Source organism: Mauremys reevesii, linkage group 14, assembly GCF_016161935.1.
Source record: "Mauremys reevesii isolate NIE-2019 linkage group 14, ASM1616193v1, whole genome shotgun sequence".
Classification (NCBI taxonomy): Eukaryota; Metazoa; Chordata; order Testudines; family Geoemydidae; genus Mauremys; species Mauremys reevesii.
Window position 1 is genome coordinate 11517230 of NC_052636.1, and position 141552 is coordinate 11658781.

A 141552-nucleotide genomic window follows, 5' to 3' on the forward strand; every position below is an offset into this window, starting at 1 on the left:
GCCATAGCCTGAGTGTGGGAAACACTTCATTGATAGTTCAACCCTCATCTCACATCAGCGAATTCACACAGGAGAGAGACCCTATACGTGCTCTGAGTGTGGGAAAAGCTTTAGTCGGCGCTCACACCTTATCACACATCTTAGAATCCACACAGGAGAGACGCCCTACACGTGCTTTGAGTGCGGGAAACGCTTCACTGATAGTTCAGCCCTCATATCACATCAGAGAATCCACACAGGGGAGATGCCCTATACATGCTCCGAGTGCGGGAAACGCTTCAATTGGAGCTCACACCTTATCAGGCATCAGAAAATCCACGTAAGAGAGAACTGTAATAAATGCCTTGACTAGGGCTGAGCAAAGATTTTTTTTTTTAAATCACATTTGCTAATTCCCACATAGTGATCTTTGCACCACCTTCACCGTAGTAGCTCAGCTCCCCCAGATGAGTTGCCTGCTTCTGCCTTTTCCAGCTCACCCTTCTTTGGGGTCAGTCCTATGATTTTTTCTATTGAGTCGTAGGAGTGTATGTCATAGAACCATAGAATATCAGGGTTGGAAGGGACCTCAGGAGGTATCTAGTCCATTCTCCTGCTGAAATCAGGACCAACCCCAACTAAATCAACCCAGCCAGGCTTTGTCAAGCCAGGCCTTAAAAATCTCTCAGGATGGAGATTCCACCACGTCCCTAGGTAACCCATTCCAGTGCTTCACCACCACCTTAGCAAAATTAGTTTCCTAATATCCAACCTAGATGGCTATTATTTGGGAAATACAATCTCTATCTAGGTAGAGATGGGAAACATGGAAGTGACATTTCTCTTCAGCTCACCCCTGGGAGATGCTGCAAATGTGTAGAAAATGAAATCCGTGTTGAATGTGATATAGCTGCAGAAAGATACCTATTTTTAATAGAGACCTGACATTTGTTGTCTTACAGGGATTCTAAGTTGCACCTGAATTTAGTCCCTATTTTAAATCTGTGCCACCAGATTAAAGAAATAAAAGGGCACAGTTGGGGGAGTTGTACCTCACTGTCGCTACTGATCTGTTGTGAGGTTAGTGAAGAATTCTACGCCAGAGAAGTGTAAAATTACTCCAAGTAAGGTCAAAGAGTTGACAAGAACTCAGGTAGAAATTGCAGGTACTAGTGGTTGATTTTCACCCCAGAGATGGAAGCTGTGGTGTTTTTAGAATCCTGCTCCCTAGTTAAGTGGCATTGATCACATTCCTAAAGGACGCCATGATTAAACTGGGCACAACTGTCTTTTACCATCTGGCTCCAAAGTTAGACGAAGCACAGAGAGAAACAGCTGATTACTTCAGAGCCATTCCATGCCTACGGGTCCCAATCTGGCTGCCTTGTTGACAAGAAGCACTTCCTTGCTAGCCAAACAATGGTAGCCAATGAGGGAATGTATCAGATGTGAAGTTCAGACTGCAGGATACTTGAATGCTGAGTCCAGAGTCTGTGAAAATAGAGCACAGGTGGTTGTAATTCCTCAGCATCTTCCTGCTGGGGTTTCTCCTCATTCTCACTCATGGTCCCATCACCCGATGGGAGACAGAGAGAATGAGACATAGGTCACGCCCTGCACCTGAGAGAAAGGAAATCTATGCCAGTACCTGGTTCCTAAACTGCAGCTACAGTTCCTACTCCGGGCGAATCCAAAGCCCGAGAGGTGCAGAGATCCAACCCCTTATTATCTTAGAAACGGTTTGTTCCCTTTTCTATTTTTGTCTGTTTCTTTTTATGAAGTTGGAGAACTCCCAGTCTTTCTATTTCATTGGGGTGTAACAGTGCGGCTCGGTGAGGGTGTGAACACCTCTGAAATCTACAACGGGAAGATGCTAGGAAGAATAGTTCCCCAAATCTTAATAGCCTTAAAACCCTGCCCTATGAAATGACAGAATGCATGCGCCTCACCCGTGCAAGCATTGCAAGGAATTGAGTGGTCAGATACGTACTGTTCAGCGAGAGCTGTTTGAATTCTTTTACTAATGTGTCTCTCTTAAGGTCTGTATGTATTTTGGGGCGAGAGGACGAGGAGAAGTATTAGCTACATAATAGTGAAATCTAAGGAGAAAACTAATTAGCTTTGAGGTTGTGAGCTAAATGTCAGCAATGATTTTGTTTCGGTATTGAAATATTCAGCTGGGTAAATCTGGGTTGCACTCCCTGGGTGGAAAATCTCTGACTGGGGTTTCGGCATCACTAAATGTGCACCTGCCTTCTTGGGTTGCTCTTTCAGGATTTATAGGGGTTGGTTTTTCTGCTGTATTAATCTGATGGTTGGACTAAATTGATGACTTGATTCCAGCGCAATATCCTTGTTAACTCATTGATTTCCTGATTTGACCTGAACTTTATCACTGTGTTGTTTAACCCTTAGCTGAGTGGTGTCTATAGTCATTTAGCCTTAGTGACGTGCGCTCTTGGCTTTATTTGTTCATGTTAATAAAACCTGTAACTGGGAAATTGAGTCATTTCTTTCAATAAGCAACGGGGGATGGAACTTTTATTTGTGTATTTCCCTTTAATTCAATCTCCATTTTCTTCATTTCACACTGTTCTAAGTTAAGGAACGTGGAACAACAAAAACTGACACACACCTGTTACTGCCCCATTCGGTGCCCATCCAGCAGGAGCAGAGAACAAACCCCTCCTGGAGCCGGGATTGTCACACTGGACTGGAAATACAGACGCGTGTTCCCAAGCTTTGCTGTCTTTCTCCAATCATGGCATAAGGGTGACACCTACACCTGCTTGTAATCACTCCTGGCAGGAAGGAGACCCCTATGTGCATTGCCTTGGGAGCAGGGGGATCTGGGAGACACTGGGGGCTATTTACCCAGAGCTCAGGAGCAATCTGCTCAGGGGTGATGCAGCAGAAAAGAGCTGGGTGCTGCTTTCCCCACTTATTTCTCCTTATTCCCTTTCAGTCTCTCCTCTTTCCCTTTCTTCCCCCTCCCCCACCCTCTGGCAGGGAGACTTGGTCACTTCCCTGCTCCCAGGGGCGCTCACTCTCCCGTAGCTGGATTGGCCCCTGTGAGCGCTAATAGGAGCGAGAGCCTGGGTGCGGGTCAGTCCCTGCAGCGGCTCTGGGACACACAGGGGCAGGAGGAGGAGCAGAGATGGGGCTAGTTCCCACCTCAGACAGTCCCTGGCCCGGTGAGTGCGGCAGCTGCAGCCTGGGTTGGGCTTGAAGGAGCCAGAAAGGGGCTGGAGCAGTGGGGGGCTGGTAGGAAGGAAGCAGGAAAAACAAGATAAAGAGCCGTGGGGCAGCTCCTGGTGGCCGGGCTTTGGAAGGTACCAGACGCTGCTGCTGCTGCCTCCAGTGTGCGCTGGGAGCCGGGGCTGAGCTCCGGGCTGCTGCGGCGCCAGAGGGGCTGGGCCAGGGACAGACTTTCACTGAAGCACTTTCTGTGCCCATCCGAGGTGGGGCAGCCCTGGGTGGGCAGAAGAGAGACTCCACACACAGGTCCCAGAAGCTGAGGGTCTTGCAGCCCCTGGGGATCTGCTCTTGGGTGGGGTCTGGACAGCGATGGAGCCCCTGCCTCATGCTGCCTCAGGTGCAGTGTGAGAAACTGCTGTGTGTAGGAATTTGCTACTTATGGTGCACTGAGCATGCTCACATGAACTGAGCATGCTCAGTAAATCTGCTGAAGCCACTTCCCTTCACCCTGCCCTTTCTCAGAATCAGATTCTGCAGATTGCTATTTACAGGGTGTCATAAACGTATAGCTACAGGTAGCATAAAATACCCTGTAAAGGGTTAAAAAGCTCAGATAACCTGGTTGGCCCAGGACCCAAAGGACCAATAAGGGAAGAAAATACTTTCAAATCTGTGGGGGAAGGTTTTTGTTCTCGTGTTCCTTTGTTCTCTCTGGGTCAGCGAGGAACCAGGGCATGGAAAATACATCTCCTAAGCACATGGCATAGAAAAACCTTAGAGTTCTGTCCATAGGCAGGTCCTTGCATAGCTTGCTGAGTCACAAGGTGTATCTGCCTTTTCTCAGTGGGTCGATTGTAGAGCTGATGGTCCGTAATGGGCCATCAAGCAGGCTAGGCAGAACTGACACCAACTTGTCTGGGATGTTCCCCGGAAGCAGAGCACAAGTTTGAAATACGGACAGCAGAGAGCCAATATAACGTCAACTACAAAAATGATACACACCTAGAGAGGGCATAATTATAATCAGCCAATCAAAACCTCTCCATAGACCCCTTACATGACAACCTTTCTACAATATTGGCTGCAAATATAGAACAGCGGTCGCAATGGTGATCTATACAGTTCAGATTATGTCAGTAACGTCACAGGAGGTGACATGGCATCAGTGAGACTGATACTGGAAAAGCCTCCAGTTTTGGTGTCCTCATTTGAAAATGATGTTGTGAAACTGGAGCTGGGGCAGCAAAGAGCCAACAAGTGTTCTGAGGCTATGGCTACACTTGCACTTCAAAGCGCTGCCGCGGCAGCACTTTGAAGCGCTAAGTGTAGTCAAAGCGCCAGCGCTGGGAGAGAGCTCTCCCAGCGGTGTCCGTACTCCACCTCCCTGTGGGGAATAACGTACAGCGCTGGGAGCCGCGCTCCCAGTGCTGGGGCTTTGACCACACTGGCGCTTTGCAGCGCCGCAATTTGCAGTGCTGGAGAGGGTGTTTTTTCACACCCTGCTGCAGCGCTGCAAATTTGCAAGTGTAGCCATGCCCTGAGAGCTGGAGAAAAATGCCTTCTAGTGAGCTATTGAAAGAGCTCAACCTGTCCAGCTTCTCAAAAGAAGATTGAAAGGTGACTTCACTGAAGTGTTGAAGTGCATTAATGGAGATTCGGTATTAAAGGGCTCTTGAATCTAGCAGAGAAAGGCCTAACAAGACCCAATGGCTGGAAGGTGAAAAGAGACAAATTCATATGACAACAAAGGCACAAAGATTCAACAGCGAGGATGATTGACCACAGGAACAAGTTACCAAGGAAAGTGTTGGATTCACCATCTCCTGATGTCATTTCATGAAGACTAGATGCCTTTCTGGAATGTGTTTGCACCCAAAGTAGCTCTTGTGTCATACAGGAGGCCTGTGATATGCAGGGGGTCAGATTAGATGCTCTAATGGTCTCTTCTGGCCATAAAGTCGACTAATTTCTGACAAACTGAGTGTAGCATTGGGAGCAGCATCTGCTGTTTCCCTGTCTAGCCGGCTTGCTGCCTAGAACGAACGCTCCTTGAGTGGGGTGATCCACAGGGAGTAGCTCAAACCTGCAAAGTGCCTGGCCAGGGGCAGGACATTGGCACAGCAAGGGAGGGGTGTGGCAGTGACATCACAAAGACCTTTTGCAGGACCTCAGACTATTGGTCCAAGGTGGTGGGGAGGTGGTGACCTCACAGAGAGATGCTGACATCAGCCAGGCAGGACAGGGGCGAGGGGCCAGGGAAACCTCAGAGACCCCTGTGGCTTTGCTTCAGCAAGTCTCCTTCTCCAGGTCTCTCTCTGAGGACTGAGGGAGTATTCGGGATCACAGATGTGAGCGCCAGGAGGAACCTCTTTCGAGTTTTCTCCTTCCCTTTCAGTGATTTTACTAGAAAACAGCCATCCCTGTTTAGAAGGTAAGAGCCTCCTGGAGGTTTGAAACCTGTTCAGTCTGATCCATCTGCTGACAGTTGAATTCTAGGCATGGAAAACACGAGCTTAAGGGGGCAGAATTTTATTGCACACCTGGGATTTTGTCCCTTAGAATCACCGGGGACATTGGGGTTTGTCCTTTTTGTTTCACCTTTTCCTCCATCCCTCCCTTTCTCTTCCTCTCTTGCTTCTTTTGTCCTTTCTCCTGTTCCCCTCCCAACACCAGGGGGTGGATGGGTGGGTGGGTGGGTGTGGCGGGGGGAGTGCTCTGCAGCTCCCACTGTGGGAGCTCCACCCAAAAATGTGGGGCTGAAATAGTGCTCAGGCAGTCAGGGCCGGATTAACCTTTTGTGGGTCCTGGTACCAAACATATTTGTGGGCCCCTATGTAGTCACTGTGGGCTCTGAGTGTGGGCCTGGTGGGGCAGTGCCATTGGTGCCATAGTATACCCGCTACTGAACCTCAGAGACATTTTTCATTTTGATCACACACCCCTACATGACTATATGCATTGCCTTACACATCTCCCTCAGCCCCCGGGTTTTCTCATTGAGCTGTACACCCATGTGGGTTTACCAGTGTCCACAGTGAGCAGAACTTTCATAGTGATCAAGGAAACTCCCCACAGATTTATCTCCTTCCTCATTCAGAGCTTCTCTAGCCATGTCTCCAGTACCCCCCATGTCACCAGTCACGGCATGTGGTCCTAGTCTCAGCTCAGAGTTCTAAAGCCAGCAGACACCTGATCAGTTCTGACAGATCCCCCCCTCAGCCCCCATCCTGCCATGTGAGCCAGCCACCTGCAAACACCATCTCCCCAAAGTCAGGACTTAGCCCTTGGGAATCTGAAGCCACCAGCCTCTCTCCCTCTGCTCCCATCTACATGCTAGTCTGCTACCTGGTCACCACCACCTCTCCCCATGCTTGTTTCCTTTCTACTTTGGAAATGCTCCCACCCAACTGGAAGCTTCCTCTGCCAGCCTGACCTGCTCCCTCTTTCCCTGCTCCCCCTGACATTCCTGTCCTACTGGTGACCTCTGTTCCTTGACGTGAACTCCAGTGTCTTTAGCTGCTCTAGCTTAATGGCCCCAGTAGTCACAGAGCCACCTGCAGCTTCTCTGGCTACAGCCATGGGGCCAGTTCCCAGAGGCCAGCCTTAGCCAGCTGCAGCTACTAGTCGCAGGAGGGGCGGCAATGCCAGGGCTGAGCATGCTTGAACCTTGCAACGGCTGCACTAGGGACTCTAAATCCTCAGCCCTGGCCCTAGGCAGCTGCAGACTCTGGAGTTAGGCACTTCCCTCCTCTAGGCCATGGCTTTAAATACCTGCGATTCCCATCACCTGCAGCAGAGGCCGCCAATTCCCACGCCCCCCTCAGCCAGCACCTAGTCATGCAGAAAGTGCAGCCTGAGTGATTTTGGAGGCTGGGGTGCCAGGAGGTTCCCGTCCCTGAGCAGCAGCTCTGCAACAAGCTCACGTGCTTCCCAGCTGGGACATTAGCCGTTACTGACAAGGCTTGTCTGTGCTCTTTTTTTTATCGCTTTGTTAGGTGTGAGAAGTATGAACTGTCCAATAGGTTCCATTAGTTGGTTAATAAGATGTTTATGAAGTAAATCACTGGCTTTAAAATAAGATCCAATCTGGAGCATATGAACTATTGACCCCTGGACTCCATCTCTGAGAGGGGACTTGTTTACCATCAGGGGACAGGCTCAAACCAGTCCAAACCGGTTTTTCCTGCCAAAACCAGCCCTCAGCGTTCCATCTCCTCAGCACTTTTCCCGCCACAGAAGTGATATAAGGACGTGCTCAGCGCCTGCGTGGGGCCGCCCCCCCCCAGCGACGGCCCTCCACGGTCGGGTCTTCCCAGCGCTCCCGAGCCGGGAGAGCGACGAGCCCCTGGGTCCCGCCCGTGAGACTGAGGAACAGGAGGCCTGTCACCCCATTCCTGCCATCCTGCATCCCTGGTGTCCAGCCTCCCACGGAGCCCCCGGGAGTGAGAGACCCCGGGGGCACTGGGGCTGGGCAGGAAAGTGACTCTGCCCCGGGAACCTGGGAGAAGCCTCAGAGCTGCCTCAGCCCCAGTGGGATTTGGGGGCAGAGACTGGGGCCTAGCGGGGATCCCCTGTGGTGGGGAGATGGGGGTGTCAGGCAGGGAGGAGAAGCTGGAGTTGTAGGGAGGGGAAGGTCAGTGGGACGCGGTGGGGGTTGAACTGTCTCTGTGCAGCCAGGAATTCCCGGGGCGGAGTGGCGGGCGGGCGAAGGGGAGGGGGTTAATTGATCCTGTCCCTGTTTGTGCCACTTGCCTCTCGCCCCGATACAAATTCTCTCCAGTTCTGCCCCTTTCTATCTAAGTATCTCACACAGAGCTATAAAATCTGGGGCGATTCCCCATCCTCCAATGATCAGCTCTCCCATCCCCCCTGATTTCCCCCGTTCTCCCCATGAGTCTCAAACGTCAGTTTAAAATCTTCTCTAGTGAGGGGCATTTTCCCACCCATTTTATCTGCAGCGATTTGTCCTTGTTTAGGTGGGAAATTGTTGCCCTGAGTCATTCCCCAGCACATGGCTGCCCCTGGAGTGGGGATGGGATGGCTCAGTGGTTGGAGCACTGGCCTGCTAAACCCAGGGCTGGGAGCTGACTCCTTGCGGGGGCCATTTGGGGATTTAGTGGGGGATTGGCCCTGCTTTGAGCAGGGGGTTGGACTAGACACCTCCTGAGGTCTCTTCCAGCCCTGATCTTCTAGGAGATGCCGGTTCTCTGCCAGGGCAGGAAGGGAGGCGCACGTGTCCCCCGTGGGGACTGCCCAGACCCCCGTGTCCCAATCCCAGTTGCTGCCCCCTAACTACCAACACAGTTACCCCCAACCATCAGTTGCCAGTCACCCGCCCGTCCCCCACTGCTGCCCCCTTCCTTTATCCAGGGACCTTCCAGCTCCCCCTCCCTTGCCCTTTTAATCAGCTCCTCAAAGGGCTCCCTGCTGCCCATGGCAATGGTGGGGGTGGGGGAACCATCACTTTGTGTTTATGTATTGGACAGTCGTATAAAATCCAGTCCAACAGTCCCCGTTTTCATAAAATCATAGAATCATAGAATCTCAGGGTTGGAAGGGACCTCAGGATGTCATCTAGTCCAACCCCCTGCTCAAAGCAGGACCAAACCCAACTAAATCATCCCAGCCAGGGCTTTGTCAAGCCTGACCTTAAAAATCTCTAAGGAAGGAGATTCCACCACCTCCCTAGGTAACCCATTCCAGTGCTTCACCACCCTACTAGTGAAAAAGGTTTTCCTAATGTCCAACCTAAACCTCCCTCTCTGCAACTTGAGACCATTACTCCTTGTTCTGTCATCTTCTACCACTAGTTCGTTAACAGCAATATAAAATCCCCTCAGATCTTGGTGTTTTTCTCTCATGTTATCAAATACGCAGTTTGTGACACATTTTCTGTGCAAATCTCAAAGGTTCATATAAAATACCCTAAACATTTGCCCCACTGCTCTCTAGTTGTCTATTTCTAATTGAATATGCCCTGAGATTTCCCCTGTCTCTCTAATTATAAAATACCAAGAAAATCTCAGGTTTACACCTTTGCTCAGATTCTTGAACATGGATATAAAATGTTTGCAAATGTTGCCCATTTCCTCTTTATTCATTTATCAGATATTCATGTGAAACACTCAGATTTTACCTCCTATCAACAACTGATATAAAATCCCTCTGATTTTCCACTTTCCTCTCTATAATTTGCAAAGTGGATCCAAAATGTCTCAGATTGGGAACTCTTTCATTTCTGAACATTGCTCTCAAAGCTCAGGTTTTGCCTCTTTCTATGTCATTATCAAATGTCAGTTAAAAATCCTCTGGGGTTTGGGGCTGTTCCCCGTGTTTCTAAATCCCAGCAACTTCTTCCTTCGAGGGAACCTGTTGCCCTGAGTTCTTCTCCATCCTGGAGGTCTCAGGGGGTTAAATTGCCCAGAGATCATCTTTCCCGTCTCCTTTGTGAATCATTTGTTCCCTCCTTTATCTCTGTTAAAATCTTTGCCGATGAAAGAGACCAGCCAGATATTTAATACCCATCAAAGTCAGAGGCCTCCCCATGTTTGAGGGATCAGTGCTTCCCAGCTATTAATGGGAGAGTTGGCTGGACTCTTTTCTTTTCTTCAGCTGGCACGGGATGAGGAGGTCACTCTGAGTGCAGTGTGGGTCCAGAAGTATCCCAAGCCCCATGGCAAATGGCCTTGGTGAGGGGTTGCTTCCCCCCAGTGCTAAGATGCAGCCACCTCTGGGGTGGATCCATGGTGGCCATTATTTGCTAGTGACAGGCCATGGACATTTCTTATCTATTTTGTCCCTCCAGGCCTTCCATACTCCTGTTCCAGAGACATCCCCTAGGGCTCCCTCTGCCTGTGTGACTGGCCAGCAGGGGGCGGTGGTCACTTTCTATCCACTTCTCAGGCACTGTGAGGTAACAGTGTTGCTGGGTGGGGTGGGGCTGTGGGGAGGTAGCAGCTGAAGGGGATGGTGGTGGCGGGAGGCCTCTGGGTGGCTGGGCAGCGGGTACCCTAGTGAGGTTGGTGGGTTCTGGAGATTTGGGGTTTCAGGGGGTGGGTGTGATGTGCCCAGCCCTGAGGCTGTGGGTCCTGGAGGTGGGTATCGCTGGGGGCCTGGTGGCTGCAGAACAGCCGGGGTGGGCGTCTCTTGGGGAGGCGGGACAGGGGGTTAGAGGGAGCCTGGTGCTGTGCCAGGGGCTCTGTCTGGGCTTCCCCCGCAGACTCCTGGGATCGCTGCCCTGCCCAATGCACAGAGTGTGTGGGGGGGAGAATCCCCGGTGCTAGGCCAGCGGGTGCCCCTGTAAAGCATCAGGGGATCCCGCAGGGGGGAGGAGCGGGTGCCAGGCAAAGGGCAGGGCAGATCCTGCTGGAGGGCGGGGGGGGGATCCTAGGCAGGCAATGAGGGACTGAGTTCCCAGTGTGTGGGGGGGTCCCTTTTGGGGGGTCTCTGGCTGTTGGGGTCTTTTGGTGGGGGGAACCCTTTGGGATTCCCAACCTGGCAGTGATGGTCTGGTGGGGGTTCTCTGGCTGGTGGGGCTCTGAGGGGTATCTGAGGTCCCTGGCCAGGGACTCTGGGGGCTGGGTCCCAGGGAATATCTGGGGGGGGGGTTGGCTGGGGCTCTGGGGGCTGCTCCTGACCCATCTTCTTCTCCGTGATTAGCTTATGCCAGAATCCTGGCTCCAAGCACTGCCCGACATTCCCCGGCCAGGTCCAGTCACTGTGATAACTTTCTAGCTACTTATCAAACACTCATCAGAGGGGTAGCCGTGTTAGTCTGGTTCTGTAAAAGCAGCAATGAATCCTGTGGCACCTTATAGACTAACAGACGTTTTGTAGCATGAGCTTTCGTGGGTGAATACCCACTTCGTCGGATGCAAGAGGTGGGAGTTCCAGTTCCATTCTCCTAGATTGTCCAGTCCTTGTCCTGGATCTGGGGGTGAGGGAGGTGGGAAGGGGGTCAGCACTGCCGCACAATGGTCTCTTCCACAGCGTTCTGGACTCATTCTTTCTGAACTCTGGTTTCATTGAGACCATTGTTAATCCAGAGTCACTGTATGGAAAGACAAGGAGTGACTCCGGATCGACAGTGGGGCAAATGAGATCAGCAATTCTCCCTGTGAGGAGGGGTTCTCATTAGCTGCTCTCCCCAGAGAGCTAAAGGAGGGAAGCTGCTCAAACACTCTGTCCCTCTCTGCTCAGGATACTGGGGTTCAGCTTCCTGGGTCAGACGCTGCAGCCTCCATTGTGATCTGGGAGACCAGGCTTAGCAGCTGCTGCTCCACCAGCGGGGTTCTGTGCTGGGAAGTGACCTGAATTAAAGCTGCTTCTCTGCCTGGCCCAGGGGATGACTTTCTCCAGCTGGTCCTAGCCCCCTAGGGCAGCCCTGGGCCCTGTTAATACTAAATTCTGAGCCAGAGTCTCCAGGTAACTGATAGACCTCAGGGAAAGTGCTGGGGTCTGGCAGGAAAGTGACTCTGCACAAACAGCCCCTCCTCATTTCTCCTCCCAGTAGCAATTGCCAGGAGAAAATCCAGCCATAGGAGAGCAAAGCCCCCAGGAATGGGACTGTCCCAGCCAGAGGGGCAGGGAGAGAGGACGGGGAAGGAGAGACTGAAAGGGGCAGTGGGATAAATGAGGGGGGAGAGATTTCCAGCTCTCTAGTCCACCCAGACACATGTATTGCTGCATCCCTGGGCAGAACCACTTTCCAGTGAACAAAACAAGGATCAGACAGAGGAAAAGCCAGTTCCTGACTCCATATTCCCCCTGCCGGGGTGTGGCTGCCGTGGGGTCAGTGTCCAAGGGATCCCCCACAGTGACTCCTTTGGTTCTGCTCTTTTCTAGCCTTCTGTTCAGAGACTTTGTTACGGGGTGAGGGGAGGAGAAGGGAGGTTAAAAATGTGTCTGGGCTTAGCCTGGCAGGAGGGCCGGGTCTACATTGTAATAAACAGACTGAGCATTTCCCAGCATGGCAGGATCTAGGTGTCTGTGTGCAGGGAAAGGGCCAGGGGGAATTCTGATGTGAAATTAACTAAAACTGGTTCTGAAACGCCCACAACTGCCCTTCTCCCCCAGACAGGCTGCAGAATGACGTCCATGTTTTGCTCCAGCTCATCCCAGCCTGGCGTGGGACAGGGAAGAGAAATGGCTTCAGTGGAGCCAACTCAGGTAGAGATTATTGGGGGGTTGCTGGTGAGTTCCTGCTGGAGGAGAGGGACAGCAAATACACCGGAGATGGGAAGGTTTGCACAGTCTGGTTTGGAGGTTGGAGCGGGGCAGGAAATGCACAGGGTGGGGAAAGCAGGAGGCCAGGGTGTGGCAAACCCGCTGGGAGTTATTTAATAAGTGGCCTAGATTCTAGGAACAGACCCAGGAGGTTGGGAGGTGGAAATGCCCTAATTTGTGAAGAAAGAAAATAGCCCACCTACATGGAGCTGGTAAAACTCACCAGACTCATAGTGCTGGAGCCTGACCTCACTAACCAGCGGCTGCTGTGAGATATGAAGGGGGCACCCATGAGTCAGGCTTATTGGAGCTGCCTCTCCCTTCATATCCCGCTCCTCACAATGAGGAGGTTAGTGGGCTTCCTACCAGGAGCTCTCCTGGACCCTACGAGGGGCTCCAACTCCTGAATCAGTCGGTGGCCAGTAGGGGTGTGATGGATCTGCTGGGAGAGACAAGGGGCTCTCTCTTCGTCCCCTCACCCTGGTATTTGCTGGATACGCTGAGCGGGGTCAGGATGGGACTCTGTTGAGTGGGATCCACCCAGAGCTTCCATTTGATTGGCTCCTCTCTGCCACAAATAGTGGGGCTGTGAGTGGGGAAAGAGGTCCTGAGTGTTGGACTCTTGCTCTTTCAGGGGCCGGTGACCTTCGAGGAGGTGGCTGTGCATTTCACCAGGGAAGAGGGGGCTCTGCTGGACCCCGCACAGAGAGCCCTCTACAGGGATGTCATACAGCAGAACTATGAGACTGTGACCTCGCTGGGTAAGGGTTCCTGTCCCCTCGGTTCTTGGAAGGGGAAATGAAGAGTTAAGGTTCACGCCAGCCCCACAATGCCACCTCTACTCTGTCCTGTTTCTGCATCACCCCAATATGCCAGTGACACACACACACTGCCACAGACCCTCCCCTGCTGCAGAACACTTCGGGAACACAGCAGAGGAGCAGTATCACATAGTGTCAAATAGCTCCTCTTTACTCAAGTAAAACTGGGGGTTAGGTCCAGCATAACGAACAGAAGCTTCCTACCCCCTGCCTTCTCTCAAACCCTGAGCCTTCTCTACCCAAACCTGAATGTGCTTGGGGTGTAACAAGCAGGCAGCTGGAGTCAGAGCTGCTGGTCCAGGGTTACTTATCACACAAACACTCTGTGCGTCCTTGAATGCTGGCTGGGAGTATCCATACAGGGGATCTCCAGCAGCAGAACACTGAATCTCACCCAGGATTACAGATGACACAACTCCTCACTGCTCTGGATTGCACCCCAGCATGTGAAAATGGCCTAGGTTGGTAGTGACATTTCTTGAGACATGCAGAGTCTTGCTCCCATATCACCAGGTGTAATAACAATAACAGGAAAGGCTGAATATGGAAAACTGATTGTTCAGCTTGCTTTTGACCTGCATCATATTTTGCAATATATTCCAAATAAGGAAATGAACGTGCAACATATGTGTCATTGTTTGGGGTTTTAAGCTTTAAAAGGCTTGTGTGATTTTTAGCTCAGGGGGACAGTATTCCAATAGCTGTCGCCCCCTGAGCACTTTTAACCAAGAAAAGAACCTAAGGCTGAGCTGATTCAAAATCAGTCGTGTGGTTGTTTTCCACAACAGCTTCAAGAGGTCCCTGTGATGGAATGTAAATGTCTTCTTCACACCTTCCCCCTGCAGGAGAATGGCTGTTTGACCAGCTGTTTGCCTTGCTGTCTCTGAGGAACTGCTCTGTGAGTGTTCCCCAGAATTGTAACTTTTTCAGTAATATCATATAGTAAAATCTCATAACTTTACATACAGTTTTCAGAGTAGCAGCCGTGTTAGTCTGTATCCGCAAAAAAAAAAAAACAGGAGTACTTGTGGCACCTTAAAGACTAACAAATTTATTGTAGCATGAGCTTTCGTGAGCTAAAGCTCACTTCTTCGGATGCATCACGAAAGCTCATGCTACAATAAATTTGTTAGTCTTTAAGGTGCCACAAGTACTCCTGTTTTTTTTTTTTACATACAGTGTTACTACACATTTTAACAGGAGGATAATATTCAGTAGATTATGCTGAATGATTTCAAATGATACCTCACAAGCCATACTGCGTACAAAATTGATCATAATTTTCTAGAAGAGTGAACACAGGGGTATAGACAGACACAGTGTCTGTGTGTGTGTGTTCCTATATGTGGGTATTTCAATCCCTCATAAGCACAGTTTTCGGCATCTTCAAGGACCTGGGGAACTGGTCCTGGGAATTCACTGGTTTACCAAGTGTGACACTGTATGGAATTGTGAGACACTTTGGTATTAATAATAAAATAATAATATAATCTGATAAAATTGCAATGAATTGTGCTAGATATGCCATGTAAGGTGTCAGTGAAAATGTTATGATTTGCCAAGTATGATAATTTTGTTTCTACGTTTGTATCACCTTTGTATTGTTTGTTATAGATATGCAGGGTATATTTGTACTTCCAGACTTGTGCAGTGTTTCTGGGTGACACCCCCAGACATATTGAAATCAACACTGCCTAGCCTGTTTGATGGCCCAGTGAGGGTCATCATCTGTACAATGAGCCCATGGAAAGGACCAAGGATACACCTATTGAGTCAGCAAGACATGCCGGGTATGCCTTTCTACTGAGAACTTCAAAGCTTTTCCATGCCATTTGCTGTGAATCTTGTGTTTGGGACACAGGAAGTACAGGCCACATGGCAAAAGGAATGTAAAGGGCAGCTGCATCATCTCCATTTTGTCTTCAATCCCCCTTCCTACCTCTGGAGCAACTTCTCTACAAACTGAACCCTGGAACAAAGGAGTGAATGACCCATCCAATCTGTGGATGTGTTCCAGACGGACTTTCAACTCACCAATACTGCTAAGAACCTGATATATCCATTTTGGAATGTATCTGACTGCTTTCCCATTTAACTTCTTTCTGTCTTTCTTTCGTTTAAACCTTTAGTTTAGATGCTAAAGGATTGTCTGGAAGGATGGAATTTTGGGTAATATCCAAACCTATACTGACCTGGTGATGTGGCTGTGACCCTTTGGGGTCAGAGGAACACTTTGTTTATGTGAGCAGAGTTTTTAAATAACCTCTCACTGTACTGGACCTCGCTGCTGATTAGGAACCAGAGACCTGGGATGGAATAAAAGGGGCCGTGTGATTTCTTTTTTCAGCTTCTCAACAACCCGTGTGGGGGATCAGAAGCACAGTGTGTGACTGGTCAGTGAGTTTAACTTCAGTGTTAACCACCAGATTTGGGAGCATCTACTCTCCCTTTTTCAGCCTGCCCTAACTTTGGCATTTTCAGTGAGAACTGCACCAGGTCACACTAAGCACTGAAGTTAAATTAATAGAATGTTTTTTTATGACCAAGTCTTATGAAATCAACTGAACTCCTTTGTTTTCTTTCATCTGAGCAGGGTTTCTAGTTTTCCAACGTGATGTGATCTCTCAGCTGGAACAAGGGGAACAGCCATGGGTCCCAGACCTCCAGGGTTCAGAGGAAAGAGAGATCCCTGCACAGGTGAGGAAACATTAAACCACCTCAGAATCTGTAAGTGCCTGAAGGAAACATCTGGGATGCCCTACAAAGCTCTTGGGGAGGTCTCTCAGTTCATTATTGTCCCTTGCAGGGGTCATATCCTCAGGGAAAAATATAGTTCATGGCTTCCTATAGATCCTAACAGACACCAGGCAGTAGCTTCCTCCCTTCCCCCTGCATATTTGGATGGGATGTGAAGGCTGAATTCATCCCACTCCTCTCTCCTATTTGGGGGAAGAGTTTGGGGGAGTCAAACTCCCCTCAGTTCCTGATTTTTATTTGACCTGTCTTCAGCACTTGTTTTTGTTTGGTCTTCCCCTTTCCATTCCTGTCTGAGGTTTCTGTCTCTATCACAGCAGGTGATGCAATGGCATGTGAGAAAGAGGAGCAGAATTCTCAGCCTGAAAATGTTGAGCCAGTGGGTAAAAACAGAGCATTATCGCAAAGATCGAAAAGGAATGTGTCCAGGAGTCCTGAGCAGGGAAAATCCTGGGAGATTCAGCACAGACCAAAAACAGATCAAGGAAACCAGCCAGGGAAGAAAGTGAATAAATTTATTTCCTGTTGGGGAACTCAGAAGGTCCTCATGGAAACCACAACACAGCAGGATATCCTCAGGCGAAAGAGAAAAATTAGATGCAGTGAGTGTGGAAAAACCTTCTCTTGCAGCTCAGCCCTTTCTGAACATCAGAGAATCCACACAGGGGACAGGCCCTATGAATGCACTGAGTGCGGGAAAACCTTTAATCACAGTTCGCACCTTATTAGGCATCAAACAATCCACAGAGGAGAGAGGCCCTATGATTGTCGTGAGTGTGGGAAATGCTTCACTAGCAGCTCAGGCCTTTCTAAACATCAGAGAATCCACACAGGGGAGAGGCCCTTTGAATGCCGTGAGTGTGGGAAAACCTTCACTAGCAGCTCAGACCTTTCTAAACATCAGAGAATCCACACAGGGGAGAGGCCCTTTGAATGCTGTGAGTGTGGGAAAAGCTTCACTCAAAGATCAGCCCTTTCTCAACATCAGAGAATCCACACAGGGGACAGGCCCTATGAATGCACTGAGTGTGGGAAAACCTTCAATCGCAGTTCGCACCTTATTAGGCATCAAACAATCCAGGGAGGAGAGAGGCCCTATGAATTCCCTGAGTGTGGGAAATGCTTCACTAGCAGCTGAAACCTTAGATTTAATTTACCCTGGTTCCTCAACTGTTGCTACAGCTCTAGTACCCATCAATCCAAAGACTGAGAGAAATGGAGAGTTCCAACCATTGTCCTTTTAGTATCTTATTGTTCCTCTCTCTGTTTTTTTGTGCTGGCCTTTCTATTCTATCATTTTCTGCCTTTGTTTAGTTGGTAACAGTTGGTTTCCATCACTCACGTTTGTGTGTTTAAATCTCTATCCATTGTTAAATAAATTTTTTGCTTGTTTGATAACTGTACTCAGGTGCTGTGTGAGATACAGTAGCAATGGTCCACAGTAAAACTAGTAACCTGGGATACTTGGGGAAGAGAGGATCTGGGATTTCACCGAGTATATGGTGATCTGGGCTGGACCCCAGAGGGGGACACATTGAAGGAACTCAAGGGTTAAGGTGGCTGCTGTAACTCAGAGGAGGGTCCTTGAGTTCCAGCAGGCTGGTGAGTTTGGTCACTAACATCCAGCTGCCAAATGCAAAACTCCTCTTCCTTGTGGCAGGTGGCAACAAGGAGACTCACAGTCCTCAGCACCCTGAGAAGGGTCAGTCTGTCTCTATGTTGATCCACCTGTCATATTCACACAGGGAAAGCTCCCGATAGCACAAAACTCTGCCCTATGAAATCATGGAACATGTGCTCTTTGCTCTGTGAAAGCATGTAAAGAATCCAAGCACTGGAGGACAGGTTTTGGGTCCAGAGTGCCCTAGACAAATTGGAGGATTGGGCCAAAAGAAATCTGAGGAGGTTCAACAAGGAGAAGTGCAGAGTCCTGCACATAGGACGGAAGAATCCCAGGCACTGCCACAGACTGGGGACTGACTGAGTGAGGGGGGTTTGATAGCAGCCGTCAACTACCTGAAAGAGCAGCAGTGTGGGCTTTCTCCTGGCCACTTTACTGGGCTGGGCAGACATCCTGGAGGCCTTTCTAGAAGAGCATTGGGAACTGAGTTAGAAAATCCAATGTGAAAACCAGAACCTCAGGTTTAGACTCATTCATTTATAATATTAAATCTTCAATTCTAGTGTCATAGTCAATACAATTGCTTCAGCCTGATAGTTGCCCAAAGGGAAACTTAACGTCTCTCAAGGGAGTGGAGAGAAAAACTTTCAGAGTCCAAGAGAGACAAGGCGGGTGAGGGTAAGAGCTTGCAGAGGACCAACCTCTGTTGGTGAAAGAGACAAGCTGTGGAGCTAACCCAGCACCCTTCTTCAGTTCTGTGTAGCCTGGAAGTTCGTCTCTTCCATAACCAGCAGTTAGAACATAAGAACAGCCACACTGAGTCAGACCAGTTCATCTAGCCCACTCTCCCGAACGTGGCCAATGCCCGGCGCCCCAGAGGACCCCTGGGACCAACATGGATACAACACCACCACAAACAAGGTTAAAAGTCAATGCACATGGGAGAAGCATCTTGTGTTTCATTCCTTATGTCCTAGTCCCATCATGTGGCCATTTCCTTTTCTTCCTTTCTGTTAAAAGCTTTGGTGTTTTGCACAGAAACATTATTTCCCCAGGAGAGACCCAGGAGTGGGGGCTGCATTCCTGTACCAAACAGTCACTGGAAGGGGGTAGACAAAGGCCTTTAGGACGAGGCGTCCGTCACTGCCAAAAGATCATCTCCCTCCTGCAGGTCACTGGCAGCCTGAATTTGTTCCTTATCCTCCCAGAGTCTGGGGGCTGGAATCAGCACTACCCAGCCCCTCCGTATGTAGCAGGAACAAACACAAACCTGGTCTTTAAAACAAGCTGTCCCCTTCCATCTCAGGGAAGAGTTTTCTGTGATTGAAGTTGAGCTTCAGTTCCCCTCTCCTAGGGGCGGGGCAGGTGTGGGGCCAGCTCCCAATGAGCTCTGCTTTCACCATTGCCCCCTTTCAGTCACTATGGGATCCTAACTCTGCTCCCAGCTGTCAGGCAGCTTCCAGTCCATCCACCCTACTCACTAACTCTGTGGTCATGTGTCACTCCCTCTGCCACCACTCACAGCTTGCAGAAAAGCTACTTCTGCCAGCTGCATTGGTGGTATAGTGGTGTGCATGGGTGCTTTCTAAGCAATTCATCTGGGTTTGATTCCCAGTCAATGCAATAATGGCTTTTCTCTTCTGTTGTTTCCTCATCTGGAACAATTTCCAGTCACATTGTGTTACAATCACATTATCTATAGAATGAAATAATAAATGTGTCAAAGTCCAGCAGGTCATACAGGATGGAGGCACACAAGGGACTGGAATGTGTCATCTGAGAAAGACAGAACCCTTGGAAACCTGCATCTCCCATCCCCTGGCCTTGCGTGTTATGGTTCCAGCTGCGTGAGCTGTTTGTAGGATGTTCCGGCATGATGGGGAAATGAAGTTTTGAGTCAGTTTTTGCTTCTGCAGATTCCTTTGCTGTTACAATTATAATGACATGAACAAAAGGGAGGCAAAATAAACATTAAACCCCAAATTGCAATACAGGTGGGGAAAGAGACGATCACGGTTAAGCCAAACACGTCAAAATAAAAATTAATACAAAAAAGGGGAGGGGGGGAAGAGATCAGGTATGTGGAGATCCCCTTGATATTTCAACACACATTGTTAGAATCAAAGTTCAGACTTGACACTGGAAAACCTGCAGCTACCCAGCTCTGTGAACACCGGTGATGAGCAAGATGGAGTTGGGACACCTGTTCTGCTTCGATCATTTATTTTCTCTCTTTCTTCTCCCCCCAATTCCTCGTCTCCAATGTCTCTGCCTTTCTCCTCTTGCTCCCTCTCCCCTGCCCTTTCCCAGGAACTCACACTCTACAGCATTTAGGAAAAGCCAGAGCTCCCATGTTCTGCACATGAGCCTGTGTCAGAGGACGTGTGACCCAGGTCCGAACCAGTCACCAGAACAATATGACCCTTTATGGGCGACTTCTCTGCCTGCTCTGCAATTTACACACACCCCCACTGAAGGGGGTGGGGGTACAGCTCTGACTGAGAGGCCTAACAGGAGAAATTTCAGCCCAAAGACAAATTTGTGTGAAATGCTGAGAAGTGAAGAGCCCCCTTCCCCTCCCCCCAAAGCCCCAGAACTCTAGTGTCACCCCCATGGCACCAGCACAGGGAACCCAGTGAGATGGGGTTACAGAATACAAGGGGGAGGGAGCAGGGGAGAGAGGTGACAGGGACTCTCTCTCTTTCCTTCTCTCTTCACTTTCTGTTCTTCTCTTTCCTTCCAGGAACTGCAGTCACAGCAGGGAGGGGTTTGTCTCTTTATTAGGGATCCCTCTGTGTCACAGAGGCTGCAAATGTCATAGATTCTGTGACTTCTGCAGTGGCCACTGCGGCTGACTCCGTGGCTGCCCCAGCAGCTGGCCTGGGGGAAGCCTGAGCAGTGGTTCCAAGGGTGGCAGCAGCAGCCACAGCTCAGTGGCTCCTGGCACCTGTCCTGAGGTGGCCGGAGCAGGGCTGGCCCTGGGGCTCCCCTCACCTGGCAGCATCTGGAGTGGCAGTGGGTCCCCGGGGCTTCTCCCCCAATACATGGTGCCACGGGCCCCCTGGACTCCCTGCGCCCACAGCTGGTGCCACGGACCCCCTGGGCCTCCCTCCCCAAGATTCAATGAGGGGTATTTATGGTATAAGTCATGGCCGTGTCATGGGCAATGAGCTTTTGGTTTTTGCCTGTGATCTGTCCATGACATTTATTAAAAAAACCTGGGATTAAATCTTCGCCTTCCTCATTATCGATCAAATAAATCGAAATGCCTCCACCTGCAAATGGATTTAGCCCAGGACCCTGAGGCCTGGTCTACACTAGGGGCGGGGGGGCTCGATCTAAGGTACGCAACTTCAGCTACGTGAATAGCGTAGCTGAAGTCGAAGTACCTTCGCTCGAATTACTTACCCGACCTCACGGTGCGGGATCGACATCCACGGCTCCCCCGTCGACTCCGCTACTGCCACTCGCGCCGATGGAGTTCCAGAGTCGACGGGAGCACATTCGGGGTTCGATATTTCACGTCTAGATGAGATGCGATATATCGAACTCCGGGAAGTCGATTGCTACCCGCCGATCCGGCTGGTAGTCTGGACGTACCATCAGAGTCAGCAGCTGTTATGCCCCCACTGAGCTCTCTGGTCAGGTGTCCTAGCGCTGGAAGCCTCCTGTTTAGATCCTAAAATAGTGTTTTTGCACTGGGGGGAGGGGGGCTGAAATTTTGGACCAGACATTGTAGCTCCACCATTATTTTATTGAATTGCTTCAAAACACAAGTCAGGAAAGTCTCCTAAGTGCCAGGCTCTCTGCCATGGAAACAGCTGCCCCTGCTCTGCAGGAGTCTGTGCGTTCCACACAGCAACGCACACACCTGCTCCGCACTGAAGGGGGGGTCAGACAGCGACAGGGTTGGTAACACAAATACTTCAGACTATTAACTCCAGGTCCCTTCCTTTCTTTAACCCAGGATGTGCCAGTCACCTGGTAACCATGGTGTTATCTTCACCTTAAAATACCTCTCAGGACATTTTCTGCGTGACCTCCACCCCCTGCCCTCCCTGCAGCCAGCCCCTGTCTCCAGCCAGCCCTGCACCCTATGCCCTGCCCGCACCCCTGCCCTGCCGCAGCCAGCCCCTGTCTGCAGCCAGCCCTGCACCCCCTGCCCTGCCCGCAGCCAGCCCGTCTGCAGCCACCCCCCCACCCCTGCCCTGCCGCAGCCAGCCCCTGTCTGCAGCCAGCCCCGCACCCCCTGCCCTGCCCTGCCCGCAGCCCGCCCCAGTCTGCAGCCAGCCCCGCACCCCCAGCCCAGCCAGCAGCCAGCCCCGGTAGCCCGCCAGCCCCCCAGGCCCTGGCGCCAGCCAACCCCTGCTGCACCCCGCTGCGCTGCCTCCAGCCAGCCCCGCACCCCCTGCCCTGCCTGCAGCCAGCCCCTGTCTCCAGCCAGCCCCGCATGCCCTGGCTCCAGCCAACCCCTACTGCACCCCCCTGCGCTGCCTCCAGCCAGCCCCACGCCCCCTGCCCTGCTCACAGCCAGCTCCTGCCACACACCCTGCCCTGTCTCCAGCTAGCTCCTGCCGCACCCCTGTGGCCCCACCCAAAGCCAGCCAGCCCCACACACCCCCAGCCGTGCACACCTGCCCTGTCTCCAGCCAACTCCTGCCGCACCCCCCTGCCTGAAGCCAGCCAGTCTGCCCCACACACCCCTGTCTCCAGCCAGCCCCACACCCCATGCCCTGCCTGCAGTCAGCCAGCCCCCCACACCCCTGTCTCCAGCCAGCCCCGCACCCCTTGCCCTGCCTGCAGCCAGACCCTACCTCCAGTCAGCCCCTGCCCTGCCTCCAGCCAGCCCCATGGCCACTGGTGCCCTGCAGTTCCCAGGGCAGTAACCCTGCACACCTGCTTCAATGAGGGGGGCAGGGAGCAGCTAGGACCCCACATGTGCACACCCTAGGGTGACCAGACAGCAAGTGTGAAAAATCGGGACAGGGTAATAGGATCCTAGATAAGAAAAAGACCACAGGGGTCTCTGAGGTTTCCCTGGCCCCTCGCCCCTGTCCTGCCTGGCTGATGTCAGCATCTCTCTGTGAGGTCACCACCTCCCCACCACCTCGGATCAATAGTCTGAGGTCCTGCAAAAGGTCTTTGTGATGTCACTGCCACACCCCTCCGTTGCTGCGCCAATGTCCTGCCCCTGGCCAGGCACTTTGGAGGTTTGAGCTACTCCCTGGGGATCACCCCACTCAAGGAGCGTTCGTTCTAGGCAGCAAGCCGGCTAGACAGGGAAACATCAGATGCTGCTCCCAATGCTACACTCAGTTTTTCAGAAATGAGTCGACTTTATGACCAGAAGAGACCATTTGAGCATCTAATCTGACCCCCTGCATATCACAGGCCTCCTGTATGACACAAGAGCTACTTTTGGGGCAAACACATTCCAGAAAGGCATCTAGTCTTCATTAAATGACTTCAGGAGATGGAGAATCCACCACTTTCCTTTGTAGCTTGTTCCTGTGGTGAATCATCCTCGCTGTTGAATATTTGTGCCTTATTTGTAATATGAATTTGTCTCTTTTCACCTTCCAGCCATTGGGTCTTGTTATGCCTTTCTCTGCTCGATTCAAGAGCCCTTTAATACCCAATCCTTTCTCTCCATTAAGGCACTTCAACACTTAAATGAAGTCACCTTTCAATCTTCTTTTGATCAGCTAAACAGGTTGAGCTTGTTCAATAGCTCACTAGAAGGCATTTTTCTCCAGCCCTCAGAACATTTGGTGGCTCTTTGCTGCCCCACCTCCAATTTCACAACATCTTTTTCAAATGAGGACACCAAAACTTGAGGCAGTATTCCAGTATCAGTCTCACTGATGCCGTGTCGTCTCCTGTGATGTTATTGACATAATCTGTAACTGTATAGATCACCATTGCGACCACTGTTCTATATTTGCAGCCAGTATTGCAGAAAGGTTGTCGTGTAAGGGGTCTATGGAGAGGTTCTGATTGGCTGATTATAATTATGCTATTTCTAGATGTGTATCATTTTTATAGTTGACGTTATGAATTCCTGCCCATTTCCCCACTGGCTGGAGCATGGCTAGAGTGTGTCTGTGGTTAATGATGTTGCTGTAGATTGTTCGTTTCCTGCCTTGGCAATTCAGACAGTCCCTTTTCCCAACATATCTCCAGCACATCATTAGTTCTAATAACAGGGGCAGCTTTTCTCTGGGGCACTGAGATTTTCTGGGGAGTTGGTGGCTCCTTTCTTTCCTCCCCTGGAGTAAACTCACCTTTTTATTCCATGGTTCATGCTTTATAGAATAACAACATAAGCATGAAGAAAGAGGAAAGTGAATATCTCACTGCCAGGGCTGAAGGTGGCCACGTCCCCTCTGTTTGACCGTTGCCATTGCAGGAGAGACGGTGTCAATACAATCGAATGCCCTGGCTCAGACTAGTGACACAGGGAGGTTTTGCTGTTCATGGATCCATGCAAAGGAAATTGTGTCTCTGTGTGAAACTGAGGAGGGACATGAAACGCCCACAGGGTGGCGAAATGCCCTAAGCTAAGGCAGGAGGGGGAAGGAATGGGGCTGAGGAATGACTGACGTGGACTCACCTGGGATTGAAATGACATTTGTTTGTGTCGGGAGTGAGAAATTACACATTAATTCAGATGCAGGGTTGAGGCTTCTTTAGCTGCTTGTCGAACTTTAACTTGATTTCCCAGAAGGGAGAAAGGGAAAGTCTGGGGAAGCCTTGAGTCCCTGGCTGGGTCTCCTGGGCAGTGGAAAACATCCCTTGTTTGGCCCTGCCAAGGGGATCGCGGAGGCTCAGACGTCCCTCGGCTTGGATCAAAGGGGGAGTTGGATGGAATTTATCACCCAACCCTCCCTGCTCCCCAGAGCCCCACGGGGAGAAGCTAGAGAAGGGGGGAGTCATTCCTTCCCTGCGCTCCCAGAAGAGCTGCTAGCAGGGCCGCCCAGAGGCGGGGGCAAGTGGGGCAATTTGCCCCAGGCCCTGGGTCTTGCAGGGGCCCCCACAAGCAGGAGCGTAGCTGGGGGGAGCAGGGGGGGCTGCCGCTCCCCCACTGAGCACATTCCCCCAAAGTGGCGCCTTAGGAGGAATTTGGAAGAAGGTGGAAAGATCTGGAATTTCCCTCCCCCCACACCTCCTGAGGTGGCAGGGGGTGCAGGTGGAGGGGGCAGAGCCCAGGTCTGGGGTGGCAGGGAGGTGCAGTGGGGAGCCCAGGGATGGGGTGGGGGCAGCCAAAATTTTTTTTGCTTGGGACGGCAAAAAACCTAGAGCCGGCCCTGCCTCCATCCACCGTGAGGTAGGTAGGAGCAGATCATTATTATACCTACTTGAAAGGGAGAAGCTAAGGCTGAGAAAGGAGAATTGACTTGTCTGAGGTCACACAACCAGTCAGTGGCAGAGTTAGGAATAGGACCCAAGAGCCCTGATTTTCAAACTAACCATCGGATCTTGAATTTCAGACACTGAATGACCTGAATAAAATGCTCTCAGATGAGCTCCAGACCAACAACAGTGACAGTAATTATTCAGCAAGAATTTGAGGAGAATCATGTTAGAGAGAATTATAAACTGCTCAGAGACCATTAATGCAGAGAAGCAGCAAAATTCATCAAACATAGAACTGGTTCTGACTTATTTCCTTGGTCTTGAAAGAGAACAGGGACCTGAGTCTCCTCCCTGTCAATAACCCCCTGCTCAGCCAATCAGGGGTAGAGACTGAGGACGGGAGGCTGAGGGTTCTCACCAGAGAGCCCAAAGGATGGCCCAGGTCACTGGTGGGGATCAAATAAAATTCTGCCTCCTTAAGCTCGTGTTTTCCATGCCTAGAATTCAACTGTCACCAGATGGATCAGACTGAACAGGTTTCAAACCTCATGGAGACTCTTACCTTCTAAACAGGGACTGCTGTTTTCTAGTAAAATCACTAAAAGAGAAAGAGAAAACTCAAAAGAGGTTCCTCCTGGCTTTCACGTCCGTGAACCCGAATACTCTCTCAGTCCTCAAAGAGAGACCTGGAGAAGGAGACTTGCTGAAGCAAAGCCACAGGGGTCTCTGAGGTTTCCCTGGCCCCTCGCCCCTGTCCTGCCTGGCTGATGTCAGCATCTCTCTGTGAGGTCACCACCTCCCCACCAATAGTTTGTGGTCCTGCAAAAAACCTTTGTGATGTGACTGCCACACCCCTCCCTTGCTGGCCTAATGTCCTGCCCCTGGCCAGGCACTTTGGAGGTTTGAGCTACTCCCTGTGGATCACCCCACTCAAGGAGCGTTTGTTCTAGGCAGCAAGCCGGCTAGACAGGGAAACAGCAGACGCTGCTCCCAATGCTACACTCAGTTTTTCAGAAATTAGTCGACTTTACGGCCAGAAGAAACCATTAGAGCATCTAATCTGACCCCCTGCACAGGCCTCCTGTATGACACAATAGCAGGTGAGGGAGGGGGGCTGAGGAGGCGAGTGGGTGGGCAGTGGCGAGGGGGCGGGTGAGCCGGCAGAAAGCCAATATTCATAACTTCAACTACAAAATGAAACACATCTAGAGATGGCATCATTATAATCAGCCAATCAGAACCTCTCCATAGACCCCTTACACGACAACCTTTCTACAATACTGGCTACAAATACAGAACAGTTGTCACAACGGTGATCTATACAGATACAGATTATGTCAATAACGTCACAGGAGGTGACACGGCATCAGTGAGACTGATACTGGAATACTGCCTCCAGGTTTGGTGTCCTCGTTTGAAAAAGATGTTGTGAAATTGGAGCTGGGGCAGCAAAGAGCCACCAAAGGTTCTGAGGGCGGGAGAAAACTGCCTTCTAGTGAGCTATTGAAAGAGCTCAACCTGATTAGCTGATCAAAAGAAGATTGAAAGGTGACTTCATTGAAGTGTTGAAGTGCTTCAGGGAGAGAAAAGATTTGGGAATTAAAGGGCTCTTGAATCAAGCAGAGAAAGGTATAACAAGACCCAATGGCTGGAAGGTGAAAAGAGACAAATTCATATTACAACAAAGGCACAAATATTCAACAGCAAGGATGATTCACCACAGGAACAAGCTACCAAGGAAAATGGTGGATTCTCCATCTCTTGATGACATTTCATCTAGACTAAATGCCTTTCTGGAATGTATTTGCCCCCAAAGTAGCTATTGTGCCATACAGGAGGCCTGTGATATGCAGGGGGTCAGATTAGATGCTCTAATGGTCTCTTCTGGCCATAAAGTCGACTAATTTCTGGCAAACTGAGTGTAGCATTGGGAGCAGCATCTGATGTTTCCCTATCTAGCCGGCTTGGTGCCTAGAACGAACGCTCCTTGAGTGGGGTGATCCACAGGGAGTAGCTCAAACCTGCAAAGTGCCTGGCCAGGGGCAGGACATTAGCCCAGCAAGGGAGGGGTGTGGCAGTGACATCACAAAGGCCTTTTGCAGGACCTCAGACTATTGGTCCAAGGTGGTGGGGAGGTGGTGACCTCACAGAGAGATGCTGACATCAGCCAGGCAGGACAGGAGCGAGGGGCCAGGGAAACCTCAGAGACCCCTGTGGCTTTGCTCCAGCAAGTCTCCTTCTCCAGGTCTCTCTTTGAGGACTGAGAGAGTATTCGGGTTCACGGATGTGAGCGCCAGGAAGAACCTCTTTCGAGTTTTCTCCTTCCCTTTTAGTGATTTTACTAGAAAACAGCCATCCCTGTTTAGAAGGTAAGAGCCTCCTGGAGGTTTGAAACCTGTTCAGTCTGATCCATCTGGTGACAGTTGAATTCTAGGCATGGAAAACACGAGCTTAAGGAGGCAGAATTTTATTCTGCACCTGTGATTTTGTCTCTTAGAATCACTGGGGACATTAGGGTTTGTCCTTTTTGTTTCACCTCTTGCTCCATCCACTGTCTGATCCCTCTTTTCTCTTCGTCTCTTCCTTCCTTTGTCCTTTCTCCTGTTCCCCTCCCTAAATCAGGTTTTTTTCTCCTGCTGATAACAGCTCACGTTAACTGATCACTCTCGTTATGGTGTGTATGGCAACACCCATTTTTTTCACGTTCTCTGTGTATATATATATATATCTTCCTACTGAATTTTTAACTGCATGCATCCGATGAAGTGAGTTTTAGCCCACAAAAGCTTATGCTCAAATACATTTGTTAGTCTCTAAGGTGCCACATGTTCTCTTTGTTCTTTTTGCAGATAAATTAATGGAGGTTAAGTCCATTAATAGATATTAGCCAGGATGGGTAAGGAATGGTGTCCCTAGCCTCTGTTTGTCAGAGAGTGCAGATGGATGGCAGGAGAGAGATCACTTGATCATTTCCGGTTAGGTTCACTCCCTCTTGGGCACCTGGCATTGGCCATTGTTGGCAGATAGGATATAGGGTTGGATGGACCTTTGGTCTGACCCACTATGGCCATTCTTATGTTCTTATGAAGGGAAGGGCACAGCCCTATCACAGAGTTTCTGTAGTGTAGTGGTTATCACGTTTGCGTAACACACAAAAGGTTCCTGGTTCAAAGCCAGGCAGAAACAGGATGGCTTCCTTTTCTCAGCTCCTAGTGGCCTGTCCCTGCTGTTGTAGGAACAGCAGTGATTTCTATGCTCAAAATGTCTGTTATACTTCCTCTCCCTCTCTGAATGCCTGTGAAGTGGCTTTCCCGCTCTCTCCTGCAATGCTTGGGGGATGAATGGGCTGGCTGAAGATCAGAAGAGCTTCCAGGTAGACAAGGTGTCAGGGACTCTCATTAGGCAGCGCTCACACACCCAGAGCAGGGACCCTGCATGGACACTGGCTGAGGTGGAGTGTGACCCACCAGATGCAGCCAAGTCATCTCTAGTCGCAGGCCATGAGGTTCAGGTCCTTAAAAGGGGAAGGGGCCCTGTGCTCAGCTGTGCTTTCACAATGCTGCCTAATGAGAGTCCCAGACACCTTGTCTATCTAGGAGCTCTTCTGATCTTCCAGCTGTTCAACCAGCCCCTTCATCCCACAAGCATTGCAGGAGGGAGGGGAGGGGGAAAGCCACTTCACAGGCATTCAGAGAGGGAGAGGAGATGGGGCGGGGCGGGGGGGGGGGGGGAGGAGTGTAACCGACCTTTTGGGCATACAGGTGATACGGAGCACACAGATCACTGCTGCTCCTACAACAGGGTAAGTTCTCAAGCAGCATGTTTCTTACTTTGCCCATCTGCGAATTTTGATGATTATCGATGGAAATATTTTGCCATTGGGTTGTGCGTTTACACAGAAATTGACATTTACCAACAAATATGTAATTCTTCCAGTCCTGCCTAGTCTGCAGTGGGTGGGTTTAGAGGGACACATTCACTCTTCCAGGTCCCCAGGCCAGGCCTGTGCTCTCAACTTCCCACACTGCTGGGATCCTTCCCTGGTCTCCCCTCAGACCTCTGCCCCCCACCCCACTTCTGGGATCCCCTCCCCACACTGTCTAACTCCCCTGCTGGCAGGATCCCTTCCTGTTCCTTTCATTTCCTGTCTCCACTCTGGGCAAAAGCTCTGCACTGTTCCCACACCAGAAGTTGAACCCAGGCCCCATGGATGAAAACCAGGAATCCTGACCACTAGCCCATATGGGACTATTGGTGCATCTGATGAAGTGGGGATCCACCCACGAAAGCTCCTGCTCCAATACGTCTGTTAGTCTATAAGGTGCCACAGGACTCTTTGCTGCTGTTATTACTACAACTCTCTAAGCCAACCCCTCATCAGAGCAGCAGGGACTAGCGTGACCAGATGTCCCGATATTTGGGCCTTTTTCTTATATAGGCTCCTATTACCCCCACTCCCTGTCCCGATTGTTCACATTTGCTGTCTGGTCACCCTAGCAGGGGCTGTACACAGGGCTGCACACAGGGCTGCATTAACCCTTCAGGTGCTGAGGTTTCCCTCACTCCATCCCCAGTGCCTGTGATCAGGAAACAGACATTAGGGCTCCCAGGTGCTGCACAGACCATGATTGAGATCGGGACCCCATATTGCGCTAGGTGCTGTACAATCCCTGGCCAACACTGGGACACCCAGGGGGTTCCCCTCAATTTATCTGAGCCTCTGCTGCCCAACTGCTTCTGACTCCATCTGGATCACCCAGGAGCGGTGACAGGGTTTCCTTTCCAAACAGTCCTTCTTTCCCTGCCCCCTAATTCTGCTTTCACACCCTGGGCCCATCTCCTCCCTTCGTTCCCTCTACCCCCGCCCCAGGTGATTAGAGATGGAGGCAATTTCAGCCACTGGAGACAGCCCCAGCTAGCGCTGCAGCCCGCCCCGGGTGCGAGGGGGGGGGGTGTTTGCAGACACAGGAAGGGAGCAGCTGGGAGCGGTGGGTGCTGGGAAGTAGGAGGCAGGAGAACAAATCCCAGGGGCGGGGCAGCTCCTGGGGGCGGGGCACTGGCACAGCCCGGGGCAGGGCAGCTCCTGGGGCGGGGCTCTGGCACAGCCCGGGGCGGGGCAGCTCCTGGGGCGGGGCTCTGGCACAGCCCGGGGCAGGGCAGCTCCTGGGGCGGGGCTATGGCACAGCCCGGGGGCGGGGCAGCTCCTGGGGGCGGGGCTCTGGCACAGCCCGGGGGCGGGGCTCTGGCACATTGTGACGCAGGAGCCCGGGCCCAGCAGCTGCTCCCTGGTGGCCACGTGCTGCCAGCAGCGCTGGAGCCGCCCGGGCCGGAGCGGAGCCGCTGGTTTCAGCTGCAGCAGGAGCTGCCCCCGGCCCCGCTGGGCTCCAGGTGGGGACAGAGCCTGGGGCCCGGGGCTCCCCTGGGGGCGGCTGGCGGGGCGGGAGGGGAGAGGCCGGAGCTGCAGGCGGGGAAGGGCGGGGGGGCAGGCGGGGGGTTGGTCGGTCTCTGGGCACCAGGGGAGCCCCGGGGCAGAGTGTGTGTGTGAGTGTCCCGGGCCCAGGCGTGCGCATGGGGGGAGCCCCGGCACCCCAATGCCCTGAGCCCGGCTGGGGAGGCTGCTCCCCCCTCCCGTGGGGGCTCCGGCGGGGGGGAGGCTGCGGCGGCGGCTGCAGGCGGGTGCTCGGCCCCCCCCGGGAATGACCCGCTGCCGGCAGCTTGTGGCGCCTCCTCCGCGGAGTTTTTCCCCGGGGGCGGCCTGGGCGCAGCTGCGATCAGCTGTTTGCTGGGCAGGCTCTGCTCCGCTGCTCCCCCCCGCTCCTGGGGGGCTGAGTGAGCCCCCCCAAACAGCCCCAGGGGTCGGTGGGGGCGGGGCCAGCAGCAGCAGAGCCCCCCCGCTCCCCTGGGGCTGCCCTGCCAGGGCCCCCGCGTGAATCGCTGCTCCCTGACCGCCAGGCTCGGCTCCGGCCACAGCAGCGGCGGGTGCCCCGGGGAGCCCAGCTGGGCTGGGGCGGGGGCAGGTTGGGGGGAGGAGAAGCTCCAGGTACCGGCGGGGGGGGAGCTGGAGGGGGAGAGGAGAAGCCCCGCTGGGTTGGTAGGTGGGGTGGGGAAGAAGCCCCGGGCCCCAGCAGGAGCTGCACTGCGGGGAGGAGGGGGAGAGGAGCCCCCCTGGGGCAGGGAGGAGAAGCCCCGGACCCTGGCAGAAGATGTGGGGCTGAAGTCCCCGGCTCGGGAGCCCCAGCCACCTTAGTGGCACAAGTTGCAAGGCTGAAGCCCTGACCCCCCTCTGTGTGGAGCTGGCCTGAGCCCCTCTCGCCCCATCCCCCCTGTGGAGCTGGCTCCCACTCTCCGGCTGTGGAGAAATTCAGCCCAAATCTCCCCATGTTGGTATCTCCATTCCCCGCCCCCCCCCATCACCCAGCCATGGATGGATTTAACCCAGGAGGCAGGGTCAGTGTTGGCCCCATTGGGCAGGTGGGATCTAGGGCACAAGGAGGTGAAGTGACTTTCCCAAGGCCAAGCAGGGAGTCTGTGGCAGAGCAGAGACTCAAACCCAGAACACCTGAGCCTGAGTCCTGTGCCTTAACCACTAGGCAACTTTCCCCCCGAAGGAGAGGGAACCTCCTCCGCCACTTTGAGCGTGTGGGTTGGAGCAGGCACTAGACAGAGCTGCCAGGAGGTGGGGAGGGGGGTTGGATAGTTGGGGGTGATTAGAGGTGGGGGGTCTCTGGAGGGCAGTTAGGACAAGGAGTGGGGCTGCATGGGTTGAGGGTTCGGGGGGGTGCCTGTTTGGGGGTGGAGCGGGGTCAGGGCGTGCAGGGAGCAGAGGTAGTTGGATGGGTCGGGGGTCCTGTCAGGGGGCGGTGTTACCAGATTTGCCCATTACTTTGGGGTACGCTCATTTATTCAGGTTACTTTTCTGGGGAGGGGATTCTGTAATTCTATCAATGTGCTGCTTGTGTCACGTGTGTGTTCATATGGAGCTCTACTCCTCCCTTCTGCACGTCCCCTCTCAATGGCGCTGTCCTGCAGGATCTGGGTTCCCTAGGGCTGGGTTTCTCCAGCCCCAAAACCGGATGAGCACCCACCCACACCTACAGTAACAGAGCAAGTCTGAGCGGACCGGGTGAATCAGCACTGCCACGCTGACCCCGTATCTGCCCCTGGACTCACTGGGCTGGATGAAGCAGCACTTCCAAGCTGTTACCCATATGTGTCCCAGATTCAGCACGTCCCTGTCCCCACTCTCACATCACAATTGTACTGGCAGGAACCACCTTGATGAGCAAACCCCACAGGATTCTGGGCGCTGCAGGGATCTTTAGCTTAGGTAAGAGACGCGTTGCTGCAGAGTGACTGGGGGAAGCTAAAAACACAAAAGAGTGAGGTTCAGCAAGAGAGAGAGAAGCAGCCAGCTGAACCATGCAGGTTATGTATTGAATACTGGTGATCACTGCACAAGGAGCCTAAACCAACCTAACATCCACTATTAAAGGTTAATAGCTACAGTAGAAAGGAAAACAGAGCGAGAGAGAAAGTGTGTGCGGGGGGGGGGGGGGTCTCAGCCACTCCATGAGGCTTGAAATGGTCGGGGTTCCCAGGTGATGCTGGTAGCTCAGGGTCCTGAGGGCTGGAGACAGGCAGAGCCCCCAGCACGATCAGTCAGGAGAAGATGGAGTCCAGTGGAACTGATGCCTAGTTTGAATCTAAGCATCAGCACCCTGACTGGAGGGTGAGTAGGGATTTTTGTAGACAAAATACAATGGTTCAAGGGAGAACAATGCATTTGTTTATAGGTAAGGCTGATAACTCAAGGGTTTTCTGTAGACTAGACAATAGGAGCTGATCACTCTTGGCTATGGGTGGTGTTTTCTTCTAGGGAGCTCACAATGCAACTAGGCGGCTTCACTATTTGGACATCAATTAAGGATCCATTGCTACAATTGGTCTGATAATTGCTTAGCTGGGTGTGGGCAGGGGTAGGTTCATTAGCATCTGGAGCAGAGATTCCCATGATGCAGTGCTTCCCTGCTTTTTCTGGTCCCAGAATTCAGTGTGGTTCTCTGTTCTCCATTCTGTATGTAAATAGAGATGGCTTCCTGTCCCATCTTTCATGCAGATGAGGCTAGGAGAGTTGTCTCCGCTCTCCATTCTCTATGCTAATGGAGATGTCTTAATCTTGTCACCCTTGTCAGGAGGGGTCTAGGTGTGTCTCCCAACGCGCTTCACTGCTCTCTGCAAGTGTTTTTCTCTGATGGGTTTTGGTTTAAGCAGAGGCTGGGGGGTGTCTTTCATGAGTCAGGCTGGATACTGCACCCTGCTTCCCCAAGAACACAGAGGTGTCTGGGATAAGCGGGGAGCGGTTGGATGGGGCGTGGGAGTCCCCAGGGTCTGTCTGGGGGCGGGGGAGTGGATAAGGGTCAGGGGGACAGGTAGGGGGTTGGGTCCTAGGGAGGCAGTTGCAGTGGGGGGGTCCCAGGAGGGGGCAGTCAGGGGACAAGGAGCAGGGGGGGTTGGGCATTCTGAGGGGGCAGGAAGTGGGAGGCAGTGGATGGGGTGGGGCTAGGGCGGGGGCTCCCTGGGTGCACACCCTAATGAAATGTGCTGCACATGCCTATGGTCACGGGGGTGAGCCACTCGCATCCTTTTCCTGTTTGTGCCGTTTCTTTCCGTCTCAAAACCTGAGAACAATTCTCTCTAGTTCTTCCCCTTATCTCTCCCCTCCCCACATGTGGCTAGAAAATCCAAGGAGATTTCCTCGTTTTCCCTAAAATTATTGACTGTCTAGTCTCTCATTTTACCCTATTTTCTCTGTAATTCTTCAGTTCTCCTCAGCTTTGGGATGTGAACCCAGCCCGTTTATCTGCAGCAATTTGTCCTTGGGTAGGTTGAATTTGCTGTCCTGTGTCACTCCCCCAGTGTGGGTGGGGGTTAGTAGGTGCTGGCTGGGGGAGCCCGCAGACACGGCTGCCTCTGGGGGGGAGATGGGGGGGCCGGTCTCTGCCAGCGACAGGACATGGCCGCACAGGAGGGGAAGGGAGGAGCCAGTGTCCCTATGGGGCCTGTCCAGCCCCTTTGGTTCTGCTCCTTTCCAGCATTTTGTTCAGAGACTTTATTACTGGGGAGGCTGAAAAATCTCCCTGTGGGCTTAGCCTGGCAGGAGGGGCCAGGTCTCCCCTGCAATAAAGAGCTGGAGCATGTTCCCAGCATGGCAGAATCTAGGCTGTGTCTCTGCAGGGAAAGATCCTGGGGGAGTCGTGATGTGACATGAACTAAAGCCTGTTCTGAAACCTCCAGAACTGCCCTTCTCGCCCTGCCAGGCTGCAGGATGTCGTCCATGTTTCGCTCCAGCTCGTCCCATCCTCCCATGGGACAGGGAAGGGAAATGGCTGCAGAGGAGCCAGCTCAGGTAGGGGTTATGGGGGGGTTGTTGGTGGGTTCCTGCTGGAGGGAAGGGACAGCAAATGCACCGGAGGAGGGAGGCTTGGGCAGTCTGGTTTGGAGGTTGGAATAAGCCGAAAACTTCCCAGGGTGGAGAATGGGAGGAGGCCAGGGTGTAGCAAACCTGTTGGGACTTGTTCAAAATGTGGCTTCCATTCTAGGAACAGACCCACGGGGTTAGAGGGTGGAAATGCTCTAATTTGTGGGACAGGAAACAAGCCCCCTCGGTGGGGCTAGGAAAACGGACCAGACTCCCAGGGCTGGAGCCCGACCTGATTAACCAGCGGCTGCTGTGAGATGTGAGGGGGCACCCACCAGGGAGGCTTAGGGGGGGTTCTTAACCTTTTTCTTTCTAAGGCCCCCAACGTGCTATAAAAACTCCACTGCCCTGCATGTGCCTGGTTCTCTGCATATCACTATCATGTATGTGACTCAGTAAGATTTGACTCCATTACTGCTATTAGTATCATACTTGGAGCTGCGTTTATTTTCATAGAAATTTTGAGTTACTTTACAGACAGATTTAAAAATACAGTTTGAAGATAAATGATCTTCATCTGCACAGTGTCTAAAGTTTGAGTTTAGCTATTTTTTTTCTACCGAGCCCTGCTAAGGTAAGTACAAGCAAAATGTACAGTCTGTTATTTGCTAGTACCATTTAAATAACGAATGACAAAGCACAATACGGCAATAACAGTAATAATGATAATTACTCCAGCCAGGCCAGGTGAGGCATTTTAGAACTCATTACTCAAAGAACTGAATTTAAGCATGAGACAGAAATAAAATGCACAGACCAGTTAAAGCTAAACTACCACCATTGTCATCCTGACCGAATGTGAGAGAATAAAATTACAGAGACTATATGTACTTTGTGCATTTTGACAGGAAGTAAAAGGAAGTAATAACAGTAACTGAAGTGTCTGTTGTGGGGTGTGTGTGTGGGGAGTATGAGACACACCCGCTGTCACTTCCAGCCCAGCGGCACTCATTAGTCCGAAGGCTCGTTCACACGGCAGCAGGGGCCAGCAGCTCCCACTCCTGACCCAGAGGCAGCAGCACAGAATCTTGTCCCTCCAGCTCAGCTCAGCAGAGACTGGGCCCAGAGGCAGGAGGGTGGGGCCACTCTGACATCAACAACCCCCCCCCTCCCCCGCACAGCACAGGAGGCTCCTGGGAGCAGCTTGGCCGGGGCAGCTCCAAGTAGGGGGGGGGGGCAGGGCTGCAGGAAGAGCTGCAGGGGCAGGCAGCTGAAGAGAAGTGGGGGGAGGAGAGACAGGACACCCCTGCTGGAGAAACCCCCTCAGCAAGGCCCCCCGGACCGTCATGTCGTCTGCCCCCCACTAAGTCTGGCCCCGTCCAGCTCTTCACAATGAGAACAGCGCTGGGCTCCCTGCCAGCGAGCTCTCCCTGCACCTGCCAGGGCCTCCATCTCCTGTGTCCGTCTGTGGCTAGTAGAGGGGGGATGGATCTGCTGGGAGAGACAAGGGGCTCTCGCTTCGTCCCCTCCCCCTGGCGTTTCCTGGCTGCTCTGAGCGGGGTGGGGGTGGGACTCTGCCTGTGAGCCACCCAGAGCTTCCATTTGATTGGCTCCTCTCCCCCATGAATGTGGGGCTGTGAGTGGGGCAGCAGGTACCGAGTGTTGGACTCTTGCTCTTTCAGGGGCCGGTGACCTTCGAGGAGGTGGCTGTGTACTTCAGCAGGGGAGAGGGGGCTCTGCTGGACCCCACTCAGAGAGCCCTCTACAGGGATGTCATGTAGGAGAACTATGAGACGGTGACCTCGCTGGGTAAGGAGTCCTGTTACCTTGGTCAGTACAAGCTGTGGGGTCTCTAAAGAACCTGAGCAGTAATAACTTTATACCTTTATTCCCTATACAAGTTTTGACAAGTTTCTTTGCCCCCCTTTTTTTGCCTTATCTCCCACCCACTAGAATAATTTTTAGACATTTGTCATCAGTCATTTTGAAATTGTATTGAATGTGTCCTTATTGGCTACATTAATCACTGTCGCTTTCATGCCTTTTCCTCATTTTAAGAGGAAAATATCTCCTGTAGAATTCTAAATTGAGTAAATAGGTGTGTGACCGATGCAGGGCTTGTGTGACAGTCAGATGAGCTCATCTTTTGATAGAAGAGAATATAATGTTGTCTTTCAGGAGCCCAAAGGTGAAAGGAGAACAGAGCCATGTGAGAGGAGCAGAAGGAGGGGGAGTAGATAATTCTGGGGTGCCTGGACATGGGGTGGGTGTGTGCAGGGTTAGAGGTAAGATGGAGCAAGGGGGGATGAGGTTGTGAGAGACGAGGAGGGAACACAAGAAGCTTCCAAGGTGCCAAGAGGTGGTGACAGCTGAGAGTAATGGGAAGAAGGGGAGGGGAGTGTGGAGGAAGGGCACCCAGGAAGTGTGGTGGATGGGTCAGTGGGAGAGAGGAGAGGGTTGGGGATCCAGAGCTGTGGGGGATCCCAGACCTTTAACCCCGAATCCCTACCCAAGCCTTGTTGTTTTAGAGCAGGGGGTTGGCAACCTTTCAGAAGTGCTGCGCCGAGTCTTCATTTATTCACTCTAATTGAAGGTTTCGTGTGCCGGTCACACATTTAAACATTTTAGAAGGTCTCTTTCTATAAGTCTATATTATATAACTAAACTATTGTATGTAAAGTAAACAAGGTTTTCAAAATGTTTAAGGAGCGTCATTTAAAATAAAATTAAAATGCTGATCTTACGCCGCCAGCCTGCTGAGCTCGCTGCCAGCCGGAGGTTCTGTTCACCTAGGCCAGCTGTGGGTTGAGCAGAGCCTGCGGCTGGGACCCCAGCACCCCAGACCTGGGGAAGGTTCAGGGGTCAGGGCAGAGGGCTGGGGGAAGGGGTTCAGGGTTGAAGGCTGGGGTGGGGGGCGGTTCAAGGGTCAGGGCAGTGGGCTGGGGGTGTTGGGGGGTTCCGGGCAGCGGGCTGGGGGTGTTGGGGTTCAGGGCAGAGAGCTGGGTTTGTGTTGGGGTGTGGGGGTTCAGGGCAGAAGGCTGGATGTGGGGGGATTCAAGGGTCAGGGCAGAGTGCTGGGGGGTATGGGGGGTGCAGGGCAGAAGGCTGAGTGTGGGGTCAGGGCAGAGGGCTGGGGGTATGGGGTGCAGGGCACAATGCTGAGTGTGGGGGTCAGGGCAGAGGGCTGGGGTGTGGGGTGCAGGGCAGAATGCTGAGTGTGGGGGTCAGGGCAGAGGTATGGGGGGTGCAGGGCAGAATGCTGAGTGTGGGGGGGTCAGGGCAGAGGGCTGGGGGTATGGGGGGTGCAGGGCACAATGCTGAGTGGGGGGGGCTCAGGGCCGAGGGCTGGGGGGTATGGGGGGGGGAGGGCGGAAGGCTGAGTGTGTGTGGGGGGTCAGGGCAGAGGGCTGGGGGTATGGGGGGTGCAGGGCAGAAGGCTGAGTGAGTGTGTGGGGGTCAGGGCAGAGGGCTGGGGTGCTCGGCTCGTGGGGGTGCTCCCAGCCTGAGTGGCTCATGGCAGGGGGCTGGAAGGGAGGTGCCCTGTTCCACCCCCTTCCCCCAGGCTCCGTCCCCACCTCTCAGCGTCCTGCATGGAGCTGTGTGGATGCTGCCGCTCTTCCCCCTCCCCCTCGCAAGGGCCATCAGCTGATTGGCTCAGGGGCGGAGAAGGGGCGGGGCAGGAAAGCATCCTGCTGGGGGAAGAAGCGGGGGAGGGGGAAGCTTGGCTGCTGCAGAACCAAGCTTCTGCCTCCTGCCCCTGCAGGGGAGACCGGTGGGCGGGGGGCTGAGAGGGGCGGGGGGCTGAGTGGTGCTGGGGGCCGGGTCCGCGGCAGGCAGCTGCGTGCCACTCAAAATCGGCTCGCGTGCCATGTTTGCCACACATGCCGTAAGCTGCCGACCCGTTTTAGAGCCTTCACTCCAGTTCTTTCTGTTCTGTTTCACTTATATACATGTTTCCCCAAATATTATTATTTTAACTCTTGACCTCCCTCTCCCGCTCATTACCCCCCTCCCCATATAACCTCCCCATCTCTGTGCACAGAGACCCCGGCCACCGATCCTGACTCCTTGCTGCAACCTCCCTTCCATAGCAGGGCCCCTACCCAGGCACAAATGGGCACTTTGTTGATGACGTCACAGGCTGGTGGTGTAGCCTGTACAATTTTTACACCTACAAGATGACGTATTGGGGGCACAGCTCACCTTTGTACATGGCTACGCAAAGTTAATTGAGAAGATGAAATTTGGTGAAACACACAGAAACTTGATTGAATGGAGACAGTTATAACTGAAATCATAGACAAGGATCAATACACATAATGTATCCATTGCCAAATTGCCACCGAATCCACGGGACCGGCGCACCTCCCGCAGGCAAGCCGCCAAAGGCTGCCTGACTGCCGCCCTCACAGGGACCTCCAGGGTGGCCCCCGTGGCTTGCCATCCCGGGCACGCACTTGGATAGGAACTCACATGCCTCTCCTTTTTCACTAGGGTTTGAGGATTGCAGCTTGTCCTCCACTGTGTTCACTGGACTAACGTCCAGTTCCTGTGCTTTGCTTTCTCTCCAGGGGCTGTGAGCAGTGTGTGTGTGATAGAGGTGGGAATTTTGGTGATACTTGTATGATGCCAATACACACCTCAGTTTTCCTCTGTGATTGGTATTGCTATGATTAGAACGAGCAGGAGATATGAGGTGTTTTGTCACGTAGCTGTCATGGGGTGATATGAATGGGCCATTAAGGAGAGGCTGGGACCAACCTACATCAGTGGAATACCTGACAAAGACAGGGGAATAATTGTCACCTGTGTATCTCAGCTTGGCTCAGTGAAGCGTCATAGACTTATGTTTTTGGAAGCAGGAAGAACTGGGCTCGCAGATGCAGGGAGCTCTACCAGAGTGAAGACAAATGGACAGGCACAGTGAAAGGAAAACAAACTGTTTTCTACAGCAGCCTGGCTCAAGGGCATTGGCCAGTGTGGACTATATTGTCTTCTTCACTTCCCTGTGCTAATTTAAGGACTTTCCAGTTCTGTGTTTTCAGTTGACTAATGAACCCTGCTATGTTTTAAAAGTCTGCCCAGTGTCACAGCAAAAACTTGCTCTGTGCATTGACTGAGGAACCGTCACTGAACAGGAGTGTCGTTCAGCTGGACCTGCTGGCAGAGCTCACAGGTTGAAGTAGGAGTGTTGAAGCCAGAGGCTCAGTGTCAGGTGTTGAAGCTAAGTGGCCTGTCCTTGTGGAAGAGTGGGAGCCCTTGGGGGTCTAGCACACGCAAGGGGCAGCTCCCAAGGACTGTTTAAAAGCCAGGGCATTGCACAGATCCTATGGATCCATGACAGTGCCAGAGGTTAAGCCTTCTGGGGAAAAGATATAAAACAAGAAAAGAATCTAAATGCGTATTTACCATCAGCCCCTCATCAGTCCTCATGGAAATCCCTGATCAGTTCCAAAGTGTATTAAAACCTTCCTCTAAGGCTCACCTCTTGGTTATCAGGTCATGTCAGTTTTGTTAGAGGTTTTCCCTTCACCCTCCCACTTCCCTGGCTCTTGTCATGCAGACAGGAAGCAGCAACAGACCAGAAGTCTGAAGCGCAGACAATGCCATGTTTATTGGGGTTAGTTTCCAAGGAAGCATATTCCGAAGCCCTTCACACCAGTTGGGCTTATCTCGATATATGGATACAGTCTGTTCCCCAGTGTTCCCTTCCCAGCTCTGATGCTGCAGAGTGTTTATCCCGTGTCCCCCTTCCCAGCTCTGATGCAGCTGAGCCTTGCCTGTGTTCCCGTTTCCCCCCCACACCTTAACAAACATGATTCCAATTTCCCTTCCCCCTCCTGTTGGACCCTGTTTATATAGTAATATTCTCAGCTATACCTTAACCAATCATTTTACTGAAATTTAACGAACCAATTCTAACATATTGTAACATAATTCTCTAACCAATTATATCCCACCACCCTAATTAACTTACAACTAGCAAAATTAATTATACAGCAGACAGAAACAATTAGAGAACCAGACAGATTAACAGTAGAAAAATGGTGGCCATAAAGATAGAACAATACAGAAATGTGGCTTTCACAACCACAACCATTGATAAGGGATTTCTTGCCAGACCGGATGCTGTCAAACTAAGTTTTCTTTAACCGTCTTAAGATCTGTTTCTTTATCTGGTGGAGATGGCACTATCAGGACAGGATTGACTTCCTAACAGCCCAATAGCACCTTATTTCAGTGTGACTGGTTTGGGATGTGAGGATGTGACCCTTTGCTTCCCAGCTTATGGCATCTCTTGCTGCTTAGCCAAACTCCTTAGCCTAAGAACAAGGCCTCAGACTATCCTAGTGAGAGAAGGCCCAGACACAGGTGGACTGAGATTTTGATTCTTTGTTTTATACCCCTGTAACTAGCTAAGTTATAAAAATACACCTAAGTTCTTAAACTATAGACTTTACAGGCAGGCCTGAATATCTCTGTTCTAACAGTGGGGTCTATCCCTTCCCCCATTCTGTGTCTGTCTTGTGTATTCAGATTGTAAATTCTTCAGGGCATGGCCCAGCTACTATTCTGGGTTTGTACTTCTCCTAGCACAATGGAGACCCACTGTTAGTGGGTCCTTAGGCACTAAGGTAATTCATATGATTTAGAATCATAGAACTTAAGATCAGAAGGGACCATTATGATCATCTAGTCTGACCTCCCGCAAGATGCAGGCCACAAAAGCTGACCCACCCACTCCTGAAATAATTCTCTCCCTTGACTCAGCTGTTGAAGTCCCCCAATCCTGATTTAAAGACTTCAAGTAGCAGATAATCCTCCAGCAAGCGACCCCTGCCCCATGCTGCGGAGGAAGGCGAAAAACCTCCAGGGCCACTGCCAATCTATCCTGGAGGAAAATTCCTTCCTGACCCCAAATATGGCGATCAGCTGAACCCCGAGCATGCGGGCAAGACTCTCCAGCCAGACACTTAGGAAAAAGACTTTCAATATCCCAACATTGACCCTCGGTACTAATTACCAGTGGTGGCACGTTATTGACCTATTGACTAAATCACATTATCCTATCAAACCATTCCCTCCATAAACTTATCAAGCTTAATCTTAAAGCCAGAGAGGTCCTTCGCCCCCACTGTTTCCCTCGGGAGGCTGTTCCAGAATTTCACTCCCCTGATGGTTAGAAACCTTCGTCTAATTGCAAGCCTAAACTTCCCGACTGCCAATTTATATCCATTTGTTCTCGTGTCCACATTAGCACTGAGCTGAAATAATTCCTCTCCCTCCCTGGTATTTATCCCTCTGATATATTTAAAGAGAGCAATCATATCTCCTCTCAACCTTCTTTTGGTTAAGGAAAACAAACCGAGCTCCTCAAGTCTCCTTTCATACGACAGGCTTTCCATTCCTCGGATCATTCTAGTGGCCCTTCTTTGTACCCGTTCCAGTTTGAATTCATCCTTCTTAAACATGGGAGACCAAAACTGCACAAAGTACTCCAAATGAGGTCTCACCAATGCCTTGTATAACAGGACTAGCACCTCCTTCTCTCTACTAGAAATACCTCGCCTAATGCATCCCAAGACCGCATTAGCTTTTTTAACTGCCACATCACATTGCCGACTCATAGTCCTCCTGCGATCAACCAGGACTCCGAGGTCCTTCTCCTCTTCCGTTACTTCCAACTGGTGCATCCCCAGCTTATAACTAAAATTCCTGTTAGTCATCCCTAAATGCATAACCTTACACTTCTCATTATTGAATTTCATCCTATTACTAATACTCCAATTTACAAGGTCATCCAAATCTCCCTGGAGGATATCCCAATCCTTCTCCGAATTGGCAATACCTCCCAACTTCGTGTCATCCGCAAACTTTATCAGCTCACTCCTACTTTTGGTTCCGAGGTCAGTGATAAATAGATTGAATAAGATCGGACCCAAAACCTAACCTTGAGGAACTCCACTGGTAACCTCCCTCCAACCCGACAGATCACCTTTCAATACGACCTGCTGCAGTCTCCCTTTTAACCAGTTCCTTATCCACCTCTGGATTTTCATTTCGATCCCCATCTTTTCCAATTTAACCAGTAATTCCTCATGCGGTACCGTATCAAACGCCTTACTGACATCAAGATATATTAGATCCACCGCATTTCCCTTGTCTAAAAAATCTGTTCCTTTCTCAAAGAAGGAGATCAGGTTGGTTTGGCACGATCTACCTTTCGTAAAACCATGTTGTAATTTGTCCCAATTGTCATTGACCTCTAGGTCTGTAACAGCAACAAAGAATCCTGTGGCACCTTATAGACTAACAGACGTTCTGCAGCATGAGCTTTCGTGGGTGAATACCCACTTCTTCAGATGCAAGAGAAGTGGGTATTCACCCACGAAAGCTCATGCTGCAGAACGTCTGTTAGTCTATAAGGTGCCACAGGATTCTTTGTTGCTTTTACAGATCCAGACTAACACGGCTACCCCTCTGATACTAGGTCTGTAACTACTCTCTCCTTTAATATTTTTTCCATGACTTTACATACTACAGATGTTAAACTAACAGGCCTGTAGTTACCCGGGTCACTTTTTTTCCCCTTCTTGAAAATAGGAACTATATTAGCTAATCTCCAGTCAAACGGTACAACCCCCGAGTTTAGAGATTCGTTAAAAATTATCGCTAACGGGCTTGCAATTTCACTCGCCAATTTCTAATAATCATAATAACACTCCTGCCACTTGGAGCCAAGGAAGCTGGCCTTGGGATGTTACTGCTTAAAAATGAGCTGGGGTTAAAACCATGGACTATTCCTTGTGACAAGTATCCCACAAATTCCACTGATGTCCCTTGTTTTCTTTGCCTGCAGTAGGGTTTCCAGTTTCCAAACCTGATGTGATCTCGCAGCTGGAACGAGGGGAAGAGCCGTGGGTCCCAGACCCCCAGGGCTCTGAGAAAGAAGTGCTTCCAAGAGCTGCCTGCACAGGTGAGGAATTGGTTAAACCAACTCAAAAACTGTCTGTGAATGCAGGAATCATTTGGGATGCCGTACAAAGACCTTGTGAGCTCTCCAAGTTCAAGATTGTACCCTGCAGATGTGGAATCATTATGGCAGATGTCACTCATGGCTTCCCTCCTATTCTGACTGACAACTGGCAGCAGGTCCCTCCCCGATCTCACTTTCCCCTGAGTGTTCTCATGAGATGCAGACCAAAACTGATCCCTTCCTCTCTCCTCTGGGGAAGGGTTTGGGGAAAATCAGCTCCTGATAGGTTTGATCTCTCCTGCACATATTTTGGTTTGTTCCTCCCTTTTTCCATTCCTCTCACTGATATTTCCTTTCTCTCAGGTGCAGAGAGTGACCTGTGTCTGGATTCTCTCTGTCTCCCATCAGGTGATGGGAAGGTGAGTGAGAATGAGGAGGAGAAACCCCAGCAGGAAGATGCTGAGAAAGTAGAAACACCTAGGATGTTATCAGGAAGATCCAAAGGGAACGATTCCAGGAGTTGTGCACTCCCAGAAAAAGCAAAAGCCTGTGAGACTCTGCACAGGCCAGAGGAGAACTTCAGTAGCCACTCAGACCTTATTACACGTGAGAGAATCAACTTCGAAGAGACACACTACATGTGCCATGAGTGTGGGAAAAGCTTCAATCGAAGCTCAATCCTTATCACACATCAGAGAATCCACACTGGAGAGAAACCGTACACATGCTCTGAGTGCGAGAAAAGCTTCAATCGGCGCTCAAACCTTATTAGACATCAGAAAATCCATACAGGAGAAATGCCCTACACATGCTCTGACTGTGGGAAAAGCTTCCATCTGAGCTCAACCCTTCTCGCACATGGTAGAATCCACACAGGAGAGAAACCCTACTCCTGCTCTGAGTGCGGGAAACGCTTCCATCGGAGCTCAAACCTTGTCGCACATCAGAGAATCCACACTGGTGAGAAACCTTATGAATGCTCTGAGTGCAGGAAACGCTTCAAGCAGAGCTCACACCTTATCAGACATAGGAGAATCCACACAGGGGAGACGCCCTACACATGCTCTGAGTGTGGGAAAAGCTTCAATCAGAGCTCTGCCCTGAATAGACATCAGAGAATCCACACAGGCGAGGTGCCTTACACATGCTCTGAGTGCGGTAAAAGCTTCGGTTACAGCTCAGTCCTTATTAGACATCTGAAAATCCACAAACGCCTTGACTAGGACTGACCAAAGATTTTTTTTTAATCACATTTGTTAATTCTGTCATCGTGATCTTTGCACCATCTTCACCGTGGTGTCTCGGCTCCCCCAGATGAGTTTCCTGCTTCTGCCTTGTGTAACTCACCCTTCTTTGGGGTCAGTCCTGTGATCTTCTCTATCAACTCCTTTGCCTTTGAATTGAAGGAGTGTGTGTCCCTCCAGCCAGGAATGTTCATCAGCTCCAGGTGACGTTATTGATAGAATCTGGGACCATATAGAACATGGTTGTAACCAAGGTCCTGTAGTGGCACCAAATCTTATGTAAAGGGGGTCATATAAGGTGTCTAAGACCAGGTTATGGGTTGCTGGTTATGATTATACTGTCTGTATACATGTCATTTTTTAGTTGAAGTTATGAATATTGGCTCTATCCTGTCTGTATTTCAAACTTGTGCTATGCTTCTGGGTGACTCCCCAGACAAGTTGGTGTTAGCTCTGCCTAGCCTGCTTGATGTCCCATTAAGGACCGTCAGCTATACAATTGACCCATGGAGAGAAGGCAAATACGCCTTGTAACTCAGCAAAGTATGCAGGGACTTCCCCATGTGACTCCAGACTCCATTTTGCTGTAATTTTCCACAGTAAGGACAAAGAGGTTCTTACACCTGGAAAAGAGACTATAAAAGGCTGATGCCTCATCTCCATCTTGTTTTCAATCCTGCTTCTTACCTCTGGAGGGACTTTGCTACAAACTGAAGCTCTGCACAAAGGACTGATGACCCATCCCAGCGGGGATGTTCTCCAGAGACTTGATTTGAACCTGCAGTTTACTCCGTCACTGCTACAAGCCTGAACTAAGAACTTTGCCATTACTGCATGTAATTGATTCCATTTAACCAATTCTAACTCTCAGTTCTATCTTTTTTTTCCTTTTATGAATAAACCTTTAGATTTTAGATTCTAAAGGATTGGCAACAGCATGATTTGTGGGTTAGATCTGATTTGTATATTGACCTGGGTCTGGGGCTTGATTCTTTGGGATCGAGAGAACCGTTTTCTTTTATTGGGGTGTTGGTTTTCATAACCATTCATCCCCAGGACGAGTGGCAGTGGTGGTGATACCGGGAGACTGGAGTGTCTAAGGGAATTGCTTGTGTGACTCGTGGTTAGCCAGTGGTGTGAAACCAAAGTCCTCTTTGGCTGGCTAGTTTGCTTTGCCTTACAGGTGGAAAAACCCCAGCCCAGGGCTGTAACTGTCCTGTTTAAGCAATTGGTCCTGAACTGGCACTCTCAGTTGGGTCCCGCCAGGACCGCATCGTCACACCCAACAAGCTACACTGAGGCAAAAACTACCTGTGCCTTCCATCCACTAGGTTCTGTACATGGCATTGGCTGCTCAAGTTAGTCATCTTGGTGTAAAAAGACAATTAGAGTTGTAGAGCAGATGCAGCCCAGGTGCAGGGGTTGGCATTAGCTTCCCCCGTGACCTGACCTAAACTCCATCACTTTCCCTGGTCTAAACAAACCCTGAGCATCACGGTTATATTGTTCCCCCATTTCACAGCAATTGTTAGTCATCGAGTTCCCCCTTTAGGAACCAATTGTTTCATTCTCAGTTGCTCTGATGTTGGTTCAGGTTGTGCTGGGGAGCAGATATTTTTACTACCATTTTTCTCACTAAAAATATATTGAACTATAACACAGGGCAGGAACAAGGCAGGGATAGGGGAAAATGTCATTTCTCCTCTATAACAGCAGAAGAACATAGGGAATCCCTCTGATTTACCCTGATTCCTCATCACCATCCCAATCCCCCTTTTGTTCAGCTTCTTAGGCCTATATTTTTTCTAAAGGGCTGGGAAGAGGATTCACTCGTAAATAACTTATAACTAAGCAAAGTACCCATGCATTTGCCTACCAAAGCCATTGTGGCCCAGGCCCTGCAGGAGGTTGTTCCTGAAGAGATCTCCTTCCTAATCAGCTGCATGTTGCCTATTATTTGGGAAATGCAATCCCTATCTAGGTAGAGATGGGAAAATGGAAGTGACATTTCTCTTCAGCTCACCCCTGGGAGATGCTGCAAATGTGTAGAAAATGAAATCCATGTTGAATGTGATATAGCTGCAGAAAGATACCTATTTTTAATAGAGACCTGACATTTGTTGTCTTACAGGGATTCTAAGCCACACCTGAATTTAGTCCCTAATTTAAATCTGTGCCACCAAATTAAAGAAATAAAAAGGCATAGTGGGGGGAGTTGTACCTCACTGTCACTACTGATCTGTTGTGCAGTTGGTGAAGAATTCTACGCCAGAGAAGTATAAAATTACTCCAAGGAAGATCAAAGATTTCACAAGAGCTCAGGTAGAAATTGCAGGTACTAGTGGTTGATTGTCACCCCCAAGATGGAAGCTGTGGCCCAGGTAAACTATTTTTAGAACCCTGCTCCCTAGTTAAGTGGCATTGGTCACACTCCTGAAGGACCCCATGATTAAATTGGGCACAACTGTCTTTTACCATTTGGATCCAAAGTTTCATGAAGCACAGAGAGAAACAGCTGATTCCTTCAGAGCCATTCCGCGCCTACGGGTCCCAATCTGGCTGCCTTGTTGGATAAGAAGCACTTCCATGCTGGGCAAACAATGGTAGCCAATGAGGGAATGTATCAGATGCGAAGCTCAGACTACAGGATACTTGAATGCTGAGTCCCGAGGCTGTGGTTTAGTCCAGGCCTGCACAACTCGTAAAGCGGCGAGGGCAATATTACTCCAAATAAAATACCTGAGGGCTGAAAATCCCACTGAACCTCTCCCCCCCCCCCAGCACTGCCCAGCCCCTCCAAAACACAACTCCCCCAGCACCGCCCACCCTGCAAAAACAACGCCCCCAGCGCTGCCCAGGCCCCCCGAAACAATCCCCCCCCAAGTGCCGCCTGCCCCGTGGAAACAAACCCTCCTTCCCCAGCACTGCCCTGCCAAAACAGCGGTAATGAACCTTGCTAATATGTTATAGGGGGCCCCTAAGGTAGTATAATTAAGGTAAAAGGAAAATGTCTTTTTGCTAGAAGTAGAATAAGATCTCCCCCCCACTTGGTAATCAGTTGCCCTGTGGAGTGAATGAGGTGGGACTGAGGAAGGCAGCACCTCCAGACAGCTGCAACCCTTGGAGAGGGGCTGGGAACCAGACCAGATCAGCAGAACAGGTCAGCCACTGACTCACCACTCATCTCCTCAGCCCCCACCCCGCTCACCTCCTCAACCCTCCCCTGCCGCCAGCTCACCCGCCCACTTGCCTCAGCCCCCACCCCCACGGCTCACCTGCCTGCCCACTCGCCTCCTCACCTCTCCTCCCCACCGCCAGCTCAACTGCCCCCGTCAATGCCCGCCCGCTCGCCTCCTCAGCCCCACGGCTCACCTGCCCCCCGCTCACCTCCGTTCCCCCTCCTGGCTCGCATATTCACCCCCGCCACTGCCCGCCCGCTCGCCTCCTCAGCCTCCCACCCCCTGGCCAGTGATGAGCTGCCAAAATCTTAACAACCAGTTCCCTCCTCACCCCACATGGGGGTTGTGGCCCACTCCTGCCCCATCCAACCCCCACATTCCTGACACCCCGGGACCCCACCCCATCTACCCTCCTTCGCTGTCCCCTGACTGCCCCCTGCCGCCCCATCCAACCCCTCCTCCAACCCCTGGGACCCTTGCCCCATCCAACCACCCCTTCTCCCTGTCCCCTGACGGCCCCTGGAACCCCTGCCCTTGACGGTTCGCGTGGGAAGCCTGGGAGGGCTGAGAAGCAAATGGTGGCTTCGTGCTCAGGCCCAGGGAGGCAGACGGAAGGTAGGTGAGCTGGGGTGGGGAGCGGTTCCCCAATGCCCCCCCCCCCGGGTTATCTGCTGCGGTGCGGACAGGCCCTCTGCCCCAGCTCACCTCGTCTCCGTCTCTACCTTGCTGGGCCTGAGTGCGAAGCCGCCACACGGCTTCTCTTCCCTCCAAGGCTTCCTGCGCGAACAGCTGATTAGCAGGGGGAGGGGGGAAAGCGAGGCGGGGCATTCAGGGGAGGAGGTGGAGTGGAGGTGAACTGGGGCCAGCCGCCGGCTCACCTGCCCCCCCGCCACTGGCTGCCCGCTCGCTTCCTCAGCCCCCCACCCTCACCTTCTATTGTGTTATACAGGAGGCCTGTGATATGCAGGGGGTCAGATTAGATGCTCTAATGGTCTCTTCTGGCCATAAAGTCGACTCATTTCTGAAAAACTGAGTGTAGCATTGGGAGCAGCGTCTGATGTTTCCCTGTCTAGCCGGCTTGCTGCCTAGAACGAACGCTCCTTGAGTGGGGTGACCACAGGGAGTAGCTCAAACCTCCAAAGTGCCTGGCCAGGGGCAGGACATTGGCACAGCAAGGGAGGGGTGTGGCAGTGACATCACAAAGGCCTTTGGCAGGACCTCAGCCTATTGGTCCAAGGGGGTGGGGAGGTGGTGACCTCACAGAGAGATGCTGACATCAGCCAGGCAGGACAGGGGCGAGGGGCCAGGGAAACCTCAGAGACCCCTGTGGCTTTGCTCCAGCAAGTCTCCTTCTCCAGGTCTCTCTTTGAGGACTGAGAGAGTATTCGGGTTCACGGACGTGAGCGCCAGGAGGAACCTCTTTTGAGTTTTCTCCTTCCCTTTCAGTGATTTTACTAGAAAACAGCCGTCCCTGTTTAGAAGGTAAGAGCCTCCTGGAGGTTTGAAACCTGTTCAGTCTGATCCATCTGGTGACAGGCCCCTATGTAGTCACTGTGGGCTCCGAGTGTGGGCCTGGTGGGGCAGTGCCATTGGTGCCATAGCATACCTGGTACTGAACCGCAGAGACATTTTTCATTTTGATCACACACCCCTACATGACTGTACGCATTGCCATACACAGCTCCCTCAGTCCCCGGGTTTTCTTATTGAGCTGTACACCCATGTGGGTTTACCAGTGTCCACAGTGAGCAGAACTTTCATAGTGATCAAGGAAACTCCCCACAGATTTATCTCCTTCCTCATTCAGACCCTCTCTAGCCATGTCTCCAGTACCCCCCATGTCACCAGTCACGGCATGTGGTCCTAGTCTCAGCTCAGAGTTCTAAAGCCAGCAGATACCTGCTCAGTTCTGACAGATCCCCCCCTCAGCCCCCATCCTGCCATGTGAGCCAGCCACCTGCAAACACCATCTTGCCAAAGTCAGGACTTAGCCCTTGGGAATCTGAAGCCACCAGCCTCTCTCCCTCTGCTCCCATCTACATGCTAGTCTGCTACCTGGTCACCACCACCTCTCCCCATACTTGTTTCCTTTCCACTTTGGACATGCTCCCACCCAGCTGGAAGCTCCCTCTGCCAGCCTGACCTGCTCCCTCTTTCCCTGCTCCCCTTGACATTCCTGTCCTACTGGTGACCTCTGTTCCTTGAGGTGAACTCCAGTGTCTTTAGCTGCTCTAGCTTAATGGCCCCAGTAGTCACAGAGCCACTTGTAGCTTCTCTGGCTACAGCCATGGGGCCAGTTCCCAGAGGCCAGCCTTAGCCAGCTGCAGCTACTAGCCGCAGGAGGGGTGGCAATGCCAGGGCTGAGCCTGCTTGAACCTTGCAACGGCAGCACTAGGGACTCTAAATCCTCAGCGCTGGCCCTAGGCAGCTGCAGACTCTGGAGTTAGGCACTTCCCTCCTCTAGGCCATGGCTTTAAATACCTGAGATTCCCATCACCTGCAGCAGAGGCCACCAATTCCCACACCCCCCTCAGCCAGCACCTAGTCGTGCAGAAAGTGCAGCCTGAGTGATTTTGGAGGCTGGGGTGCCAGGAGGTTCCCGTCCCTGAGCAGCAGCCCTGCAACAAGCGCACGTGCTTCCCAGTTGGGACATTAGCCGTTACTGACAAGCTTTGTCTGTGTTCTTTTTTTGATCTCATTGTTAGGTGTGAGAAGTATGAACTGTTCAATAGGTTCAATGAGTTGGTTAATAAGATGTTTATGAAGTAAATCACTGGCTTTAAAATAAGATCCAATCTGGAGCATATGAACTATTGACCCCTGGACTCCATCTCTGAGAGGGGACTTGTTTACCATCAGGGGACAGGCTCAAACCAGTCCAAACCGGTTTTTCCCGCCAAAACCAGCCCTCAGCGTTCCATCTCCTCAGCACTTTTCCCGCCACAGAAGTGATATAAGGACGTGCTCAGCGCCTGCGCGGGGCCGCCCCCCCCCCAGCGACGGCCCCTCCACGGTCGGGTCTTCCCAGCGCCCCCGAGCCGGAGAGTGACGAGCCCCCTCGGTCCCGCCGTGAGACTGAGGAACAGGAGGCCTGTCACCGCCATTCCTGCCGTCCTGCATCCCTGGTGTCCAGCCTCCCACGGAGCCCCCGGGGAGTGAGAGACCCCGGGGGGGGGGCACTGGGGCTGGGCAGGAAAGTGACTCTGCCCCGGGGAACCTGGGAGAAGCCTCAGAGCTGCCTCAGCCCCAGTGGGATTTGGGGGGCAGAGACTGGGGCCTGGTGGGGAATCCTGTGGTGTGGGGAGATGGGGGTGTCAGGCAGGAGGAGAAGCTGGAGTTGTAGGGGAAGGTCAGTGGGACGCGGGTGGGGGTTGAACTGTCTCTGGGCAGCCAGGAAATTCCCGGGGGGGGGAGTGGCGGGCGGGCGAAGGGGGAAGGGGGGTTAATTGGATCCTTCCCCTGTTTGTGCCACTTGCCTCTCGCCCCCGATACAAATTCTCTCTAGTTCTGCCCCTTTTCTCTCTCAGTATCTCACACGGGGCTATAAAATCTGGGGCGATTCCCCCCTTTCCCCTCCAATGATCAGCTCTCCCGTCTCCCCCGATTTCCCCCGTTCTCCCCATGAGTCTCAAACGTCAGTTTAAAATCTTCTCTAGTGAGGGACATTTTCCCACCCATTGTATCTGCAGCGATTTGTCCTTGTTTAGGTGGGAAATTGTTGCCCTGAGTCATTCCCCAGCACATGGCTGCCCCTGGAGTGGGGGTGGGGTGGCTCAGTGGTTGGAGCACTGGCCTGCTAAACCCAGGGCTGGGAGCTGACTCCTTGCGGGGGCCATTTGGGGATTTAGTTGGGGATTGGCCCTGCTTTGAGCAGGGGGTTGGGCTAGACACCTCCTGAGGTCCCTTCCAGCCCTGATATTCTAGGAGGTGCCGGGTCTCTGCCAGGGCAGGGCAGGGGGCAGGGGGAGCTGGAGCCGGGTCGCTTGGAGGGGCTCTGGCTGGGAAGGTGCAATTCCTCCTCCCGGCCGCCGGGGGCGCTGCGCTGCAGGAGCCACGTGAGCTGCCCCTGGCCCTGCTGCTCCTGCTCTTTGGAGCTCTGGCCCTGGGGCTCCTGCTGCTGCCTGGTGGGTGCCCGGCTGCCTCCTGCTGCTCCCAGCCCCGTGTGAGTGTCTGCGCCTCCCCGCCCAGAGCCCCTGCCTGCAGCCCCCACCACAGCCAGCCCCTGTCACCAGCCCCAGCCCCTGTCTGCACCCCTGCCCTGCCACCCATTGCACCCCTGCCCTGCCCCAGCCCCTGTCTGCACCCCTGCCCTGCCACCAGCCCCCGTCTGCACCCCTGCCCTGCCCCCATTGCACCCCTGCCCCAGCCCCTGTCTGCACCCCTGCCCTGCCACCCATTGCACCCCTGCCCTGCCACCCCCTGTCTGCACCCCTGCCCTGCCCCCAGCCCCTGCCCTGCCCCTGCCCTGCCACCCCATTGCACCCCTGCCCTGCCACCCCCATTGCACCCCTGCCCTGCCCCAGCCCCTGTCTGCACCCTTTGCCCTGCCACCCCCATTGCACCCCTGCCCTGCCCCCAGCCCCTGTCTGCACCCCTGCCCTGCCCCCTGCCCTGCCACCCCCATTGCACCCCCTGCCCTGCCCCAGCCCCTGTCTGCACCCCTGCCCTGCCCCCAGCCCCATTTTATTGGGACAGTCTCAATTTTGGGGTCTTTTTCTTATATAGGATCCTATTACCCCATCTGCACCCCCTGCCCTGCCACCCCCATTGCACCCACCGCCCGCAGCCCCTGCCTACAGCCACCTCCTGCTCCCAGCTGCTCCCCCTGTGTCAGTGTCTGCACCCCCCCGCTCCTCCCTGCCCACAGCTGGCCCCTGCCACCGTCCCCCACCCGCAGCCTCTGCCACCCCCGCCTCCAGCCAGCCCCTGTCTGCACCCCCTGGCCAGAGCCAGCCCCTGCCATCCGTCCTGCCACAGCCCCTGCCCACAGCCCCTGCCACCCCCCCAACCCCTGCCACAGCCCCTTTCCCCGCCACAGCCGGTCAGCACCACCAGCCCACAGCCAGCCCCTGTTGCAGCCCGCCCGTGTCTCACTCCCTGCCTCCAGCTAGCCCGGCCCCACGCCCCTGTCTGCAGCCAGCCCCATGGCCACTGGTGCCCTGCAATTCCCTGGGCAGTAACCCTGCACACCTGCTTCAATGAGGGGGGCAGGGAGCAGCTGGGACCCACACATGTGCACACCCAAGGGTGACCAGACAGCAAGTGTGAAAAATCAGGGCAGAGGGTGAGGGGTAATAGGATCCTATATAAGAAAAAGACCCCAAAATTGAGACTGTCCCAATAAAATTGGGACATCTGGTCACCCTAGCACACCCCAGGGAATGGCGGGGACCCACACCTGGGAAATGGAGCTCATTTCTAGTTCAGGCCCATCTTTGTAAAAAAGAACTGTAGGTCGGGTTAACATACATCTGTATTTTCTCAGAGATGTCAGGCTTTTAGGTTCTTAAATCGCTGTCTGGGTGGTAAATGTTAAAAATTCCTCCCGGGAAAATACGGACGTATGGTAACCCTATTGGTACAAAAAATCCATACTGTGGCACATCCCTTAAATCAGAACTTTTTATAGGGAACCGGTTGTTAAGATTTTAGCAGCTCATCACTGGAAGGGAGGCGCACGTGTCCCCCGTGGGGACTGCCCAGACCCCCATTTCCCAATTCCAGTTGTTGCCCCCTAACTACCAACACAGTTGCCCCCAACCATTAGTTGCCAGTCACCTGTCCATCCCCACTGCTGCCCCTTCCTTTATCCAGGGACCTTTCAGCTCCCGTCCCCTCCCTTTGAATCAGCTCCTCAAAGGGCTCCCTGCTGCCCATGGGAATGGTGGGGGTGGGGGAACCATTACTTTGTGTTTATGTATTGGACAGTCGTATAAAATCCAGTCCAACAGTCCCCCTTTTCCACTAGTTCGTTAACAGCAATATAAAATCCCCTCAGATCTTGGTGTTTTTCTCTCATGTTATCAAATACGCAGTTTGTGACACATTTTCTGTGCAAATCTCAAAGATTCATATAAAATAACCTAAACGTTTGCCCCACTGCTCTCTAGTTTTCTGTTTCTAATTGAATATGCCCTGAGATTTCCCCCTGTCTCTCTAATTATAAAATACCAAGAAAATCTCAGATTTACACCTTTTCTCAGCTTCTTGAAACTGGATATAAAATGTTTGCAAATGGTGCCCATTTCCTCTTTATTCATTTATCAAATATTGATGTGAAACACTCAGATTTTGCCTCCTATCGACAACTGATATAAAATCCCTCTGATTTTCCACTTTCCTCTCTATAATTTGCAAAATGGATCCAAAATCTCTCAGATTTCCACCCTTTCTCTTTCATTTCTGAACATTGCTCTCAAAGCTCAGGTTTTGCCTTTTTCTATGTCATTATCAAATATCAGTTAAAAATCCTCTCGGGTTTGGGGCTGTTCCCCGTGTTTCTAAATCCCAGCAACTTCTTCCTTCGAGGGAACCTGTTGCCCTGAGTCCTTCTCCATCCTGGAGGTCGCAGGGGCTTAAATTGCCCAGAGATCATCTTTCCTGTCTCCTTTGTGAATCATTTGTTCCCTCCTTTATCTCTGTTAAAATGTTTGCTGAAGAAAGAGACTAGCCAGATATTTAATACACATCAAAGCCAGAGGCCTCCCCCTGTTTGGGGATCAGTGGTTCCCAGCTGGTAACTGGAGAGTTGGCTGGACCCTTTTCTTTTCTCCAGCTGGCATGGGATGAAGAGGTCACTCTGAGTGCAGTGTGGGTCCAGAAGTATCCCAAACCCCATGACAAATGGCCTCTGTGAGGGGCTGCTTCCCGCAGTGCTAAGATGCAGCCACCTCTGGGGTGGATCCAGGGTGGCCATTATTTGCTAGTGACAGGGCATGGAAATTTCTTATCTATTTTGTCCCTCCAGGCCTTCCATTCTCCTGTTCAAGAGACATCCCCCGGGGCTCCCTCTGCCTGTGTGACTGGCCAGCAGGGGGCGGTGGTCACTTTCTATCCACTTCTCAGGCACTGTGAGGTAACAGTGTTGTGGGGTGGGGCTGTGTGGGGAGGTAGCAGCTGAAGGGGGATTGTGGCGGGGGAGGCCTCTGGGTGGCTGGGCAGGGGGTACCCTAGTGAGGTTGGTGGGTTCTGGAGATTTGGGGTTTCAGGGGGTGGTTGTGATGTGCCCAGCCCTGAGGCTGTGGGTCCTGGAGGTGGGTATCGCTGGGGGCCTGGTGGCTGCAGAACAGCCGGGGTGGGCGTCTCTTGGGGAGGCGGGACAGGGGGTTAGAGGGAGCCTGGTGCTGTGCCAGGGGCTCTGTCTGGGCTTCCCCCGCAGACTCCTGGGATCGCTGCCGTGCCCAGTGCACAGAGTGTGTGTGGGAGAATCCCCGGTGCTAGGCCGGGGGGTGCCCCTGTAAAGCATCAGGGGATCCCGCAGGGGGGAGGAGGGGGTGCCAGGCAAAGGGCAGGGCAGATCCTGCTGGAGGGCAGGGGGGGAGGGGTCCTAGGCAGGCAGTGAGGGACTGAGTTCCCAGTGGGGGTCCATTTTGGGGGGTCTCTGGCTTCTGGGGTCTCTTGGGGTGAGGGGGAAAACCCTTTGGGATTCCCAACCTGGCAGTGACGGTCTGGTGGGGGTTCTCTGGCCGGTGAGGCTCTGAGGGGTATCTGAGGTCTCTGGCTATGGACTCTGGGGGCTGGGTCCCAGGGAGTATCTGGGGGGCGGGGGCTGACTGGGGCTCTGGGGGCCGCTCCCGACCTCGCTTCTTCTCCCTAATTAGCTTATGCCAGAATCCTGGCTCCAAGCACTGCCTGACATTCCCTGGCCAGGCCCAGTCACTGTGAGGTGAAATCACAGATTTTTGCTCTTCTCCCCTCTTGAAAACTGCAGGAACTTCCAGTTCCATTGTCCTAGATTGTCCAGTCCTTGTACTGGATCTGGGGGTGAGGGAGGTGGGAAGGGGGTCAGCACTGCCGCACAATGGTCTCTTCCACAGCGTTCTGGACTCATTCTTTCTGAACTCTGGTTTCATTGAGACCATTGTTAATCCAGAGTCACTGTATGGAAAGACAAGGAGTGACTCCAGATGGACAGTGGGGCAAATGAGATTACCAATTCTCCCTGTGAGGAGGGGCTCTCATTAGCTGCTCTCCTCAGAGAGCTAAAGGAGGGAAGCTGCTCAAACGCTCTGTCCCTCTCTGCTCAGGATACTGGGGTTCAGCTTCCTGGGTCAGACGCTGCAGCCTCTGTTGTGATCGGGGAGACCAGGCTTAGCAGCTGCTGCTCCCCCAGTGGGGTTCTGTGCTGGGAAGTGACCTGAATTAAAGTTGCTTCTCTGCCTGGCCCAGGGGATGACTTTCTCCAGCTGGTCCTAGCCTCCTAGGGCAGCCCTGGGCCCTGTTAATACTAAATTCTGAGCCAAGTCTCCAGGTAACTGAAAGACCTCAGGGAAAGTCTTCGGGTCTGGCAAGAAAGTGACTCTGCACAAACAGCCCCTCCCTATTTCTCCTCCCATTAGCAATTGCCAGGAGAAAATCCAGCCCTGGGAGAGCAAAGCCCCCAGGAATGGGACTTTCCCAGCCAGAGGGGCAGGGAGAGAGGACAGGGGAAGGAGAGACTGAAAGGGTCAGTGGGAGAAATGAGGGGGGAGAGATTTCCACCCAGACACATGTATTGCTGCATCCCTGGGCAGAACCACTTTCCAGTGAACAAAACAAGGATCAGACAAAGGAAAAGCCAGTTCCTGACTCCATATTCCCCCTGCTGGGGTGTGGCTGCCGTGGGGTCAGTGTCCGAGGGAATCCCCCACAGTGACTCCTTTGGTTCTGCTCTTTTCGAGCCTTGTGTTCACAGACTTTGTTAGGGGTGAGGGGAGGAGAAGGAGGTTAAAAATGTGTCTGGGCTTAGCATGGCGGAGGGCCAGGTCTACATTGTTATAAACAGACTGAGCATTTCCCTGCATGGCAGAATCTAGGGTGTCTGTGTGCAGGGAAGGGGCCTGGAGGAATTCTGATGTGAAGTTAACTAAAACCGGTTCTGAAACGCCCACAACTGCCCTTCTCCCCCAGACAGGCTGCAGAATGGCGTCCATGTTTTCCTCCAGCTCATCCCAGCCTGGCGTGGGACAGGGAAGAGAAATGGCTGCAGTGGAGCCAACTCAGGTAGAGATTATCGGGGGGTTGCTGGTGGGTTCCTGCTGGAGGAGAGGGAGAGCAAATACACCGGAGATGGGAAGGTTTGCACAGTCTGGTTTGGAGGTTGGAGCGGGGCAGGAAATTCACAGCGTGGGGAAAGGAGGAGGCCAGGGTGTGGCAAACCTGCTGGGAGTTATTTAATAAGTGCCCTAGATTCTAGGAACAGACCCAGGAGGTTGGGAGGCGGAAATGCCCTAATTTGTGAAGAAAGAAAATAGCCCACCTACATGGAGCTAGCCAAACTGACCAGACTCCCAGTGCTGGAGCCTGAGCTCACTAACCAGTGGCTGCTGTGAGCTATGAAGGGGGCACCCAGGTTTATTGGAGCTGCCTCTCCCTTCATATCCCGCTCCTCAGAATGGGGAGGTTATTGGGCTTCCCACCAGGGAGCTCTCCCTGGACCCTGCTAGGGGCTCCATCTCCTGTATCAGTCAGTGGCTAGTAGGTGTGTGATGGATCTGCTGGGAGAGACAAGGGGCTCTCTCTTCGTCCCCTCACCCTGGAATTTGCTGGATACTCTGAGCGGGGTGGGGGTTGGACTCTGTTGAGTGGGATCCACCCAGAGCGTCCATTTGATTGGCTCCTCTCTGCCACAAATAGTGGAGCTGTGAGTGGGGAAAGAGGTCCTGAGTGTTGGATTCTTGCTCTTTCAGGGGCCGGTGACCTTCGAGGAGGTGGCTGTGCATTTCACCAGGGAAGAGTGGGCTCTGCTGGACCCCGCTCAGAGAGCCCTCTACTGGGATGTCATGCAGGAGAACTATGAGACTGTGACCTCGCTGGGTAAGGGTTCCTGTCCCCTCGGATCTTGGAAGGGGAAATGAAGAGAAAAGGTTCATGCCAGCCCCATGATGCCACCTCTACTCTGTCCTGTTTCAGCATCACCCCAATATGCCAGTGACACACACACACTACCAGAGACCCTCCCCTGCTGCAGAATACTTTGGGAACAGAGCACAGGAGCCGTATCGCACAGTGTCAAATATCTCCTGTTTGCTCAAGTGAAACTGGGGGTTAGGTCTGGCATAACTGTTCTATACCCCTAATCATTTTTGTTGCCCTTTTCTGAACCTTTTCCAATTCCAATATATCTTTTTTTGAGATGGGGCGACAACATCTTCATGCAGTATTCAAGATGTGAGTGTATCATGGATTTATTTGCTGTTTTTACAAATATGATATATGATATATTCTGTCGTATCTATCCCTTTCTTAATTATTTCCAACATTGCTTGCATCATATTTTGCAATATATTCCAAATAAGGTAATTAACGTGCAACATATGTGTCGTTGTTTGGGGTTTTAAGCTTTAAAAGGCTTGTGTGATTTTTAGCTCAGGGGACAGTATTCCAATAGCTGTCGCCCCCTGCGCACTTTTAACTAAGAAAAGAGCCTCAGGCTGAGCTGATTCAAAATCAATCGTGTGGTTGTTTTCCACAACAGCTTCAAGAGGTCCCTGTGATGGAATGTAAATGTCTTCTTCACACCTTCCCCCTACAGGAGACTGGCTGTTTGACCAGCTGTTTGCCTTGCTGTCTCTGAGGAACTGGTCTGTGGGTGTTCCCCAGAATTGTAACATTTTCAGTAATCTCATACTGTACAATCTCATAACTTTACATACAGTGTTACTACACATTTTAACAGGAGGATAATATTCAGTAGATTATGCGTTTTTAAATGATACCTCACAAGCCATACTGCGTACAAAATTGATCATAATTTTCTAGAAGAGTGAACACAGGGGTATAGACTTACACAGTGTCTGTGGGTGTGTTCCCAGCAGATATGTGGGTATTTCAATCCCTCATAAGCACAGTGCTTGGCATCTTCAAGGACCTGGGGAACTGGTCCTGGGAATTCACTGGTTTACCAGGTGTGACACTGTATGGAATTGTGAGACACTTTGATATTAATAATAAAATAATAATATAATCTGATAAAATTGCAATGAATCGTGCTAGATATGCCATGTAAGGTATCAGTGAAAATGTTATGATTTGCCAAGTATGATAATTTTGTTTCAATGTTTGTATCACCTTTGTATTGTGAGTTATAGATATGTAGGGTATATCTGTATTTCCAGATTTGTGCAGTGTTTCTGGGTGACATCCCCAGACATATTGGCATCAACACTGCCTAGCCTGTTTGATGGCCCATTCAGGGTCATTATCTGTACAATGAGCCCATGGAACTCCAAGGCTTTTCCATGCCATGTGCTTTGAAGCTTGTGTTTGGGACACAGGAAGTACAGGCCACATGGCAAAAGGAATGTAAAGGGCAGCTGCATCATCTCCATTTTGTCTTCAATCCCCCTTCCTACCTCTGGAGCAACTTCTCTACAAACTGAACCCTGGAACAAAGGACTGAATGACCCATCCAAGCTATGGATGTGTTCCAGACGGACTTTCAAGCCAGCAACTCACCAATACTGCTAAGAACCTGATATATCCATTTTGGAATGTATCTGACTGCGTTCCCATTTAACTTCTTTCTGTCTTTCTTTCGTTTAAACCTTTAGTTTAGATGCTAAAGGATTGTCTGGAAGGATGGAATTTTGGGTAATATCCAAACCTATACTGACCTGGTGATGTGGCTGTGACCCTTTGGGGTCAGAGGAACACTTTGTTTATGTGAGCAGAGTTTTTAAATAACCTCTCACTGTACTGGACCTCGCTGCTGATTAGGAGCCAGAGAACTGGGATGGAATAAAGGGGGCCGTGTGATTTCTTTTTTCAGCTTCTCAATAACCCATGTTGGGGATAAGAAGCACAGTTGGTGACTGGTTGGTGAGTTTAACTTCTGTGTTAACCAGCAGTTTTGGGAGCATCTGGTCTCCCTTTTTCAGCCTGCCCTGATCTTGGCATTTTCAGTGAGAACTGCCCCTGGCCCACCAGGTCACACTAAGCACTGAAGTTAAATGAATAGAATGTTTTTTTATGACCAAGTCTTATGAAATCAACTGAACTCCTTTGTTTTCTTTCATCTGAGCAGGGTTTCTAGTTTTCCAACTTGATGTGATCTCCCAGCTGGAACAAGGGGAAGAGCCATGGGTCCCAGACCTCCAGCGGTCAGAGGAAAGAGAGATCCTGAGATCTTCCTGCACAGGTGAGGAAACATTAAACCACCTCAGAATCTGTAAGTGCCTGAAGGAAACATCTGGGATGCCCTACAAAGCTCTTGGGGAGGTCTCTCAGTTCATTATTATCCCTAGCAGGGGTTGTATCCTCAGGGTAAATATAGCTCATGGCTTCCTATAGATCCTAGCAGACACCAGGCAGTAGCTTCCTCCCTTCCCCCTGCGTATTTGGATGGGATGTGAAGGCTGAATTCATCCCCCTCCTCTCTCCTATTTTGGGGAAGAGTTTGGGGGAGTTCAGCTCCTGATTTTTATTTGACCTGTCCTCAGCACTTGTTTTTGTTTGGTCTTCCCCTTTCCATCCCTGTTTGAGGTTTCTGTCTCTATCACAGCAGGTGATGCAATGGCATGTGAGAAAGAGGAGCAGAATTCGCAGGTTGAAAATGTTGAGCCAGTGGGTAAAAACAGAGCATTATCTCAAAGATGGAAAAGGAATGTGTCCAGGAGTCCTGAGCAGGGAAAATCCTGGGAGATTCAGCACAGACCAAAAATAGATCAAGGAAACCAGCCAGGGAAGAAAGTGGATAAATTTATTTCTTGTTGGGGAACTCAGAAGCTCCTCATGGAAACCACAACACAGCAGGATATCCTCAGGCGAAAGAGAAAAAATACATGCACTGAGTGTGGGAAATGCTTCACTAGCAGCTCAGACCTTTCCCAACATCAGAGAATCCACACAGGGGACAGACCCTATGAATGCACTGAGTGCGGGAAAACCTTCAATCGCAGTTCGCACCTTATTAGGCATCAAACAATCCACGGAGGAGAGAGGCCCTATGAATGCCGTGAGTGTGGGAAATGCTTCACTAGCAGCTCAAACCTTAGATTGAATTTCCCCTTGTTCCTCAACTGTTGCTACAGCTCTAGTACCCATCAATCCAAAGACTGAGAGAAATGGAGAGTTCCAACCATTGTCCTTTTAGTATCTTATTGTTCCTCTCTCTGTTTTTTGTGCTGGCCTTTCTATTCTGTCATTTTCTGCCTTTGTTTAGTTGGTAACAGTTGGTTTCCATCACTCACGTTTGTTTGTTTAAATCTCTATCCGTTGTTAAATAAATTTTTTGCTTGTTCGATAACTGTACTCAGGTGCTGTGTGAAATACAGTAGCAATGGTCCACAGTAAAACTAGTAACCTGGGATACTTGGGGAAGAGAGGATCTGGGATTTCACCAAGTATCTGGTGATCCGGGCTGGACCCCAGAGGGGGACACATTGAAGGAACTCAAGGGTTAAGGTGGCTGCTGTAGCTCAGAGGAGGGTCCTTGAGTTCCAGCAAGCTGGTGAGTTTGGTCACTAACATCCAGCTGCCAAATGCAAAACTCCCTCTTCCTTGTGGCAGGTGGCAACAAGGAGACTCACAGCCCTCAGCACCCTGAGAAGGGTCACAATGTGTCTCTATGTTGATCCACCTGTCAAATCCACACAGGGAAAGCTCCCGATAGCACAAAACTCTGCCCTATGAAATCATGGAACATGTGCTCTTTGCTCTGTGAAAGCATGTAAAGAATCCAAGCGCTGGAGGACAGGGTTTGGGTCCAGAGCGACCTAGACAAATTGGAGGATTGGGCCAAAAGAAATCTGAGGAGGTTCAACAAGGAGAAGTGCAGAGTCCTGCTCTTAGGACGGAAGAATCCCAGGCACTGCCACAGACTGGAGACTGACGGAGTGAGGGGGGATTTGATAGCAGCCTTCAAGTACCTGAAAGAGCAGCAGTGTGGGCTTTCTCCTGGCCACTTTTGCTGGGCTGGGCAGGCGTCCTGGAGGCCTTTCTAGAAGAGCATTGGGAACTGAGTTAGAAAAACCAATGTGAAAACCAGAACCTCAGGTTTAGACTCATTTATTTATAATATTAAATCTTCAATTCTAGTGTCACAGTCAATACAATTTCTTCAGCCTGATAGTTGCCCAAAGAGAAACTTAACTTCTCTCCAAAGGGAGTGGAGAGAAAACACTTTTCAGAGTCCAAGAGAGACAAGGTGGTGAGGGTAAGAGGACCAACCTCTGTTGGTGAAAGAGACAAGCTGTGGAGCTAACCCCACACACTTCTTCAGTTCTGTGTAGCCTGGAAGGTCGTCTCTTCCATAACCAGCAGTTAGAACATAAGAACAGCCACACTGAGTCAGACCAGTTCATCTAGCCCACTCTCCCGATGCCCCAGAGGACCCCTGGGACCAGCATGGATACAACACCACCACAAACAAGGTTAAAAGTCAATGCACAGGGCAGAAGCATCTTGTGTTTCATTCCTTAGGTCCTAGTCCCATCATGTGGCCATTTCCTTTTCTTCCTTTCTGTTAAAAGCTTTGGTGTTTTGCACAGAAACATTATTTCCCCAGGAGAGACCCAGGAGTGGGGGCTGCATTCCTGTGCCAAACAGTCACTGGAAGGGGGCAGACAAAGGCCTTTAGGACGAGGCATCCGTCACTGTCAAAAGATCATCTCCCTCCTGCAGGTCACTGGCAGCCTGAATTTGTTCCTTATCCTCCCAGAGTCTGGGGGCTGGAATCAGCACTACCCAGCCCCTCCATATGTACCAGAAACAAACACAAACCTGGTCTTTAAAACAAGCTGTCCCCTTCCTTCTCAGGGAAGATTTTTCTGTGATTGAAGTTAAGCTTCAGTTCCCCTCTCCTAGGGGCGGGAAAGATGTGGGGCCAGCTCCCAATGAGCTCTGTTTTCACCTTTGTCCCCTTTCAGTCACTCTGGGATGGTAACTCTGCTCCCAGCTGTCAGGCAGCTTCCAGCCCAACCACCCTGCTCACTACCTCCATGGTCATATGTCACCCCATTGCCAGCACACAGAGCCTGCAGGAAAGCTACTCCTGCCAGATGCATTGGTGTTATAGTGGTGTGCGTAGGTGTCTTCCAAGCAGTTGATCTGGGTTTGATTCCCAGCCAATGCAATAATGGCTTTTTTCTTCTGTTGTTTCCTTGTCTGGAAGTGGTTTAATTTCACTCACATTGTGTTACAATCACATTATCTATAGAATGAGACAATAAATGTGTCGAAGTCCAGCAGGTCATTCAGGATGGAGGCACACAAGGGGCTGGAATGTGTCATCTGAGAAAGACAGAACCCTTGGAAACCTGCATCTCCCATCCCCTGGCCTTGTGGGTTATGATTCCAGCTGCGTGAGTTGTTGGTAGGATGTTCCCGCATGATGGGGAAATAAAGTTTTGAGTCAGTTTTTGCTCCTTCAGGTTCCTTTGCTGTTACAGTTATAATGACATGAACAAAAGGGAGGCAAAATAAACATAAACCCCAAATTGCAATACAGGTGGGGAAAGGGAAGATCATGGTTAAGCCAAACACGTCAAAATAAAAATTAATACAAAAAAGGGGAGGGGGAAGAGATCAGGTATGTGGAGATCCCCTTGATATTTCAACGCACATTGTTAGAATCAAAGTTCAGACTTGACACTGGAAAACCTGCAGCTACCTGTCTCTCTGAACACCTGTGATGAGCAAGATGGAGCTGGGACACCTGTTCTGCTTCAATCATTTATTGTCTCTCCTTCTTCTCCCCCCAATTCCTCGTCTCCAATGTCTCTGCCTTTCTCCTCTTGCTCCCTCTCCCCTGCCCTTTCCAGGAACTCACAGTCTACAGCATTTAGGAAAAGCCAGAGCTCCCATGTTCTGCACATGAGCCTGTGTCAGAGGATGTGGGACCCAGGTCAGAACCAGTCACCAGAACAATATGACCCTTTATGGGCGACTTCTCTGCCTGCTCTGCAATTTACATCCCCCCCCCCCCCGCAAACAGGGTGGGGTACAGCTCTGACTGAGAGGCCCCACAGGAGAAACTTCAGCCCAAAGACAAATTTGTGTGAAATGCTGAGAAGTGAAGAGCCCCCTTCCCCTCCCCCAAATCCCCAGAACTCTAGTGTCACCCCCATGACACCAGCACAGGGAACCCAGTGAGGTGGGGTTACAGAATACAAGGGGGGAGGGAGCAGGGGAGAGAGGTGACAGGGAGTCTCTCTCTTTCCTTCTCTCTTGGCCTTCCTCATTATCGATCAAATAAATCAAAACGCCTCCACCTGCAAGTGGATTTAGCCCAGGACCCTCAGAGTCAGCAGCTGTTACGCCCCCACTGAGCTCTCTGGTCAGGTGTCCTAGCGCTGGAAGCCTCCTGTTTAGATCCTAAAATAGCGTTTTTGCACCAGGGGGGGCTGAAATTTTGGACCGGACATTGTAGCTCCACCGTTATTTTACTGAATTGCTTCAAAACAGCAAGTCAAGAAAGTCTCCTAGGTGCCAGGCTCTCTGCCAAGGAAACAGCTGCCCCTGCTCTGCAGGAGTCTGTGCGTTCCACACAGCAACGTACACACCTGCTCCGCACTGAAGGGGGGTCAGACAGTGACAGGGTTGGTAACACAAATACTTCAGACTATTAACTCCAGGTCCCTTCCTTTCTTTAACCCAGGATGTGCCAGTCACCTGGTAACCATGGTGTTATCTTCACCTTAAAATACTGCTCAGTACATTTTCAGCGAGCCCTCCACCCCCTGCCTTCCCTGCAGCCACCCCCTGTCTCCAGCCAGCCCTGCATGCCCCGGCTCCAGCCAACCCCTGCTGCATCCCCCTGCTCTGCCTCCAGCCAGCCCCGCACCCCATGCCCTGCCTGTAGCCAGCCCCGCACCCCCTGCCCTTTCTTCAGCCAACTCCTGCCACACACCCCTGCCTGAATCCACAGTCCCGCACTCCTCTGTCTCCAGCCCTGCCAACTCCTGATGCACCCCCCTGCGTCCCTGCCTGAAGCCAGCCAGCCCTACACACACCTGTCTCCAGCCAGCCCCGCACCCCTTGCCCTGCCTGCAGCCAGACCCTACCTCCAATCAGCCCCTGCCCTGCCTCCAGCCAGCCCCATGGCCACTGGTGCCCTGCAGTTCCCAGGGCAGTAACCCTGCACACCTGCTTCAATGAAGGGGGCAGGGAGCAGCTGGGACCCCACATGTGCACACCCGAGGGTGACCAGACAGCAAGTGTGAAAAATCAGGACAGGGAGTGGGGGGTAATAGGATCCTAGATAAGAAAAAGACCCAAAAATTGAGACTGTCCCTATAAAATTGGGACATCTGGTCACCCTAGCACACCCCCAGGACTCCTGAGTTCCATTGCTGGGTTTCCTACTGGTTCCACTGCTGGTTGTTTTCCTTTTCCTGGGGGACTCTGGGCAAGTTGCTCCCCCCTCTAGGGCTCCGTCCCCAGCTGTCAAATGGGGATTTCGTACCTTTCCGCTATTGGAAAGTGCTGGGAGAATCCCCCAGCCAAAGCTGCTCTGACAGCGCTAAGCAGCATCTGACCATTGAAGGTCGGAGCGCACTGCCCAGGAGGAGGAGTGTTTGGCTCTGGGGTTTCACTTCAGCCCAGTCTAGAGAGAGGGGCCCAGCCATGGGGTTTGGCTCAAGAAGACCAAGTCTCCAATTTGTTAAGGGCGTTTTGAATTCCAATCCTGTGCTCCAAAGTGCTTGGTGTCAGTTGTACGTTTTAGAAGCAGGCTCTCCACTCCATTTTCCAAATCATTCATGAAACTATTGAATAGTACCAGACCCCGGACTGATCCCTGCCGGACCCACTATGTGCACCCTCTCCGTTGGGCAGCCAGACATTGAGAAGGGCCCCTGGAGTCTGGGCTTTCAACCAGCTCTGCACCCACATGACACTGATTGCATCTAGACCGCATTTCCCTGGTTTGCTTGTGAGAATGTCCTGCGGGACTGTGTCAAACGCCTTAGTAACCCCAAGATAGATCCCATCTACTGTTTACCCACCTCCACTAGGCCCGGAACCCTGCCAAAGAAGGAAAGAGGATTGGTTTGGGATGATTTGTTCTTGACAAATCCATGCTCCCTTGTCCTAAGAACCAAATTATCCTGTAGGTGCTGCTGACAAACTGAGTGTTTAAGAATATATTCCAGTATCTCTCCAGCTATAGAAGTGAGGCTGGCTAGTCTGCAAGTCCCAGGGGTCTCTTTGTTCCCCTTTGAAAGATAGCTCCTGTCTTGTTCATGGATGGGAAGATGTTCTTTTTCAGGGATCTCAGATGAGAACTGCGGCACAACACCTGGTTTGTTAAGGCCACAAAAATGGAGGCAGGAATCTCTTCTCTCCTGCTGGCAAAAAACCCCAGGTACCGAAAAGACAGAGACTCAAATCCCTGAATGGGCTTTAGAAAAGGCAATGGTTAAAAAGTTTGGCCCCGACCATTTCTTGTTTCCACAGACTAGACATTTTAGCAAACTTTAGACTTCCTTGGTGCTAAACACTGTGAAACTCTCCTTTCTCCTTCACAGAGGGCTTTATCGCCCCTTATCTCACTCAGGCTCACGACTGCCCAGAGTTCGAGAACTGTCCCTGTTCCCATTGGGCAGATGGGGAGGAGCCTGAGGTATAGAGAAGGGAAGTGACCTGTCACCAGATGGATCAGACTGAACAGGTTTCAGACCTCGAGGAGGCTCTTACCTTCTAAACAGGGACGGCTGTTTTCTAGTAAAATCACTAAAAGGGAAGGAGGAAACTCGAAAGAGGTTCCTCCTGGCGCTCACGTCCGTGAACCCGAATACTCTCTCAGTCCTCAGAGAGAGACCTGGAGAAGGAGACTTGCTGAAGCAAAGCCACAGGGTCTCTGAGGTTTCCCTGGCCCCTCGCCCCTGTCCTGCCTGGCTGATGTCAGCATCTCTCTGTGAGGTCACCACCTCCCCACCACCTTGGACCAATAGGCTGAGGTCCTGCAAAAGGCCTTTGTGATGTCACTGCCACACCCCTCCCTTGCTGTGCCAATGTCCTGCCCCTGGCCAGGCACTTTGCAGGTTTGAGCTACTCCCTGTGGATCACCCCACTCAAGGAGCGTTCATTCTAGGCAGCAAGCCGGCTAGACAGGGAAACATCAGACGCTGCTCCCAATGCTACACTCAGTTTTTCAGAAATGAGTTGACTTTATGGCCAGAAGAGACCATTAGAGCATCTAATCTGACCCCCCTGCATATCACAGGCCTCCTGTATGACACAAGAGCTACTTTGGGGGCAAACACATTCCAGAAAGGCATCTAGTCTTCATGAAATGACATCAGGAAATGGAGAATCCACCACTTTCCTTGGTAGCTTGTTCCTTTGGTGAATCATCCTGACTGTTGAATATTTGTGCCTTAGTTGTAATATGAATTTGTCTCTTTTCACCTTCCAGCCATTGGGTCTTGTTATGCCTTTCTCTGCTCGATTCAAGAGCCCTTTAATACCCAATCCCTTCTCTCCATTAAGGCACTTCAGCACTTCAATGAAGTCGCCTTTCAATCTTCTTTTGATAAGCTAAGCAGGTTGAGCTCTTTCAGTAGCTCACTAGAAGGCATTTTTCTCCAGCCCTCAGAACATTTGGTGGCTCTTTGCTGCCCCAGCTCCAATTTCACACCATCTTTTTCAAATGAGGACACCAAAACTGGAGGCTATTCCAATATCAGTCTCACTGATGCCGTGTCACCTCCTGTGACGTTATTGACATAATCTGTAACCGTATAGATCACCATTGCGACCGCTGTTCTATTTGTAGCCAATATTGTAGAAAGGTTGTCGCATAAGGGGTCTATGGAGAGGTTCTGATTGGCTGATTATAATTATACTATTTCTAGATGTGTATCATTTTTATAGTTGACATTATGAATTCCTGCCCATTTCCCCACTGGCTGGAGCATGGCTAGAGTGTGTCTGTGGTTAATGATGTTGCTGTAGATTGTTCGTTTCCTGCCTTGGCAATTCAGACAGTCCCTTTTCCCAACATATCTCCAGCACATCATTAGTTCCAATAACAGGGCAGCTTTTCTCTGGGGCACTGAGATTTTGGGGAGTTGGTGGCTCCTTTCTTTCCTCACCCTGAAGTAAACTCAGCTATTTATTCCATGGTTCATGTTTTATGGAATAACAACATCAGCATGAAGAAAGAGGAGAGGGAATATCTCACTGCCAGGGCTGAAGGTGGCCACGTCCCCTCTGTTTGACCGTTACCATTGCAGGAGAGAAGGTGTCAATACAATTGAATGCCCTGGCTCAGACAAGAGACACAGGGAGTTTTTGCTGTTCATGGATCCATGCAAAGGAAATTGTGTCTCTGTGTGAAACTGAGGAGGGACATGAAATGCCCACAGGGTGGCGCAATGCCCTAAGCTAAGGCAGGAGGGTGAAGAAATTGGGCTGAGGATTATGACTGAAGTGGACTCACCTGGGATTGAAATGACATTTGTTTCTGTCAGGCAGTGAGAAATTGACATTAATTCAGATGCGGGGTTGAGGCTTCTTTAGCTCCTTGTAGAACTTGAACTTGATTTCCCAGAAGGGAGAAAGGGAAAGTCTGGGGCTGCCTTGAGTCCCTGGCTGGGTCTCCTGGGCAGTGGAAAACATCCCTTGTTTGGCCCTGCCAAGGGGATCATGCAGAGCTGAGACGCCCCTTGGCTTGGATCAAAGGGGGAGTTGGATGGAATTTATCACACAACCCTCCCTGCTCCCCAGAGCCCCACGGGGAGAAGCTAGAGAAGGGGGAGTCATTCCTCCCCTGCGCTCCCAGAAGAGCTGCTAGCAGGGCCGCCCAGAGGCGGGGGCAAGTGGGGCAATTTGCCCCAGGCCCTGGGTCTTGCAGGGGCCCCCACAAGCAGGAGCGTAGCTGGGGGGAGCAGGGGGGGCTGCCGCTCCCCCTCTGAGCACATTCCCCCAAAGTGGCGCCTTAGGAGGAATTTGGAAGAAGGTGGAAAGATCTGGAATTTCCCCCCCCACACACCTCCTGAGGTGGCAGGGGGTGCAGGTGGAGGGGGCAGAGCCCAGGTCTGGGGTGGCAGGGAGGTGCAGTGGGGAGCCCAGGGCTGGGGTGGGGGCAGCCAAAAATTTTTTTGCTTGGGACGGCAAAAAACCTAGAGCCGGCCTTGCCTCCACCCACCGTGAGGTAGGTAGGAGCAGATCATTATTATCCCTACTTGAAAGAGGGAGAAGCTAAGGCTGAGAAAGGAGAATTGACTTGTCTGAGGTCACACAACCAGTCAGTGGCAGAGTTGGGAATAGGACCCAAGAGCCCTGATTTTCAAACTAACCGTCGGATCTTGAATTTCAGACACTGAATGACCTGAATAAAATGCTCTCAGATGAGCTCCAGACCAACAACAGTGACAGTAATTATTCAGCAAGAATTTGAGGAGAATCATGTTAGAGAGAATCATGAACTGCTCAGAGACCATTAATGCAGAGAAGCAGCAAAATTCGTCAAACATAGAACTGGTTCTGACTTATTTCCTTGGTCTTGAAAGAGAACAAGGACCTGAGTCTCCTCCTGTCAATAACCCCTGCTCAGCCAATCAGGGGTAGAGACTGAGGACAGGAGGCTGAGGTTCTCACCAGAGAGACAAAAGGATGGCCCAGTTAACTTTTGGTGATCAAATAAAATTCATAATAAAATTATGCCTCCTAATGCTCGTTTTTTAAATTAATAGAATTCAACTTTCACCAGATGGATCATACTTAAAAGGTTTCAAACCTCACATGGAGACTCTTACCTTCTAAACAGGGACTGCTGTTTTCTAGTAAAATCACTAAAAGGGAAAGAAAACTCAAAGAGGTTCCTCCTGGCTTTCACGTCCGTGAACCCGAATACTCCTTCTCAGGTCCTCTGAGAGACCTGAGAAGGAGACTTGCTGAAGCAAAGCCACAGGAGGAACCTCTCTGAGGTTTCTGGCCCCTCGCCCCTGTCCTGCCTGGCTGATGTCAGAAAACAGCCGTCCCTGTTTAGAAGGTACCACCTCCAATAGTTTGTGGTCCTGAAACCTGTTATGATGTGACTGCCACATCTGGTGACAGTTGGCCTAATGTCCTGCCCTGGCCAGGCACTTTGGAGGTTTGAGCTACTCCTGTGGATCACCCCACTGTGATTTTGTTCTAGGCAGCAAGCCGGCTAGACAGGGAAACAGCAGGCGCTTGCTCCCAATGCTACACTCAGTTTTTCAGAAATTAGTCGACTTTCCCAGAAGAAACCATTCTCCTAATCTGACCCCTGCACAGGTTTTTTCTCCTGCTGATGACACAATAGCAGGTGAACTGAGGAGGCGAGTGGGTGGGCAGTGGCGGGCGGGTGAGGGCAGAAAGCCAATATTCATAACTTCAACTACAAAATGAAACACATCTAGAGATGGCATCATTATAATCAGCCAATCAGAACCTCTCCATAGCACCCTTAGACGACAACCTTTCTACAATACTGGCTACAACTCGAGAACAGTTGTCACTACGGTGAGCTATACAGATACAGATTATGTCACTAACGTCACAGGGGGTGACACGGCATCAGTGAGACTGATACTGGAATACTGCCTCCAGGTTTGGTGTCCTCGTTTGAAAAGATGTTGTGAAATTGGAGCTGGGCAGCAGAAGAGCCACCAAAGGTTCTGAGGGCGGGAGAAAACTGCCTTCTAGTGAGCTATTGAAAGAGCTCAACCTGATTAGCTGATCAAAAGAAGATTGAAAGGTGACTTCATTGAAGTGTTGAAGTGCTTCAGGAGAAAAGATTTGGGAATTAAAGGGCTCTTGAATCAAGCAGAGAAAGGTATAACAAGACCCAATGGCTGGAAGGTGAAAAGAGACAAATTCCATATTACAACAAAGGCACAAATATTCAACAGCAAGGATGATTCACCACAGGAACAAGCTACCAAGGAAAATGGTGGATTCTCCATCTCTTGATGACATTTCATCTAGACTAAATGCCTTTCTGGAATGTATTTGCCACCAAAGTAGCTATTGTGCCATACAGGAGGCCTGTGATATGCAGGGGGTCAGATTAGATGCTCTAATGGTCTCTTCTGGCCATAAAGTTGACTAATTTCTGGCAAACTGAGTGTAGCATTGGGAGCAGCATCTGATGTTTCCCTATCTAGCCGGCTTGGTGCCTAGAACGAACGCTCCTTGAGTGGGGTGATCCACAGGGAGTAGCTCAAACCTGCAAAGTGCCTGGCCAGGGGCAGGACATTAGCCCAGCAAGGGAGGGGTGTGGCAGTGACATCACAAAGGCCTTTTGCAGGACCTCAGACTATTGGTCCAAGGTGGTGGGGAGGTGGTGACCTCACAGAGAGATGCTGACATCAGCCAGGCAGGACAGGGGCGAGGGGCCAGGGAAACCTCAGAGACCCCTGTGGCTTTGCTCCAGCAAGTCTCCTTCTCCAGGTCTCTCTTTGAGGACTGAGGAGTATTCGTTCACGGACGTGAGCGCCAGGAGGAACCTCTTTCGAGTTTTCTCCTTCCAATTTTGATGATTATTACTGGAAAACAGCCATCCCTGTTTAGAAGGTAAGAGCCTCCTGGAGGTTTGAAACCTGTTCAGTCCTGATCCATCTGCAGTGATGGTTGAATTCTAGGCATGGAAAACACGACTCTTAAGGAGGCAGGAATTTTATTCTGCACCTGTGATTTTGTCTCTTAGAATCACTGGGGACATTAGGGTTTGTCCTGGTTTCACCTCTTGCTCCATCCACTGTCTGGGATCCCTCTTTTCTCTTCGTCTCTTCCTTCCTTTGTCCTTTCTCCTGTTCCCCTCCCAAAATCAGGTTTTTCTCCTGCTGATAACAGCTCACGTTAACTGATCACCTCGTTATGGTGTGTATGGCAACACCCATTTTTTCACGTTCTCTGTGTATATATATATATCTTCCTACTGAATTTTTAACTGCATGCATCCGATGAAGTGAGTTCAGCCCACAAAAGCTCCTGCTCAAATACATTTGTTAGTCTCTAAGGTGCCACATGTTCTCTTTGTTCTTTTGCAGATAAATTAATGGAGGTTAAGTCCATTAATAGATATTAGCCAGGATGGGTAAGGAATGGTGTCCCTAGCCTCTGTTTGTCAGAGAGTGCAGATGGATGGCAGGAGAGAGATCACTTGATCATTTCCGGTTAGGTTCACTCCCTCTTGGGCACCTGGCATTGGCCATTGTTGGCAGATAGGATATAGGGTTGGATGGACCTTTGGTCTGACCCACTATGGCCATTCTTATGTTCTTATGAAGGGAAGGGCACAGAGTTTTTGTAGTGTAGTGGTTATCACGTTTGCCTAACATGCAAAAGGTCCCTGGTTTAAAGCCAGGCAGAAACAGGATGGCTTCCTTTCTCAGCTCCTAGTGGCCTGTCCCTGCTGTTGTAGGAACAGCAGTGATTTCTATGCTCAAAATGTCTGTTATACTTCCTTTCCCTCTCTGAATGCCTGTGAAGTGGCTTTCCCCCTCCTCCTCCCGCTCTCTCCTGCAATGCTTGGGGGATGAATGGGCTGGTTGAAGATCAGAAGAGCTTCCAGGTAGACAAGGTGTCTGGGACTCTCATTAGGCAGCGCTCACACACCCAGAGCAGGGACCCTGCATGGACACTGGCTGAGGTGGAGTGTGACCCACCGGATGCAGCCAAGTCATCTCTAGTCGCAGGCCATGAGGTTCAGGTCCTTAAAAGGGGAAGGGTCTCTATGCTCAGCTGTGCTTTCACAATGCTGCCTAATGAGAGTCCCAGACACCTTGTCTATCTAGGAGCTCTTCTGATCTTCCAGCTGTTCAACCAGCCCCTTCATCCCACAAGCATGGCAGGAGGGAGGGGAAAGCCACTTCACAGGCATTCAGAGGAGAGGAGATGGGGCGGGGCGGGGGGGGGGGGGGGAGTGTAACCGACCTTTTGGGCATACAGGTTATATGGAGCACACAGATCACTGCTGCTCCTACAACAGGGTAAGTCCTCAAGCAGCATGTTTCTTACTTTGCCCATCTGCCAATTTTGATGATTATCGATGGAAATATTTTGCCATTGGGTTGTGCGTTTACACAGAAATTGACATTTACCAACAAATATGTAATTCTTCCAGTCCTGCCTAGTATGCAGTTGATGGGTTTAGAGGGACACATTCACTCTTCCAGGTCCCCAGGCCAGGCCTGTGCTCTCAACTTCCCACACTGCTGGGATCCTTCCCTGGTCTCCCCTCAGACCTCTGCCCCCGACCCCACTTCTGGGATCCCCTCCTCACACTGTCTAACTCCCCTGCTGGCAGGATCCTTCCTGTTCCTTTCATTTCCTGTCTCACTCTGGGCAAAAGCTCTGCACTGTTCCCACCAGAAGTTGAACCCAGGCCCCATGGATGAAAACCAGGAATCCTGACCACTAGCCCATATGGGACTATTGGTGCATCTGATAAAGTGGGGATTCACCCACAGCTCCTGCTCCACTACCTCTGTTAGTCTATTTGGTGCCACAGGACTCTTGGCTGCTGTTATTCCTCCAACTCTCTACGCCAACCCCTCATCAGAGCAGTAGGGACTAGCGTGACCAGATGTCCCGATATTTGGGCCTTTTCTTATATAGGCTCCTATTACCCCACTCCCCGTCCCGATTGTTCACATGTGCGGTCTGGTCACCCTATCAGGGGCTGCACACAGGGCTTCATTAACCCTTCAGGTGCTGAGGTTTCCCTCACTCCATCCCCAGTGCCTGTGATCAGGATACAGACATTAGGGCTCCCAGGTGCTGCACAGACCATGATTGAGATCAGGACTCCATATTGCGCTGGGTGCTGTACAATCCCTGGCCAACACTGGGACACCCAGGGGGTTCCCCTCAATTTATCTGAGCCTCTGCTGCCCAACTTCTTCTGACTCCATCTGGATCACCCAGGAGCTGGTGACAGGGTTTCCTTTCCACCTTTCCAAACAGTCCTTCTTTCCATGCCCCCCAAATTCTGCTTTCACACCTGGGCTCATCTCCATTCCTTCGTTCCCTCACCCCGCCCCAGGTGATTAGAGATGGAGGCAATTTCAGCCACTGGAGACAGCCCCAGCGGCGCTGCAGCCCGCCCGGGTGCGGGGTGGGGCTGTTTGCAGACACAGGAAGGGAGCAGCTGGGAGCGGTGGGTGCTGGGAAGAAGGAGGCGGGAGAACAAATCCCAGCAAGCAGCTCCTGGGGCGGGGCTCTGGCACAGCCCAGGGGTGGGGCAGCTCGTGGGGCGGGGCTCTGGCACCCCAGGGCAGGGCAGCTCCTGGGGCGGGGCTCTGGCACAGGCCAGGGGCAGGGCAGCTCCTGGGGGCGGGGCTCTGGCACATTGTGACGCAGGAGCCCGGGGCAGCTGCTCCTGGTGGCCACGTGCTGCCAGCAGCGCTGGAGCCGCCCGGGCCGGAGCGGGCCGCTGTTCTCAGCTGCAGCAGGGCTGCCCCGGGCTGGGCTCAGGTGGGGACAGAGCCTGGGGCCCGGGGTTCCCTGGGTGCGGCTGGCGGGGCGGGAGGGAGGCCGGAGCTGCAGGCGGGGTTGATCGGTCTCTGGGCACCAGGGGGCCCCGGGGCAGAGTGTGTGTGAGTGTCCGGGCCCAGGCGTGCGCAGAGCCCCGGCACCCCAATGCCCTGAGCCCCGGCTGGGGGCTGCTCCCCCTCCCGTGGGGCTCTGGGCGGAGGCTGCGGCGGCTGCAGGCGGGTGCTCGGCCCCCGGGAATGACCCGCTGCCGGCAGCTTCTGGCGCGTCCTCGCGGAGCTCCCGCGGCCTGGGCGCAGCTGCGATCAGCTGTTTGCTGGGCAGGCTCCGCTCCCTTGCTCCCCCGCTCCTGGGGCTGGTGAGCTCCCGCAGCCCCAGGGGTCGGTGGGGCGGGGCCAGCAGCAGCAGATCCCCCGCTCCCCTGGGGCTGCCCCGCCCCGCTCGGGCTGGGGGCTCTGCTCCCCGCGTGCATCGCTGCTCCCTGCCCGCCAGGCTCGGCTCCTCCACAGCAGCGGCGGGTGCCCCGGGAAGAAGCTCCAGATACCGGCAGAAGCCTGCGGGGCGGGGCGGGGAGAGGATCCAGCTGGGGTGGGAGGAGAAGCCCCGGACTGGGCTGGACCCACGCTGGGGTTGGGGTGGGAGGACAAGCCCCAGGCCCCTGCAGGAGCTGGGAGGGCGGGAGAGAAGCCCCGCTGGGTTGGGAGGCAGGAGCAGGGGAAGCCCAGACCCCAGCAGGAGTTGCGCTGGGCGGGGTAGAGGAGCCACCCTGGGGCAGAGGAGAACCCCGGACCCTGGCAGAAGATGTGGGGCTGAAGTCCCTGGCTCAGGAGCCCCAGCCACTTTAGTGGCAGAAGTTGCAGGGCTGAAGCCCTGACCCCCTCTGTGTGGAGCTGGCCTGAGCCCCTCTCGCCCCATCCCCCCTGTGGAGCTGGCTCTCACTCTCCGGCTGTGGAGAAATTCAGCCCCAATCTCCCCATGTTGGTATCTCCATTTCCCCATCACCCAGCCATGGATGGATTTAGCCCAGGAGGCAGGGTCAGTGTTGGCCCCATTGGGCAGGTGGGATCTAGGGCACAATGAGGTGAATTGACTTTCCCAAGGCTAAGCAGGGAGTATGTGGCAGAGCAGAGACTCAAACCCAGAACACCTGAGCCTGAGTCCAGTGCCTTAACCACTGATCAACCTTCCCCCGAAGGAGAGGGAACCTCCTCTGCCACTTTGAGTGTGTGGGTGGGAGCAGCCACTAGACAGAGCTGCCAGGAGGTGGGGAGGGGTTGGATAGTGGGGGCTCTGGAGGGGCAGTTAGGACAAGGAGTGGGGTTGCATGGGTTGAGGTTCAGGGTGCCTGTTGGGGGTGGAGCGGGGTCAGGGCAGGCAGGGCGCAGAGGGCGCTGGATGGGTCGGGAGTTATGGGGGTCCTGTCAGGGGGCGGTGTTACCAGATTTGCCCATTACTTGGGGGTACGCTCATTTATTGGGTTACAATTTTCTGGGGAGGATTCTGTGATTCTATCAATGTGCTGCTTGTCTCACGTGTGTTTTCATAGACTGGAGCTCTGCTCCTCCCTTCTGGCTCCCAATGGGTCTGCTCCTCCCTTCTGCACGTCTCCCAATGGAGCTCTCCTGCAGGACCTCGGTTCCCTAGGGCTGGGTTTTCCAGCCCCAAAACCGGATGAGCCCACCCACCCAGCCCCTACGGTAACAGAGCAAGTCTGAGCGGACTGGGTCAATCAGCACTGCCACGCTGACCCCGTATCTGCCCCTGGACTCACTGGGCTGGATGAAGCAGCACTTTCAAGCTGTTACCCATATGTGTCCCAGATTCAGCACGGCTATCCCCACCTTCACATCACAATTGTACTGGCAGGAACCTCCTTGATGAGCAAACCCCACAGGATTCTGGGCGCTGCAGGGATCTGTAGCTTAGGTAAGAGATGGCTTGCTGCAGAGTGACTGAAGCTAAAACACAAAGAGTGAGGTTCAGCAAGAGAGAGAAGCAGCCAGCTGAACCATGCAGGTTATGTATTGAATACTGGTGATCACTGATGTCTTGCTGCAGGATGTCGTCCATGTTTCACTCCAGCTCGTCCCATGCTCCCATGGACAGGAAGGGAAATGGCTGCAAAGGAGCCAGCTCAGGTAGGGGTTATGGGGTTGCTGGTGGGTTCCTGCTGGAGGGGAGGGACAGCAAACACACAGGAGGAGGGAGGTTTGGGCAGTCTGGTTTGGGGGTTGGAGTTTGCCAAAAAAATCACGGGGGGAGAATGGGAGGAGGCCAGGGTGTAGCAAACCTGTTGGGACTTGTTCAATATGCAGCTTCCATTCTAGGAACAGACCCACGGGGTTAGAGGGTGGAAATGCTCTAATTTGTGGAACAGGAAACAACCCCCCTCGGTGGGGCTAGGAAAACGGACCAGACTCCCAGGGCTGGAGCCTGACCTGATTAACCAGCCGCTGCTGTGAGATGTGAGGGGGCACCCACCAGGGAGGCTTGGGGGGGGGGGTTCTTAACCTTTTTCTTTCTAAGGCCCCCAACGTGCTATAAAAACTCCACTGCCCTGCATGTGCCTGGTTCTCTGCATATAAAAGCCAGGGCTGGCGTTAGGGGGTGGCAACCAGGGCAGTTGCCTGGGGCCCCATGTGACAGCCCCCCCCCCCCGCAAAGCTAATTGCTCAAGCTTTGGCTTCAGCCCCTGGTGGCAGGGCTCATGGCCCCAGGCTTCAGCCCCAGGCTGGGAGGTTTGGGCTTTCTGCCCTGGGTCCAAGCGAGTCTGACACGGGCCCTGCTTGGAGGCCCCCCTGAAACCTGCTCGCAGCCCCCCAGAGGCCCAGGGACCCCTAGCTGAGAACCACGGCCTTAGGGGATGTGCCCCTCCCCCACACCCAGCTCCAGGGCTGGCCTTAGAGAAAATGGTGCCCTGGGTGAACTTGTATTTTGGTGCCCCCCATCCCCCCTGGCCCCCACGGGCTCCCCACCATCATGTCCAGACCCCCATGCCTCCCGCTAGGGCTTATGTTGTATTGAAAGAGGCGCCAGAGCTCAGCCCAGGCACAAAATCAGCACAGGCATGGCGGCCTCACACAGCAGCGGCTGCTGGCCGAGCGCCCAGCTCTGAAGGCCATGCCACCGCCAGCAGCAGCGCAGAAGTGAGGGTGGCCTGGTGTGTGGTGTATTGTGCAGCCTTTTATTTTATGTAAAGTGCAGTTTGTAATGTGGCATTTCACCCCCGCGGGGTCGGCTCTGGTGGCGACAGTTTCAAGCTTAACAGAGTGAAAGTCGCCTCTGCTACTTGCTTCAAACGTACAGTCTCTAGGAACACACAAAGACCAAGGGAAGTGACCACACAGACATTCACAAGCACAAGGTCTAGTCGGTTTTACAAGTTTTACCAGGGACCACTTCAGATTTTGGGGCGGGGGCAACTTTAACTGTGATTCCAGGGGCTACTGAGGCACCTGAAAACTGTAGGGTTTTTTGCAGAAAATAACTTAGAAATTCACTGACGAGCACTCTATCTAATTGCTATATAAAGACAGATAAATATTTACTGACTCCAATTACAGCCACATATTAAATGTAAAATTAAATTTAGAACAATCAGGAGATAATACAGCAAGATATTCCCTATCCCAAGCCTTGAGGTATCCGTTCTGGAGCTTTGACGCAGGTATCAGAAACACAAGTTTGATACTTTGCACCCTCTCTTTCGTAGAGATAAATAAATATAGAGAAAGGAAGCAGATTTTACTTAACACTCTGTGTTACTGCCATTATCTCCTCTATTTTAGTCAATTGTTTTTCACTCCACTGACAACGTATTTACTTACTTTTATATACGGTTCTGGCCTCCCGGTTCTGGCCTCCCTCCCTTTCCCCAGCCAGCTCCAAACTGAAACCCCTCCTCCAGCCACACCTCCCGGCTCCTCCTCCAGCCTTTGTCCACTTTCCTCGGGCAGAAGGTGTCACCTGGCCCCATCCCCCTCCTGGGCTCAGGTTACATGCTCAGCTATCGCCCCTCAAGTGAAGTCACACCCTGATATCCCATCCCCAATGCAGACAGTCCCAGTAAAACTCTCCTGCAACATCCCCAGCTCAATCCTCCCCACTCCCTCCTTCGTCACAGACTAAAAATACAATCTGAAGATAAGTGATCTTCATCTGCACAGTGTCTGAAGTTTTGAGTTTAGCTAATTTTTTCAAACGAGCCCTGCTCAGGTAAATACATGCAACATGTACAGTCTGTTATTTGCTAGTACCATTTAAATAACGAATGACAAAGCACAATACGGCCACAACAGTAATAATGATGATTACTTCAGCCAGGACAGGTGAGGCATTTTAGAACTCGTTACTCAAAGAACTGAATTTAAGCATAAGACAGAAATAAAATGATGAAATGCACAGACCAGTTAAAAAGCTAAAATACCAGCACTGTCATCCTGACCGAATGTGAAGAATAAAATTACAGAGACTACATGTACTTTGCGCATTTTGACAGGAAGTAAAAGGAAGTAATAACGGTAACTGACGTGTCTGTTGTGGGGTGAGTGTGTGTGGGGGGGGAGTGTGAGACACACCCGCTGTCACTTCCAGCCCAGCGGCACTCGCTAGTCTGAAGGCTCGTTCACACGGCAGCAGGGGCCAGCAGCTCCCACTCCTGACCCAGAGGCAGCAGCACAGAATCTTGTCCCCCCACCTCAGCTCAGCAGAGACTGGGCACAGAGGCAGGAGGGTGGGGCCACCCCGACATCAGCAACCCCCCCCGCCCCCGCACAGCACAGGAGGCTCCTGGGAGCAGCTTGGCCGGGGGCAGCTCCAAGTGGGGGGGAGGGGAGGGCTGCAGGAAGAGCTGCAGGGGAGGCAGCTGAAGAGAAGTGGGGGGAGGAGAGACAGGACACCCCTGCTGGAGGAACCCCCTCAGCAAGGCCCCCCTGGACCGCCATGTCGTCTGCCCCCACCTGAGTCTGGCCCCGTCCATCTCTTCACAATGAGAACAGCGCTGGGCTCCCTGCCAGCGAGCTCTCCCTGAACCCTGCCAGGGCCTCCATCTCCTGTGTCCGTCTGTGGCTAGTGGGGGGGGGGTGGATCTGCTGGGAGAGACAAGGGGCTCTCGCTTCGTCCCCTCACCCTGGCGTTTACTGGATGCTCTGAGCAGGGGCGGCACTAGGATTTCCGCCGCCCCACGCAGGGTGGCGCGCCGCGGGGGGTGCTCTGGCGGTCGCCGGTCCCGCAGCGCTGGTGGACCTCTCGCAGACGTGCCTGCGGAGGGGCTGCTGGTCCCGCGGCACGCCTGCGGGAGGTCCACCAGAGCCGCGGGACCAGCGGACCTTCCGCAGGCATGCCTGCGGGAGGTCTGCTGGAGCCGCCTGCCGCGGGACGCCGCCCCAAGCGCGCGTTTGGCGCGCTGGGGTCTGGAGCCGGCCCTGGCTTTGAGCGGGGTGTGGGGGGGACTCTGACTGTGAGCCACCCAGAGCTTCCATTTGATCGGCTCCTCTCCCCCATGAGTGTGGGGCTGTGAGTGGGGCAGCAGGTACCGAGTGTTGGGCTCTTGCTCTTTCAGGGGCCGGTGACCTTCGAGGAGGTGGCTGTGTATTTCACCAGGGGAGAGGGGGCTCTGCTGGACCCCACTCGGAGAGCCCTCTACAGGGATGTCATGCAGGAGAACTATGAGACGGTGACCTCGCTGGGTAAGGAGTCCTGTCCCCTGGGTTATTAGAAGCTGTGGGGTCTCTAAAGAACCTGAGTAGTAGTAACTTTGTACCTTCATTTGTCATAAAAGTTTTGACAAGTTTCCTTGCCCCCTGTTTTTTGCCTCATCTCCCACCCACTAGAATAATTTTTAGACATTTGTCATCAGTCATTTTAAAATTGCATTTAATGTGTCCTTATTGGCTACATTAATAACTGTAGGTTTCATGCCTTTTCCTCATTTTAAGAGGAAAATACGCCTCCTGTAGAATTCTAAATTGAGTAAATAGGTGTGTGACTAATGTGTGGCTTGTGTGACAGTCAGATGAGCTCCTCTTTTGATAGAAGAGAGTATAATGTTGTCATTCAGGAGCCCAAAGGTGAAAGGAGAACAGAGCCATGTGAGAGGAGGAGAAGGGGGGGGAGTAGATAATTCTGGGGTGCCAGGACATGGGGCGGGTGTGTGCAGGGTTAGAGTTAAGATGGAGAAAGGAGGGATGAGGTTGTGAGAGACGAGGAGGGAACAGAAGATGCTCCCAAGGTGCCGGGAGGTGATGCCAGCTGAGAGTAAAGGGAAGAAGGGGAGGGGAGTGTGGAGGAAGAGCACTCAGAAAGTGGGTTGGGTGGGTCAGTGGGAGAGAGGAGAGGGTTGGGGATCCAGAGCTGTGGGGGATCCCAGACCTTTAACCCCAAATCCCTACCCAAGCCTTGTTGTTCTAGAGCCTCCACTCCAGTTTTCTTTCTGATCTGTTTCACTTATATACATGTTTTCCCCAAATATTATTTTAACTCTTGACCTCCCTCTCCCGCTCATTACCCCCCTCCCTGTATAACCTCCCAATCTCTATGCACAGAGACCCCGGCCACCGATCCTGAGTCCTTGCTGCATCCTCCCTCCTATAGCAGGGCCCCTACCCAGGCACAGATGGGCACTTTGTTGATGATGTTACAGGGTGGTGGTGTAGCCTGTGCAGTTTTTACACCTATAAGATGACGTATTGGGGTACAGCTCGCCCTTGTACAGGGCTACTCAACGTTAATTGAGAAGATGAAATTTGGTGAAACACACAGAAATTTGATTTAATGGAGACAGTTATAACTGAAATCATAGGCAAGGATCAATCTACATAATGTACCCATCGCCGAATTGCCGCCGAATCCACGGGACCGGCGGACCTCCCGCAGGCAAGCCGCCGAAGGCAGCCTGACTGCCGCCCTCACAGGGACTACCAGGGCGGCCCCCGCAGCTTGCCATCCCGGGCACGTGCTTGGATAGGGACTCACATGCCTCTCCTTTTTCACCAGGGTTTGAGGATTGCAGCTTGTCTTCCACTGTGTTCACTGGACTAATGTCCAGTTCCTGTGCTTTGCTTTCTCTCCAGGGGCTGTGAGCAGTGTGTGTGTGTGTGTGTGTGTGTGAGAGAGAGGTGGGAATTTTGGTGATACTTGTATGATGCCAATACACACCTCAGTTTCCTGCTGTGGTTGGTATTGCTATGATTCTAAAGAGCAGGAGACATGAGGTGTTTTGTCACGTAGCTGTCATGGGGTGATATGAATGGGTCATTAAGGACAGGCTGGGACCAACCTACATCAGTGGAATACCCGACAGAGACAAGGGAATGATTGTCACCTGTCCATGGGAGGATCTCCGCTTGGCTGAGTGAAGCACACATGGACTTGTTACATTATTGGGAGCAGGAATAACTGGGCTCGCAGACGCAGGGAGCTCTACCGGAGCAAAGACAAATGGACAGGTGCAGTTAAAGGAAACCAAAGCATTTTCTACAGCAGCCTGGCTCAAGGGCATTGGCCAGTGTGGACTATATTGTCTTCTTCGCTTCCCTGTGCTAATCTAAGGACTTTCCAGTGCTGTGTTTCGGTTCACTAATGAACCCTGCTATGTTTTAACAGTCTGCCCAGTGCCACAGCAAAAACTTGCTCTGTGCATTGACTGAGGAACAGTCTCTGAACAGGAGTGTCGTTCAGCTGGACCTGCTGGCAGAGCTCACAGGTTGAAGTAGGAGTGTTGAAGCCAGAGGACTATTTAAATGCCCAGGCATTGCACAGATCCCATGGATCCATGACAGTGTGCCTAATGGGGAAAGGATATAAAACAAGACAAGGAACTAAATGCATATTTTGCATGGTCCCCTCATCAGTGCTCATGGGAATCCCTGATCATTTCCAACGTGTATTAAAACCTTCCTTAAAGGCTCACCTCTTAGTTATCAGGTCATGTCAGTTATGTTAGAGGCCTCCCGCTTCCCTGGTTCTTGTCACGCAGACAGCAAGCAGCAAAAGACCAGAAGTCCGAAGCGCAGACAATGCCATGTTTATTGGGGTTAGTTTCTAAGCAAGCATATTCCGAAGCCCTTCACACCGGTCGGGCTTATGTCTATACTCCCATAGAGTCTGTTCCCCAGTGTTTCCTTCCCAGCTCTGATGCCGCAGAGCCTTGCCTGTGTTCCTGTTCCACCTTCCCCCCTGTTAACAAACATGATTCCAATTTCCCTTCCCCCTCCTGTTTATATAGTAATATTCTCAGCTTTACGTTAACCAATCATTGTACTGAAATTTAATGAACCAATCCTAACAGATTGTAATATAATTCTCTAACCAATTATATCCCACTACCTAATTAACTTACACCTAGCAAAATTAATTATACAGCAGAGAGAAACACTTAGAGAACCAGACAGATTAACAATGGAAAATTGTGGGACATAAAGAAAAAGCAATACAGAAAAGAGTTTCACAACCGCAACTCTTGATACGTGATTTCTTGCCAGACAGGCTGCTGTCAAACTAAGTTTTCTTTAACCATCTTAAGATCTGTTTCTTTATCTGGTGGTGATGGGCGCTATCAGGACAGGATCGACTTCCTAACAGCCCAATAGCACCTTATTTCAGTGTGACTGGTTTGGGATGTGAGGATGTGACCCTTCGCTTCCCAGCTTATGGCTGCCCCTACTGCTTAGCCAAAGGCCTTAGCCTAAGAACAAGGCCTCAGACTATCCTAGTGAGAGAAGGCCCATTCACAGGCAGACTGTGATTTTGATTCTTTGTTTTTATACCCTGTAACTAGCTAAGTGATAAAAATACACCTAAGTTCTTAAAGTCTAGGCTTTACAGACAGGTCTGAATTTCTCTATTCTAACCCATTCTGTGTCTGTCTTGTGTATTTAGATTGTAAATTCTTCAGGGCATGGGCCATCTACTGTTCTGTGTTTGTACTTTGCCTAGCACAATGGGGACTCACTGTTAGTCTGTTCTTAGGCACTAAGGTAATGAATATGATTAACAACTCTCCTGCCACTTTGAGCCAAGGAAGCTGGCCTTGGGATGTTACTGCTTAAAAATGAGCTGGGGGTAAAACCATGGAATATTCTTTGTGACAAGTATCCCACAAATTCCACTGACTTCCCTTATTTTCTTTGCCTGCAGTAGGGCTTCCAGATTCCAAACCTGATGTGATCTCCCGGCTGGAACGAGAGGAAGAGCCGTGGGTCCCAGATCTCCAGGGCGCTGAGAAAGAAGTGCTCCTGAGAGCTGCCTGCACAGGTAGGGAATTGGGATTCCTCAAAACTGTCTGTGATTTCAGGAAACATTTGGGATGCCCTACAAAGACCCTATGAGCCCTCCAAGTTCAGGATTGTTCCCTGCAGATGTGACTCATGGCTTCCCACCTATGCTCTGACAAGTGGCAGCAGGTCCCTGCCCAATGTAGCTTTCAACTGAGTGTTCTGGTGAAAATCAGCACCTGATAGGTTTGATCTCTCCCACACACATTTTGGTTTGTTCATCCCTTTTACCATTCCTCTCTCTGAGATTTCCTTTCTCTCCGGTGCAGGTAGTGACCTATGTCTGCATTGGCTCGGTCTCCCATCAGGTGATAGCATGGTGAGTCAGAATGAGGAGGAGAAACCCCAGCAGGAAGATGCTGAGCAAGTAGAACCACATGGAACGTTGTCAGGAAGATCCAAAGGGAATGTTTCCGGAGTTGTGCACTCCCAGAAAAAGAAACAGCCTGTGAGACTCAGCAGAGGTCAGAAGAAAACTTAAGTAGCCACTCAGATCTTCTTCCACACGAGAGAATCAACTTGGAACAGACACGCTACACATGCCATGAGTGTGGGAAAAGCTTCAATGGGAGCTCAGACCTTGTCACTCATCAGAGAATGCACAGAGGAGAGAGACCCTACATGTGCTCCGAGTGCAGGAAAAGCTTCAGTCAGAGCTCTACCCTTATCACACACTGGAGAACCCACACTGGAGAGAAACCCTACATGTGCTCTGAGTGCGGGAAATGTTTCAATCAAAGCTCTGCCCTTATCACACATCGGAGAATCCACACAGGTGAGAAACCTTATGGATGTTCTGAGTGTGGGAAACACTTCCTTGATAGTTCAACCCTCATCTCACATCAGCGAATTCACACAAGAGACCGACCCTACACGTGCTCTGAGTGCGGGAAAAGCTTTAGTCGGTGCTCACATCTTATCACACATCTTAGAATCCACACAGGAGAGAAGCCCTACACATGCTCTGAGTGCGGGAAATGCTTCACTGATAGTTCAGCCCTCATATCACATCAGAGAATCCACACAGGAGATGCCTATACCTGCTCAGAGTGCGGGAAACGCTTCAATTGGAGCTCACACCTTATCACACACAGGAGAATCCACACATGTGAGAAACCTTTTGGATGCTCTGAGTGCGGGAAAAGCTTCAGTTGGAGCTCACTCCTTATCAGGCATCAGAAAATCCACGTAAGAGAACTGTAATAAATGCCTTGACTAGGGCTGAGCAAAGATTTTTTTTTTAAATCACATTTGCTAATTCCCCCATAGTGATGTTTGCACCATCTTCACCGTAGTAGCTCAGCTCTCCCAGATGGGTTGCCTGCTTCTGCCTTTTCCAGCTCACCCTTCTTTGGGGTCAGTCTGTGATCTTTTCTATTGAGCCATAGGATGTATGTCATAGAACCATAGAATATCAGGGTTGGAAGGGACCTCAGGAGGTATCTAGTCCATTCCCCTGCTGAAAGCAGGACCAACCCCAACTAAATCAACCCAGCCAGGCTTTGTCAAGCCAGGCCTTAAAAATCTCTCAGGATGGAGATTCCACCACCTCCCTAGGTAACCCATTCCAGTGCTTCACCACCACCTTAGCAAAATTAGTTTCCTAATATCCAAGCTAGATGGCTCCCACTGCAACTTGAGACCATTGCTCCTTGTTCTGTCATCTGCTACCACTGAGAACAGCCAAGCTCCATCAGCTCCAGGTGGGAGAGAGGTTTGATTCCCAACAAGCTACACTGAGGCAAAAACTACCTGTGCCTGGAATCCACTAGGACTGTACATGGCGTTGACTGCTCAAGTTAGTGATCTTGGTGTAAAAAGACAATTATAGTTGTAGAGCAGATGCAGTCCAGGTGCAGTGGCTGCCATTAGCTTTCCCCTTGTCCTAACCTAAACTGCATCACTTTTCCTAGTCTAAACAAACCCTGAGCATCACGGTTATACTGTTCCCCCTTTTCACAGCAATTGTTAGTCATCGAGTTCCCCCTTTGGGAACAAATTGTTTCATTTCCCCGTTGCTCTGATATTGGTTCAGGTTGTGCTGGAGAGCAGATATTTTTACTACCATTTTCCTCACTTAAACTATATTGAACTATAACAAAGAGCAGGAACAGGGCAGGGATAGGGGAAAATGTCATTTCACACCTTATCTCCTATTGTTACAGAGGAAGTCAGAGGGATTCCGTTATTCCCCATCACCATCCCAATCCCCCTGTTGTGCAGTTGGTTAGGTCAATCTTTTCTAAAGGGCTGGGAAGATGATACCCTAGTAAATGACTTGGAACTAAGCAAAATACCCATGCAGTGGGCTCCCAAAGCCGTTGTGGCCCAGGCCCTATCGCTCCTGAAGATATCTCCTTCCTAATCAGGTGCATGTTGGGAAATGCAATCCCTTTCTAGGTAGAGATGGGGAAAATGGAGGTGACATTTCTGTTCAGCTCACCCCTGGGAGATGCTGCAAATGTGTAGAAGTTGAAACCCATGTTGAATGTGATATATCTGCAGAAAGATACCTATTTTTAATAGAGACCTGACATTTGGTATCTTACAGGGATTCTAAGCCGCACCTGAATTTAGTTCCTAATTTAAATCTGTGCCACCAGATTAAAGAAATAAAAGGGCACAGTAGGGGGAGTTGTACCTCACTGTCGCTACTGATCTGTTGTGTGGTTGGTGAAGAATTCTACACCAGAGATGTGTAAAATTACTCCAAGTAAGGTCAAAGATTTGACGAGCTCAGGTAGAAATTGCAGGTAGTGATGGTTGATTTTCACCCCAGATATGGAAGCTATGGTGTTTTAGAATCCTGCTCCCTAGTTAAGTGGTATTGATCACATTCCTAAAGGACGCCATGATTAAACTGGGCACAACTGTCTTTTACCATCTGGCTCCAAAGTTATATGAAGCACAGAGAGAAACAGCTGATTCCTTCAGAGCCATTCCGTGCCTATGGGTCCCAATCTGGCTGCCTTGTTGGACAAGGAGCACTTCCTTGCTGGCCAAATAATGGTAGCCAATGAGGGAATGTATCAGATGCGAAGTTCAGACTGCAGGATACTTGAATGCTGAGTCCAGAGTCTGTGGTTTGGTCTCTTAGGGCAGGTCTATGCTACCCACCAGATCAGCGGGTAGCGATCGATCTATTGGGGGTGTTGATTTATCGCATCTAGTCTAGACATGATAAATCAATCCCTGAGCGCTCTCCCGTCGACTCTGGTACTCCAGCACTGCGAGAGGCGCAAGCGAGTCGACAGGGAGCAGCAGCAGTCGACTCAGCGCTGTGAAGATGCCGAGGTAAGTCGACCTACATACGTCGACTTCAGCTCTGCTATTCCCATAGCTGAAGTTTGTGTATCTTAGATCGAGCCCCTCCTAGTGTAGACCTGTCGTTAGTTTTGCTCTTGAGTCTAATGCATTTGTATCGCCTCTCTGCCTCCTGCTTCTTTGAAAAATTAGGAAGTGTGAAAATAGAGCACAGTTGGTTCTAATTCCTCAGCATCTTCCTGCTGGGGTTTCTCCTCATTCTCACTCATGGTCCCATCACCCGATGGGAGACAGAGAGAATGAGACATAGGTCACGCCCTGCACTTGAGAGAGAGTAAATCTATGCCAGTACCTGGTTTCTAAACTGCAGCTACAGTTCCTACTCCTGGCGAATCCAAAGCCCGAGAGGTGCAGAGATCCAACCCCTTATTATTTTAGAAACGCTTTGTTCCCTTTTCTATTTTTTGTCTGTTTCTTTTTATGAAGTTGGAGAACTCCCGGCCTTTCTCTTTGATTGGGGTATAACAGTGCGCCTCAGTGAGGTGTGAACACCTCTGAAATCTACAAGGGAAGATGCTAGGAAGAATAGTTCCCAAATCTTAATAGCCTTAAAACCCTGCCCTATGGAATGACTGAACGCATGCGCCTCACCTATGCAAGCATCACAAGGAATTGAGCGGTCAGATACGTATTGTTCAGCGAGAGCTGTTTGAATTCTTTTACTAATGTCTCTCTAAGGTCTGTATGTGTTCTGGGCCGAGAGGGCAAGGAGAAGTATTAGCTACAGAATAGTGAAATCTAAGGAGAAAACTGTAATTAGCATTGAGGTTGTGGGCTAAATGTCAGCAATAATTAGGTTTCGGCATTGAAATATTCAGCTGGGTAAATCTGGGTTGCACTGCCTGGGTGAAAAATCTCTGGGGTTTCGGCATCACTAAATGTGCACCTGCCTCCTTGGGTTGCTCTTTCAGGATTTATAGGGGGTTGGTTTTTCTGCTGTATTAATCGGATGGTTGGACTAAATTGACTACTTGATTCCAGCGCAGTATCCTTGTTAACTCATTGATTTCCTGATTTGACCTGAACTTTATCACTGTGTTGTTTAACCCTTAGCTGAGTGGTGTCTATAGTCATTTAGCCTTAGTGACGTGCGCTCTTGGGATTATTTGTTCATGTTAATAAAACCTGTAACTGGGAAATTGAGTCATTTCTTTCAATAAGCAACCGGGGCTGGAACTTTTCTTTGTCTATTTCCCTTTAATTCAATCTCCATTTTCTTCATTTCACACTGTTCTAAGTTAAGGAACGTGGAGCAACAAAAACTGACACAGACCTGTTGCTGCCCCATTCTGTGCCCATCCAGCAGGAGCAGAGAACAAACCCCTCCTGGAGCCGGGATTGTCACACTGGACTGGAAATACAGGACGTGTTCCCAAGCTTTGCTGTCTTTCTCCAATCATGGCATAAGGGTGATACCCACACCTGCTTGTAATCACGCCTGGCAGGAAGGAGATCCCTATGTGCATTGCCTTGGGAGCAGGGGGATCTGGGAGACACTGGGGGCTATTTACCCAGAGCTCAGGAGCAATCTGCTCAGGGGTGATGCAGTAGAAAAGAGCTGGGTGCTGCTTTCCTCACTTATTTCTCCTTATCCCCTTTCAGTCTCTCCTCTTTCCCTTTCTTCCTCCTCCCGCACCCTCTGGCAGGGAGACTTGGTCACTTCCCAGCTCCCAGGGGCGCTCACTCTCCCGTAGCTGGATTGGCCCCTGTGAGCGCTAATAGGAGCGAGAGCCTGGGTGCGGGTCAGTCCCTGCAGCGGCTCTGGGACGCACAGGGGCAGGAGGGGGAGCAGAGATGGGGCTAGTTCCCACCTCAGACAGTCCCTGGCCCGGTGACTGTGGCAGCTGCAGCCTGGGTTGGGCTTGAAGGGGCCGGAGCAGTGGGGGGCTGGTAGGACGGAAGCAGGAAAAACAAGGAAAAGAGCCGTGGGGCAGCTCCTGGAGGCCGGGCTTTGTAAGGTACCAGACGCTGCTGCTGCTGCCTCCGGTGTGCGCTGGGAGCCCGGGCTGAGCTCCGGGCTGCTGCTGCGGTGCCAGAGGGCTGCTCCAGGGACAGACTTTCACTGAAGCACTTTCTGTGCCCATCCGCGGTGGGGACTTTCTCCAGCTGGACCCAGTCCCAGGCTCTGCTGTCCCTGGCCAGGGCTGCAGGCACCAGGGGCCAGAGGGACCCCAGGCAGCCCTGGGTGGGCAGAAGAGAGACTCCACACACAGGTCCCAGAAGCTGAGGGTCTCGCAGCCCCTGGGGATCTGCTCTTGGGTGGGGTCTGGACAGCGATGGAGCCCCTGCCTCATGCTGCCTCAGGTGCAGTGTGAGAAACTGCTGAGTGTAGGAATTTGCTACTTATGGTGCATTGAGCATGCTCCTTAAATCTGCTGAAGCCACTTCCCTTCACCCTGCCCTTTCTCAGAATCAGATTCTGCAGATTGCTATTTACAGGGTGTCATAAACGTATAGCTACAGGTAGCATAAAATACCCTGTAAAGGGTTAAAAAGCTCAGATAACCTGGTTGGCACATGACCAAAAGGACCAATAAGGGAAGAAAATACTTTCAAATCTGTGGGGGAAGGTTTTTGTTCTCGTGTTCCTTTGTTCTCTCTGGGTCAGCGAGGAACCAGGGCATGGAAAATACATCTCTCTAAGCACATGGCATAGAAAAACCTTAGAGTTCTGTCCATAGGCAGGTCCTTGCATAGCTTGCTGAGTCACAAGGCGTATCTGCCTTTTCTCAGTGGGCCGATTGTGTAGCTGATGGTCCGTAATGGGCCATCAAGCAGGCTAGGCAGAACTGACACCAACTTGTCTGGCTGGAGTGTTCCCTGGAAGCAGAGCACAAGTTTGAAATACGGGCAGCACAGAGCCAATATTCATAACATCAACTACAAAAATGATACACAGTCAGAGATAGCATAATTATAATCAGCCAAACAGAACCTCTCCATAGACCCCTTACACAACAGCCTTTCTACAATATTGGCTGCGAATATAGAACAGTGGTCGCAACGGTGATCCATACAGTTACAGATTATGTCAATAACATCACAGGAGGTGACACGGCATCAATGAAAATGGAGCTGGGACAGCAAAGAGCCACCAAATGTTCTGAGGGCTGGAGAAAAATGCCTTCTAGTGAGCTATTGAAAGAGCTCATCCTGTTTAGCTGATCAAAAGAAGATTGAAAGGTGACTTCATTGAAGTGCTGAAGTGCCTTAATGGAGAGAAAGGATTGGGTATTAAAAGGCTCTTTAATCGAGCAGAGAAAGGCCTAACAAGACCCAATGGCTGGAAGGTGAAAAGAGACAAATTCATATGACAACTAAGGTACAAATATTCAACAAACAAGTTACCAAGGAAAGTGATGGATTCTCCATCTCCTGATGTCATTTCATGAAGACTAGGTGCCTTTCTGCAATGTGTTTGCCCCAAAAGTAGCACTTGTGTCATTCAGGAGACCTGTGATATGCAGGGGGTCAGATTAGATGCACTAATGGTCTCTTCTGGCCATAAAGTTGACTAATTTCTGAAAAACTGAGTGTAGCATTGGGAGCAGCGTCTGATGTTTCCCTGTCTAGTCGGCTTGCTGCCTAGAACGAACACTCCTTGAGTGGGGTGATCCCCAGGGAGTAGCTCAAACCTCCAAAGTGCCTGGGCAGGGGCAGGACATTGGCACAGCAAGGGAGGGGTGTGGCAGTGACATCACAAAGGCCTTTTGCAGGACCTCAGACTATTGGTCCAAGGCGGTGGGGAGGTGGTGACCTCACAGAGAGATGCTGACATCAGCCAGGCAGGACAGGGGCGAGGGGCCAGGGAAACCTCAGAGACCCCTGTGGCTTTGCTCCAGCAAGTCTCCTTCTCCAGGTCTCTCTTTGAGGACTGAGAGAGTATTTGGGTTCACGCACGTGAGCACCAGGAGGAACCTCTTTCGAGTTTTCTCCTTCCCTTGTAGTGATTTTACTAGAAAACAGCCATCCCTGTTTAGAAGGTAAGAGCCTCCTCGAGGGAAGGGATGTCATGGGGTGTCACAGTTCAGATGCCGTTGCCCCCCCATGCATGGAAGTTCCCGCCCCCTGTTCTGTGTTCGCAGTGCCGGAGAGCAGCATTCCACGGCAGTGATTTGCTCCTGGCTGCCGGAGCAGAGCAGCAGGCTCAGCTGTCAGAACTTCCTGGAGCTATGAAAGGGGAGGGGCCCAGCCTCTGTAGCAGAAATGCAGGGCAGGTGAGTTCACGGCGGGCATTGTGGGATACTGGGGGAGGCCAGTTATGGTGATTTAATGACCAGCAGCATTTACACTGGCACTCCATCACTGTAAGTTTGCTGCAAAAAGCTCTAGGCCTCTCATCGAAGTGGTTTTATTTTATCACCAAAACAGGGCAGTTTTGTCACCAGCCGTGGCATTGCAGTGTGTACACCAGCCACACCAACCTGCCGACCGAGGAGCGTTGTGTGTTTTCACACACCTGAGCAATATATTTCTGCTGAAACAACTTTGTAGTGCAGACCTGGCCAAAGATTCACTCACACACACAGCTTGCAAGGAAAACGTCACCTGCTCCTCTGCTTTGCAGAATCCAAACACAAGGAAAGCTTGTCAGGGCCTGGTGGAGATGGCAGGGAGTCAGGTGTGGGCAGGAAACATGGCTTAGCTGGCTAAAGCACCTGCCTGGTAAACAGGTGAACGTGGGTTCAACTCCCAGTGGTGGCTTTTGGGGCACCTGCTTGGCTACTGTCAGAGGACAAGATTCAGAGCTAGATGGGCCTTTGGTCTAGCTGAGTGTGGTTTTTCTCATGGTTTAAGTTACACTCACAGGCACTGATAATAGAGTTACTAAAATTTTGGGAGTTAGGCACTGGTAGATCAGTGGTCCAAGCCCCTTGTAGACACCCCCCTCCCTCTGGGACAGGGGCAGGTCTGAGCTCTCACACCAAAGGCTCATTGTGGCTGCCAGAACCTGTGAGTGGCTCATTTCGTTTGCACGCTGGGTTTGAGTCCTGCTTTGTGCACCGTGTCTGAGAATGAAAATCCTAAACCCCCCTTTGAAATGACGAATGCAGCAGGACGTGTCATTGTCCCTGCCTCAAAGCAGACAGACCAATGGAGAAATGCCGTCGAGTCCAAGCTAATATTCACTGCGGTTTTACCATTTCCACTTGCTAAACTCCCCCCTATCTGCCCAGCCCAGGTGTCCTCTGCCTCAGCTGCTACTCCCGGCCTGCTCTAGAGTCAAACATGCAGGGCCCCCAGGGGAACAGAGGCTGGGACAGGGCAGCAGCCTGGGCTGGGCTGGGCAGATGCTGGGAGTTCTCGTTCCCTGAGAACTGGCCTGGCTCCCTTCTCAACAGCAAACCAATCAATTCCACGCCCCCTCCCCAGAAAAATCAGCCTGGAGCCAAGGGCAGCAGGGGACGATTCCCTCTAGTTCCCACCGAGGCAGGAGAGAACCCAGGGCCTTTCTAGCAGAGCTTATGGAACCAACGTGGGGAAACCAGCCTTTAATAACAGGCAGTTTATGTTTAAGCTCAGTGTTTTTAACAATTTTTACAACCTTAAATCACCCTTCAGTCACAGTGTCACTATCCATAACATTGCTTCAGCCTTATAGGTTCCCAAGTGCAAAACTAAACATCTCTTCAAACACAAGAGAGTGCAGATCAGTCAGTGTTCAGAGTCATCCCACATAAAAGAATCATGTTGCGGTACATATTGGCCTCATCATGTGGCCGTTGCCTTTCCCTCCGCTCTATTAAAAGTTTTGGTATTTTGCACAGAAACTTTCTTCCCTCAGGAGAGACCTGAGAACCAATGCTGCCAGACAAACACCTTTAAGAGGAGGCGTAACCTGTCAAAAAATGATCTCCCTCCTTCAGTTCAGTGACAGCCTGAAATGTTACTTATCCCGGCAGAGCCGGAGGATTGAAAGCAGCTACATCAAATCCCTGTGTAGCTAGCAGGAATGAACACAAACACTCCCTGCTATCTGAAGAGACGTTTAGTTTTACCCTTGGTGGTGCCATATATAAAGAGTGAAACACAAAACAATTATCATAGTTATACCCATAGTGACTGCAAAATATTTCTATATTCTTCTTATCATCAGTGTATTATTTTCTCTGGCGTCTATACAGTGACTATACCTTGACCAAAAAATTTGAATCTTGATAAAATAATCGACTACCCCTGGTTAAGGCAATGGACTTGATACCCACTCGGGTGTCCCTACACAGGTTCAGGTACTGTCAACAGTGGCTGCCTTTTAGCCATAGCTTTTAATCAGGGCAATACATTGATCCTGTGAAATCATTTCCCAGCCGGAGTCCATCGCCCACATTCCTTAGGGCATTGGGCCACCATGGGGACGTTTCATTTCCCTCCTCAATTTCACAGAGACACAATTTCCTTTGCACAGATCCATGAACAGCAAAACCTCCCTGTGTCTCTTGTCTGAGCCAAGGCATTCGATTCCATTGACACCTTCTCTCCTGCAATGGCAATGGTCATGCAGATGGGACGAGGCCACCTTCACCTCTGACAGTGAGATATTGGATCAGCTCTTTCTTTACGCTGCTGTTGTTAGTCCATGAAACATCAGGGATGGATGCAAGGCTGAGTTCATGCACCAACCCCCTGAAACATTTCAGTGCCCCAGAGAAATCCTGACCCGGCTATTGGCATGATCTGGTGGAGATTCGAATAGGAACGGGGCGGTCTGAATTGTCAGTGTGGGGAATGAACAACAATCTATAGCAATGTCGTTAACCACAAACACACTCTAATCATGCTCCAGCCAGAAGGGAAATGGGCAGGAACCCTTGTTGTTCAGCCATGGACACACCTACACTAATGCACAGCCAGGAGTGTGCTGGGGGAGCTGGTCTGAGCAATGTGAAGTGACAATTCAGTGAGAACAGAATCATTGTGTAGTGAAGCACCTATACATCAAGTAGTTGTGGCCGAGTGGTTAAGGCGATGGACTAGAAATCCATTGGGGTCTCCCAGGCAAGTTTGAATCCTGCCAACTACGGAAGCATTAGTGTATTGTCGCTGCTCTTGTTGTAGTGCCTGAGCATCCACAGAGCCAGACCTGGTCTCACTCTGAGGCTGTCTACACTTAAAATGCTGCTGTGACACTGCTATAGCACTGTGGAGTAGACAGTTGCTACAGTGAGTGGAGGGGTTTTCCATCCCTGTAATAGCTACATTGACAGAACAATCTTTCCTTTCATTTAGCAGTATCTAACCATGGCTTAGGGCAGCTTAATTATACTGATTCCAGGTTTTTTCACACCCTGAAAGATATACTTCTTAGAGGGGTTATCCCATCACGCCCCCATTCCTGGTTCTTCTCGCATGACCTGAGAGCAGCAATACCTGCAGTTCAAGAGGTGCAAACAATTCAATGTTTGTTGGGGTAAACTTCCAGCAAGCAACGATTCCAATTTCCTTCCTCGGTATCGCCCTTCCCAGCTCTGACACCACAGAGGCTTGTCTGTGTCCCTGTTCCCATTCCCCCCCTTAGCAAAACATAACTCCAATTCCCCTACTCCCATTCCCATTCCCCCCCATTACTTCCTGATTGACTGCAGACTATATAGTAAAACTGGAGTTCTGCTTAGCTATACCTTAACCAATCATTTTACTGAAATGTAACTAACCAATCCCAACATATTGTAACATGGTTATCTAACCAGTTATACCCCACCACCTTAATTGCTTTACACCCAACAAATTAATTATCCATCAGACAGAAACAATCACAGAACCAGACAGAGATTATGCAGACAAGCAATAGGAAAGTGGAGACTACATTGACAGAACAACAAAGAAATGAGGAATTCAGACACCAGCTATTGATAAGCGAGTTGTTGCCAGACAGGATACTAGTGTGGTAGAGGTTGTGGATGTTGGTTGCTTAACTGCCTGGCTCCCGGGGCAGGATTTTGAGGGTCTCAGAATACCAGCACCCATCTTTTGTTCGCTTAAAATGTGAGCAGGGAGATTCCAACACCGCAGAACTCATGGAACTCCAGGAAACGTGTAACTTTAGGTCCGGGTGAGTGTGCCTAACAATCAGCTGTGCTGGAGAAGGTCTCTAGGAGTTGAAAGAGATGTGCCATCTTGGCCTCCTAAATATTAATGAAAACTAGGGTTGATAAGTCACATTCTTTGTAGCATTAGGATTGTGGACTTGTCCAAAGTGCCAGTTTTAAGACTCTTTTTTCCTCTCTCTTGGGTGTTCTGGTTTCTGCATAGAGATGTGGTTTCAAATCCCACTCCTGACATGACCATTTTCTTTTTTCTGGAGAAAATGGCCTCACTTCAATCTCCTTTGCAACAATAGAGCACCATTTGTTTAGCTTTTCTATTCCAGTAGTTGTGAGAGAAGTTCCAAACTAGGGGGAAACAGGGCTTTTTCTCATGGCTGATCAATTTTTGTCTTCCTTCATTCCAAGCCATTTTCTCAGATACAGCCGTATTTCCCACACTTTTTTGTTCAGCGTTCTTTGATTTTATGAAATTTTAGGGTCATCATTTAATTGCCACAAAACTGTACTTATGAAGTGAAACCCAATATTTTTTGGATATTCTTGCAGGAGAGTTTTGCTTTCTGACCTGGAATTGAACAGGGGCTACCCAAGGGGGACAATGCTACTCCCTTTTCTTGCCCCATCCGAAAAAATGTACATTCCCGATGCCCTTTGATTCCTTGCCCTTTTTAGGGTGAATTTACACTTCTCAGAAGTAGAATGCTTTACAAAACCACTCAAAAGCTCAGCAGTGTCGTAAGCAACGGCTTCCGGAAACGTGCCCAGCTTTTCTTTAATTTGGTGATACAGGTCCAGGCAAGGGACTGGATACAGGCCTGGATCAGAATCTTCGTTACCAGAGCTAAAATTTCTATTTAAAAAGAGCTATTTTTCTGCAGCTATTAGATTTCCAACATTGATTTCATTTTATACACATTTTGAGCATCTATTAAGGATAAATTGAACAAAAATACCACTTCTCTTTCCTCAACATCTGCATCATGAAGGGGAGCATTCCGAATAGGAAAGATCTTCTGTGGGGCCTGGGTTACAAAAATGCTTCGGGAACCAAATACATGGGCATTTTGCCAAGTTAAAAATCACAATGTGGAATTCTCTCCCCAAATCATCTGAGAAAATACTGATGTAAATAATTGAACTACACTGTGATCATATGCACTTCCTTCAGTTAGTTGGGCTTCTGCTGTTGTTCACCATTTCCGAATGGAGATTTTAAATCACTGCTGTTTCTTTGTTAGCGTGTGCAGTAAATTGGAGAGTTCTCCACTGTTGACAGAACTGCACTTGAACTGTCATCATGGAGGGGTGGGGAAAAAGCAAAGCTGAAGTGACAAATGAGGACTTTAGGAAATGGTCATTTGTCTTCAATTCTCCAAGAAATCTGAGCTACGTCCTATCGACCTGAACTAATATCCAATTGGGTGAGCAAACAGCCTTCAGGAAAGAGAGAAACCCACATCACAGAGAGACAGAATACTGTAGCCTGATCTGGGGTGGGTTAGTAGGGTCGGTGGAATTTATCCACTTAATTTAATTTTATTTGATAATTAATTTTCTAATTAATTAGTAATATTAATAATTAATAGATATTAATAACATGGGTATGGCTCGCCAATGTGTATGATCAGAAGATAAAGTTCGTCCTGAATCAGGCTTCACAGAGTTTATAAAAGGAGCTTCGGGGTATATGACAGGAACTTACACTGAGACAGAAATAGTCATAAAGACCTTTTATTAAAATCAATGAAACAATAAGAAAATGTAAAAATATTAAAACCGTTCGAGATTACAAAGTTACAAATATCACAGTTATTTAAGAGATATATTTATGATAATACACTGTTATAAACTCACTCTGTGCAGTAGCACTTTGGGTGTTGTTCACACTTTTGGTAGAGGAAGTGATAGTATGGGTATGACTTTAACCCTATATAAACTAGGTGCTTTTTAAAAGGTAAAGCAGAAACTAGATTCCTTTATACTTACAGCTTTGAAAGGAAAGAATACCATGGCCTATTAATAGTTAATAGCCTTGTAGATGGGTGGCATCGATGCGTAGATGGGGTTGAGGCGATGGGTAAACAGGAACAGATAGATGGGTGTATCGCCTGCCTAATAGTGATTTGTTTCAGCTTTTATAGAGCATTATTCGGAAATCCTTCCTCCTATGCCCAAATTTCGTCTTCCCCCACGGAAATGTTAGGGTACACCTGCCTCATAGGCTAACATATGTATGCGTATGAGTGACAGTTATGTACGCATTTGTGGTGTACTTGTTAGATTTGTGGGCAAAAATCCCTATTTCCACCCTTTACTGTTATTGGTTCAGTTAAAGGTCTCCAGACATTTGCATAGGTAATTTGTCTTCTTATTACTTTTCTGAGTAAGGGTCCTAAAGGTTACCTTTAGCGTCACAGGATGTCTGACCTGGATGTCTGTCTTGCATTTCAGCTATTGCAAATTATAAATCTATAAGTTTATTACATACTTAAATTTATCAAAAAGACATTTTATACAGACCAACAGATTAATCCTCAGGACTACAATACATGACAATGAAAGTATGAAGAGAAATTCCAGAGCAGGTTACATCTGATTATTTAGAATCAGGACAAGAGATTCTCCCATCACATTCTCCTCTGATCCATTCAAAGCAGCTTCACTCAGCAATCTCTCAATAGTCAGTTATGTTATTTACAAAATTGTAAGTATCCCAGCATCCCATAATGGGGGACAAAATAGTCCTCTTGCCAGAAGTGGCTTTACCAATAGATGAAACCTGGAATTTAAACGCCAAATAATCACACTATATTTGGGATCCATTTCAATTCCCCTTCCAGGTCTTTGACACTTTCATCTCCAGTCATAGCGACTCTGATATAGGAGGAAAGAAATCAAAGCATCATCTCCAAGCACAGACAGCTGAGAACTCTTCCTCATATGACATTTTGAGAAGTAGAGGGATAGAATGTGATGAAAATAAACTCTGCACAGAGAAGCCAAAATGTAACAGTTCTGGAGTGATGGGGAAGGAGGGAACCTCTGAACCACCCCATCTCCTTCCAGTGTCACAGAGGCTGAAATGACACTTCTTTCCCCTGCTCCTCTTTATTTAACTATAATATGAAAAATTCCCAATGTAACTGCTCTTCAGCACAACCCAGAGCAATGTGAGAACAACTGGCAAGGATACAATCTGTAACACTGGTGACTCTAACAATCACTTTGCAATAGGAGCAATGGTATAAATGTGACGCTCCCTGGTTCCTCATAGGAAGGGCACACTCCAGTTACTTGTGGGATAATTGAGTTGATAGAAAGCACAAATGGGCCCACCTCAAAAGAAGGCAAACTACAAAAGGCATAAATGGGCCACTCATCTGGCCAAGCTGAGGGATAACAGTGCTGCAAACAGTTCAAACAGATTTAAAAAGTTGTTATGTGGGAATCAGGAAAAGTATTAAAGAAAAAAGATTGATAGCCCTAGAGGGTTTTATGGTGTTCATTGCCCTTGCAGATTCTCTGATGGCTAATATGGGCTGAGTGCCAAGAGAAGGTTTTCCCACACTCACGGCATTCGTAGGGCCTGTCCCCTGTGTGGATTCTCTGATGAACAGAAAGGGCTGATCTGCGATTGAAGGTTTTCCCACACTCATGGCATTCATAGGGCCTCTCCCCTGTGTGGATTCTCTGATGAACAGAAAGGGTTGATATTTGAGTGAAGCTTTTCCCACACTCACCGCATTCATAGGGCCTTTCCCCCGTGTGGATTCTCTGATGTTTAGAAAGGTCTGAGCTGCTAGTGAAGTTTTTCCCACACTCACAGCATTCATAGGGCCTGTCCCCTGTGTGGATTCTCTGATGTTTAGAAAGGTCTGATCTGCGATTGAAGGGTTTTCCCACACTCACGGCATTCGTAGGGCCTGTCCCCTGTGTGGATTATCTGATGTTTAGAAAGGTCTGATCTGCAATTGAAGGTTTTCCCACACTCACAGCATTCGTAGGGCCTGTCCCCTGTGTGGATTCTCTGATGAACAGAAAGGGCTGATCTGTGAGTGAAGCTTTTCCCACACTCACGGCATTCGTAGGGCCTGTCCACTGTGTGGATTCTCTGATGATCAAGAAGGGCTGAGTAGTCACGTAAGTTTTTTCCACACACTGTGCATGTATTTTTTCTCTTTCCAATGATGATTTCCTGCTTTGTTGTGGTTTCCTTGAGGTCCTTCTGAGTTCCCTGAGAGGAAATACGTTTACCCATTTTCACCCCCGGCTGGTTTCCTTGTTCTCTTTCTGGTCTGTGCTGAATCTCACAGGATTTTTCCTCCTCATGACTCCTGGACACATGGCTTTTTGATCTTTGCCACAATGCTCTGTGTTTATCCACTTGCTGAACATTTTTCTGCTGAGAATTCTGCTCCTCTTTCTCACATGCCATTGCATCACCTGCTGTGAAAAAGAGAGAAACATCAAACAGGGATGAAAAGTGAAAAGCCAGAACAAACTAAGTGCTGAGGGAGGTCAAATAAAAATCACAAACTGAACTCCCCCATACTCTTCCCCAAAACAGGAGAGAGGAGGGGATCAATTTGGCTTTCAAGTCCCATCCAAATATGCAGGGGGAAGGGAGGAAGCTACTGCCTGGTGTCTGCTAGAATCTACGGGAAGCCATGAGCTATGGTTACCCTGAGGATATGACCCCTGCTGGCAACAATAATGAACTGAGAGATCTCTCAAGGGCTTGGTAGGGCATCCCAGATGTTTCCTTCAGGCACTTCCACACGCAGAGTTGGTTTAATGTTTCCTCACCTCTGCAGGGAGATCTCAGGGTCTGTTTTCCTTCTGAACCCTGCAGGTCTGAGACCCATGGCTCTTCCCCTTGTTCCAGCTGGGAGATCACATCAGGTTTGGAAAATGGAAACCCTGCTCAGATGAAAGAAAACAAAGGAGTTCCGTTGATTTCATAAAACTCTCTCATAAAAAACATTCTATTAATTTAACTTTAATACTTAGTGTAACCTGGTGTGTCTGGGCTGGTCCTCACTGAAAATGCCAAGACCAGGGCAGGCTGAAAAAGGGAGAGCAGAGGCTCCCCAAACTGGTGGTTAACACGGAAGTTAAACTCACCGACCAGTCACCAACTGTGCTTCTGATCCCCCACACTGGTTATCGAGAAACTGAAAAAAGAAATCACACGGCCCCCTTTATTGCATTCCAGTTCTCTGGCTCCTAATCAGCACCTAGGTCTAGCACAGTGAGAGGTTATTTAAAAACTCTGCTCACATAAACAAAGTGTTCTTCTGACCCCAGAGTCAGCCACATTACCAGGTCAGTATAGGTTTGGATCTTACTCAAAATACTACGATGCCAGCCAATCATTGGCATCTAACCTAAAGGTTTATAAGCAAGAAAGCATCTAAACTAAAGGTTTATTATAAAAGAAAGAAAGAAAAAGGGAGTTGTTAACTGGGAAAGCAGTCAGACACATTCAGAAATCTATACATCTGGTTCTTAGCAGGATTGGTGAGTTCCTGGCTTGAAAGGCTCTCTGGTACACATCCACATTATTCAGTCCTTTGTTCAAGCCTTCAGCTTGTAGAAAAGTTGCTCCAGAGGTAGGAAGAGGAATTGAAGACAAAATGGAGATGATGCAGCTGCCCTTTATATTCCTTTTGCAAAGTGGCTTCTAATTCCTGTGTCCCAAACACAAGCTTCACAGCACATGACATGGAAAAGCCTTGGAGTTCTCAGTACACAGTGTGATACAGCCTGGCCAGAGGGCAGCAGGAGAGGGTTAGAAGGGAGCCTTATTCCCTGTAGAGGGAAGAAAGTTTGCTATAGATTAACTAGAACACCTGAAGCCAATTAGAGGACCTGCAGTCAGTCACCTGATAAAGACCCTTTTCAATTAAAATTGAAAAGGAAAACAATACATCTGGAACTTAGGCTTTTGCTAGATCTTAAAAGAAAATTTTTGTAAGCACCCAAAATAGCTTTCTTGGGGGTTCAGCTTAAAGCTTACAAGCAAAGAAAAGCATCTGGAATAGAGCAGAGGAGATCCAAAAGCCAAAATAGGTATGGAAGATGAATTTTCATACCTGCTTCAAGCCTTACACAGCATTGCTACTCCGTGTCGCCTTTTCCGGAGAACAAGAGACAAAGGGAAAGTTACTTTCCCATTTAAAAAAGTTCTAGCCTTTCCATTGGCTCTTTTGGTCAGGTGCCCACTCCTTTTCTTTTACCTGTTGGCTTGTTAACCCTTTACAGGCAAAGCAAGCAGAGAAGTCACACCAACAAGGATTTTACAGCAATCTGCCTGGCTGGGTGTTTATAAAAGGGAGAGCCCTCCCCTCCCCTTCATTTATCACTGTAGGGCTTGTGAGGTATCATTTAAATATCCTCCTGTTAAACTGTGTAGCAACATTGTATGGAAAGTGATGAGATTTTACGCTATGATATTACTGAAAAAGCTGCAGCCCTAACCCTAAGTTCCTCAGAGACAGCAAGGCAAACAGCTGGTCAAATAGCCATTCCCCACCAGGGGGAAGGTGTGAAGAAGACATTTACATTCCATCACAGGGACACTTGAAGCTCGTATCTATGACAGCCTGTCACCATGACTCAGCTGAGAACTGAAGTGGTTTCTAGTACAAAGGACTGAATTATAAAAAGAGGTGAGGAAAATGCATGAGACTCTCTCTCTCTCCCCCCTTTCCCTCTGCTCATGACAACTCCTGAAGAACTGAATGTGGGCGGCAGGGGCAGGTTAGGGGGAGTCCTGGCTGAAAGGAAAACCAGCCTGTCTCAGCAGATGGAGAAACATTTGTTTTAAATCCCTTTTAGCTTGTTAAGTTAAACATTAGTTTGTGTTTTATCTTTGCGTTTCTTTCATAAACAATTCTGACTTTTATGCCTCATTACTTGTAGTCACTTCCAATTTTTTTTTTCAGTAGTTAAAAGTCTTGGTTTATTGTTTTATCTAACCAGTGTGCTTGGATTAAAGTGTGTTGGAAACTCCATTTGGAATAACAAGGCTGGTGCATGTCATTTTCCACTGATGAAACAACAGATTTCATATGAGCTCCCATTGTTCAGGAGTGTGCTGGACAGTGCAAAATGCACATTTCTGGGGGAAGTCTGGGAGCAGAGAATTTTCTGGGGTTCTCCTGTGGGGTACTGTAATTTGTGAGTCACTGACTAGCAGCACTCAATACTGTGTAGCTGGGAGCGAGTTACATGCCGGAGACTGCGTGTGAACTGCCCAGGAGTGGCTGCTCTCACAGTAGAGCAGTGTAAAAAGCTTGGGGAACTGAGGGGACACAGCTGTTAACAGTCCAGATTGTACTGTGCTTAATGTCACAGACACTCAATTTCAAAGAGTCTCCTAAAACATACAGAAAGTAAATCCACGTCCCAAAAATCGAAGTCTCCCTGGCACTGCTTCTTGCTGGCACTGCTTCTTGCTGACAGATGGGTCCAGAGACAGAGTCCTGGGGAAGCTGGAAACATAAGCGTGGGGTTCAGTGGAGAACGGGAACAGGAAGGGCAGGGATATTGAATGCAGGATCTCAGCAGTCCTAGATGTCAGGATAACACATAGTGCAGCCCATTGGCAAACATAATCCCAAATATACATAGAAAATGATGGGGTCTAAATTAGTTATTTCCATTGATTTATACAAGGGCAATAAGATATTCTCTGTATTACTGTCTGTCCCTTTTTAAATAATTCCTAACATCCTGTTTGCTTTTTGACTTCCGCTGCACACTGCTGGATGTCTTCAGAGAACTATCCACAATGACAAAAAGATCTTTTTCCTGATTAGCCTAATTTTGCCCCCATCATATTGTATGTATAGTTGGGGTTATTTTTTCCAATCTGCATCACTTGACATTTATACACATTTGCCATTTTGTTGCCCAGTCACTTAGTTTTGTGAGATCTTTTTGAAGTTCTTCACAGTTTGCTTTGGTCTGAACTATCTTGAGCAGTTTAGAATTGTGACGTTATTGATATAATCTGGGACCATATAGAACATGGTTGCAACCAAGGTCCTGTAGTGGCACCAAATCTTATGTAAAGGGGGTCATATAAGGTGTCCAAGACCAGGTTATCTGTTGCTGGTTATAATTATGGGGTCTATATGTATGTATCATTTTGTAGTTGAAGTTATGAGTATTGGCTCTATCCTGTCTGTATTTCAAACTTATGCTGTGCTTCTGGGAGACAGCCCAGACAAGCTGGTATTAGCTCTGCCTAGCATGCTTGATGGCCCATTAAGGACCATCAGCTATTCAACTGACCCATTGAGAGAAGGCAGATACGCCTTGTAACTCAGCAAAGTATGCAGGGACTTGCCCATGTGACTCCAGACTCCATTTTGCTGTAATTTTCCACAGTAAGGAACAAAGAGGTTCTTACACCTGGAAAAGCCTATAAAAGGCTGATGCCTCATCTCCATCTCATTTTCAATCCTGCTTCTTACCTCTGGAGGAACTTTGCTACAAACTGAAGCTCTGAACAAAGGACTGACTGACCCATCCCAGAGGAGGATGTACTCCAGAGACTTGATTTGAACCTGCAGTTTACTCCATCACTGCTACAAGCTTGAACCAAGAACTTTGTCATTACTGCATGTAATTGATTCCATTTAACCAATTCTAGCTCTCATCTCTATCTTTTTCCTTTTATGAATAAACCTTTAGATTCTAAAGGATTGGCAACAGCATGATTTGTGGGTAAGATCTGATGTGTATATTGACCTGGATCTGGGGCTTGATTCTTTGGGATCGAGAGAACCTTTTACTTTTATTGGGGTGTTGGTTTTCATAACCATTCATCCCCAAGACAAGTGCACTGGTGGTGATACTGGAAGACTGGAGTGTCTAAGGGAATTGCTTGTGTGACTTGTGGTTATCCAATGGGATGAAACCAAAGTCCTCTTTGTCTGGCTGGTTTGGTTTGCCTTGCAGGTGGAAAAATCCCAGCCTTGGGCTGTAACTGCCCTGTTTTAAGCCATTTGTCACTCTCAGTTGGGTCCCACCAGAACTGCATTACCACAAGTAGCATCTGCAAACTTTGCCACCTCACTGTTTACCCCTTTCTCCAGATCATTTATGAATATGTTGAATAGGATTGGTCCTAGGACTGACCCTTGGGAACACCACGAGTTACTCCTCTCCATTCTGAAAATTTACCATTTATTCCTACCCTTTGTTCCCTGTCTTTTAACCAGTTCTCAATCCATGAAAAGATCTTCCCTCTTATCCCATGATAACCTAATTTATGTAAGAGCCTTTGGTGAGGGACCTTGTCAAAGGCTTTCTGGAAATCTAAGTACACTATGTCCACTGCATCATCCCATACTCGGGGGGGGGGGGGGTGGAGAGGGAGTGGCACTGTATGTTAAAGAAAATGTAAACTCAAATGAAGTAAAATCTTAAATGAAACCACATGTTGCATAGAATCTGTACGGATAGTAATTCCATGCTCTAGTAAGAATATAACAATAGGGATCTGTTATCGACCACCTGTCAAAGACAGTGAGGATGAAATGCGAAGGAGATTAGAGAGGCTATCAAAATAAAGAACTCCATAATAGTGGGAGATTTCAATTATCCCCATATTGACTGGGTACATGTCACCTCAGGACAAAATGCAGAGACAAAATTTCTGGATACTTTAAATGACTGTTTCTTGGAGCAGCTGGTACAAGAACCCGCAATGGGAGAAGCAACTCTCGATTTAGTCCTGAGTGGAGCGCAGGATCTAATCCAAGGGTTAACTGTAACAGGGTCTGTGGCAGTGTGTGTGTGTGTCACTGGCATATTAGGGTGATGCTGCAACAGGACAGAGTAGAGGTGGCATTGTGGGGCTGGCGTGAACCATCTCCCTTCTTTTCCCCTTCCAAGAATAGAGGGGAGAGTAACCCTTACCCAGCGAGGTCACATTCTCATAGTTCTCCTGCATGACATCCCTGTAGAGGGCTCTCTGAGCAGGGTCCAGCAGAGCCCCCTCTCCCCTGGTGAAATACACAGCCACCTCCTCGAAGGTCACCAGCCCCTGAAAGAGCAAGAGTCCAACACTCAGTACCTGCTGCCCCACTCACAGCCCCCCTATACATGGGGGACAGGAGCCAAACAGAAATTCTGGGTGGATTGCAGTCAGAGTCCCACCCCCACCCTGCTCAGAGCATCCAGGAAACACCAGGGGGCGGGGCCGAAGCGAGAGCCCTCCTCTCTCCCAGCAGAGCCATCACACACCTACTAGCCACAGACTGATTCAGGAGATGGAGCCCCTAGCAGGGTCCAGGGACAGCTCCCTGGTAGGAAGCCCAACACCCTCCCCATTCTGAAGAGCTGGATGTGAAGGGAGGGGAATCTCCGCTAAGCCTTACTGGTGGGTGCCTCCTTCATATCTCACAGCAGCCGCTGGTTAGTCAGGTCGGGCTCCAGCACTACGAGTCTGGTCAGTTTTCCCAGCCCCATGCAGCGGGGTTATTTTCTGCTCCACAAACTAGAGCATTTCCACCGCCGAACCTCCTGGGCCTGTTCCTAGAATCTAGGCCACATATTAAATAACTCCCAGCAGGTTTAGCACACCCCTGTCCTCCTCCCTTTCTCTACCCTGTGCATTTCCTGCAAACCAGCCTGTGCAAACCTTCCCATCTCCCACGTATTTGCTGTCCCCCTCCCCCCCCCCGGAGGAACCCACCAGCAACCCCCTGATAATACCTACCTGAACTGGCTCCTCTGCAGCCATTTCTCTCCCCTGTCCAACGAGAGGATGGGATGAACTGGAGCGAAACATGGACGTTATTCTGCAGCCTGGCAGGGCGAGAAGGGCAGTTGTGAAGGTTTCAGAACAGGCTTTAATTCATTTCACAGCATGATTCCCCCAGGCCCTTTCCCTGCAGACAGGCACCCTAGAGTCTGCCATGCTGAGAAAGGCTTGATCTCTTTGTACAGTGTAGACCTGGCCTCTCCTGCCAGGCTAAGCCCACGGAGACATTTTTAACCGCCCTTCTCCCTCCCCTCACCCCGTAACAGTCTCTGAACACAAGGCTAGAAAAAAGCAGAACCAAAGGAGTCACTGTGGGGGATCCCCTCAGACACTGATCCCACGGCAGCCACACCCCAGCAGGAGGGATATGGAGTCAGGAACTGGATTTTCCTCTGTCTGTTTCTCATCTTTTCCACAGGAAAGTGACTCTACCCAGGGTGCAGCAATACATCTGTCTGGGCAGATTAGAGATCTGGAAATCTCTCTCCAAACTCTTCTCTCCCACAGCCCCTTTCAGTCTCTTTCTCCTTCTATCTCCTTTTCCCCTCTCCCTGCCCGTCTGGTAGGAAAGTCCCATTCCTGGGTAGTTTGCTCCCCCATGGCTGGATTTGCTCCTGCAATTGTTAATTGGACGAGAAATGAGGGGGGGGGGTCTGTTTGTGTAGAGTCATTTTAAGGCCAGACCCCAGCATTTTCCCTTCGTTTCTTTCAGTTACTTGAAATGTCTGGCTCAGAATTTAGTATTAACAGGGCCCAGGGCTGCCCTAGGGGGCTAGGACCAGCTGGAGAAAGTCATCCCCTGGGCCAGGCAGAGAAGCAGCTTTAATTCAGGTCACTTCCCAGCACAGAACCCCGCTGGGGGAGCAGCAGCTGCTAAGCCTGGTCTCCCAGATCACAATGGAGGCTGCAGCCTCTGACCCAGGAAGCTGAACCCCAATATCCTGAGCAGAGAGGGACAGAGCATTTGAGCAGCTTCCCTCCTTTAGCTCTCTGGGGAGATCAGCTAATGAGAGCCCCTCCTCACAGGGAGAATTGCTGATCTCATTTGCCCCACTGTCCATCCGGAGTCACTCCTTGTCTTTCCATACAGTGACTCTGGATTAACAATGGTCTCAATGAAACCAGAGTTCAGAAAGAATGAGTCCAGAACGCTGTGGAAGAGACCATTGTGCAGCAGTGCTGACCCCCCTCCCACCTCCCTCACCCCCCAGATCGAGGACAAGGACTGGGGGGCACAAATTTTCCAAACAGAATCGAAAGTTCCTGCAGTTTTCAAAAGAGGAGAAAAGCAAAATCTGTGATTTCACACTAGCAGTGACTGATAAGTGGATAGAAAGTTATCACAGTGACAGGGCCTGTGACTGGGGAATGCCGGGCAGTGCTTGGAGCCAGGACTCTGGCACAAGTTGATCAGAGAGAAGGATCATAGTTAGTAGAAGTTCCCAGAGCCCACAGCCCTGAGAGTCCCCAGCCAGGGACCCCAGATACCCTCAAAGCCCCACCGGCCAGGAAGTCCCACCAGACCATGAGTGTCAGGTTGGGAATCCCAGAGGTTCCCCACCATGAGCCCCCAGCAGCCAGGGACCCGCCCACTGGGAACTCAGTCCCTCACTGCCTGCCTAGGACTCCCCACCAGCAGGATCTGCCATTTGCCTGGGATCCCCTCCCCCACCCAGCGGGACCCCCTGATGCTTTTCAGTGGGACCCCTCACTCTGCTTCCCTGGCATCCCCTGACCTAGTGCCAGGGATCCCCTCCCCCAGCTCTGTGCACTGGGCACGGCAGCGATGCCAGGAGCCAGCCGGGGAAGCCCAGACAGAGCCCCTGGCACAGCACCAGGCTCCCTCTACGCCCCTGTCCCGCCTCCCCAAGAGACGCCCACCCCTGCTGTTCTGCAGCCACCAGGCCCCCAGCAATACCCACCTCCAGGACCCACAGCCTCAGGGCTGGGCACATCCACCCTTGAGATGTGCAGAGAAAACGTGTCACGACCTGCAACTGAGGGTGGAAAATCAGACTCCTGGAGAGACCAGGGGGAAATGGGGGAGACGGGAGAGCGGCTCATTGGCGGGGAAAGGGGCGAATCTCCCCGGATTTTACAGCCCGGGTGAGACACTGAGCGAGAAAAGGGGCAGAACTGGAGAGAATTTGTATCGGGGGCGAGAGACAAGTGGCACCAACAGGGACAGGATCCAATTAACCCCCCTCGCCCCTTCCCCCGCACGCCACTCCCGGGAATTTCCTGGCTGCACAGAGACAGTTCAACCCCGCATCCCACTGACCTTCCCCTCCCTACAACTCCAGCTTCTCCCCCCCCGCCCGACACCCCCCAGGGACCCCCCCGCGGGCCCCCCCAACCGAGCGGCTCAGAGGCTTCTCCCGGGTTCCCCGGGGCAGAGTCACGTGCCTGCCCCCCCAGCGCCCCCCCACGGGGTCTCTCACCCCCCGGGGGCTCCGGGCGGGGCTGGGGCGGGCAGAGCCCGGGGCTGCCCGGGGGGCGGGGCCCAGCTGGAGAAACCCCGCAGTAACAGCGGTTAGAACCCTCCCTTCCCTGGGCTGGAGAGAGCAGAAGCGGCCCCGGGGCAGGCTGGGAGTTGTAGTTCCTGTCTCTCCCTGGACCGGAAGTGACGTCGACAGAGGAGCCGGAGCCGGGCTGGAAAGGAGCGTTGGGCGCTGCGACTCTGCCTGGCTCGCGCGGGGCCGTTGGAGCCTCTCCCGGCCGGAGAAGGGTTGGTGCCGTTGGAGCTCTGGGCATGCGCAGATCGCGGCGGGAGAGCCCTTCATTAACACCCCCCCCGTGCCCGGCCCGGGGTCCCTGCGTGGGGCCGGGGCCGGGGCCGGGGCCGGGGGGTGAGACCGGGCGCGGGGGGGTTAGGGCGGGAAATGTCGGTGCAGCCCGGACATGGCCGGGGGGGGGCAGGTGACCCCCGAGGAGCGGGGAGGGAAAGGGGGGGCTGAGATCCCCTCGGATTTACCGCTGCCCCCTCCCGTGGGGACCCCCCTCCTCCCCCGTCCTGCCCCCTTTCTCCCTAGAGAGCCACGAGCAGCGCCCAGGGTGACCCCTCCCCAACCCCTGAGAAGTTCCCTGTCCCCGATTGTGCCCCATTTTCTCTCCCTTCGCCAATGGCCAGTTCAGGTCTCAGGTTTGGGGGTTTCCCCCATTTCCACCTGCAGGGATTTGTCCTTGTGCGGGTGGGAAATGGTTCCCCCGAGTGATTTCTGAGCTGGGCAGAGGGTGAATGGGCAGAGGCTGGGGGGGCCCTGAGACAGGGACACCTCTGGGCTGCGCTGGGGGGGCCACTCTCTGCTGGCAACGGGGCCTGGGAAGGGCCAGGAAGGGGAGGGAGGAGCAAGTGTCCCCCATGGAGACGGCCCAGCCCCAGGTTTCCCAGTCCAGCTACTCCCCAGCACCTGCTGGCCATGTGAGTGTGAGGCAAGAAGAATCCGTCACATTCTGTTGTTGATTCAATATCCTTGTATAATCTCCTCCAATTTCCCATCTTTTCTCTTCAACTGTTAAATGGTGACACACAATCTCCCAGATGTTGGTGCTTCTCTCTTATATTGGCAAATATTTAGTTTGTGCCCCATTTTCTCCTCAGTTCTGAAATACTGATATTGAATTCTCAAAAATCTTCCCGCTTTTCTCCCCAGGTGTGTGACTGAGATCAGGGCTCCTATCGTACTGCCAGGCGCTGCAGAGACCCCAACTGAGATCTGGGCCCTGTTCTGCCAGGCACTGAAGAGACCCCAGGTGAGATCAGACCCCACTGTTGTGCCAGGTAAAACTGAGACCTGGACTGAGATCATGCCCCCCCCCCCCCCTTGGGCCAGGCAGCGCACGACTGCGACCCAAACCACTGCCTCCATTGTGCTGGGCACTTCAGAGACCTCGACTGAGATCTGTGTCCCTGTTGGGTCTGGCACTGCACTGACCCTAATGAAGATCGCACCCCACCACTGTACTGGGCACTGCACAGACCCTGACAGAGATCCTGCCCCCACATTTTGCCAGATGCTGCAGGGGCCCTAAACAAAATCCGGGATCCTGTAATGCCGGGAGTAGCAGAGTCCCTGACTGAGGTCAGGTCCCTGTTGTGCAGGGCTCTGCACAGACACCGAGATCAGGGTCCCCATTGTGACAGGTGCTGCACAGACACCAAGGGTATCTCTACCCTGCCACTAAAACCCCCCAGCTGGCCCATGCCAGGTGACTCAGGCTCACAGGGCTCAGGCTCAGGGGCTGTTTAATTGCAGTGTAGATGTTTGGGCTCGGGCTGGAGCCAGGCTGTAGGACCCTGCGAGGTGGGAGGGTGCCAGATCTTGGGCTGCAGCCCCAGCTGGAACATGGACACCACAATTAAACAGCCCCACAGCCTGAGCCGTGTGAGCCCAAGTCAGTGGGCACGGGCCAGCCGCTGGTGTCTAACAAGTTTGCATGGAGAATTTGGGGCAAAACTGGGAACTGAACCCAGATTGTTTGAATTCTTGCCTCTCCCCTTAACCCCAAGCCCAGCGTGTGTGTGTGCAGCGTTGTTTTGGTCTGTGTTTGCCTTGCATTGGCTTCCAAGGGAGGCTGTGGAATTTCCTTCACTGGAGGTTTTTAAGACCAGGTTAGAGATGCACCAGTCTGGGAATGTCTAGGGATACTTGGTCCTGCCTCATCACAGGGGGCTGGAGTAGACGCCCTCTCAAGATCCCTTCCAGGCCTACACTGAAATAATTCTCTTTTGTGCTGTGCCCTGTTCTACGCTGAGCTGTTTTGCATGGGGCCATTTGGAACTGTGATCGCACCATGTTTTGTAGCAGTTTTGTGGTGCGTTGTTTTGCCTCAGCTTGTTTGGTGCCTGTGCTGTGTTGGTTTGAGTTGAGCTATTTTCCATTGTGTACTTTTGTCCTAGGATGTCGTTGTTTGCATCTGTTGCTTTCTTCTCCTTTGTATTGTCATTTTATGCTGTGGAGTGTAGGTTGTGTTTTTTTTCCCCCCTGAATTGCCTGACATTATGTTGTGGTGGGTTTTATTCTGTATGTTGGGTTTTTATACGTATATATCGCATCACATCCTAGAAATGTAGGGCGTGATAGGACCTCAAGATGTCATCAAGTCCAGCTCTCTCTGCCGAGGCAGGACCAAGTATATGTAGATTATCTCTGACAGAGCTTTGTCCTATCTGTTCTTAAAAACTTCCATGGACAGAGACTCCCAGCCCCCTTGTAAGACTATTCCCGAGTTGACCTGCCTTAGCTCTGGGGACACCCACACAGATTGTAGTGGTGAGAAGCTCTGGAGAGAGGAGACCCCAGTGAGTGGCAGCTGGGTAAAGAGACTGAAGTTGGGAGGAGAAACATTGACGTGTCCAAGGTCACCCAGGCTGTCTGTGACCGAGCTAGAAATAGTTTCTAGTGCCACCGTACTGCTGTTTCTGAAGGTCTCTGCCACCCTGGTGTTTTAGGCACTGGTGCAAACCCTTAGTACAGACAGAATTTACACTAGTGCACTCTGATTGGCACTGGTGCACCATGTCCCAGTTTGAAGGTTTGAGGTGGGGGCGGGGAGAAGTGACCTCACAGAGGCCTGGGGCTGGCTGAACAGTGCAGCTGGTAAGGGAGGGGCAGCAGTGAGTGCTGGAGGTATGAGCCAGGAGCACAGCCCCACAGGACTGGACACTGACTTCTCCTGACCCAGGGGACACCCCCCCCAGCGAGGTGGTTTGTCTAGGGATGCACAAGCTGTCTTGGCAGGGCAGCTCAGCTGCAGTCCCCGCACACCTCTTCCTGCAGCCTAATACAGTGTGCTCGGGGGGCCTTTCCAAGCTGCGGGTGACGGGGCTCTGGCATTAACAGGGTCTGTTCCTGGCTCTGTCACAGACCTGTTTACTGACCATGGGGAAGTCACAGCCCCTCTCTCTGTAACGCTGTCTTCAGTGACTCGAGAGCACGAACAGCAGCCTCAGGCAGACTGGTAAGAAGCAGGGAACAAACCCCAAATTGGGTGTGAGGTCTGTATGGAGATTTCACCAACCAAGTATCCAGTGTAAACGCTTCAGGCACTGTAACAGCATTAACATGGAATCACAGACAATCCCCTTGGGTGATCCCATATATCTTGCCACGCAGGTGAGCTCACCTTCGTGACAGATGATCCCTTATTCCAAGGGTTCTCAACCTTTTTCTTTCTGAATCCCCAATGATGGAGATTCCACAACCTCTCTAGGCAATTTATTCCAGTGCTTAACCACCCTGACAGTTAGGGAGTTTTTCCTAATGTCCAACCTAAACCTTCCTTGCTGCAATTTAAGCCCATTGCTTTTTATCCTGTCTGCAGAGGTTAAGAAGAACAATTTTTCTCCTTCCTCCTTGAAATGACCTTTTATGTACTTGAAAGCTGATCATGTCCCCTCTCAGTCTTCACTTCTCCAGACTAAACAAACACAATTTTTTCATTCTTCCCTCATAGGTCATGTTCTCTAGACCTTTAATCATTTTTGTTGCTCTTCTCTGGACTTTCTCCAATTTTTCCACATCTTTCCTGAAATGTGGCACCCAGAACTGGGCAAACATTTCCAGTTGAGGCCTAATCAGCGCGGAGTAGAGCGGAAGAATTACTTCTCGTGTCTTGCTTACAATACTGCTGCTAATACATCTTAGAATTATACTTGCTTTTTTTGCAACAGTGTAACATTGTTGACTCATGTTTAGCTTGTGATCCACTGTGACTCCCAGATCCGTTTCTGCAGTGCTTCTTCCTGGGCAGTCATTTCCTATCTTACATGCGTGTAAGTGATTGTTCCTTCCTAAGTGGAGTACTTTGCATTTGTCCTTATTGAATTTCATCCTGTTTACTTCAGACCATTTCTCCAGTTTGTCCAGATCATTTTGAATTTTAATTCTGTCCTCCAAAGCACTTGCAACCCATCCCAGCTTGGTATCGTCCACAAACTTGATAAGTGTAACAGAGAGACTCTGCTGCTGGGAGGGTTTCACCATGTCTCGGAGGGTTACACCCTGGTGGGAGGGGGCTAGGCCTGAACTGGGATAAGGTCACTGTGCTTCACAGTGTGGCAGAACCTGGAATGTCCATTAGCAGGAACAATGCTGGGGGGAAACGACATGTGGAAAGGACAGAAACCCTGTCTGAATTCTCTCACATTGCCCTTCTCGCCCTGGCAGGCTACAGAATAACGTCCACATTTTGCCCCAAATCATCCCCTCCTTCCAGCGGGAAGGGAATGGCTGCAATGGAGCTGGCTCAGGTAAGGGATTCTCAGGGAGCTGGTGGTGGGTTCTGCTTGGAGGGAGAGGAGCAGTAAATGTATAGGAGGGTGGGAGGCAGGAACTATCTAGGGTGCGGAATGGGAGGGGAAAGGATGTGAAAAACCTGCTGAGACTTGTGTACTCTAGGGTGTGATGGGTTGTCACCCGGGGTGCAGTCTGGGAGCTTCTGGGAACCGCTGTGCCCTCTAACCCTCAAGCTGGGCTGGCCCTTCTGTCACGGAGCGTGGGGGAGTCTGGTCCTGCACCCTTCTTCCTGGGACTCACAGTGACTCTCAGCCAGCCAGTAAAACAGAAGGTTTAATGGACAACAGGAATGCAGGTTACAGCAGAGCTTGGAGGCACAGCCAGGACCCCTCAATCAAGCCCCTCTGGGTCCAGGAAGCTTAATCCCCTAAATTCCAACCACCCAGCCCAAAACCAAAACTAAACTCCCCTCCCTCCAGCCGGCCCCTTCCTTTGTCCACCTTCCCGGGCAAAGGTGTTGACACCCCTCCCTGCTCCCTGGCTCAGGTTACAGGCTGAGCACTTGTCTCTCACCTAAAGTAATCCCCGGCTCTGCCATCTCCCACACAGACAGCCCCTACTCCATCACACCTTCTCACACTGCTTTGCTGGAGATTACGCCAGCCTCTCCAGGCCCTGTTATCACCCAACACGACAGCAGGTGGCGCCATACACCCAACTAAGCTACCTGAGTGGTTTACCTGAGCCACTCAAGGAGAGACAGACGACAACAGCCAATTTCCCAGCGATAAGTGTTAGCAAACAGATCAAAGCAGATGACTTAGCAAATGACCAAAAACTCAAAAAAGCCTAACATACTAGATGGATAGAATTTGAATTAGCAATTTCTCACCCTGACTGATGATAGAAGCAGTCCACCAAGTTTCCATACACAAGCTAGAAATCTCTTTACCCTGGGACCAGCACTTCCCAGTTCAGTCTTTGTTCCTCAGGTGTTTCCAGGAGTTCTCTTGTGTGGGGAATGAAGCCAAGAAATGATGTCACATCCCACCTTATGTAGCCTTTCCATATGGCGGGACCCCTTTGTTCCAAACTCAGTTCCCAGTCCAGTTTGTGGAAAAATACAGGTACCAAAATGGAGTTTAGTGTCAAATGGTCTGGTCACATGCACTAGCATGTCCTGCTGAGTCATAGTAGCCATGACTCATAGGCTGGCTGAAACATTCACAAGAAGGCTCAGCTCTTCCATGGTCCATTGTCTTTGTTGATGAGCCATGAACACTGTCTGGCTTCTTTGTTGTACCTGAAAGGCTCGTTGTGGCTGTTACCTAGAGTAAGCACATTTGAAAGACAGATACAGAGTCAATATCCATAACTTCAGATACGAACATGATACATGTACACAAATAGGACAATCATATTCAGCAAATCATAACTTTTCCAATGACACTGAACGTGACGCATCTTGCACAAAATGCATCATAATTATGTCCTAATCATTTGATAATCATACCACTATGCTGAATGTGGGGTGTAGTGTCAGGGCCTAATTTCAAGGCACAGGAGTTGGGAATGGAACTTCCCTCTTTGTGAAACAGGAAATAACCCTCCAGCCAGGGCTGGGAAAACTTCCCAGTCTCCCAGTGCTGGAGCCTGAACCTACTGACACTTCATTAGTTACCCCCACCCGCAATCTTTGTGGCAACTGCAAACGTTATCAGTGATGATTTTATATTCTCTTCCAGGTCATTGATAAGAATGTTAAATAGCACAGGGCCAAGAACCAATCCTCGTGGGAACCCGCTAGAAAGAAATCCACTGACCATGGTTCCCCATTTACAATCATAGTTTTTAATCTATTTAATGTATGTTGTGTTTATTTTGTATCTTTCTAGTTTTCTAGTCAAAATGTTGTGCTGAACCAAGTCATATGCCTCACAGAAGTCTAGGTGTATTACATCAATACTATTAGTTGCAACCAAACTTTTTGATCTCATCCAATAAGGATATCCAGTTAGTTTGATTGGATCTGTTGTCTCTGAACCTTTGTTAATTGGTACTAATTATATTACCCTCCTTCAATTCTTTATTAATTAAATCCATATTCGCTGCTCCATTATCTTGCCCAGTATCAGACTAACACTCTTGTAATTAACTGGGTCATCTCTTTTACACTTTTAAAATACTGGCACGGCATTAGCTTTATTCCAGTCTTCTGGAATTTCCCAGTCTTCCAAGTCCTAATTATAATCACCATTAAAAGTCCACCACACTCCTCCACCAGGTCTTTCAAAACTCTTGGGATACAAGTTATCTGGACCTGCTTATTTAAACATGTCTAACTGTAATAGCTGCTGTTCAACATCCTCGTGAGTTATTGTTGGAATGGAAAGACTGAGTAGACGCCCTCTCAAGATCCCTTCCAGGCCTACACTGAAATAATTCTCTTTGTGCTGTGTCCTGTTCTACGCGGAGCTGTTTTGCATGGGGCCATTTGGAACTGTGATCGCACCATGTTTTGTAGCAGTTTTGTGGTGCGTTGTTTTGCCTCAGCTTGTTTGGTGCCTGTGCTGTGTTGGTTTGAGTTGAGCTATTTTCCATTGTGTACTTTTGTCCTAGGATGTCGTCGTCAACGTCTTATATGACTTACATCATCCGTTTTTCTCCAAATCCAGGAGAGAAATATTTATTGAACACTTTTACCTCTTCTGCATTATTTTTGATAATTCTGCCATTTCCATCTAGTAATTTACCACTTCCATTGTTAGGATTAATTTTGTACTTAATATACTTTTTAAAAACTTTCTTCTTCTTTTCATTAATTGGTCATTGATTTCTGATAGCTTCCCTTGCCAACTTTCTACAATTCTGACCTTCTATTCTTTACTATTGACTTCCCCTTTCTTCCATATATTTTATTTGGAGAGTGTTGGGATTCCTACCAGGGAGCCACCAACAGGGTCCGGAGACAGCCCCATCTCCTATATTAAGCTCTGGCTAGTAGGTATGTGATAAACGTGAAGATCCTGCCTCCGTCTGTCAGCTGAGAGACACAGAGGTTCTCTCTTTCCACCCTCTGATGCCTCCTGGCTGCTCTAAGCAAGGTGGGGTGGGACTCTGTTAACATGTGCCTCCCGGAGCTTCCATTTCCCTGGTGCTGCTGTTCCGTGAATAGTGGGGTTGTGAGTGAGGCAGCAGGTACTGAGTGTTGGACTCTTGCTCTTTCAGGGGCCGGTGACCTTCGAGGAGGTGGCTGTGTATTTCACCAGGGAAGAGTGGGCTCTGCTGGACCCCACTCAGAGAGCCCTCTACAGGGATGTCATGCAGGAGAACTATGAGATGGTGACCTCGCTGGGTAAGGAGTCCTGTCCCCCGGGTTATTAGAAGCTGTGGGGTCTCTAAAGAACCTGAGCAGTAATAACTTTATACCTTTATTTGTCATACAAGTTTTGACAAGTTTCCTTGCCCCCCCTTTTTTTTGCCTTATCTCTCACCCACTAGTATCATTTTTGGACATGTGCCTTTTTGGTGCCGTCAGTCATTTTAAAATTGCATTTAATGTATCCTTATTGGATACATTAATAACTGTAGCTTTCATGCCTATTCCTCATTTTAAGAGGAAAATATACCTCCTGTAGAATTCTAAATTGAGGAAATAGGTGTATGACTCATGCATGGCTCGTGTGAGAGTCAGATGAGCTCCTATTTTGATAGGAGAGCGTATAATGTTGCCATTCAGGACCCCACGGATGAAGGGAGAACAGCTGTGGGAGGGGAGGAGAAGGGGGGAGTAGATAATTCTGGGGTGTCAGGACATGGGGAGGGTGTGTGCAGGGTTAGAGCTAAGAAGCAGCAGGGAGGGATGAGGTGGTGAGAGACGAGGAGGGAACACAAGATTCTCCCAAGGTGCCGGCAGGTGGTGCTGGCTGAGAGTAATGGGAAGAAGTGGAGAGGAGTGTGGAGGAAGGGCACTGAGGAAGTGGCTCAGTCTCAGGTGTTGAAGCTAAGTGGCCTATCTTTGTGGAAGAGTGGGACCCCTTGGGGATCTAGTGCACTCAAGAGGCACCTCCCAAGGACTATTTAAAAGCCAGGGCATTGCAGAGATCCTATGGATCCATGACAGCGTGCCAGAGATTAAGCCTTATGGGGAAAATATATAAAACAAGAAAAGGATCTAAATGCGTGTTTACCATCGCTCCCTCTCAGTCCTCATGGGAATCCCTGATCCGTTCCAAAGTGTATTAAAACCTTTCTTAAAGGCTTACCTCTTGGTTATCAGGTCATGTCCATTTTGTTAGAGGGTTTTCCCTTCACCTTCTCACTTCCCTGGTTCTTGTCACGCAGACAGCAAGCAGCGAAACACCAGACGTCTGAAGCACGGATAATGTGATGTTTATTGGGGTTATTTCCAAGCAAGCAATATTCCACTGCCCTAATGAACTTACACCTAGAAAAATTAATTATGCAGCAGACAGAAACAATTAGAGAACCAGACTGATTAACAAGGTAAAAGTGGTGGCCATAAAGATAAAACAATACAGAAATGAGGGTTTCACAACCACAACCATTGATAAGGGATTTCTTGCCAGACAGGCTGCTGTCAAACTAAGTTTTCTTTAACCATCTTAAGATCTGTTTCTTTATCTGGTGGCGATGGGCACTATCAGGACAGGATCATCTTTCTAACAGCCCAATAGCACCTTATTTCAGTGTGACTGGTATGGGATGTGAGGATGTGACCCTTCGCTTCCCAGCTTATGGCTGCCCCTGCTGCTTAGCCAAAGGCCTTAGCCTAAGAACAAGGCCTCAGACGGTCACAGTGAGAGAAGGCCCAGACACAGGCAGATTGAGATTTTGATTCTTAGCTAGTTACAGGGATATAAAGACAAAGTGATAAAAATACCCCTAAATTCTTAAAGTCTAGGCTTTACAGGCAGGCCTGAATATGTCTATTCTAACAGTGGGTTCTAGCCCTTCCCCTGTTCTGTGTCTGTCTTGTCTATTTAGATCAGGGGTCGGCAACCTTTCAGAAATGCTGTGCCGAGTCTTCATTTATTCACTCTAATTTAAGGTTCTGCGTGTCAGTAACACATTTTGACGTTTTTAGAAGGTCTCTTTCTATAAGTCTATAATATAGAACTAACTATTGTTTGTAAAGTAAATAAGGTTTTAAAATGTCTAAGAAGCTTAATTTACAATTAAATTAAAATGCAGAGTCCCCCCCCCACCCCCCGTGGACCAGGGGCCAGGACCCAGGCAGTGAGAGTGCCACTGAAAATCAGCTCGCTGCCGCAGGTTGCCTACCCCTGATTTAGATTGTAAAATCTTCAGGGCATGGGCCATCTACTGTTCTCTGTTTGCACTTTGCCTAGCACAATGGGGACCCAGTGTTAGTTGGTCCTTAGGCACTAAGGTAGTGAATATGATTTGTTATAATAGTAACTCTCCTGCCACTTTGAGCCAAGGAAGATGGCCTTGGGATGCGTAGCCTTATATGGGGTATGTGAGTAATGTTGATTTGATTTATCAACTTAATTTAATTTGTATTGTAAATATTTTAATTAATTAATAATAATACTTAATTATTTATATTAATTAATATGGGTTTAGGCTCGCCAGTTTGTTTGATCAGAAGATAAAAGTTCGTGTTTCGAATCGGGTTCCACAGAATTGATAAAGGGACCTTCGGGGGTATGACAGGAAGCTCACAGTGAGACAGATAGAGTCATAAAGACTTTTTATTAAACTCAATGAAATAGTAAGTAAATTGTAAAACAGGTAGAATTACAGAGTTACAATTGTATTACTGTTATTCAAGAGATACATATGATGATACAATATTATGTGCTGAAAACTTTGGTTAATATTCACACCCTGTTTTGATAAACTGCTGTTGGCCTCGCCTCTGGCGATTCTGGTTTCACAGCTCTTGCAAGGGAAACTAATGCAAAGAGCTGTCAAATCTACTTTGGAATTTACTTTTTAGGTCTACTAAATAATCTGATACACAAATTAAAATAAAGTTTTAGAGAGACCAAGCTTAGCCGAGTCCCTTTTGAACTTAAGGTTTGAAAATAAAATAAGTGCAGCGTATTACTGGTTAATAGCTGTCGTAGATGGATAGCATGAATACGTAGTTGAAGATGGTGAAGTGTAGAGAAGAAGGAGGAGGTCGAGGTGGGGGTGGGGATACCATAGTGAGGTAGGTTACCTCTTTTTTTGGAAATAAATGCCGGAAATCCTTCCTCTTATGCCCAAATTTCAGTCTTCCCCCATAGAAATGTTAGGGTACGCTTACTCCATAGGCTAGTATGTGTGTGCGTATGGATGACAGGTATCTGCGCACTTGTGGGGTACTTGTTCAGTCTGTGAGTGCAACTTTGAAAAATCCCCTTTGCTATTCTTCATTGTCTGTTGGTCTAGGTAAAGGGTCTTAGACCTAAGCGTAGGCACTTTATTTGGGTATAGGAAAAACAGTTCCTTTTCTGGGTAAAAGGGCACAGGATGTAGCTATGCTAACTTTGCTTTAGCTTAAAATGCAGGTTTTTGGCCTGTAGGTTTCTTGCATTACAGCCAAACGTATTTTTAATATGAATTAATAAACCTATCACAATACTGTACTTATAAGAAAAGAGATATTGATGCAGGCAAGCAGATGAATCCTGAGAACTACAGATGTTACTGTCTAAAAATGAGATGGGGTTAAAACTATGGAATATTCTTTGTGACAAGTATCCCACAAATTCCACTGACCTCCCTTGTTTTCTTTGCCTGCAGTAGGCTTTCCAGTTTCCAAACCTGATGTGATCTCGCAGCTGGAACGAAGGGAAGAGCCATGGGTCCCGGACCTCCAGGGCTCTGAGAAAGAAGTGGTCCCAGAGCTGCCTTTGCAGGTGAGGAATTGGTTCAACAACTCAACAACTGCTTAGGAATGCAGGAAACATTTGGGATGCCCTACAAAGACCCCGTGAGCTCTTCAAGTTCAGGATTGTTCCCTGCAGATGTGGAATCATTATGGCAGATGTCACTCATGGCTTCCCTCCTATTCTGACTGACAACTGGTAGCAGGTCCTCCCTGATCTCACTTTCCCCGAGAGTTATGGTGCAATGAGGACCCAGAACTGATCCCTTCCTCTCTTCTCTGTGGAAGGGTTTGGGGAAAATCAGCACCTGATAGGTTTGATCTCTCCCAGATATATTTTGGTTTGTTCATCCCTTTTTCCATTCCTCTCTCTGACATTTCCTTTTTCTCAGGCACAGGGAGTGACCTATGTCTGGATTCTCTCTGTCTCCCATCCGGCGATGGGCTGGTGAGTGAGAACGAGGAGGAGAAACCCCAGCAGGAAGACACTGTGCAAGTAGATCCACATTGGATGTTATCAGGAAGATACAAAGGGAATGTTTCCAGGAGTTGTGCAGTCCCAGAAAACACAAAAGCCTGTGAGACTCAGCAGAGGCCAGAGGAAAACTACAGTAGCGACTCAACCCTTATTCCACGCAACAGAATCAACTTGGAAGAGAAACGCTACATGTGCCATGAGTGCGGGAAAAGCTTCAATTGGCGCTCACACCTTATCGCACATCAGAGAATCCACACAGGGGAGACGCCCTACATGTGCTCTGAGTGCGGGAAAAGCTTCAATCGGCGCTCAAACCTTATCGCACATCAGAGAATCCACACAGGGGAGACGCCCTACACGTGCTCTGAGTGCGGGAAAAGCTTCGGGCGGAGCTCAACCCTTATCAGACATGAGATAATCCACACTGGGGAGACGCCCTACACGTGCTCTGAGTGCGGGAAAAGCTTCAATCGGAGCTCTCACCTTATCGCACATCAGAGAATCCACACAGGGGAGACGCCCTACACGTGCGCTGAGTGCGGGAAAAGCTTTGGGCAAAGCTCAACCCTTATCAGACACCAGAGAATCCACACAAGGGAGACGCCCTACACGTGCTCTGAGTGCGGGAAAAGCTTCAGGTTGAGCTCTCACCTTATCAGACACGAGAGAATCCACAGAAGGGAGACGCCCTACATGTGCTCTGAGTGCGGGAAAAGCTTCAATCGGAGCTCTCACCTTATCGCACATCAGAGAATCCACACGGGGGAGACGCCCTACACGTGCGCTGAGTGCGGGAAAAGCTTTGGGCATATCTCAACCCTTATCACACACCAGAGAATCCACACAGGGGAGACGCCCTACACGTGCTCTGAGTGCGGGAAAAGCTTCAATCAGCGCTCAAACCTTACCACACATCAGAGAATCCACACAGGGGAGACGCCCTACACGTGCTCTGAGTGCGGGAAAAGCTTCAATCAGCGCTCAAACCTTATCAGACATCAGAAAATCCACATGAGAGAGAACTGTTATAAATCTCTTGATTAGGGCTGGAGAAAGGTTTTTTGTTTGTTTTTTTTTAAATCACATTTGCTAATTCCCACACAGTGATTTTTGTACCATCTCCACCGTGGTGTCTCAGCTCCACCAGATCAGTTGCCTGCTTCTGCCTTTTGCAGCTCACCCTTCTTTGGGGTCAGTCCTGTGATCTTTTCTATCAACTCCTTTCCTTTGAGTCAAATGAGTGTGTTTCCCTCCTGCCAGGAATGTTCGTCAGCTCCAGGTGGGAGAGAGGTTTCATCCCAACAAGCTACACTGAGGCTAAAGCTACCTGTGCCTGACAGCCACTAGGACTGTATATGGCGTTGGCTGCTCAAGTTAGTGATCTTGGTGTAACAAGACAATTATAGTTGTAGTGCAGATGCAGCCCAGGTGCAGGGGTTGGCATTAGCTTCCCCCTTGACCTGACCTAAACTCCATCACTTTCCCTAGTCTAAACAAACCCTGAGCATCACGGTTATACTGTTCCCCCGTTTCAAAGCCATTGTTAGTCATCGAGTTCACTCTTGGGGAAGAAGTTGTTTCACTCCCAGTTGCTCTGATGTTGGTTCAGGTTGTGCTGGGGAGCAGATATTTTTACTACCATTTTTCTCACTTAAAATATATTGAACTATAACAAAGAGGAGGAACTGGGCAGGGATAGGGGAAAATGTCATTTCACCCTCTGGAACAACAGAAGAAGATGGGGTAAATCAGAGGGATTCCCTTATTCCCCATCACCATCCCAATCCCCCTGTTGTGCAGTTGGTTAGGTCAGTATTTTTTCTAAAGGGCTGGGAAGAGGATTTCCTCGTAAATAACTAAACAAAGTGCCCATGCATTGGGCTCCCAAAGCCGTTGTGGCCCAGGCCCTGCAGGAAGTGGCTCCTGAAGAGATCTCCTTCCCCATTAGCTGCATGTTGCCTATTGTTTGGCAAATACCAATCCCTAGCTAGGTAGAGATGGGAAACATGGAAGTGACTTTTCTCATCAGCTCACCCCTGGGAGATGCTGCAAATGTGTAGAAAATGAAATCCGTGTTGAATGTGCTGTAGCTGCAGAAAGATACCTGTTTTTAATAGAGACCTGACATTTGGTGTCTTACAGGGATTCTAAATAGCACCTGAATTTAGTCCCTAATTTAAATCTGTGCCACCAGATTAAAGAAATAAAAGGACATAGTTGGGGGAGTTGTACCTCACTGTCACTACTGATCTGTTGTGTGGTTGGTGAAGAATTCTACACCAGAGAAGTGTCAAATTACTCCAAGTAAGGTCAAAGATTTGACAAGAGCTCAGGTAGAAATTGCAGGTACTAGTGGTTGATTTTCACCCCTGAGATGGAAGCTATGGTGACCTGTGGCCCAGGTAAACTATTTTTAGAACGCTGCTCCCTAGTTAAGTGGCATTGATCACACTCCTGAAGGATGCCATGATTAAATTGGGCACAACTGTCTTTTACCATTTGGATCCAAAGTTAGATGAAGCACAGAGAGAAACAGCTGATTCCTTCAGAGCCATTCCATGCCTATGGGTCCCAGTCTGGCTGCCTTGTTGGACAAGAAGCACTTCCCTGCTGGCCAAACAATGGTAGCCAACGAGGGAATGTATCAGATGTGAAGTTCAGACTGCAGGATACTTGAATGCTGAGTCCCAGAGTCTCTGGTTTAGTCTAGGCCTGCACAACTCGTAAAGCGGCGAGGGCAATATTACTCCAAAGAAAACAGCGGAGGGATGAAACCCCCCCGCCTCACTGAACACCACCCCCCAGCGCTGCTGAGCCCCTCCCCGAAAAAATCCCCCCCAAGCGCCACCCGCCCCATGGAAACAAACCCCTTCCCTAGCACCGTCCGCCAAAACTGTGGCATTGAATCTTGGTAATATGTTATAGCGGGCCTCTAAGGTAGTATGATTAAGGTAAAAGAAAAATGTCTTTTTGCTAGAAGTAGAATAAGATCTTCCCCCCACTTTGTAATCAGTTGCTCTGTGGAGTGAATGAGGTGGGACTGAGGAAGGCAGCACCTCCAGACAGCTGGAACCCTTGGAGAGGGGCTGGGAGCCAGACCAGATCAGCAGAACAGGTCAGCCACCGACTCATAGCTCGTCTCCTCAGTCCCCTGCTGCCGGCTCACCAGCCCCTCCCACTCGCCTTCTCATCCCCCCCCCTTCATGCTGCCGGCTCACCCACCCCTTTGCCACTGCCCGCCCACTCGCCCGGCTCACCCACCCCCTTGCCACTGCGCGCCACTCGCCTCCTCAGACCCCCTCCCTCACCTGCTATTGTGTCATACAGGGGTCAGATTAGATGGTCTAATGGTTTCTTCTGGCCGTAAAGTTGACTAATTTCTGAAAAACCGAGTGTAGCATTGGGAGCAGCGTCTGATGTTTCCCTGTCTAGCCGGCTTGCTGCCTAGAACGAACCCTCCTTGAGTGGGGTGATCCCCAGGGAGTAGCTCAAACCTCCAAAGTGCCTGGCCAGGGGCAGGCCATTGGCACAGCAAGGGAGGGGTGTGGCAGTGACATCACAAAGGCCTTTTGCAGGACCTGAGACTATTGGTCCAAGGTGGTGGGGAGGTGGTGACCTCACAGAGAGATGCTGACATCAGCCAGGCAGGACCGGGGCGAGGGGCCAGGGAAACCTCAGAGACCCCTGTGGTTTTGCTTCAGCAAGTCTCCTTCTCCAGGTCTCTCTTTGAGGACTGAGAGAGTATTCGGGTTCGTGGACGTGAGCGCCAGGAGGAACCTCTTTTGAGTTTTCTCCTTCCCTTTCAGTGATTTTACTAGAAAACAGCCGTCCCTGTTTAGAAGGTAAGAGCCTCCTGGTGGTTTGAAACCTGTTCAGTCTGATCCATCTGGTGAGAGTTGAATTCTAGGCATGGAAAACACGAGCTTAAGGAGGCAGAAGTTTATTGCGCACTTGAGATTTTGTCCCTTAGAATCACTGGGGACATTAGGATTTGTTGTTTTTGTTTCACCTTTTCCTCCATCCCTCCCTCCCTCCTTTCTCTTCGTCTCTTGCTTCTTTTGTCCTTTCTCCTGTTCTCCTCCCAACATTAGGAGAGAGGGGTGTGTGTGTGTGTGTGTGTGTGTGTGTGTGTGTGTGTGTGTGTGTGTGTGTGTGTGTGTGTGTGTGTGTGTGTGTGTTGCGGGGGAGGGCTCTGCAGTTCCCACTGTGGGAGGTGAATCCAAAAATGTGGGGCTGAAATAGTGCTCGGGCAGTGATCCCCACCAGTGACCTGGGCCATCCTTTGGGCTCTCTAGTGAGAACCCTCAGCCTCCCGTCCTCGGTCTCTACCCTGATTGGCTGAGCAGGGGGTTATTGACAGGGAGGAGACTCAGGTCCTTGTTGTTGTCTTTTAAGACCAAGGAAATAAGTCAGAACCAGTTCTGTGTTTGATGAATTTTGCTGCTTCTCTACATTAATGGTCTCTGAGCAGTTCATGATTCTCTCTAACACTGCAGTTCTTCTCAAATACTTGCTGAATAATTCCTGTGCACTGTTGTTGGTCTGGAGTTCATCTGAGAGCACTTTACTCAGGTCATTCAATGTCTGAAATTCAAGATCTGATGGTTAGTTTGAAAATCAGGGCTCTTGGGTCCTATTCCCAACTCTGCCACTGACTGGCCATGTGACCTAAGACAAGTCAATTCTCCTTTCTCAGCCTTAGCTTCTCTCTCTTTCAAGTAGGGATAATAATGATCCGCTCCTACCTATATCAACACACTCACTCTTCCCCAATACACACACTATCTCTCCCCACACACACACACAGTCTCCACACCGCAGTTGAAAAGCAGCTGGCAATCTAGTAGGATGCCCATGGAACAATGGTGGAGAGAAACCTGCTTCACTGAAAGTGCAGCCATGGAGCCACCACACACCAGCCTTGCCTAGCTGGCAAGAATCAAACCTGCACAGAAACACCCTGTGGCTTCTAACCCAGCTCCCTAAGACCTCAGCCACAACCACTTAACACAGGGGCCTTTCTACACTCTGATTCTGTTCTCACTGAAGGGTCATTTCCAATTGTTCACTCGGACCAGCTTCCCCAGCCCACTCACTGCTGTGCAGCTCTGTACGTGTGGCCATGGCTGAGCAGCCAGAGTTCGTGCCCATTTCCCCACTGGCTGGAGCATGGCTAGAGTGTGTGTGTGGTTAATGACGTTGCTGTAGATGGTTCGTTTCCTGCTTTGGCAATTCAGATGGACCCTTTTCCTGACGTATCTCCAGCACATCAGTCCCTGGCTGGGTCTCCTGGGCAGTGGAAAACATCCCTTGTTTGGCCCTGCCAAGGAGATTGTGGAGGGTGAGACACCCCTTGGCTTGTATCAAAGGGAGAGTTGGATGGAATTTATCACACAACCCTCCCTGCTCCCCAGAGCCCCACGGGGAGAAGCTAGAGAAGGGGGAGTCGTTCCTCCCCTGCGCTCCCAGTTCCTGCCAGCTACTTACCCCTGGATCCAGCCTCAGCTCCAGGGATCTTTCTGCTCCAGAGGCTCGGGGTGGGCAGGGCGTCACTGCACGGTCTGACACACAAGGGAGGTTTCTGGAATTGAAGGAAGGCGCAGAAAAGGGAGAGGAAAGAAACAGAGAGAAAACGCCTCGTTTCTCCCCTCCCCCTCCCAGCAAGAAATGTTACCAAGGAGCAGCGTCAGGGGAAATGGTGCCCGGGGAAAAACTTGTACTTTGGCACTTCCCCATCGCCCTGGACGACCCGCTGCCCCTTTACCGCCAGCTCCTGCACTCCTGAGCCTTGCACCTCCCCACCCCTAACTCTGCCCCTCCAGTGCCCTAACCCTACACTGTGTCCCTTTGCCCTTAACTCCTGGGCTCCTCCTGCCCCCTTCACCCCTAACCCCTGCCCCCTCCTGTGCCCCCAGCCACTGCCTCTCTCCTGCACCCCTTCACCCCTAACCCCTGCACCCTCCTGTGCCCCCAGCCACTGCCCTCCTGCACCGCCTTCACCCCTAACCCCTGCACCTCTCCTGTGCCCCCAGCCACTGCCCCTTCTGCACCGCCTTCACCCCTAACCCCTGCACCCTCCTGTGCCACCAGCCACTGCCCCTCTCCTGCACCCCTTCACCCCAACCCCTGCACCCCTCCTGTGCCACCAACCACTGCCCCTCTCCTGCACCCCTTCACCCCTAACCCCTGCGCCCCTCCTGTGCCACCAACCACTGCCCCTCTCCTGCACCCCTTCACCCCTAACCCCTGCACCCTCCTGTGCCATCAGCCACTGCCCCTCTCCCACACCCCCTTCACCGCAACCCCTGCACCCCCTCCTGTGCCATCAGCCACTGCCCCTCTCCTGCACCCCCGTCACCCCAAACCCCAACGCCCCCACCAGTGCCCCCAACCACCAAGACACACCCTGTAATCCAAAGTGTGGGAGGTGCGGGGCAGGGACCACGCACCACTCCTGCCATTGAGGGTACATGGGTAGCTGCTTCTGCCCTAGCACCTGGCTTTAGTGTGTAGCCAGAATCCCTTGCGAGCAGGCAGAGGGATCCTGCTAGCAAAGGGATCGTTTGATTTTAGAGTCTGATCCAAACAGACCCAGCAGAGAACCCAACAATAGCTCTGCCTCCGCCATCCCAGCACAGGGCCCATAAACAAGAGAGGCAGAGACGTGCTTAATACAGTGCATCGGGTGGAGAGGGAGCACAGACCAGGGACGGGGCATGGAGAAAAACCACAGAGAGGGAGAGAAGGAGAAAGTGAGGAAGGAGGAGAAGCCAGGACTGTGTCTCTGGAGGGAAGGCGCGTTCGGATGCAGCATGTTAATGAGACCCTTGCAAACACAAGGGAAAGAAGCAGGGAAGGGATTGCAGAGGACAAGCCGGGCTACTCACTTAGTTTCCCCTGTGGGGCCCTGTGGCATTGGGTAGCAGGGCCCAGGAAATGAAAATCTCTTAACCACACAGAATTGTTAACTGCTCCCAAATCCTTTTGTGCCAGGGCCGCAAGCTTAGAAGAGCTTAAGCTGTGAGCTGCATGGACGGCCTCAAGAAACCTCTCTTGTGCGGAGCCTCAAGCAGGTTTGCATTGTGTGACCCCGATGAAAAGCCCAGCAAAGAAAGCTTGCAACTCTCCCAGCTCTTTCAGCCGCGTTTGGGGCCTTTCAATCACTCAGGCTGCATCTTCCAACTAAAATGCATTAACAATACAGCTCAGGCAAGCGGGCTGGGGCCGGGCAGGCAAGCGGGCCAGCTGATAGCACTTCCCGCTAACGGCTGCTTTTCTACGCTTGTGTTTTGCTGTTGGACAGAAGCCCAGACTTCCTCCCATCTACCCCCCCCGGCTCCCGGACTGCCCCAGCCCCCACAAAGTCCCCGAACCATCCAACCTCCCCTGCTCCTGACTGCCCCCAGGACTCCTCTTACCACCCGGCAGCTCGAGCCGCTGGCTGCCTCTGGAGCCAAAGTTAAACACGTGCCAGCACACAGCCCCTCCCCCGCAGCGTGCTGAGGCAGCGGGTGTGTGTGTGTGTGTCTTGCGCGCAAGAGGGGGTCTGGCTGCTGGAGGCCCAATGGGAGCAGCTCAATCAGGCCCCGGCGGCCAATCAGCAGTGCCGCACTCTGCATGGGGGGGATGGAGGCGGGGGAGAAATCCAGATCTTTCCACCTTATTCCAAATTCCTACTAAGGCGCCACTTTGGGGGAATGTGCTCAGTGGGGGAGCGGCAGCCTCCCCTGCTCCCCCCAGCTACGCTCCTGCTTGTGGGGGCCCCTGCAAGACCCAGGGCCTGGGGCAAATTGCCCCCCCTTGCCCCCACCTCTGGGCGGCCCTGCTAGCAGCTCTTCTGGGAGTGCAGGGAGGAATGACTCCCCTTCTCTAGCTTCTCCCCGTGGGGCTCTGGGGAGCAGGGAGGGTTGTGTGATAAATTCCATCTAACTCCCCCTTTGATCCAAGCCGAGGGACGTCTCAGCTCTGCACGATCCCCTTGGCAGGGCCAAACAAGGGACATTTTCCACTGCCCAGGAGACCCAGCCAGGGACTCAAGGCGGCCCCAGACTTTCCCTTTCTCCCTTCTGGGAAATCAAGTTCAAGTTTTACAAGGAGCTAAAGAAGCCTCAACCCTGCATCTGAATTAATGTGTCATTTCTCACTCCCAACACAAACAAATGTCATTTCAATCCCAGGTGAGTCCACTTCAGTCATTCCTCAGCCCCATTCCTTCCCCCTCCTGCCTTAGCTTAGGGCATTGCGCCACCCTGTGGGCGTTTCATGTCCCTCCTCAGTTTCACATACAGACACAATTTCCTTTGCATGGATCCATGAACAGCAAAACCTCCCTGTGTCTCTTGTCTGAGCCAGGGCATTCCATTGTATTGACACCTTCTCTCCTGCAATGGTAACGGTCAAACAGAGGGGACGTGGCCACCTTCAGCCCTGGCAGTGAGATATTCACTTTCCTCTTTCTTCAAGCTGCTGTTGTTATTCCATAAAGCATGAACCATGGAATAAAAAGGTGAGTTTACTCCAGGGTGAGGAAAGAAAGGAGCCACCAACTCCCCCAGAAAATCTCAGTGCCCCAGAGAAAAGCTGCCCCTGTTATTGGAACTAATGATGTGCTGGAGATATGTTGGGAAAAGGGACTGTCTGAATTGCCAAGGCAGGAAACAAACAATCTACAGCAACATCATTAACCACAGACACACTCTAGCCATGCTCCAGCCAATGGGGAAATGGGCATGAATTCATAACGTCAACTATAAAAATGATACACATCTAGAAATAGCATAATTATAATCAGCCAATCAGGACCTCTCCATAGACCCCTTACGTGACAACCTTTCTACAATATTGGCTACAAATAGAACAGTGGTCGCAATGGTGATCTATACAGTTACAGATTATGTCAATAACGTCACAGGAGGTGACATGGCATCAGTCAGACTGATACTGGAATACTGCCTCCAGTTTTGGTGTCCTCATGTGTAAAAGATGTTGTGAAATTGGAGCTGGGGCAGCAAAGAGCCACCAAAGGTTCTGAGGGCTGGAGGAAAAATGCCTTCTAGTGAGCTATTGAAAGAGCTCAAGCTGTTTAGCTGATCAAAAGAAGATTGAAAGGTGACTTCATTGAAGTGTTGAAGTGCTTCAGGGAGAGAAAATATTGGGTGTTAAAGGGCTCTTGAATCTAGCAGAGAAAGGCATAACAAGACACACTGGCTGGAAGGTGAAAAGAGACAAATTCATATTACAACTAAGGCACAAATGTTCAACAGCGAGGATGATTCACCACAGGAACAAGCTACCAAGGAAAGTGGTGGATTCTCCATCTCCTGATGTCATTTAATGAAGACTAGATGCCTTTCTGGAATGTGTTTGCCCCCAAAGTAGCTATGGTGTCCTACAGGAGGCCTGTGATATGCAGGGGGTCACATTAGATGCTCTAATGGTCTCTTCTGGCCATAAAGTCGACTAATTACTGAAAATCTGAGTGTAGCATTGGGAGCAGCGTCTGATGTTTCCCTGTCTAGCCGGCTTGCTGCCTAGAACGAACGCTCCTTGAGTGGGGTGATCCACAGGGAGTAGCTCAAACCTGCAAAGTGCCTGGCCAGGGGCAGGACATTAGCACAGCAAGGGAGGGGTGTGGCAGTGACATCACAAAGGCCTTTTGCAGGACCTCAGACTATTGGTCCAAGGTGGTGGGGAGGTGGTGACCTCACAGAGAGATGCTGACATCAGCCAGGCAGGACAGGGCGAGGGGCCAGGAGACCTCAGAGACCCCTGTGGCTTTGCTCCAGCAAGTCTCCTTCTCCAGGTCTCTCTTTGAGGACTGAGAGAGTATTCGGGTTCACGGACGTGAGCGCCAGGAGGAACCTCTTTCGAGTTTTCTCCTTCCCCTTTTAGTGATTTTACTAGAAAACAGCTGTCCCTGTTTAGAAGGTAAGAACCTCTTGGAGGTTTGAAACCTGTTCAGTCTGATCCATCTGGTGACAGGTCACTTCCCTTCTCTATACCTCAGGCTCCTCCCCAATGGGAACAGGGACAGTTCTCGAACTCTGGGCAGTCGTGAGCCTGAGTGAGATAAGGGCGATAAAGCCCTCTGTGAAGGAGAAAGGGAGTTTCAGGGTGTTTAGCACCAAGGAATTCTAAAGTTTGCTAAAATGTCTAGTTTGTGGAAACAAGAAATGGCCAGGGCCAAACTTTTAACCATTGCCTTTTCTAAAGCCCATTACCTGTCTTTTAGGTACCTGGGGTTCTTTGCCAGCAGGAGAGAAGAGGTTCCTGCCTCCATTTTTGTGGCCGTAACAAACCGGGTGTTGTGCCTCAGTTCTCGTCTGAGATCCCTGAAAAAGAACATCTTCCCATCCATGAACAAGACAGGACCCATTTTTAAAAGGGAACAAAGAGACCCCTGGGACTTACAGACTAGCCAGCCTCACTTCCACAGCTGGAGAGATACTGCAATATATTCTTAAACAATCAGTTTGTCAGCAGCACCTACAGGATAATTTGGTTCTTAGGACGAGGGAGCATGGATTTGTCAAGAACAAATCATCCCAAACCAATCCTCTTTCCTTCTTTGGCAGGGTTCCGGGCCTAGTGGAGGTGGGTAAACAGTAGATGGGATCTATCTCGGGGTTACTAAGGCTTTTGGCACAGTCCTGCAGGACATTCTCACAAGCAAATGAGGGAAATGCAGTCCAGCTGCAATCAGTGTCATGTGGGTGCAGAGCTGGTTGAAAGCCCAGACTCCAAGGGCCCTTCTCCATGGTTGGCTGCCCAACAGAGAGGGTGCACCTAGTGGGTCCGGCAGGGATCAGTCCGGGGTCCGGTACTATTCAATAGTTTCATGAATGATTTGGAAAATGGAGTGGAGAGCCTGCTTCCAAAATGTGCAGCTGACACCAAGCACTTTGGAGCTCAGGACTGGAATTCAAAACACCCTTAATAAATTGGAGACTTGGTCTTCTTGAGCCAAACCCCATGGCTGGGCCCTCTCTCTAGACTGGGCTGAAGTGAAACCCCAGAGCCAAACACTCCTCCTCCTGGGCAGTGCGCCCGACCTTGAATGGTCAGATGCTGCTTAGCGCTGTCAGAGCAGCTTTGGCTGGGGGATTCTCCCAGCACTTTCCAATAGCGGGAAGGTACGAAATCCCCATTTGCCTGCTGGGGACGGAGCCCTAGAGGGGGGAGCAACTTGCCCAGAGTCCCCCAGGAAAAGGAAAACAACCAGCAGTGGAACCAATAGGAAACCCAGCAATGGAACCCCGGAGTCCTGACTCCCAATCCCCTGGCCCAGTCACTCCAGCGGAGCACACTCCCTCTCAAAGGCAGGGGGAGCGGCCATGAGGGCCTGCTTCTCATTGCCAGCTGTGGGAGGGAGTGTGCAGCAGTGGTTAGCGAAGGGGCCTGGAAAGAAGGCCTGCTGGGTTCCATCCATACTTCTGACACTTGGTGTGACCCTGAGCCAGTAGCTTCCCCTCCCCAAGCCTGTTTCTTGTCAGTAGGGTTGGGGTCGCAGTCCCGACAGCCCAGGCGGGTTGGGAGGCTCCAGGAAGGTGTGTAAAGTGCTGGGATGTCAGGATCCCGGAGGCACTGTCACCCCCACACTAGGACGATGTTCTGCACCCCCTGCTGGTCGAGTTTCTCCGTCCCTTGGCAATAAGACAGCCTAGAACCCCCACCAGGATTATTGTATCTGCTGCCCAAGATCCATAAACCTGGAAATCCTGGACGCCCCATCATCTCAGGCATTGGCACCCTGACAGCAGGATAGTCTGGCTATGTAGACGCCCTCCTCAGGCCCTACGCCACCAGCACTCCCAGCTATCTTCGAGACGCCACTGACTTCCTGAGGAAACTACGATGATCTTCCAGGAAACACCATCCTGGCCACTATGGAGGCAGAAGCCCTCTACACCAACATTCCACACAACGATGGACTACAAGCCGTAAGGAACCGTATCCCCGATAATGTCACGGCAAACCTGGAGGCTGAACTTTGTGACTTTGTCCTCACCCATAACTATTTCACATTTGGGGACCATGTGTATCTTCAAGCCAGCGGCACTGCTATGGGTACTCGCATGGCCCCACGGTGTGCCAACGTTTTTATGGCTGACTGAGAACATTTCCTCAGCTCTTGTCCCCTAAGGCCCCTACTTGACTTGTGCTACACTGCTGACATCTTCAGCATCTGGACCCATGGAAAAGAAAACCCTTGAGGAATTCCACCATGATTTCAACAATTTCCAACCCACCATCAAACTCAGCCTGGACCAGTCCACACAAGAGATCCACTTCCTGGACACTACTGTGCTAATAAGCGATGGTCACATGAACACCACCCTATACTGGAAACCTACCGACCGCTATACTTACCTACATGTCTCCAGCTTTCACTTAGAAGTCATGGAGGTCGCGGGAAATCACAGAATTCGTCACTTCCACCACCTCCGTGACAGACACGGATCCCTTCCAATGAGACAAAGCCCTCCCTGCTGTGACTGCAGTTCCTGGAAGGAAAGAGAGACTCCCTGTCACCCAGGGCCGGCTCCAGGCACCAGCCTACCAAGCACGTGCTTGGGGCGGCACCTTGGGAGGGGGCGGCGATTGGGGTTTGGTTTTGTTATTTTTGGTTGGGCGCGCCGCGCCGGTGAGGGTGGGGCGGGAATTGGCTGGCGCTACGAGCCACTCGGGGCGATTGGCGGCGCCACGAGCCACTCGGGAGAATTGGCCGGCGCCACGCGCCGCCGGGGCGGGAATTGGCTGGCGCCACGAGCCACTCGGGCGGGAATTGGCTGGCACCACGTGCCGCTCGGGGCGGGGAATTGGCTGGCGCTATGAGCCACTCGGGGGGGCGGGGAATTGGCTGGCGCTACGAGCCACTTGGGGGGGCGGGGAATTGGCTGTCACTACGAGCCACTCGGGGGGGGCGGGGAATTGGCTGGCACTACGAGCCACTCGGGGCGGGGAATTGGCGGCGCTACGTGCCGCTCGGGGAATTGCCGCTCGGGAGGGGTGGTAATGGTTTGCGCCACGCGCTGCTGGGGGCGGGACTTGCGGAGCGCGCGCTCTGGGGCGGCGGCGCTCTCCTTTTCTGCTTGGGGCAGCAGAAATGTTAGAGCCGGCCCTGCTGTCACCTCTCTCCCTGCTGCCTCCCCCCTTGTATTCTGTAACCCCATCTCACTGGGTTCCCTGTGCTGGTGCCATGGGGGGTGACACTAGAGTTCTGGGGATTTGGGGGAGAGGAAGGGGGCTCTTCATTTCTCAACATTTCACCCAAATTTGTCTTTGGGCTGAAATTTCTCCTGTGAGGCCTCTCAGTCAGAGCTGTACCCCACCCTGTTTGCGGGGGGGGAGATGTAAATTGCAGAGCAGGCAGAGAAGTCGCCCATAAAGGGTCATATTGATCTGGTGACTGGTTCTGACCGGGGTCACATGTCCTCTGACACAGGCTCATGTGCAGAACATGGGAGCTCTGGCTTGTCCTAAATGCTGTAGAGTGTGAGTTCCTGGAAAGGGCAGGGGAGAGGGAGCAAGAGGAGAAAGGCAGAGACATTGGAGATGAGGAATTGGGAGGAGAAGAAGGAGAGAACAGAGAGACAATAAATGATTGAAGCAGAACAGGTGTCCCAACTCCATCTTGCTCATCACAGGTGTTCAGAGAGACAGGTAGTTGCAGGTTTTCCAGTGTCAAGTCTGAACTTTGATTCTAACAATGTGCGTTGAAATATCAAGGGGATCTCCACATACCTGATCTCTTCCCTCTCCCCTTTTTAGTATTAATTTTTATTTTGAAGTGTTTGGCTTAACCGTGATCGTCTCTTTCCCCAGCTGTATTGCAATTTGGGGGTTATGTTTATTTTGCCTCCCTGTTGTTCATGTCATTATAAATATAACAGCAAAGGAATCTGCAGGAGCAAAAACTGACTCAAAATTTCATTTCCCTGTCATGCCGGAACATCATACAAACAGCTCACGCAGCTGGAATCATAACCCGCAAGGCCAGGGGATAGGAGATGCAGGTTTCCAAGTGTTCTGTCTTTCTCAGATGACACATTCCAGCCCCTTGTGTGCCTCCATCTTGTATGACCTGCTTGACTTTGACACATTTATTGTCTCATTCTATAGATAATGTGATTGTAACACAATGTGACTGAAATTAAGCCACTTCCAGATGAGGAAACAACAAAAGAGAAAAGCCATTATTGCATTGGCTGGGAATCAAACCCAGATGAATTGCTTGGAAGACACCTACGCACACCACTATATCACCAGTGCATCTGGCAGGAGTAGCTTTCCTGCAGGCTCTGTGTGCTGGCAAAGGGTGACACATGACCATGGAAGTAGTGAGCAGGGTGGTTGGGCTGGAAGCTGCCTGACAGCTGGAGCAGAGTTACCATCCCAGAGTGACTGAAACGGGGCAAAGGTAAAACAGATCTTACTGGGAGCTGGCCCCACACCTGCCCCCGCCCTAGGAGAGGGGAACTGAAGCTCAACTTCAATCACAGAAAAATCTTCCCTGCGAAGGAAGGGAACAGCTTGTTTTAAAGATCAGGTTTGTGTTTGTTCCTGCTACATACGGAGGGGCTGGGTAGTGCTGATTCCAACCCCCAGACTCCAGGAGGATAAGGAACAAATTCAGGCTGCCAGTGACCTGCAGGAGGGAGATGATCTTTTGACAGTGACGGATGCCTCGTCCTAAAGGCCTTTGTCTACCCCCTTCCAGTGACTGTTTGGTACAGGAATGCAGCCCCCCCTCCTGGGTCTCTCCTGGGGAAATAATGTTTCTGTGCAAAACACCAAAGCTTTTAACAGAAAGGAAGAAAAGGAAATGGCCACATGATGGGACTAGGACATAAGGAATGAAACACAAGATGCTTCTCTCACGTGCATTGACTTTTAACCTTGTTTGTGGTGGTGTTGTATCCATGTTGGTCCCAGGGGTCCTCTGGGGCGCCGGGCATTGGCCACTTTCGGGAGAGTGGGCTAGATGAACTTGTCCGACTCAGTGTGGCTGTTCTTATGTTCTAACTGCTGGTTATGGAAGAGACGAGCTTCCAGGCTACACAGAACTGAAGAAGTGTGTAGGGTTAGCTCCACAGCTTGTCTCTTTCACCAACAGAGGTTGGTCCTCTGCAAGCTCTTACCTCACCCGCCTTGTCTCTCTTGGACTCTGAAAAGTATTTTCTCCACTCCCTTGGAAAGACGTTAAGTTTTCCCTTTGGGCAACGATCAGGCTGAAGCAATTGTATTGATTGTGACACTAGAATTGAAGATTTAATATTATAAATGAATGAGTCTAAACCTGAGGTTCTGGTTTTCACATTGGTTTTTCTAACTCAGTTCCCAATTCTCTTCTAGAAAGGCCTCCAGGCTGCCTGCCCAGCCCAGCAAAAGTGGCAAGGAGAAAGCCCACACTGCTGCTCTTTCAGGTAGTTGAAGGCTGCTATCAAACCCCACTCACTCCGTCAGTCCCCAGTCTGTGGCAGTGCCTGGGATTCTTGGGTCCTAAGTGCAGGACTCTGCACTTCTCCTTGTTGAACCTCCTCAGATTTCTTTTGGCCCAATCCTCCAATTTGTCTAGGTCACTCTGGACCCAAACCCTGTCCTCCAGCGCTTGGATTCTTTACATGCTTTCACAGGGCTGGTCTACACTGGGGAGTGGGATCAATCTAAGATCACGTAGCTGAAGTTGTGTATCTTAGATCGATTTACCTCGCATCCTCACGGCGCGGGATCGACGTCTGTGGCTACCCCTGTCGACTCCGCTACCGCCGTTCGCGCTGGTGGAGTTCCGGAGTCGACGGAAGCACTTTCAGGATTGATATATCACGTCTAGATGAGACACAATATAACAATCCCCGAGAAATCGATCGCTACCCGCCGATACGGCGGGTAGTCTAGATGTACCCACAGAGTGAAGAGCATATTTTCCATGATTTCATAGGGCAGATCCTAAAATTTGTGAACTGTTCTGATACTTTACATAGACAAATAGTTATGAGATACTCTTTTAAATACTCAAGAGGTGTGATGCAGAGTTTGATGGAATATCGGGAGCTTTCCCTGTGTGAATTTGACAGGTGGATCAACACAGAGACACATTGTGACCCTTCTCAGGGTGCTGAGGGCTGTGAGTCTCTTGTTGCCACCTGCCACTAGGAAGAGGGAGTTTTCCATTTGGATGTTAGTGACCAAACTCACCATCCTGCTGGAACTCAAGCACCCTCCTCTGAGCTACAGCAGCCACCCTCACCCCTGAGTTCCTTCAATGTGTCCCCCTCTGGGGTCCAGCCCAGATCACCAGATACTCAGTGAAATCCCAGATCCTATCTGCCCAAGTATCCCAGGTTACTAGTTTTACTGTGGACCATTTCTACTGTATCTCACACAGCACCTGAGTACAGTTATCAAACAAGCAAAAAATGTATTTAACAATGGATAGAGATTTAAACAAACGTGAGTGATGGAAACCAACTGTTACCAACTAAACAAAGGCAGAAAGTGATAGACTAGAAAGGCCAGCACAAAAAACAGAGAGAGGAACAATAAGATACTAAAAGGACAATGGTTGGAACTCTCCATTTCTCTCAGTCTTTGGACTGATGGGTAGTAGTGCTGTAGCAACAGTTGAGGAACCAGGGTAAATTAAATCTAATTAACTTTTCAAGATTAGCCATCATTTCCTGTATGACTAACAAAACACAAAATCAAGACAACTTTCAGTTTTCCAGAATAATTCAGATTATCCCACAGTCTCTTACTCTTTAACCAATAACTTCACCTATCATTTTAATTGGTAACAATAACATATTCAAAGATCACAAATTCTTGTCATATATGTTAGTTTTCTTTTAATCCCCATTGCCAACTGAACCCTGGTTCTTATTGTAGTTTGTCCCAACGTAGGTCCCAACCACTTCTGTGAGTTCATATATCTCAGGATCTTCTGCCATATGTGTTGGTAGAAGGGGTCTTCTATGTCGGAATGTTTGCATCATGGAGAAAATACCTCTCTTTTCACACTTTTAATCTTTCAAAGTAGGAGGAGGTAGAGAAGTAAGGTAAATGCATAAAACACAAGAGAAACCTCTCTGGTCTACACTAAAGACATTTATTGGGATAACTATATTATTTAGGGGAGTGAAAAATCCACACAGCTGAACAATGTAGTTACACAGCCCTAACCCCCTGTGTAGATAGTGCTACATGAGCGGGAGAGCTTCTCCTCTCAACATAGCCACCACCACTTGCAGGGGCTGGACTAATCAAGTCTGATGGGAGAAATCTCTCCATTGGCTTACAGCATCTGTTATTGCAGAGCTACAGCATCATAGCTACATTGGTGGAGCTGTGCCAACATCAGCTTAATTGTGTAGCCACAGCGTCAGACACAAAACCATAGTCTCAGGACTCAACATGCGTGTATCTGAAAATCTGAAATTGTAGGCTGACACATTCTTTGCCTTATTGGTTACCATAATTTCTACAGCCTGAAAGTCCTTGTTACCCATCCAGGCAGCCAGTTTGGGATCCACAGGGAAGGACTGTACTATGAAGCACTCTCTCTTTGCATCCAAACAGTGAAGGATGACTGTTCTCAATCTAACCCTGGCATACTTTGGAAGTGTAATCAGTGACACTGAACTTGGAAGTGGAGCTGTACAAACGATTTTCCTTGGGTCACCATAGCTTCCTTTACTGGGGTAGAAACCAAGAACTGGGTGTGGACTCTTTCAACCTCAGCTCTTTCCAAATCCTTGGTCTTGGATAGGGTAAAGTTACAGTTCTCTGAAGTAGAATACTTTACAAACCACTTAAAATCTCAGCAGTGTTAATGAGGAATGGCTTCCTGAAACATGCCCAGCTCTTCTTTAATTCGGTGGCACAGGTCCAGGGAAGGGACTGGATACAGGCCTGGATCAGAATCTTCGTTAGTTACCAGAGCTGGAGATTCTATTTAAAAATGGCTATTTTTCAGAAGCTATTACATTTTCAACACTGGTTTCATTTTATACACATCTTTAGCACCTACAAAGGATAAATTTGACAAAACTCCACTTCTATTTCCTCAACATCTGTGTCATGAAGGGCTGCATTTCCCATACCATAGGATTAGCTAGGAGAGATCTTCTGTAGGGCCTGGGTTACAAATGCTTTGGGAACCAAACCCATGGGCATTTTGCCTAGTTCAAAATCACTTACCATGGAATTCTCTTCCCAGATCATCGAAGACAATATTGCCTTAAACAACTGAAATACACTGTGATCAGATGCACTTCCTTCAGTTAGTTGGGGTTCTGCTGTTGTTCACCATTTCTGAGTGGAGATTTTAAATCACTGCTGTTTCTTTGTTAGCTTGTCCAGTAAATTAGAGAGTTCTCTCCTGTTTATAGAACTGCACTTCAACTTTCTCCATGTCATCATGGAGGGATGGGAAAAAGCAAAGCTGAAATCATAAATGAGGACTTTAGCAAAGGGTCATTGTCTTAAATTCTTCAATAAATCTGAGCTACATCCTACCAAATGAATCTAATATCCAATTGGGTGACCAAACAGCCTTCAGGAAAGATAGAAACCTGCATCACAGAGAGAGAATACATGACAAAGAAAGTGTCAAGTGAAATTCCAGAGCAGGTTACATCTGATTATTCAGAATCGACAAGAGAGTCTCCCATCACATTCTCCTCTGATCCATTCAAACCTGCTTCCCTCATCCCTGTCTCAATAGTCAGTTATGTTATTTACAAATTTTTTAGTATCGTAGCATCCCCATAATAAGGGAAAAACAGCCCTCTTGCCAGAAGTGGCTTACAATAGATGGAACTGGAATTTAAACTCTAAATGATCACACTGTATTTGGGATCCATTTGAATTCCCCTCCCAGGTCTTTGACACTTTCATCTCCAGTCATAGCGACTCTGATATAGGATTAAAGAAGTCAAAACATCATCTGCAAGCACAGACAACGGAGAATGCTTCATCACATGACACTTTGAGAAGTGGATGGATAGAATGTGATGAAGATAAACTCTGCCTGGCTCAGGCAAAAGGTAACAGTTCTGCAGTGATGGGGAAGGAGGGAATCTCTGAGCCCTGGTCCACACAGCCCTAATTCGAACTAGGGTGCAAATTCAGCTACGTGAATAACGTAGCTGAATTCGAACTACCCTAGTTCGAAAACTTACCCGTCCAGACGGCGGGGAAGCGACTCATGCTGCTCCAGGGTCGACTCGGCAACTCCGCCTGCCGCGTGGAGTACCGGAGTTCGACCAGCGCTTCGAGTTCGAACTCCGAGAAGTCGAACTCACCGCGCCGACCGGGAAGGTAAGTATAGACGTGGCCTGAGTCACCCCATCTCCTTCCAGTGTCACAGAAGCTGTAATTATACTTTTTCCTGCCCCTGCTCCTCTTCATTTACATATAATTTGAAAAATTCCCAATATAACTGCTCTTCAGCACAACCCAGAGCAACATGAGAACAATTGGCAAGGATACAATCTGTATCACTGGTGACTCTAACAATAACTTTGCAATAGAGGAATGGTATAAACGTGATGCTCCCTGGTTCCTCATAGGAAGGGCACACTCCAGTTACTTGTGGACAATAGAAAGGACAAATAGGTCCATCTTAAAAGAGGGCGAACTGCAAAAGGCAAAATGGGCCACTCATCTGGACAAGCTGAGGGATAATGGTGCTGCAAACAGTTCAAAGAGCTTTAAAAGTTACTATGGGAATCAGGAAAAGTATTACAAAAACAAAGTATTGATAGCCCTAGAGATTTTTACAATGTTGATCTCTCTTGCAGATTCTCTGATGGCTAACATGGATGAGTGCTAGAGAGAAGGTTTTCCACACTCAATGGCATTCATAGGGCCTCTCCCTGTGTGGATTCTCTGATGCTGAAAAAGGGCTGAACTCTTTGTGAAGGCATTTCTCCACACTCACAGCATTTATAGGGCCTCTCCCCTGTGTGTGGAGTCTCTGATGGGTAATGGGTGTGAGCGGTGATTGAAGGTTTTCTCACACTCTCTGCATTCATAGGCCTCTCCTCTGTGTGGATTCTCTGGATGAAGAGAAAGAGGCTGAACTTGAGTGAAGGTTTTCCTAACACTCACTGCATACATAGGGCCTTTCTCTGTGGATCCTCTGATGAACAGAAAGGGTTGATCTGTGCAGTGAGATGGGTATTTTCCTACACTCTCTGCATTCATAGGGCCTCTCATCTGTGTGGCTTCCTCTGATGAACAGAAAGGGCTGAACTTTGAGTAGAACGTTTTCCCACACTCTCTGCATACATAGTGGCCTGTCCTCTGTGTGGATTGTTTGATGACTAATAAGGGTGAGTAGCTATGACTGAAGGTTTACAACACTCCTACGTGCATTCGTAGGAGGTCTTTCCTGTGGATTCTCCGAAGTCTAGAAAGGCCTGATTTGTAGTGCGAAAGGCTTTCCCACACTCACGGCATCTCAGGGCCTCCTGTGTGTAGATTCTCTGATGCTGAGAAAAGGCTGATATTTGAGTGAGAGGTTTTCCACACTCTCTGCATTCATAGGGCCTGTCCCCTGTGTGGGTTCTCTGATGTTGAGAAAGGCTGATATTTGAGTGAAGGCTTTCCCACACCTCTGCATTCGTAGGGCCTGTCCCTGTGTGGATTCTTCTGATGTCTAGAAAGGCCTGATCTGCGATTGAAGGTTTTCCCACACTCACTGCATTCATAGGGCCTGTCCCTGTGTGGATTCTCTGATGTCTAGGAAAGGCCTGATTTGTAAGTGAAGGTTTCTCCCACACTGCATCTTCAGTAGGGCCTCTCCCTGTGTGTGGATTCTTCTGATGTTGAGAAAGGTTTGAGCTGCTAGTGAACCATTTTCCATTCTACCTGTATCTGGTGAGGCCTGTCCCCTGTGTGGATTGTTTGATGTTTTAATAAGGTCCGGAACTGCATTGAAGGTTTTCCCACACTCACTGCATTTGTAGGGCCTTCCCTATTGTGGATTCTCTGATGTACAGAAGGTCTGAACTCTCAGTGAAGCACTTTCCCTGCTCTCACCAGCATTTATAGGGCCTATCTCCTGTGTGGATTTTTCTGATGGGCAATAAAAGAGCTGAAGCAGGTGAAGAGTTTTCCCACACTACTGCATTTGTAGGGTCTCTACCTGTGCAGTTCTCAGATGAACAGAAA

The 141552-nt window shown here is 50.4% G+C and overlaps 1 protein-coding gene across 1 annotated transcript; it reads left to right on the plus strand.

Annotated features, from left to right (window-relative positions):
* The first annotated feature begins 43987 nt into the window (after window positions 1-43987).
* Window positions 43988-121544, plus strand: LOC120381835 (zinc finger protein 850-like). The gene is made up of 4 exons (XM_039499988.1): window positions 43988-44482; window positions 84261-84836; window positions 112044-112050; window positions 120554-121544. Exons 1-4 carry the CDS (start codon window positions 43988-43990, stop codon window positions 121417-121419), a joined length of 1944 nt encoding a protein of 647 aa, XP_039355922.1. The 3' UTR covers window positions 121420-121544.
* The last annotated feature ends 20008 nt before the right edge of the window (window positions 121545-141552 follow it).

What these genes read in the sequence shown, in the direction of transcription:
- LOC120381835 (XM_039499988.1), top strand. Translation starts at nt 43,988, where the DNA reads ATGTGCCATGAGTGTGGGAAAAGCTTCAATCGAAGCTCAATCCTTATC. An exon ending in AGAGAATCCACACAGGCGAG is followed by an intron (nt 44,483 to 84,260) that starts GTGCCTTACACA and finishes CACAGAGGAGAG; the next exon opens with AGACCCTACATGTGCTCCGA.